This window comes from Giraffa tippelskirchi, chromosome 5 (assembly GCF_054371585.1).
Source record: "Giraffa tippelskirchi isolate mGirTip1 chromosome 5, T2T-mGirTip1v1.2.pri, whole genome shotgun sequence".
In the NCBI taxonomy this organism is placed as follows: Eukaryota; Metazoa; Chordata; class Mammalia; order Artiodactyla; family Giraffidae; genus Giraffa; species Giraffa tippelskirchi.
The window spans coordinates 91,610,424-91,717,127 of record NC_137279.1 but is presented as its reverse complement, the minus strand read 5'-3'; the positions used below and the strand labels follow the sequence as shown (position 1 = coordinate 91,717,127).

General features: G+C 40.9%; 1 protein-coding gene and 1 long non-coding RNA gene across 4 annotated transcripts; one reads left to right on the top strand and one right to left on the bottom strand.

Annotated features, from left to right (window-relative positions):
• Positions 1-28,249: 28,249 nt before the first annotated feature.
• Positions 28,250-91,825, bottom strand: FCRL5 (Fc receptor like 5). Of its 3 annotated transcripts, none has more exons than XR_014054898.1 (17): positions 91,675-91,825; positions 70,560-70,580; positions 68,280-68,534; positions 66,939-67,190; positions 66,371-66,649; positions 57,119-57,397; positions 55,564-55,842; positions 49,501-49,779; positions 44,651-44,929; positions 36,354-36,632; positions 35,795-35,911; positions 35,088-35,115; positions 33,526-33,608; positions 33,254-33,322; positions 31,025-31,056; positions 30,803-30,946; positions 28,250-29,209 (listed from the first exon to the last, which is right to left on the bottom strand). XR_014054898.1 is itself a non-coding variant. In XM_081494063.1 (17 exons), exons 1-17 carry the CDS (start codon positions 91,703-91,705, stop codon positions 30,610-30,612), a joined length of 2,595 nt encoding a protein of 864 aa, XP_081350189.1. In that variant the 5' UTR covers positions 91,706-91,825; the 3' UTR covers positions 30,479-30,609. The 3 variants fall into 3 exon arrangements, 1 of the variants encoding a protein (XP_081350189.1); XM_081494063.1 differs by lacking the exon at positions 28,250-29,209 and adding an exon at positions 30,479-30,618 and having other exon boundaries at positions 30,923-30,946; XR_014054899.1 differs by lacking the exons at positions 28,250-29,209; positions 44,651-44,929 and adding an exon at positions 30,479-30,618.
• LOC145507492 (uncharacterized) lies at positions 32,478-39,089 on the top strand. Its single transcript, XR_014054900.1, has 4 exons — positions 32,478-32,778; positions 33,874-34,084; positions 35,604-35,662; positions 36,183-39,089. It is a non-coding gene; the product is annotated as an uncharacterized LOC145507492 (long non-coding RNA).
• Positions 91,826-106,704: the final 14,879 nt, after the last annotated feature.

Here is a 106,704-nt window from a genome sequence, read left to right as displayed (position 1 = left end):
ATGAATTAAAACTGCAAGAGAGTGTGTAGAATGGGATATGAGTACATTCAATTAATGAGATTGCATTCTTCAAATTATTGGCTCGTCAAAGAATGGGCTGATAATTTAAAATGAGTAAATTTTTATATAAGCATTTTTAAAGTGACTTTAATGAGGATCCATCGTGTTTGTTCCCTAAAGTGCTAGTTTCCCTGGTGGCTCAGACGGTAAAAGGTCTTCCTGCAATATGCGAGACCTGGATTGGATCCCTGGGTAGGGAAGATCCCCTGGTGAAAGAAATGACAACCCACTCTAGTATTCTTGCCTAGAGAATCCCATGGACGGAGGAGCCTGGCAGGCTACAGTCCATGGGGTCACAAAAGAGTCGGATATGACTGAGCAACTTCACTTTATTGTATTTGTAGACTCAAGTCCGTAACCAATAGACCCCCCAAAAGTGTGAATGCACATTAGTCCAATTAAATTAGAAATTGCCAACTTAGTTCTGACGGAATGACAGTATCCACCACGTTAAACTGATGTTGAATTCTATTGCTCCATTTCTATTTTATACTTAAAATTTTTATTTTTATGAAGTAGCCATATGGTATATAGATTTTTTATTTGTATACCTTTGAGAGATCAAATTGCCAATATCTGCTGGATCATCGAAAAAGCAAGAGAGTTCCAGAAAAACATCTATTTCTGCTTTATTGACTATGCCAAAGCCTTTGACTGTGTGGATCACAATAAACTGTGGAAAATTCTGAAAGAGATGGGAATACCAGACCATCTGACCTGTGTCTTGAGAAACCTGTATGCAGGTCAGAAAGCAACAGTTAGAACTGGACATGGAACAACAGACTGGTTCCAAATAGGAAAAGGAGTACATCAAGGCTGTGTATTGTCACCCTGCTTATTTAACTTATATGCAGAGTACATCATGAGAAACGCTGGGCTGGAAGACACACAAGCTGGAATCAAGATTGCCAGGAGAAATATCAATAAACTCAGATATGCAGATGACACCACCCTTATGGCAGAAAGTGAAGAAGAACTAAAGAGCCTCTTGATGAAAGTGAAAGAGGAGAGTGAAAAAGTTGGCTTAAAGCTCAACGTTCAGAAAACTAAGATCATGGCATCTGGTCCCATCACTTCATGGCAAATAGATGGGGAAACAGTGGAAACAGTGTCAGACTTTATTTTGGGGGGCTCCAAAATCACTGCTGATGGTGATTGCAGCCATGAAATTAAAAGACGCTTACTCCTTGGAAGGAAGGTTATGGCCAACCTAGCTAGCATATTTAAAAGCAGAGACATTACTTTGCCAAAAAAAGTCCGTCTAGTCAAGGCTATGGTTTTTCCAGTGGTCATGTATGGATGTGAGAGTTGGACGGTGAAGAAAGCTGAGCGCTGAAGAACTGATGCTTTTGAACTGTGGTGTTGGAGAAGACTCTTGAGAGTCCCTTGGACTGCAAGGAGATCCAATCAATCCATCCTAAAAGAGATCAATCCTGGGTGTTCATTGGAAGGACTGATGTTGAAGCTGAAACTGCAATACTTTGGCCACCTCATGCGAAGAGATGACTCATTGGAAAAGACCCTAATGCTGGGTAGGATTGGGGGCAGGAGGAGAAGGGGACGACAGAGGATGAGATGGTTGGATGGCATCACCAACTCGATGGACATGGGTTTGGGTAGACTCCGGGAGTTGGTGATGGACAGAGAGGCCTGGCGTGCTGCAATTCATGGGGTCACAAAGAGTCGGACACGACTGAGCGACTGAACTGAACTGAGTAACGTAGTAATGAAATAATTTTGTGAAAATTGCAGTTCAAAGTGTGCATGGTTACTTAAAAGAGATCTGATTCTCAGCCTGAGCGCAAGTAATGTCTGTCATGCTTGATGTCAGTGACACCTAGTGGCCTGAGTCAGAACTGCACATTCACTGATGATTTAAACAGCCTCCTCTTGAATAAATTTAGTATTTATCTGGTCTTGAAATGACGTGACCGCCAGTCCCTGTGGCTCTGCAGCTATTTGGAGCAACTATATGGAGCAGCGAATTATATTTATGTGCTAGGAACAGGACGTGGAAACAAATGATGACTTTTAGATTGAGGAAGTCTTCAGGAAGGCATTTCTAACATTACAGTGGGCTGACAATGCACACAGTTTGACTTGAAATTTTCCTGTTTGTTTTTTCTTTTTGTATACGTGGTGGCTCTAACATTCCTTGAATTTGTGCCCTCTGGGTAATAAGCTACCCACCACCAGAAGTGTTTAACCATCAGCTAATGAGCAGTTAGGGATTCTATTGGGTTGGCCAAAAGTTCATTCAGGCTTTTCCGTAAGATGGTACAAAAACTCAGATAAACTTTTTGGCCAACCAAGTATTAAAGTGTCTCCTGCACTGGACGAAGAGATGGATTAGACAGCCTCTTGGCCCCCTTGCTGCCTTGAGGATCTTTGGACTCAGAATTGAATCTAATTCCAGTGAGTCTATGGCAAATAGAGATGAGAAAGAACGGACTGCTTCAGAGCAAGTGGGCAGGACCCCTGAATCCAGGTCATGGGCTCAAGCCCACTCTGCTTCATCCCCTTCTGAAATGCGTCCATTTAAGTCTCCACCTTCACCATCTCCACATCACTGGAGCTCTTATCAGGGTCAACTGAACAAAATGTTGCCACTTCCCTCTCCCCTGGGGTATCCTAGGAGTCACTTTGCCTCCCAGAGAACAGTGGTGCTCAGCCCCTGGACTGTCCTGAGCCAGAGCTGAGGGGGTACTGCTCTGTCTTATGGAATGGGAGTCTTGCCAAATGAATGAGGAGATAACCCAGTCAGCTCAGGGCAGGTTGGGCTCAGAATCCTTGTCCTGGTGGTTTGGGATGGTCTCACCTTCACTCAGGCACAGTGCAGGAGCTCTATGGAGCTTGAGACAGGACATACTCTATGGATGGAAGCCAAGGAGGTCTTTCTCTGACCCTATCTTGAGAAGCCCCAAGAGAAAAAGGAGAAAAGTGCAGCATTTTACTTATAGTGAACAGCAGCTGAAAAATAAGACCTGTTGTTTACATGAGAAGTCTTAATGATGTGGGGTTACCGAGCACAGATGTGTCATTGCGTTAATTTTATACCTGGTATTTGTGTGATGATGACAGCTCAAAATAGGTACAAGATTAACCAAAACACTGGGACACTCCCCAAATCAATTTAATGGGGGACATACTCCAAAAGACAAAATATTATGTGGGAGATATGTGTTGAAGACTGCCCCATAGATGACTCTGACCTCCTGTTTGTCACCGCTGCCTCCCACATGGGTGTGACTCTTCTCAGCTCCCTGAAATTGAAGGTGCCCTGCCTGGATGAAGTAGGTTTCCTCCTCAGAAGTAATGGAGCAGAGGCTGAAGGAACTCTTGGCAAGGGCCAGAGATTCGCAAATGTTTTTGCCCCCTGACCCATGGTGAGAAATACATATTACATCACTGACCCTATGACAGGTGATGACCTTTGATGGTGTCTATTGTTTTCTATTCTACTTCACTTTACCATTTTATGGCCCACTAATTTGCTTTTAGAACATTGGGACTTTGAGATTTTGCTTTTTTAATTACTGTATCCTTAGCTGCAGAAGACAGCTTGGAATACAGTAAATGCCTAATAAACACTGGTTAAATGATGGAGAATTAATATGGACTTATGACTTGTGCCAGGACACTTGTGGTTTGTGATGCCTTTAACAGTTTGTGACTTGTTGGTGTGTGTTTTAAAGTTATCTGGTGCATCTGACTGTTTTGTGACTCATTAATTTTATTTGGAGAGTGTAATATTTTGTCTTTTTAAAAGTAGTTCCCTGTATGGAGTTGATTTGGAGTGTGTGTCCCCAGTCATTTTTGGTTAATTGGGTATATGTGAGTGTGAAAAAAGTGTGTGTGTGTGTTTGACTGCCATAGTCACAGAAGTACCAGCTATAAAACTAAAGCAATGACACACTCGTACTTTGTAACTGAGGTAATCAGTTTCACATGTAAAAACTGGGTCTTATTCTTTGGGCTGTTATTTACCACATACACATAAGGTTCCACTTAAAAGACTTCCTGCATCTCTGACTCATAGGGCCTGGTAAAGGATGTCTCCTCTGCATCAGGACATGTTCATACCTTTGGGCACGTGATGCCCCTGACTCTGGAGGCCAATGGGTAAAAGATTATGTGACACTGTGACCCAATGGGGAAGAGGCACATGTGCTACAAACCAAGTTTCTCTGCTCCAGAGACGACGGTATTGCTTAAACCAGTGGTTCTGAGTGGGTCTCTGTACCAGCAGCATGGCTATCACCTGGAACTTACTGGAAATGCAAACCCGTGGGCTCTATGTCAGAACATCATAAGTTCTCCGGGCAATCCATGGTCCAGTAGGCCCTCCAGGTGAGTCCAATGCAGCCTGGAGTTTGAGAACCACTGTGCTAGAGGAAGACGCCTGAGCCCGGAGAAGGGTCTTTCTTTTTTGAGTATTAATTCTTGCCGTGGTTTTTTTTTTTAAGTTTTATTGAAGTATATTTGATTTACAACATTGTGTTAATTTCTGCTATAGAGCAAAGTGGTTCAGTTATATGTATATATTCTTTTTCATATTCTTTCCCACTACGGTTTATCACAGGATATTGAATATAGCTCCCTGTGCTATACAGTAGGACCTGTTGTTTATTCATCCTATACACAAGAGGTTCTTAAAGCTCCTTTTGAAAAGAGTAGCTGTGCTCCAAATTGTGAACAGACCAAGGGGAAAAAGTATGCCTTTGTGACTGTGAAAGGGTCAAAGGTGGCCATGGGCTTAATGTGTCCAATGGAGACCCAGGGATCAGGGCAGTAGATTGACCGAGTAATCCCAATAAGAACAACAGGCGAGAACACAAGCCTGAGGCCCGTGAACTAACATGCCTTAGCAAAGGCTAGGAAGGAGAATGACAACAATATAAGGCTGTTTAAAACAAATGTGATAAATTTAGAAAGGTCATGGACAGGGAGGTGTTAAAAGGATATGAGACATTCATAACAAGTGCCGCTGTGACTGAGGTCCTATTTATATAGGAGAGAGTTACAGGGATCGTGAGATAAGAACTTGTGTTCTAAAGAAATGTTAAAAACAAAAAAGAACAAAGGAACTACCAAGGTCCTTACAGACCCGGAGAGTGCGAGCAGCACAAGAGAGTTCTCATTAAGTGAAAGAGGCTCCTATCAGTAAGAAGAGCGTGGCGGCCTCATTGTTGCAGGCTCTCCAGAGTTGGGAAGAGATCAGCTGCACAGAGTTTCTGCATAGCCCTTCTCAGCGATGCCCTGATGACTTTCCTTGGAATTGGGTTCCTGGCCATTGAGCCTTGTGCTATAGGCCCTGGGTCTGTGCTGCTGGAGGGAGATACTATGCACCCTGGAACATCTACCTAACCTAAGCTCTGAGATCCACGTGTTATGCATGATAACCTGACCATCCCCTCCATGATTGGTTTCCTGCCTACAAACAACCAACTGTAGATTGTGTGTGACTTGACTGAGCTTGACAAGAATTATATCGGGATCAAGTGACCTTGAGCCCTGGGAGACTTGGAGCTGAGCAGGACCTCTCCCCCATCCTCTCTGCTTTACTTCTCTCCGAAGGACCTAGATGATAGTACCTGGTGCAAATTTCCTGAGTTGTTTCACAGATGCTAAACCCCCACCAAAATGGAAGATGTTAACTGCTTGATGACCATGAGCATGTAGCATCCTGACGTACTGGAGCTTATGGATTGATACCGTTAACTCCTGTGACACCATCCTGTTATCTCACCATCAATCAGTCAGACAATTGTGCACAAGCTGATCACACATCCTGCAACTCCTCTCCCTCACCTTGTCTTTAAAAATGCCTCCCTGAAACCCACTAGGAATTTCAGGCTTTTTGAGCATTAGTTGCTTGAACTACTTGTCTGGCTCAAAAAACTCTTTGTCAGCCTACCATAAAGGCTGCACTTTCCTTCAGCACAACCCTGTGTCATTAGATTGGCTTTACTGTGCCTGGGTGAGCAGACCCAAGTTGGGTTCCATAATATATCAGAATTCTTCAGGGAGTCTGACCTTTAGGCTCACTTGGGAGCCCCTGGCAGCATGGCAGCATTGAGTGCAATCCTAGGGTTTCCATGTGGGGGCAGGATGGTCCCTATGGAGACATGAGGCGGGGTGTCTAATGTCCCGCAAGGATTGGAGGTGGTTGTTTAGCCTGGGGTGAAGCGCAGTTTTGTGGGTCCCACGTATTCCGAACCAACTGGTGACCATGCAGGCTCTGCAGAGGCCCAGCTAGGTCACATCATAACTGGGTGAGCTCAGGCAGGGTACTGAACTCGCTGAGTCTCTGTTTCCCTTTTCTCTACAATGAGAGCATGAATACATTAGTTGCACCTACCCCGTAGTGCTGGGCTTCCCTGGTGGCTCAGTCGGTAAAGAACCTGCCTGCAATGCAGGAGACCTGGCTTCAGTCCCTGGGTCGGGAAGATCTCCTGGAGAAGGGCATGGCAACCCACTCCAGTATTCTTGCCTGGAGAATCCCATGGACAAGCGAGCCTGGTGGCCTACAGTCCATGGGGTCGCAAACAGTTGGACACGACTAAAGTGACTTAGTATGCATGCACTGCTTTAAGGAAGCTCTAACCATTTTGACCCTTTTCACCATCATGGCTGACAAAGCAAGTGAACTAATAAATTCACTCTTCTCACTTCTTGCCCCTGGCTGAGAGAAACACACATGCATGTCCCCTCTAGAAGGTACTGCACACTGGTACACTTTCTTTCATCAGGCTGAATGTTTCTCAGCTCCTTTACATAGAGCACAAGGGCAAATTTTCTGGTATGTTTGTGGATGTCAGTCCAAAGACCAAGGGGCAGTTCAGGTGAGAAATTGAGCCACCTTACCTCCCCATTCTGCCATTGCCCTACTCAGAAGCTTTCCTTCTGGATGCTTCTGGCTTTGCTCTGTCTTTTTACAAGTCTCCTTTTCTTTTAATGCTTTGCTCTGTCTTTTTACAAGTCTCCTTTTCTTTTAATACAGGCATGCTCCTTTGCTGAGTGTTCATGGGAACATTGGTATTAGCCCCACATGGTATAGCCTGTGTCTGTTTGGGTGATAAATTCTTCCATATATGCTGGGGCAAGCTGATGTTCTTACAGACATTGATCACTGGTATTTATGTCCTAGTCAAGCATTTTCCCTCAGTATTACCAAGGACCCTTTTGCAATTGTATGTAGATGGCCAGACTGGAGTGATGGTCTGGTTATGAGGGAGGGAAAGTATAAATTTCTCCATTGAGAAGCCACCAGCCCTTTAGTGGCTCTGTTGGTGCCTGCTTGGTGGAAATGAGGCTATCCAGAGTTCATCTGTCAGGCTGAGACCGCTTCCCATCATTTTTCTTGAAGGGTTTTGTTTTTTTCTTTTTCTATTTGTTTGAAGGAACTCGTTGTATTACTTGAGTTGTCAGTTTTATAAAAATAGCTTTTCACAAAGAATAAAGTATAGGTGTTTCTCTATAAAATTATATATATATATATATAGTGAAAGCCTTTTGCATCCAAGTGGGGAGTTTTTGAGGCTTCAGACAGTAAGTCATTGATTATCAAAAAGTTGACATTCCCCTTGAGAAAATGGTTACTATCTTCATGTAACAGTAGCAAGCTCACCCCAGAGGGATGCATGAGAATTTGTGTTGTGTACCTTTACATAGCTGTGCCAAGGGCAGCAAAATGTTTCTTCAAGTCCACGTGATAATATTTTAATGTCACATTTTTAATTTTTTTTAGTTTTGGTTTCTGGTTTTTCTTTTTTAAATAGTCCTCTTACCAGAATGGGCAGAGGCAAGTAGAGGTGGAGGTGAGAGGTAAGAGGGTCTGGGGAAGTGGGAACGCATGAGAAGGTGCTGCCAGCTTATGTCAGGGATTCAGAGACCTGAAGCCCAGTTTTTAAATGATCGTTTGGATATTTTATGTATTTTCTTGATGTGCTTTTTTCCTCCAGCTTCCTCTCTTTCATTGAGCACTTCCTGTTGTGGAACATCTCGCTCTGATGCTCGAATGCTTGCTTGTTATCACTGGCTTTTCTAGAACACACGGCGGACGACGAAGCTGCCTCTGGAGACCTGATACCTGCCTCAGCCGCTGGCCACACAGCTGCCACCTGCCTTTCTTTTGGTCCCCTGAACCCTGCAGATGTTATGTTTCTATGCCCCCGTGCACCCACCACAGAGGATTAGTGGTTTTCAAGGGCCTTAAAGGAAGGATGGAAACTGAGGATTCCCTCCATTTTGAGGCCAGTGACCTAATGCATGTGGCTCCCGGTCCTGCTGTGAATTGAGAGCCTGAGCAGTGTCTGTGATCTCTCCAGCCTTCCTGTCAGAATCCCAGATCTGCCTGCATCCCCATCCCTTCCCTTCCACAGGGCCCAGGGGCTAATGTTTTCTTTTCCTTTAAAGCTTTCACCAGCCATTTTAACTGGACTTTTCTCTTCCCTTGACTCTGACTCTGGACTCAGCTCCCTTGTGCCTGCTTATTCCTGGACCTCTTTGATTTGGGGATTTTATTAATACTTTGTTGTTGCTGTTTAGTTGCTCAGTCATGTCTGACTCTTTGCAACCCCATGGACTGCAGCATGCCAGGCTTCCCAGTCCTTCACCATCTCCTGGAGATTGCTAAAACTCATGTCCATTGAGTCGGTGATACCGTCTAACCATCTTGTCCTTTGTCATCCCCTTCTCCTCCTGCTTTCAGTCTTTCCCAGCATCAGGGTCTTTTCTAATGAGTTGGCTCTTCCCATCAGATGGGCAAAGTATTGGAGCTTTAGCTTCAGCATCAGTCCTTCCAATGGATACTCAGGGTTGATTTCCTTTAGGATTGACTGGTTTGATCTCCTTGCAGTCCAAGGGACTCTCAAGAGTCTTCTCCAACACCACAGTTCAAAAGCATCAATTCTTCTGCGCTCAGCCTTCTTTATGGTCCAATATCTTACTCAGGGAATATAAGCTAGGTATACAAAAGTAGGCAAGGTATAAAGTTCAGTAACCTTTGAGACTTAATAGTAGTGTAACCTGAGGCTTAATAGCTGCTGAGAACTTTTGTGAAAACATGGGTTGCAGGCCCCGGGGCAGCTGCCATGGTAAGCAAGGAGAGAATGGTTGGGAGTCATGGCCCCAAGTTTCAGGTGCATTTTTTTCATCCTTCGTGAGAGCTGGGAATAGGGCAGAGCTTGTTTGAGAAGTGGAAGACAGTAATTACCAAATCACTACAAAGTGATCACCAAATTACAAAATCATTACATTGGGTTTAGGTTTTAATTTTTAAAAATTCAGGAATTGCTTAAAATTTTGTTGTTGGAGGAGAATAATGAAATCATTCCCTTGACACTACGACTATCTTTTTAGCATTCAAAATAAATCCTTGAATACTGTGTACTTTGGAAGTTTGACAAGTTTATTGAATTGTTTGTATCAACCTATGAAAATTTTCAAATTACTCTTCATTCTTACCCTAATTATTTTTTATAACTTAAACAACTTATCTAAAAGCATTTCCACACACTCATCTAAATGTGAGTAAAGCTCCTCCTGGTGGTGAGTCTGAGTATTGAAGTCCCACCATCCTTTTTTGTTGGAGGATTCCAGCAGTATATGACCCAAGCTGCCTGAAGTGCAGTCTGTGCCAACATTTTGATACTAAAGCTCTTATTTGCACTGACACGTGTGTGTGTGTGTGTGTGTGTGTGTGTGTGTGTGTGTGTGTTAGGGGGTGGGTGGGCAGAATGTGCACAGAGGCTGTGGAGACCCAAAGACCATGGGTTTTATTTAGGCAGGAGCTGAGAGCGAAGAATCAGGAGACCTACTTGTGCCTCTGCATCCCAGTCTCCCTATCGGCAAGACTGAACTCGTTGCCCCCGCAAGGACCCTCATTACACAGGGGAGTTGCATGCTCCCCACTATCTAACCTGAGGCTGCCCATGTCTGAGGCACTGCTGGCTGTGCACAGAATGTCAGCTCCTGCCGCTGGCAAAGCCACTGGCTGCCAGTTGCTGCCTCCCTCTGTCCTTCCCAGTCCAAGCCCTGAGATTGGCGCTGGGGACTCTGCTCCCAGACCTGGCACCAGCCCAGAAAGCAGTGACATCTGGTGGTCACTCGTTAGAACTGCGGCTTTACTTTGAATTTTCAATTTGCCAGTAATAACTACTTGGATGCACCTCCATGCTAAATAAACATATTCGTGTGTAAAAAAACACATGTTCGTGAACTTATGGTTTCCAGGGGGGAAAGAATGGGAGGAAGAGATAGGGAGTTTGGTATGGACAGGTGCACACTGCTATATTTAAAAAGGCTAACCAACAAGGACCTATTATATGGCACAGGGAACTCTGCTCAGTTATGGGCAGCCTGGATGGGAGGGGAGTTTGGGAGAGTAGGGATACATGTATATGTATAGCTCAGTTCCTTTGCTGTCCACCTGAAACTATCACAACATTGTTAATCAGCTTAACTCTAATATAAAATAAAAAGTTTAAAAAAATACATGTTCATGATTAAAACTAGAACAATAGATAAAGATATTCAATTAAAAAAAAAACAAAACTAAAGTTTCTCTTCCTTATTGCTCCACGTTTACTCCTGCAATGAGCAATTTCTGTTTTGAGTCATCTGGATATTAGCACACAAATGTAAATAATGTAATAATATGTAAATTCTTGATTTATCAACTTTAAGTAATATCTGTTAACTACCTTGAAGGAAAGATAAGGAGTTTAGGGCATTAGAAGGGCTTCCTTTATTTCTGCCCCCTCTACTTGCTGGTTTTGATCTGTAAGGTTACTAGGTTTTCCAGTGGTTATATGTGTGTTACTTGCTCTGTTGTGTCCGACTCTTTGCAACCCCATGAACTGGAGCCCATCAGGCTCCTGTGTCCATGGAATTCTCCAGGCAAGAGCAGCACTGGAGTGGGTTGCCATTTCCTTCTCCAGGGGATCTTCCCCACCCAGGGATTGAATCCAGGTCTCCCACATTGCAGGCAGATTCTTTACCATCTGAGACACTTCTGTTTCTTGATGTGTCATCGTTGGACAAAATCTACTGATTTTCCATTCCACAAAACAAGGAAATCAGTTCATGTATATGTCCCTCTGCTCTCCTCCTCCGTATTTCTGTCAGCCATACTATCATTTTTATATTGAGCATGTTTATAGTAGCTAAATGCTGAAGCAACCATAATTAAGTGTTCTATGTTTTAGGTTGATTCTGAAAACTGAAACCCCTTAAATAGTATTTAAGGCATTATGATTTTGTAAACATTATTCATTGCAAAACCAAGTGCTGTGATTAGCCCACAAAAAAGAAAAGTAACATGTAATTAAACCTTGGGCACTCAGAGGAGAATGTTCTATGAATGAAATCCTCTTTTCTTCCACTCTGTCATTTTTTCAATTATCCCACACTTTAATTTGCACCAAATTTGAACCATGACTTTCTTTTTTTAAATTAATTTCTTTATTGTAATTGGAGGCTAATTGCTTTACAATATTGTGGTGGTTTTTGCCATACGTTGACATGAATCAGCCATGGGTGTACATGTGCCCCTATCCTGAACCCCCTCCCACCTCCCTCTCCATCCCATTCCTCAGGGTTGTCCCAGTGCACCAGCTTTGAGTGCCCTGTTTCATGCATCAAACTTGGACTGGTCATCTATTTCACATATGGTAATATACATGTTTCAATGCTATTCTCTCAAATCATCCCACTCTCGCCTTCTCCCAGAGTCCAAAAAGTCTGTTCTTTATATCTGTGTCTCTTTTGCTGTCTCACATATAGGGTCATCGTTACCATCTTTCTAAATTCCATATATATGTGTTAATATACTGTAATGGTGTTTTTTTTCTTTCTGACTTACTTCACTCTGTATAATGGGCTCCAGTTTCATCCACCTCATTAGAACTAATTCAAATGTGTTCTCTTTAATAGCTGAGTAATATTCCATTGTGTGTATGTACCACAGCTTTCTTATCCATTCATCTGACGATGGACATCTAGGTTGCTTCCATGTCCTGGCTATTGTAAACAGTGCTGCGATGAACATTGGGGTACACGCGTCTCTTTCAATTCTGGTTTCCTCGGTGTGTATGCCCAGCAGTGGGATTGCTGGGTCATATGGCAGTTCTATTTCCAGTTGTTTAAAGAATCTCCACACTGTTCTCCATAGTGGCTGTACTAGTTTGCATTCCCACCAACAGTGTAAGAGGGTTTCCTTTTCTCCACACCCTCTCTGGCATTTATTGTTTGTAGACTTTTTGATAGCAGCCATTCTGACTGGCGTGAGATGGTACCTCATTGTGGTTTTGATTTGCATTTCTCTGATAATGAGTGATGTTGAGCATCTTTTCATGTGTTTGTTAGCCACTGTATGTCTTCTTTGAAAGAAATCAAAGATGACACAAATAGGTGGAGAAATATACGCTGTTCATGGATCAGAAGAATCAATATAATGAAAATGAGTATACTACCCAAAGCAATCTATAGATTCAATGCAATCCCTATCAAGCTACCAACAGTATTTTTCACAAAACTAGAGCAAACAATTTCACAATTTGTATGGAAATACAAAAAACCTCGAATAGCCAAAGCGATCTTGAGAAAGATGAATGGAACTAGAGGAATCAACCTGCCTGACTTCAGACTATACTAAGAAGCTACAGTCATCAAGACAGTAGGTACTTGCACAATGACAGAAATATAGATCAATGGAACAAAATAGAAAGCCCAGAGATAAATCCATGCACCTATGGACATCTTATCTTTGACAAAGGAGGCAAGAATATACAATGGAGAAAAGATAATCTCTTTAACAAGTGGTGCTGGGAAAACTGGTCAACCGCCTATAAAAGAATGAAACTAGAACACTTTCTAACACCATACACAAAAATAGACTCAAAATGGATTAAGATCTAAATTAAGACCAGATACTATAAAACTCCTAGAGGAAAACATAGGCAAAACACTCTCTGACATAAACCACAGCAGGATCCTCTATGACCCACCTCCCAGAGTAATGGAAATAGAAGCAAAAATAAACAAATGGGACCTAATTAAACTTAAAAGCTTTTTCACAACCAAAGAAACTATAAGCAAGGTGAAAAGACAGTCTTCAGAATGAGAGAAAATAATAGCAAATGAAGCAACTAACAAAGAATTAATATAAAAAATATACAATCAGCTCATGCAGCTCAATACCAGAAAAATAAATGACCCAATCAAAAAATGGGCCAAAGAACTAAACAGACATTTCTCCAAAGAACCATGACTTTCTTATACTGGGTTTTTCCCAGGGTTCCTAATTGTCATTTTAGGTGTTGTTGTTGGAGAATCATATATCTTCATCTTTTTTTTTAGAATTAACTCAAACCTGCCTAGGATCTTTATTTTTAGTTCTTGTTCATATAATTTGTACAGTAGAGATGACTTTCTTTCTGAAAACAAACAGAGCCCTGTCTTTCGACTAATTGCTTTCTAGGGCTCCTATGCTGTTGTCAGCTGCAGATTTTTCTCATTGCACACCCAAGTCCCATGTTTTCTTGGATCTTGGATTGCTTTTCTTCTTTGAATTTATTTTTATTGCCAAAGTTTAGATTTGCTGGAGCACATACTCCCATAACATAGCAGTTAAGAGTTGGCTTCCTGAGTTTTAAACCTGGTTCATCATTTATTCATTTTGAGGTCTTAGACAACTGTGTGTGCAGGGCTTTGGTATCATCCTCTATAAAATGGGCATAATTCAGCTCCCTCATTGGTTATTTAAGGATGGGCTAAGATAATACAAAGCTTTGGTTTTTCTAGTAGTCATATATGGATGTGAGAGTTGGACTATAAAGAAAGCCGGGGGCCAAAGAATTGATGCTTTTGAACTGTGGTGTTGAAGAGGACTCTTGAGAGTCCCTTGGACTGCAAGGAGATCAAACAAGTCAATCCTAAAGGAAATCAGTCCTGAATGTTCATTGAAAGGACTGACGTTGAAGCTGAAGCTCCAATACTTTGGCCACCTGATGTGAAGAACTGACTCCATTGGAAAAGACCCTGATGCTGGGAAACATTGAAGGCAGGAGGAGAACAGGACAACAGAAGATGAGATGGTTAGATGGCAGCACTGACTCAATGGACATGAGTTTGAGTAAGCTCCAGGAGTTGGTGATAGACAGGGAAGCCTGGTGTGCTGCAGTCCGTGGGTTTGCAAAGAGTCGGACATGACTGAGCGGCTGAACTGAACTGAAGATAATACATGCAAACCGTTAGGACAGTCACCAGTAAATGATAAAAAATAATATTTTGGTGGATTTAGAGAGAGAGAGAGGAGTAAATTGTTGTGCTCATTGACCATTTGATCATCCTAAAACATGGCAGGCCACCAAGGTGAATTTCTGAAGTGGTCATGAAGGACCTCCCTGCCACTGGGCACTCCCTTGATGGTCTTGTGCTGTCTTTATGCCAATGACTCCCACACGCATGTCTCCAGACCTCTCTTTCCAGCCCAGACTTCCATTCCTGACTGTCTATTTGACATCTCCACTTACACATCCAATACATATCTCAAATGCAACTTGTTCAAAACTAAACTCCTGATCTTTTCCCGAAAACTTGTTCACTTCCACCATTCTCCAGCTCAGGACTGAGTTGTCATCCTTCTTGTTGCTCAGGTCAACTACTTCAGAGTCATGTTGATTTTTTTTTTTCTCTTTCATATTCTACATCTACACTATCAGGAAATCCTGTGCACTCTATGTCCAAAATATATCCAGTATCCCACCCCTTCTGATCACCACCCTTGTCTGAGCCATCATGCCAACATCACCTCTCACCTGGACCATGCAGTAGCGTCCTAACTGGTCTCCCCACCTTCATCATTTTTTCCCTGCCATCTATTCTCAAACTTGTCAGATATAATACTGCCTTGCAGCCTATGCCCTCTTCCCAGGATCCTCCTCCCTTGAAGGCCTATTGGCTGTCCAGTGAACCTATCCTGCCTTTGTTCAGATGTCACCTTTTCAGTGAGGACTTCCTTGACCACCCTGCTTAAAACTTCAGCCTGCTGGTCACTCCTGATCCTCCTTACTCTGCTCTACATCTTCTTTCTCCATGGCACATGTCACCCTCTAAATTACTACATCTGTTACTTATTATCATGTTTATTGTTTCATATCTTTTCTTCAGCTAGGTTGTCAGCTTCTTGAAGGCAGAGTCTTGAACTATTGTGTTCACTGATGTATTCCAAGTGCCTAGTGTGCCGCCAGACTCAGTTGTAGGCACAAAATAAAATTTGGTGAACTAGTGAAAGAATGACAGTGAGGAGAACTGGGGTTCTCCCACACTAGCGTGTTCCACCAACCCAGCTATTTGAAGGTGACCCCTGGAGGAGGCAATCTAGTTGATATGTCCAAGGAGCAGAATCTCCTTAAAGGTGACAGTTACAGGGAGGTAGCTTCCAGAGTGCAAGGTTAACAGGCAGCATAAGGAATTTCCACCATAACATTCACTGGTCCAGTTGGTCTCAAGGCTTCCCTCCAGCTCCAACCTTCTGTAATTTCAGACTATGGGAAGTGCTGAGCTTCCTGTACCTTGATATATTCCATCATAGACTGGATGGTGTCTCAGGAAGGGCAATGTGGAGGGAATCAAGCATGAGAAAAGTATTAATAGTGGATGAACTTCAAGTTCTCTAAAAATAAGATTTGATAATTAGACTGACCTCCCCCTGGTCTCTCACATTCCTCAAACCCTGAGTCACAGCCCTGGAATCCCTGGTCTTGCTGGGTCCCCTGAGGCATTCCCTGACCTTCTCTACACCCGTGTTACTCCATGGTTATGGGCGTAGAATTTCTCCTCCTACTGCCCCCACACATAGAACTTATTCTATTTTTTCCAATGCACTGTAAAGTGTCCTTGATGGAGACAGGGTAGCCTGGACCAATAGAAGGAGGATAAGTGAGGGATATCTTCCTCTCAACCTTATTCTTTCATCTCTTCTTCTAATTCTCACCCAGTCTCATTGACATGGCCACATGGCCAGCTCTGGACCAGACCTATCCATTGGATTTGCACTGTGATTCTCCACTTGAAGACTTAAGTGGACATGCAGGTTCAGAAGTGTGGAGCAAGCACAGGAGAGATGTGAATGAGAAGGGCAATGGTCAGGCAGAAAGGGAAGTTGAGCGCTGGAGCATGGAGAAACAGCCTTGAAATACCCATCACCCCAAGCACTCTCATTTTCTCTCTTTCATACCAGCCTTTGATCTCTTCAGCTACCTGGTACCAGCAAACCTAGAGCTACAGGATATTCTGGGCCCTGGCCCAAGGAATTAGGATTTATTCAAAGCTCTTTTGCGAGCAAACAACATGATCTTTTGTCAATAAAAGACCTGGGAGAGTATATCTAGCAAAATCACCCCTTTGCTTTTATTTCTCTGCTAAATGATCAGATAAAACCCAAATTACATAGGTCAGTCCCCGAAATACTAAAGATACGTATTCTCACACCTCCCATCTAATTATCCCTTTCCTTTCACATTAAAAGGGCTAACAAATTATTTTCGACTCTCTTCTTCTGGAGTATCTTTTTGGCAGTTCAGCAGCGGCTTCACTGTAATGATGGAGTAAGGACCAATAACAGCAAACAGATAGCAATACAAACTTTGTAATGAACACAGGTACCTCACCACCTGCTCCATGAACGTCTGCACGACGTTTATACAAACATTATCTCTTTCAATAAATAACACAGCCAAGCAGCTGTTGTTGTTTTTTCTGTTTTATAGGTGAGGGAAACAGAGCTTGGAGAGGCTTGATAGGTAGCAGTAGGAGACCATGTGGGAGCCAGGCCTCTGACTCCGGGTGCCATGTGCTCTTCTGCTTCTGCACAAATGCCTCTCTCAAGATAGAACTACTGAGTCATGAAGGCCTCTAAGGACCCTGGGTGAAAAGGCAAAGAGTATGGACTGAAGAGTATGAAGCTGCTAGCTCCAACTTACCAGTGTGTGCTCTTTTCTTTTTATGGCTAAAATGTATTTATCTATTTATTTATTTTAAAAATGTAATTGAAGTATAGTTGATTTAATGTTGTGTTAGTTTCAGGTGTATAGCAAAGTGATTCAGTTATATAATATACATATGTGTGTGTATATATATATATATACATATATATATTTAGTTATATGTTATATGCAAGGGGCTTCCCAGGTGGCGCTAGTGGTAAAGAATCTGCTTGCAATGCAGGAGACATAAACAACATGGGTTCGATCCTTGGGTTGGGAAGATCCCCTGGAGGAGGGCATGGCAACTCACTCCAGTATTCATGCTTGGAGAATCCATTCAGTCATACATATATATTCTTTTTCAGATTGTTTTCCCTTATAGCTTAGTACAAAATATTGAATATATTTTCCTGTGCTGTATAGTAGATCCTTGTTGGTTATCTATTTTATATATAGTAGTATGTATATGTTTATTGCCGGGAGCCAGCACACGAGATCCCACCCATGACAAGGTCATGAGGAGACCTGATGAGCAAGGCAACTCAGGCCTCAGGGATTTCGATAAGCTGCCTCAGCGCTCACCTTAAAGATGATATCTATCTTTCTGATGCTTGCTATAATAGACCGCTCCCTAATTTCTGTGACTTACGCACAAGGCCTTCCCTGATCTTTTCCCAAACAGATCAATTTAAAACTTTAATCGACATGCCCCCCGAACGGTGGCACCCTATAAGATTATCCATGATAAAAAAGAGTATTTTAATCTAAACTCCCCTTGCTTGCATCTTAGTTTGCTTGACAAATGTGCCTGTGTCTTTGGAGGTAATGTGCATGACTGCTCCTCAACAATAAACAGCATTGAGAGCCTGAACACATAAAAAGCCCCAATGGGCACAGAACCCTTCGAGGGGGAGAAAGCCTATTGGAAAACATAAGAAATATTATTCTATAAAACGTTATTCGGTCTATATTTGCTTGCTGTGTTTGTGCTATTAACGTGCTGAGCCTGTATAATAGAAGTATAATAGTTAGGGACTTATAAAAATAAAGGTTTAGCCTTAATATAAAAATAATAAGACAACTGTTAACCTAGCTGGTGATTTTTGTTAAAGAACTGACCTTTGTGCTACATTGTTTCAGCTTGTTGTACCATGACTTTATGGGACTGCATTCTTTTCTGTTAAGCTCAAGGCAAAAGATAGATTACAAAAAAACAGGTGGGATGACCCAGAGGAATGGGATGGGGAGGGAGGTGGGAGGGGGGTTCAGGATGGGGAACACATGTAAAACCATGGCTGATTCATGTCAATGTATGGCAAAAACCACTACAATATTGTAAAGTAATTAGCCCCCTACTAAAATAAATAAATTTATTTTAAAACAAAAACAAAAACAAAAAACAAAAAAAAACAAAACAAAACAAAATAATAAAAAAAATAAAAATTAAATTAAAAAAACACAGGTTTTACTTTAAACCTTTGAGTTAATGAATCCTTTCTTTGTCATAATCCATTGTGCCTGTATTCTTTAAAAAACAAGTGTTTTGGCTGATCAACCCTTATCAATAAAGAGTCATAAGATGTTAGCAGGCCTCCAGGCCAGAAGATAATGTAAACAATATGAGACCTTTGTAAATAAGATATACAAAAAACATCCTGGTTTTGATAAGGGTCAAAAACTGCTGACCCATTGAGCTGATTTGGCATGACTCTACATTTTACATTTTCCTCTATGTACAACTCAAGATATAAAAGCTCCCTTTGAAAAATAAAGCTCAGACGCTCAGACGCTGCTTCACACCTGCCTAGTCTCGCTGTGTCTTCTCTTCTCTCTGCCGACGCCGTCCATCCTGAGGGAATGCCTGGACCAGCTGGAGCAGGACTCCGGCAGTTTATTCCAATTTCCTAATTTATCCTTCCGCCATACCCTTTCACCTTTGGTAACCATAAGTTTGTTTTCTATGTCTGTGCATCTATTTCTGTTTTGTACATAATTTCATTTGTGTCATTTTTTTTAGATTCCACATAAGCATGATATCATATATTTGTCTTTGTCTGACTTACTTCACTTAGTATGATAATCTCTAGGACCATCCATGTTACTGTAAATGGCATTATTTCATCCTTTTTATGTCTGACTAGTATTCCATTGTATATATGTACCTCATCTTTATCCATGGACATCTAGGTTGCTTCCATATTTAGCATAATGCCTAGCATGCTGCCTTATATTTATTAATTCTTCAATAAATAGCAACTATTCTTATCAGTTAGATCTCTGCTGAGTGGGTAGTATTGATCAGAGGAGATCAGAAGAGGGGAAAGACAACAAGGTTGTCTAGTTGACATAGAAGTTAAGTCAGGAGATTTTGTGTGAGTCAGACAGATGTCAAAGAGAAAGATGGACCTTGAGGAAGGACAAAGGACAAAAACAGAAAGAGAAAGCAGGTGTATCTTTGAAATGTTTAGCATTCTTTTAATCACCAAAGTTAAGGAGGTCAGGCAGGTACCTCTCCTCTTTGAGGATATCCCCACCCCCCACCCCCAAAGAAACATTACTCTTCCCTGTCAGAGTTCTGAACCAATTAAGGAGAAAACCAAAACATATATTGGCACCTGTAGCCTGCTTTTATGTTGATGATGATAAATTTTATATACAACTTGATTGGGCCATGTGGTGCCTAGACAGTTGTACAAATACTATTCTAGGTATGTCTGTGAAGTGTTTTTGAATGAGATTAACATTTGAATTGGCAAACTGAGTAAAGCAGACTGTCCTTCTTAATATGTGTGGACCTCATTAATCAGTTGAAAGCTGGAAAAAACAAAAAAGGCTGGCCTTCTTCCAAGTGAGAGAGAATTTCTCCTGCCTGACTAGCAGGGACATCCACTTTTCTCCGATTTTGGACTCAAACTGAAATATTGGCTCTTCCTAGGTCTCTAACCTTTTGGCGTTGGGGCTGGCATTACACCATCAGCTCTTCTGGGTCCCCAGATTTGCATTTGGCAAACTGGGGACTGGTCAGCCTCCATAATTGCATGAGTCAATTCCTTATAATAAATCAATCCTTCTTCTAGATATATAGATAGATAGTAGATAGATCTACTACCTGCTCTGTTTCTCTGGAGAATCTTAATGCAATTATTAATAAAGCTGAAGCATGAGAACCAAATGGGGTGGCTAACTACCTCTCCCCAGGCTGGAACTTGAGACAGGTCACCTGAAGGAAAGTTTCAGTCCTCAGAGAAGACACACTTATCTAGATTACAGGCTCACACTGGTCCTGGGTAGAGAGGAAGAAAATGGAACAAATTCCATGCCTAGGATTTGGACAGAATAGACTTGTCAGTGAAGACGTGAAGACAAATGGCCATCATCCACTAACTGGGGAAGAATAGGGAGTTTAGAGAAAATTTTAATGCTCCCTAGATTTTTGTTCAGTTCACTGTTGTTATCTATTAAGCCTGTGGTCAGCTACAGGTGTGGGCAACAGAAAGAATATCTACTGATCCCATCTATGTGAGACTGTATCCCCAAACCAAATATTCCATCTCTGTGTAGCCTCCTGGGAACGGAGCTGGGAAGTTGAGGTTTTATAGAGAGCTCCAAAATGGGTCAGAACAGTGACTAACGAAAGTCCACTCCAGCTCACGGTGCACCTGAAGCTGAGAGTTTCTTCTCCATTACTTATCACTAGTTATTTCATCTATATTTCCTAATCATCTATCAGAGGTTCTGCAGTGAGGTCTGATGATATTTACTTCTCCAATCATAACATGCCAACACAAAGATACTCTGATGTGGAAAACAAACTCTATTCCATTAGGAAACGTTCAGGAAAGAACGGCAGTTCAAAAATTAAATTCTCAAGGATTCTAAAGTAAAATATTTTAAATGAAAAGCCTCAATCATCGTCCCTGGTGTCCTATGAGGCTTTATCCTTGGCCAAGGGGTCTCAGTGCCTGAGCCAAACAGGATTCTCACGACCCCAGTAGTGGGAAATGATGGCACACAGGGCTGAGTGCAGTTCTTTCAGCACCTCAGGGCACCTATCAGTTTGATGCCAAGGTGCTTCTCCCCTACCTGATTTATTTTAAAAGTTTTCAAACCTCAGAAAAGCTGGAAAAGAGAACAGTACAATGAAAATCTGTATGCCCTCCCTGCATTCACCAATTAAGTTTTTTGCCACAATTGTGCTCTTTCTTTCTTTCACATGAATCATTTGAAAGCATTCAAAATATTTTAAAAATATTTATACAATAATATTAGGTTATTGAGTCAATATTATCAATAATGTATAGTCTGTATTCAATTTTCCCTAATTTCCCTACAGCTTTTTTTGGGATCCAGAATCCAATCAAGGTTCCTATTAGGTTGTCATGTCTCTTCAGTCTCCCTTGGTCTCACTGCCCTTTTGTTTTCATCTTTTGTGACACTGGCAGTTTTAAGGAATGTCTCTCAGAATGGCCCACATTCTGAATTTGTCTCCTCACGTAGGTTCTTGGTCAGCTTCTTTGATAATAGCTCTATGAAAGGGAGACTGGACTTCCCATCGCAGCACATTAGAGATCACCCAGGGTCAGTGTCCCCCATTACTAGTGATAGGGCATTTGATCACTTAGTAAAGACTGGCCCTGCCAGATCTCTCCATTGCAAAGGTACATTTCCCCTTTTGACTAGCAAGTACTGTGGATAGAGAAGAATTGAGACCATGTGGATCTCTTTTTTCCTAGCAACCTCTCATCCAATAATTTTAACATACATGGGTGATCCTTGCCTGAGTCTATTGTTACCACGGGATTGCCAAGTGGTGATTTCCTAATGTCAGCATTTCTTCTACATTTATTATTTGTTGTCTTCTGTAAATAAGAGCTTTTGCCTGCTCTTTTTTTCCTTTGAGAATAATTATCTCATACATTCTTTTAAAGCTTAATGTGTTATCACTTATTACTACTAATATTATTTTTCATGCTCCAATTATCCAAAGGCAAACTCATAGATTATGTACCTTACAATTTGCTATATACTGAATGCTTGTGACCCCTCCAAATTTATATGTTGAAACCTAATCCTCAGTATAATAGTATTAGGAGGTGAGGGCCTTTGGTGACTGAGTAGGTCATGTAGGCAGAGACCCTTATGAAGAGGATTAATGCCCTTATGAAAAACCCCAGGGAGCTCTTTTTACCTTTTCTGCCATGTGAAGACACATTTAAGCACCAAAAAGCAAACGTTCACCAGATACTAAATCTGCCAGCACCTTGATTATGGATTTCACAGATTCTAGCACTCTAAGAAATAAATTTCTGCTGTTCATAAGCTACTCTGTCTATGGTATTTTTGTTATAGCAGCCAGAGTGGAAAAATACACTATTTAAAAGAATCTAGAGAGTTAATAGGACATGTCAGACTATCAGCACTGACCCTACACTTACTGACTTTAGAAAAGAAGCTAATATCAAGGTCCTAAAATATTTATCCCAACAAAATCAGGTCCCAAGAGCCTAGCTTTTAGCATTGCCAAAGAGACTGAATCATGGAGGGTAGACGGAAAAGATTCTCCAGAATTAAATCTTTATAAAGTTTAGAGTCTATAATTTGTGACCTCAGTTCAGTTCAGTCGCTCAGTCGTGTCCGACTCCTTGCGACCCCATGAATTGCAGCACGCCAGGCCTCTCTGTCCATTACCAACTCCCAGAGTCTACCCAAACCCATGTCCATCGAGTTGGTGATGCCATCCAACCATCTCATCCTCTGTCGTCCCCTTCTCCTCCTGCCCCCAATCCTACCCAGCATTAGGGTCTTTTCCAATGAGTCAACTCTTCGCAGGAGGTGGCCAAAGTATTGGAGTTTCAGCTTCAACATCAGTCCTTCCAATGAACACCCAGGATTGATCTCTTTTAGGATGGATTGATTGGATCTCCTTGCAGTCCAAGGGACTCTCAAGAGTCTTCTCTAACACCACAGTTCAAAAGCATCAATTCTGCGGTGCTCAGCTTTCTTCACCGTCCAACTCTCACATCCATACATGACCATTGGAAAAACCATAGCCTTGACTAGACGGACTTTTGTTGGCAAAGTAATGTCTCTGCTTTTAAACATGCTATCTAGGTTGGCCATAACCTTCCTTCCAAGGAGTAAGCATCTTTTAATTTCATGGCTGCAATCACCATCAGCAGTGATTTTGGAGCCCCCCAAAATAAAGTCTGACACTGTTTCCACTATTTCCCCATCTATTTCCCATGAAGTGATAGGACCAGATGCCATGATCTTAGTTTTCTGAACGTTGAGCTTTAAGCCAACTTTTTCACTCTCCTCTTTCACTTTCATCAAGAGGCTCTTTAGTTCTTCTTCACTTTCTGCCATAAGGGTGGTGTCATCTGCATATCTGAGTTTATTGATATTTCTCCTGGCAATCTTGATTCCAGCTTGTGTTTCTTCCAGCCCAGCGTTTCTCATGATGTACTCTGCATATAAGTTAAATAAGCAGGGTGACAATATACAGCCTTGATGTACTCCTTTTCCTATTTGGAACCAGTCTGTTGTTCCATGTCCAGTTCTAACTGTTGCTTTCTGACCTGCATACAGGTTTCTCAAGAGACAGATCTGATGGTCTGGTATTCTCATCTCTTTCAGAATCCTCCACAGTTTATTGTAATCCACACAGCCAAAGGCCTTGGCATAGTCAATAAAGCAGAAATAGATGTTTTTCTGGAACTCTCTTGCTTTTTCGTTGATCCAGCGAATGTTGGCAATTTGATCTCTGGTTCCTCTGCCTTTTCTAAAACCAGCTTGAACATCTGGAAGTTCACGGTTCACGTATTGCTGAAGGTGGCCAACAGGAGCTAGGCTGGGCCGGGGGCGGCAGCCGAGAAGGGCTAGGACGGGCTGGGGGCCGGGGGCCGGGGGCGGCGGCCGACAGGAGCTGGGCCGGGGGCCGGGGGCGGCTGCCGACAGGGGCTAGGCCGGGCCGGGGGCGGTGGCCGAGAGGGGCTAGGACGGGCCAGGGGCCGGGGGCCAGGGGTGGCGGCTGACAGGGGCTAGGCCGGGCCGGGGGCCAGGGACGGCGGCTGATAGGGGCTAGGACGGGCTGGGGGCGGTGGCCGAGAGGGGCTAGGCCGGGCAGGGGGCCGGGGGCCGGAGGTCGGGGGCCGGGGGCAGCAGCCGACAAGGGCTAGGCCGGGCCGGGGCCGGGGGCCGGGGGCGACGGCGAGAGGAGTTACCCAAGGCCCAAGGAGCAGGGCCTGTGTGGGCACAATAGGGCCGAGAGGAGTTACTCCACATTCAAGGTCAGGAGGGGCCGTCGTGAGTAGATACCCCTTGTCCAATTTGTGACCTACCACAAAACTAAAATGAAAGAAATCTTAAGGTTTGTTTGCAACTATGAATTCACCATCCTGGGAAAGGGGTAGAAATTCACCTAGGAGACATCTTTCTTTTCCACTGAAGAATTTTAAAATTTCCTTTTTAGAGCCTGGTAGCACCACCTTCTCAGAGCTGCACTAAGTGTGAACTTTGTTGGGTCTGTGGCTCCAAAATCCGAGACAGTGAGCAGATCTTTTCCTTTAGTCCTGAGTTGTTCTTGCTGTTGTCATCTCTCAGTTTGCAGCTGGGCCTGAAATGCTGGCTCCCAGGGATGCATTCCCCTTGTTCTGTCTTTGTATTAGTTGAAGTTCTGTAGTGGAGACAAATGTCCTCCCTTGTTCTCAGTAAGGCAGCACAAGGCTGCAGTGCAGGCTCATGTCTCTAGTGTTTGGTGTCCTTGTCAAAACGTTAATCTGTGGTTAAATCAGCAGGACCAGCCCTGCCTCTCTTGGCAAGGCCCTAATGTTGAACAGCTTGCAAAGCTCTGTGACACACATGGAAATAGCTGCCATTTCACTGAAAGCAGAAAAGACGCCCTGACTTTCAATACACCAAAACCCTTGAATGAAAATATTCTGTTTTATGGCTGAAGCTTGGCCACAGCCATAGCTCTTCAGAAAAACCAATCGGTTGAAGAAACAGCGAGCCCCTTTTCCAGGCTGCTAGCTTTGCTGGGGCCCTTGACTTTTATCTAGAAGATAGCCTGAAGCAGAAGCTCATGAGCTAACACACTATGGGTGAGTATAATCTCAGGGAAGCAGGAGGGAGAGGATATAGGAGAGAGGCTGGGAAAGAACACATTTAAGATTGTGTAGCCCTAACTTGGGCTTTCCAGGTGGCGCTAGTGGTTAAAAACAAAAACAAAACCAAAAAATCCTAAAAAACAAAACCTGCTTGCCAATGCAGGAGACCTAAGAGACAGGTTCAATCCTTAGGTTGGGAAAATCACCTGGATAAGGGCATGGCAACCCACTTTAGTATTCTTGCCTGGAGAATCCCATAGACAGAGGAGCCTGGCTGGCTACAGTCCATAGGGTTGCAAAGAATTGGACATGACAGAAGCAGCTTGGCATGCACGCACCCCAAATCTGCCACAGTTTTGCAACAGATCAATTGCTTGTTCACTCAGGGAGCTCTCAAGGAAGTTATGTAAATAAAGCTTTGCATCTCTGAATGGTGCATTTAGTCAGGGGACCGTGGAGAAGAGAAAAGGAGCAAAACTTTTCCATTGCTTCCAATATCCCATTGTCAGAATCAACTTCTTTGCACATTTGCACTTCAGCCTAATTGGGAGCCCTAGACTATAGGGGGAAAGTTCATGGCATGTGTATGAGAGAGGTTCTGCCCCTGAGTACAAGAAGGAACTGGAATCTTTGACCAGCAGAAGCAGCTGCCTGAATTCACAAACACAGGAATAGTGCAAGCTATGTCTGGGGCCACTGCAACCAGAAGAGTCTGTTCACTTGCTCACCACAGCTTAATGATCAATATGCACATCCCCAGCCCTACAGCCCTTGGTCAAAACTTTGCCTAAGTTCTAGTGACCTACCACCAAACAATGCAGTCCGAGACTTAGAGCTCCTCTCTCGAGTTCAGCTCCTGAAAGCCAACTCAGCTCCAAAAATTGTCATTAAAAAAAAAAAACACAGTAAAAAACCCATATGGTCTATATCTGGTAAACACCGCCAAAGCATAGAGCTGTCTGCCCTGCCTGGAAGAGAAGCCTTCATCTCTTGCTGTGCATTTGGCTCCCCTGAATTCTCTATTTTGCTTCTTAAGGTTTGAAGCCTCCTGTGCCAAACACTGAGGTCAGGGTTATGCCTGTGAAACTGTCAGTATCTCATTGTAGAGGCAGACCCTTTAGAATTTAGAACAGAGAGGAACATGCAATCCTGTGGGTTGCTCTTGGCTGTGAATAAAGAAGACAGAGGGGCTGGACTATGCTCTCCTTCTAAAACCACTGGAGGCCAGAAGTGTGATGCTAATAGAACTCTCTTCCCATGAGAGGAAACTACAAGAGTGGGAAATAAACTGTGGTCTCTAACATCCCCAAGCCCCACGGCACTCATGTCAAGATCTCTTACTGGGCTCTCTCACTGGGCTCTGCTCTCTGCCTGAGGATCAACAGTTTTCCTTGAGTGGTGAGGTGAGGGGTGGAGTCCTGCCTTCTCCTGGCTGGAGTGGGGAGGGAAAGTAAAATGCCCATTGCTCCTCACCAACCACCATCTCCTCCCCCATCACCCATTTCAACGAACTCTGACCAACAGCTGATAAAGGAGATGTGAGAAGCCAGGGAGGTGCTCAAGAGTCATACAGCCACTTCTCAGTCAATCCTGTGGGATTGTGTCAAAAGTTCCTCTGCAGCACAGGTGAGTTGCTATCAACTTTTGAGCTCAGCTTTGAGGCTTTAGGAGTTATTCTGAGGAAAATAGGGAAAGTCCATTCAATACTGTTGCACATTCATTTATTCACTATTGAGTCTCTATGATTCACCAGGCCCTGTGTTGTGTGCTGGGGCTGATGTGAGGATGACGGGAGGGTTATAAACTAGAACTAGCTGTGACACTCAACTCTAGACAGGCTTTAAGTAGTCTGGGGAGAGAAGTATATGCAAACACACACACACATGCGCGCGCACACACACACATACACACACACACTTTTGTAAGAAGTATGAGACATAGATGCCAAAGGTTATAGAAACTCATTGAGAGAAATGAGGCCTCACTGAGTGGTGACATTTGAATTAGGTGTTGAAGGATGAGTGAGTTCGATAGAACAAAAAAGGGAAAAAAGTCATGGCTGCTTGAAAGAAGGTGGTGTGTGTAGGAAATGGAAAGAAGTTTGTGTGGCAGGAATACATGGTATGTGTTCTTATCTGTTAAAGGAGATATTGGGAGATAGAGCTGTAAATGTAAGTTGGATCTAGGTCAGGAAGAGCCTTATGCCTCATGATGGAGCCTGAACTCTGAATAACTGAAGCATTTCAAGCAGAGTAATAAGTGGAGCTGGGTTTTAGAAAGATGATACTAGCAACTCTGTTGGGAGGGCATCCTGGCACATCTGTTGGGAGTGGTTGTGGAAATAGGGAAACTGGAAGTGGAGAAAGCACTTGTGAAACTACTATGTAGTCCTGGTGGTAGGTGACAAGGGCATGTACTAAGGCAGCGGGGGTGGACACTAAAAGGAAGATGTGATTTGGGAGATATTTCAAAAATAAAGTTGACTAGGAATTCCATGGTGGTCCAGTGATTAAGACTCCATGCTTCTATTGCAGGGCCCCCCGGATTTGATTCCTCATTGTGGGTCTAGGATCCTGAATGCTGTGTGGTGTGTCCAAGAAAAGAAAGTTTATTGAACTGGCGTGGGTGACCAATTCAGTGTAGAGACTCAGAGATGGCTATACATCTTCTGTCTTCGATGACTAGATAGAGCACTATCTACAACTAGGAAAAGAAGAAGATGCAAAACACAGAGAGACAGGGGCAGAGAGAAGACAAAGAAAAAGCAGAAGAAGAAGGGGGCAGGGAGGAGAAGAAGAAGGGAAAGGGAGGAGCGTCGAGGAAGAGATAGGGAAGGAGAGAAGAAAGAAAAGGAAGAGAGGAGGGAAGGAAGGAAGAAAGAGAACACAAGAAGGAGAGCAGATTTCATGGGGACAACAGACTGGGTTTTATGTCATGTTTGAGATACCTCCAGGTCACTCAGGTTTTGAACAAAACACAGCGTTCATCTCAAACTGATAGATGTATCTCATAACAATGATTTTTACGGTTATATATTAAAAAAAAAAAAAACAACTCTGAGATTGAAGGACATGTATGCACTTCTCTGGGTTATAGATGAATTTGTGTAGGTGATGTTTATTTGTTAGGGGATTTGATAGACATCCAATTTGACCACTGTTCATTGAGCATCAGTTGAATACCAGGCACCATGCTGGCCACCTGGGCTTTGCTTTTAAGGAACTCAGTCTTGTTGATGACACAAAAATGCATGTGTCTTTGTAGCAGAGGAACCATGTAGAGGAAAGAGCACTCTCCTGGGTTTAGTTTAGTTTAGAATGCCCTTTGCCATTAACTGGTTGCTTAATTTTCAGCTAGTTACACTTCCTCTCTGGTTCTCAACTTCGAACCACAAAGTTAGAGAAGTGGTTTAGATTAAACTAAGTTCCCTCCAAACATCAACCATTAGTGATTCCAAGTCTCACTGTATAAAAGTGCTATGGGTTCCCTGAGTCATACAACAAATCCCTATTGGCTGTCTCACATATGGTATTATAAATTTCCATGTTACCCTCTCCATACATCTCACCCTCTCCCTCCTCCCCTCCTGCTGTGTCCTGAGGTCTGTTTTCTATGTCTGTTTCTCCATTGCTTCCCTGAAAATATATTCATCAGTACCATCTTTCTAGATTCCATGTATGTGCATCAGTATATGATACTTATATTTCTCTTTCTGACTTATCTCACTCTGTATAATAGGCTCTAGGTATGACTCAGGGAACTCAAACAGGGGCTCTGTGACAATCCAGAAGGGTGGATTGAGGAGGGAAATGGGAGGGAGGTTCAGGAGGCAGGGGAGATGGGTGTACCTATGACTGATTCTTGTTGATGTATGACAGAAAACCACAAAATTCTGTAAAGCAAACATCATTCAGTTAAAAAAACAAAGTGGCCAAAAAAAAAGTGCAATGAGATCCCGAAGACAGATCAATCCTAGGAAGGGCTGACATTTGACTCCGGGCTTGGTGAATGAACAGGATTCCAGGATATGCAAATGACAGGACAGCCCTTCTATGGAGGAAGTACAAAGAGTCTATATTAGAAAATGGGGAAGATCACCTGGGACTGAGAATAGGGTGTGGAGAACAACAACTGCGGGAAAGCCTGGAGAGGGAAGTGAGCAGCACTGGGTGGAGAAGTATCATGAACTCCTTGTTAAGATTTTATTCTAGGCAATGGGGCTTGGAAATGATTCCCTCTGTACAATCCACTGGAGGGTGGAGATCAAGATAAGGTGTGATGGGCATCATAAAAATAGAACAAAACATCCCATGGCTCAGAGGTGAGACAGATCAACTTTGAATGGAGAAAGCTAAGGGGTGTATTTATTTACAGTGTATTCATTCCCTTTATGGGAAAAATATGAGGCCCAAGGTGAGGAAACAAAGATAGTGGCAGCTACTTTTTCCTGGACCTAGGGTGACTGATGCATCCCAGCGTGTAAAAGAGAAACTCTTTTAGCAACAGCAGCTGATGGTGTTCTGGTGGAAGAACAGTGCAGGAATCATGTGAGATGTATCAGTGGCCCCCACGGAGTTGGGCAATGGACAGACAGAGCCCTCACTGCTACTCCATGAACCTCTGCCAAAACCTACAGGGTCTGGGTACTTGGTAGACTCCTAGGATTAGCAGACTCTTAGGATCAGTAGCATCAGCATCATATGGGAGCCTGTTATAGATACAGGGTCTTAGCCTCTACCCAGACTCACTGAATAAGAATCTGTGATCCCCAGGTGACCCATAAGCACTTCGAAGTTTGAGAAGCCTTCTTGCTTTCTGAACAGATCTCTCCTCACTCAAACTCCTTCTCTGAATTTATTTCCTATTTCCTGGATTTCCTAGGAAGCACACTGTATCAGATGCCAGTTTGAGGGTAAGAATACATCATAATGATCCGTAATATCTCCCTCACTTATTCATTCATTCATTCAAATAGTAATAAAACACCTACTATATTTCAATATGTATTCTATCTGCATCTCTGGTCCTCCTGACCATGACTGTGCTGGGTTCCTTCTGGCAGGAATGGGAAGGATCTAGGTCCTAGTGTGTGAAATCCACTTACTTGGTCAGGTATATATTGTTACATGGGCAGGAGAGAAGTTATCCTCGTGTCAGATGCTGAGCTTCGAGTTTCAGACAGACAGGTGAGTATGGAATGCAGTCCCACCATGGAGAGGTCTATAACAAACCCAGTGTACATATCTCCAGGGGTGTGTGCTATCCCATTCGGCAGAGCCCACCATAGCCATACCAGACTGATGGCAACTGAGAAAAGCGTTGACTGAGAGCAGGTTGTATTCACGGCAGAGCTCGGTTGTTGTCTTCATGGAGGAATAGTGGGGATATGGATGGGAGTAGGACTCAGAACAGTGACTGAAGCTCAAGCACAATAAGGAAGCCAGGCAACATCATGGGCCCTGGGTTGGGAACAATATGCTGTTTGGGGTATATGGCAGGGCTGTCAATTTGGAAGTAGATAGGAGTCCCTTGGGGCCCCGTGTTTTGTTCAGACAAGGGTGTGGGCACTTGGGGTGCTGGCTGCTGGGTGTGGCCCTGGGGTGGCTTAAATCTTCCCACTTTGATGTCCCTTCCTCCACCCACCAAGAATGGCTCTGGAGTGCAGAGGTAGAGGCAGCAGTCTGGAGCTATGTGGACTCATCTGTGAGGAGTGAATGGATCCAAGAACTGAGGCTTAGTGGCTGCGGTGGAAGCCCCCTTCACCTGGGAGTAGATGACACAGGAATCCTGGGAGAAAGAGCACACAGGTGAGGGCCAGAGACCAGCAGGCCTGAGATGAAAGGGTGCACAGGTCATGGGACTCACCGTGTTCTTGAAAAGCTCTGGTTCAGAGGCCACTGTGGAAAGAAGGGAAGCATTCAACTGTGAGCTCAATTCTCCACTTGTATCCAAGCCATCAGCCCAGCCATAGCCTTCTCCGTGGGGCCTGCACAGCCACTGAACCTTTTCTAAGACTCTCAGCCTCACAGCTTCCACCAACTCTCTCTGCAGCATCACTACACTCTTTGTTTCCCATGCGGAGCTCCCCCAGGGGCTCTCAAAAGGAAGAAATCTACTTTTATCTTGTTTATGCTTTGATCATAGATTAATAGTGGATATTATGGAGAGGGGCTTCCCATGTGGCTCAGTGGTAAAGAAGCCACCTGCCAACGTAGATGTGGGTTCTATCCCTGGGTAAGGAAGATCCCCTGGAGGAGGAAATGGCAACCCGCTCTGGTATTCTTGCCATGAGAACCCCATGGACAGAGGAGCCTGGTGGGTTATAGACCATGGGATCACTAAGAGTCAGACATGACTGAGAATGCACGCATGTTATGGAGAAGCAGCTGGCTTGAAGCAGATTCCAGATCCAGACCACCTAAACTGAGCTCCAGGTCAGCTGTACCACCTCTGTGGCCTTGGACAAGTCACTCAGTATCTCCTGCTTTAGATGTCTCATCTGTATGATGGGAATAATAATATCTATCTATAGGGTTGTGATTCTAATATCTGTTATACAATGCGCAATTCCAATGTGAGGGTACAATTCTGAAGGCTATTAACAAACAAACTAAATATGTATGTATATATTTAGGGCATATACATTTTAACATTTATTTATAGTACTCAGAACTGTACCAGGCACATAAGAACTGCTCAACACATGTTGATATGATACTAGAAATTGCTATTATTATTACTATATTTTCTTAAAGCTGGAATGAAATATGGCATTCATCAAGCAGGACCTTGTCTTTTAGCTTGGAGTGAATTCTAAGGCTCCCTGGAACTGTCCTGACAAGCAGAGCTTGGCCCAACACTTGGATTCTGGAGACAAACTGTTCTGTGACTTCAGGCTGATCATTTAAGGTCTCTTTGCCTCCATTCCCTCATCTGAGAAGTGGGGATAATAGCAATACTCTCATCAAAGGGGATTATACGTGTGAATGAGTTCATTCATGTTAGAGGTCAAGAGGCCACTGAACCAAGAATAGAACAAAATACAGTTCATTTGTCATTTGATTTTATATAAGAGGGATCAAAAAAAAAGGGGAGGGAGCAGAATAGCTAAAATCACATGGCAGATTTTTTCAGAATAGAATTAGAACAGCCCCAAAAGTTGTTCTTTCCTTTGCCTGCAGGAAGAAGCCAGGCTGGGATTGTTCACTGCAGACTATCACAACCAGCGCAGACTCATCATAAAAGGTGCTCAGATTCTGTTGCTGCTATAGCAACCCTACATCTGTTTCCTCATCTGGTCCTCACAATAACCCTATGAGGGAGTCTGGTTAGCTGAATAATGTCTCCCACAAAGATGTCCACGTCCTGACCCCTAGAACCTGTGAATATGTGACCCTAGATGGAAAAAGGGATTTTTGCAGATGTGATTAAGATTAAGGACCTTGAAATGGAGGGCTTCTCCTAGATTATCCAGGTGGGACATTAAGGAGAACTTTAAAATCTGAGAACCTTTCCTGGCTGTGATCACAGGGAGCACTGACTCTGGAAGGAATGGTTAGAGAGATGCTACATTGCTGGCTTTGAAGACAGAGGAATGGGACCATGAGCCATGGAAAAAGGTAAGGAAATATATTTTTCCCTGGAGCTTCCAGGAAGGAACTCTGTGGACACTATTTTAGCCCAGTGAGACCTGAGTTAGATATCGATTTACAGCACAGTAAGATCATTAACTAGTATTGTTTAAGCCCTTGTGGTTGTTTGCCACAGCAGCAGTAAAAAATAGATACAGGCATTGAAGGTAGTCCTGTCTCATTTCACAGACAGGACACGGAAGCTCTGAGGGATTAAGTGACTGCCCAGGGTAATGGCTTCATTACTCAGATGATGCTGAGGCCATCCATAGAGAATGGAGAAAGCAGTTCTACACAATAAGCTTGAGTTAATCCCAGTAATATAGCTGGGTATAACTTAAGAAGTCCAGTGACCCAGCGCAAGGGGCGTCTCTATGTCTGGTTGGCCCAGACCCACTGAAGGGGTGGAGACTGAGCCACACACAGCAATCAACCACCAAAATCAAGGGTCCTTGGGTCTTACCTGTGAGTTCATTCTCCTTCTTCACATTCCAGACTTCCGAGTACACCACCTCTCCTCTGTTAGGATTTACTTGGAGAGAAGTTGACACTTGAGAGGACTCTAAGATTCTTGCCCCCTTTTCTTGCCACTTCTTTGTCCCCCAGTCATAGCTTATTCTCTAGAGGGAGCAGAGCCCTCTGAGCCTCTGCACTGCCCCTTCCTCATTTCCTGTCCCACCCCTTCCCAGATCAACCCTGGGGTCCCTGCCCAAATGAAGGGTCCTCAGTCCTCACCATTGCTGTATACTGGTTGCAGTTCTATCCAGTCTGGTACATTGTGGTAGGTGGACTCTTGGGGATCTGGAGCTGAAGGATTCCTATGAGATAGAAACATTGATGTTTCCCAGAAATCCTGAAAAAGTAGTTCTAAGGATCGTTCCCTGTTAGCAAGTCTTTACCACAGGATAGTTGCCAAGCCTGGAAACAGATGAGTGTATAACAAACAGTCTATTGTTAGGGATTATTAAATTATAAATCATAATATTAATCCAGACTTTATGGTATGTATCTGGTATGTACCAAGCACTGTGCTAGTACCTATAAGAATATTAAGTTGATTCTGTTTTTTTCTCTATTTTATAGATGGAAAAAATGGAGGTTCTAACAGATGACTTGCTGAAGACTATGTAACTAGAAAAGGAAAGAACCAAGATTCAAACCTGGCTCCAAAGTCTATACTTTCAGAAAGATTGGTATCTCTGCTGCTGCTGCTAAGTCGCTTCAGTCGTGTCCGACTCTGTGTGACCCCATAGATGGCAGCCCACCAGGCTCCCCTGTCCCTGGAATTCTCCAGGCAAGAATACTGGAGTGGGGGTGCCATTGCCTTCTGCGTGGTATCTCAGAGAAATCCATAATTAGAAAGGCTCAGAGGAACTCGGGATGGTTTGGATGTTTCTACCATGAGCTTGCCCAGGAATAGTCGTGGTATGGCTCCTAAAGTCAATCTTGGGAATCTGAGATGGCAGCCCCTTCTTCACAGGCCCCACTTCCTGTTAGCAAAGAGGTGTCTCTGGACGGCCAAATTGTGTGACTTCATCTTCTTGGCTGTCATCACAACAGATATTGGTTAATTTGGGCTAGCCATGACCTAATCAGAGCTTTCCAGGCTTATTAACCTTTGAGCATGTTAGGAAATGGATGGATTCTGTGGTCATGGTGATCACTCATACAAACTAGGCAACAGTGGACCAAGGATGTAAGTCTACAAATAAAAAGCTATTACTTGCTGAAAGAAAAAAAATGGAGAAGGAAATGGCAGTATTCTTGCCTGGAGAAGTCCATGGACAGAGGAGCCTGGAGGGTTACAGTCCATGGGGTTGTAAAGAGTCAGACGTGACTGAGCATGCAGGCATGAAAGAAAAAAAAGGCTGTTTAGCTAAGTTGGTGGGTGAGAAACTCCAGGGAATTGCCTTGAGATAACGCAAGGGAGGTGGCAACATGTAATTGGCATAATCCATCTTAGTGACATGAAGCAGTGACTGTACTCTCAGTAGTGAAAGTGAAAATGTTAGTCCTTCAGTCATGTCCCACTCTTTAAGACCCCATGGACTGTAGCATGCCAGGCTCCTCTGTCCTTGCAGTTGTCCAGGCAAGAATACTGGAGTGGGTAGCTATTTCCTTCTCCAGGGGATCTTCCCAACCCAGGGATCAAATCCATGTCTCCCACATTGAGAGCAGATTCTTTACCATATCTGAGCCACCAGGGAATCCCCATTCTTAGCAGTAGCCAGATTTAATTTCATTTTTATACCCAGTGGGCATTTCATTAACCATATGGGAATAGAGCCAGGCCTTACCTGGAGGAGTCAAATGTAGGCTTTCCTCCTGAAAAGAAAGCAGAAAAGCACTGAGTCCAGGAAAAGGAAGACTTCACAAGTCTTCCTATGAGCAGAGCTCATAGGAGGCTCATCTAGAACTTGCCAGAAGTCACTGTCACTAAAATGTGCACCCTGCTTTGTTATTCACAATGGAGTCAGATTGAGCAAAACCTACTGATCCTGGCTTCTAGAAGTTTATAGTTATAATGCAAAAGGATAGCCCACAGTCCATAATTGTTTAACCTGGAGTTTGTGAGGAACAATGGTCAATAGCTGGATGTGGGAAAAGAGACTTATCTACTATGAAAGTACCATACATTTACAAAATTAATAAGTTATCAAAATTTCATTTGATTTCTGTTCTTGCTCCTATTTCTGAGTTTTTCTTCTTCTATTCCTTTTCCTTGGGGGTCTTTCAAGGTTAGAGAGGGAGATACACTGCAATTTTTTATGTTGGATAAACTACATCTTGTAAAATCATCTTCTACCCAAAAGGGCTGTTTTGGCAACTTGGCATTTGAAGAAGACAAATTCTGGAGGATCTAGAGGGGAAGGTAGGAGCTATGGAATTGTGCAAAAAGGAGGTGTTGAAAGTTTGAGGGTGGTTCCTAAGGCAGCATGAGCCTAAAGGAACAGAGATGGGAAGGACAGGGACTCAAGCGAAGGTTAGCCAGGGAGTCACCCACCTGCTTTTCTCAGGAGCCAGCAGTAGAACAGCAGTGCCACGGCAGCAATGGCCATCATGCTGAGCAGCCCCCCGGTGACACTGGTGGCAATAAGGCTGCTTTTTCTCCCTGTCAGCCCTGAGGGGGAGACCCCAGGCATGAGCCAGAGGGAGAGGCTTGTGGTCTTGAACTGCCTGACCCCTGAAGCTGATGCCTGGGAGAGAGGATGAACCAAGGCGAGCAGGACTCTTGAGATTAAGCAGGTATAGACGTGGCACAGGAAATGGCTCTTCTCTTTGTGGGGAAGATTATATCTGTGGCTGATGCAAGGGTTGAGGGTCAGGATGGATGATACTAACTGATGAGCACTAAATCCAATGGTCCTCTTTGGCTCTCCTTTCCCATCCAGATTACATGCTCTCAGAAACACTTCTGAAAATAACAACTTGGAATGCTTCCAGCTTTGTGTACCTGTTCCTGAGAGGCACCACCCTGGTCAAATATTGAGAGGGCACTCAGAGCATCCTTGGAGGACACATTTTATCCTCCATGCCCTGTGGCCTGGGCATGGAAAACTTACCCATGACAGAAAGTGTCGCTGCCTCACTCCGCTGGGGACCTAGGCCATTGTCGGCCTCACAGGAGTAGGTCCCAGAATGATCTGCAGTCAGCGAGAGGTTTAAGGACACTCCTTGTCCAGAGTGAGACGTGCTGGTCTCCAGGGTGACATTATTGTGATAAAACCAGTACAGGATCGGGGGAGAGCCTCTCTGGGCCTCACAGCGAAGTTCTAACACATCTCCCACCACAACCTGGGCCCTGGCGGTCCTGAGGGTTAGGACAGGGAGAGACACTGGAACTGGGGGAAAACAAAAAGTCAACAGAAGGTCCTATCATCAACATATGTATAAAGGAACAAAAAATAATGTAAACAAATAATAAAAGTCAGACTGCAACCTAGGAAAATGGGTTGAAAACACGTATGACAGACAAAGCTAGTGACCTGAATCCACAAACAGCTTTCAATGCACAAAAACATCCAACAGGAAAGTGTGAAAAGGCTATGAGCCACTAGAAACTTCAAATAGCCAATTAATATATAAAAAGATTATCTTCCTCATTACTAATTAACTGTTTACAAACAAAATACCCATCAGATTGGCAAAGATTAATACAGGCAGATAATTATGATGGAGTTGTGGATTAACAGGCACCTTGATAGGTTCTTGGTTGGAATGCATATTTGAGACACTTTCTTGAATGGAGATTTGGCAGTACTGACCAAATTGAAAATGCGCTTAAATTTTGACCCAGCAAACCTACTTATAAGACAATTTTCTTTAGTGCTACTAACATGACTAACATGGGAGAACAAGATGGAAGAGGAGTAGGTGGACATGGAGTACATCTCTCTCCACGGATACATCAGGAATACACCTTCAGACACAAAAGTGCACACAGAACACCAGCTGAGAGAGGACAGGAATACCTGGCCAGCGGAAAAGAATATATAGAACCACACAAAACTTGGTAGGATGAAGGAACTAGGGGGGAAAACAAGAGTGTTAGTAGGACTGGACCTGCCCTCCTAGGTGGGGGAACTGAAACGGGTCTGATCCTCACACTGGGGCAATGTCTGAGTCAGAGGAGAAACATTTAAGACTGAGAGGGAAACAGCTAATCTGTGGCAGCCTAAATGGAATGAGAATCAGACAGTCCTTACCACAACCATATATACCCTGGACAGGGACACAGGTCCCCTGGAAGGCACAGTAGCTGGGAGCTGAAGTGCAGGGATTGTGGCGCAATCCCAGGGCGAGGGCTGCTGTTGACTATGGAGAAACGGGTCGAGGGGATATGAGGGAGGAGATTGTAGTGGGAAATGCCTGTGGAGGAAAGCTGGGCAGCCGTGGAAGCAAGGTGATACTGCTGAGTCACACTTAGGGGGTGGAGTCATCCCCATACGCTTTCTCTCCCTACATGCCAGCATCTGCAGCTAAATAATAGAAAGTCTGGACCATCAAATGCCTGACGAACTGAACTACAGAGTAGGACCCCACCCAGGGTGCCCCTTTAAGTGCCTGATGCACTGACCTACAGAGTAGGAACCCAGTCAAGGGGGGCCCTCTAAGTGTTGGACACCCCAAACAACAGAGAAGGACCCCAGGCAAGGGAGCCCTATAAGTGCCTAAATAGACAGAGCTATGGAGAAAGACTAGTCAAAGAAGCCTTCTGATCGCCAGCTACAAGAGACCTGAAAAAAGACTCTGATAGGGCCATAACGTCTGTGGTAGAGGCAGTCCATGTCCCCTGCACACTTGGTGCTGCCAGGATCCCCACAAGTCAAACAACTGCTCCACCTTCACACTCAACCCTCACTGGGGCAGAGCTGACATAGGCAAAAAAAAAAAAAAATCTTGCATCTCTGCATGCAGAGTCGCTTCAGTCGTGTCCATCTCTTCTCTGTCAAGGGGTTCTCCAGGCAAGAATACTGGAGCGTATTGGCCAATACTGGTTGCCATACCCTTCTGCTGCTGCTGCTGCTGCTAAGTCGCTTCAGTCGTGTCCGACTCTGTGCGACCCCATAGACGGCAGCCACCGGGCTCCGACGTCCCTGGGATTCTCCAGGCAAGAATACTGGAGTGGGTTGCCATTTCCTTCTCCAGTGCATGAAAGGGAAAAGTGAAAGTGAAGTCGCTCAGTCGTGTCCGACTCTTAGCGACCCCATGGACTGTGGCCTACCAAGGCTCCTCCATCCATGGGATTTTCCAGGCAAGAGTACTGGAGTGGGGTGCCATTGCCTTCTCCAGCCATACCCTTCTAGAGCACTATATTTCCTGCTGCCCTAGCCACCAACTCCCCTGGGTACTGCCAGAACCCCTGCAACCCAAACAGCTGCACCACCTCCACACCTAGCCCTCACTGGGGCAGGCCCAAGTCCTCCAGGGCAGCCTCAGGAACAAACCCCAGTGGATGACCCACATCAGAAGTGGAAATAAAGCCACAATTGAAACCCAGGGGCAGTGTGGCTAAGGAATAAGACCCCAAACCTTCCTACCAGCTGTACAAGCTGCAGATTAAATCCATATGATCAACTAGGCAGACTCTGTGTCTATGGAATATATAAAAGGACATTCAGAGCACCCACAAAAGAAAATGCACTAGTTCTGATAGGTGTGGACATTGGAGGAAAAAACACACAGGAGTAGGACCAGATTAGAATCCAAGCTCCCCCCTCAGCAGGTCCAGAGACCAGCAGTGTTGGAGGGCATCCTAGGGAGATGAGAAGAAAAAGATCTACAAAATCAACCCCAAACAATTAAGAAAATGGCAATAGGAACATATATATCAATAATTACTTTAAACGTAAATGGATTAAATGCTCCCACCAAAAGACACAGACTGGCTGAATGGATAAAAGAACAAGACCCATATATATACTGCCTACAAGAAACCCACTTCAGACCTAACGACACTTACAGACTGAAAGTGAGAAGATGGAAAAATATATCCCATGAAAATGGGAAGCAAAAGAAAGCTGGAGTAGCAATCCTCATATCAGACAAAGTAGACTTTAAGATAAAGAAGATTACAAGAGATAAGGAAGGACACGACATAATGATCAAGGGGTCAATCCAAGAGGAAGACATAACAATTGTAAATACCTGTGCACCCAATATAGGAGCACCTCAATACATAAGACAAACACTAACATACATAAAAGGAGAAACTGACAATAACTCAATAATACTAGGAGATTTTAACACACCACTCACACCTACACCAGATCATCAAAACAGAAAATTAATTAGGAAATACAAGTCTTAAATGATACTTTAGATGAGATGGGTCTCATTGACATCTTTAGCACATTCCATCCAAATGCAGAAGAATACACCTTCTTCTCAAGTGCACATGGAACGTTCTCCAGAATAGACCACATCTTGTGTCACAAATCAAAATTCAGTAAATTTAAGAAAATTGAAATCATATCAAGTATCTTCTCTGACCACAACACTATGAGACTAGGTCTCAATTACAAGAAAAAAAAACTGTAAAAAACACAAACACATGGAGATTAAACAATACATTTCCAAAAAGCCAACAGGTTACTGAAGAAATCAAAAGGGAAATCAAAAAATTTCTAGAAATAAATGACAATGAAAACATGAAAACTCAAAACCTATGGGATGCAGCAAAAGCCTTTCTAAGAGGGAAGTTTATAGTAATACAATCCTACCTCAAGAAACAAGAAAAAACATTGAATAGACAACCTAACTTTACGCCTAAAACAACTGGAAAATGAAGAACAAAGAAACTCGAAAATTAGTAGAAGGAAAGAAATCATAAAGATCTGAGCAGAAATAAATAAAAAAGAAATGAAAGAAACAATAGTAAATATTAATAAAACTAAAAGCTGATTCTTTGAGAAGATAAGGAAAATTGACAAATCTTCAGCCAGACTCATCAAGAAAAAAGAGAAGAATCAAATCAACAAAAATAGAAATGAAAAAATAGAAGTTACAACAGAGAATGCAGAAATACAAAGGATTATAAGAGACAATTACGAACAACCACATGGCAGTAAAATGGATAATCTGGGAGAAATGGACAGATTCTTAGAAAAGTTCAATCTTCCAAGACTGAGCCAGGAAGAAATAGAAATTATGAACAACCCAATTACAAGCATTGAAATTGAAGCAGTGATCAAAAATCTCCCAAAAGCCCAGGACCAGATGGCTTCACAGGAGAATTCTATCAAACATTTAGAGAAGAGCTAATGCCTATCCTTCTAAAACTCTTTCAAAATCTTCCAGAGGAAGGAACACTTTCAAACTCATTCTATGAGGCCACCATCAACCTGATACCAAAACCAGACAAAGACAACACAAAAAAGGAAAACTACAAGCCAATATCACTGATGAACATAGATGCAAAAATCCTCAACAAAATTTTAGCAAAGAGAATTCAGTAACACTTCAAAAAGCTCATACACCATGATCAAGTTGGGTTTATTCCAGGAAAGCAAGGATTCTTCAGTATACACAAATCATTCAATATGATACACCATATTAACAAATTGAAAAATAAAAATCATATGATAATCTCAATAGAGGCAGAAAAAGCCTTTGACAAAATTCAGCACTTGTTCATGATTAAAATTCTTCAACAAATGGGCATAGAAAAAAATCTACCTCAGTAAAGGCCATATATGATAAGCCTACAGCAAACATTATTCTCAATGGTGAAAAACTGTAAGCATTCTCCCTAGAACAGGAACACGACAAGAGTGTTCACTTTCACCACTATTATTCAACATAGTTCTGGAAGTCCTAGCTACAGCAATCAGAGAAGAAAAAGAAATAAAAGGAATCTAGATCTGAAAAGAAAAAGTAAAGCTCTCACTGTTTGCAAATGACATAATACTGTACATAGAAAACCCTAAGGATAGTATCGGAAAATTACTAGAGCTAATCAGTAAATTTTGCAAAGTTTCAGGATACAAAATCAATACACAGAAATCACTTGCATTTCTAGATACTAACAATGAAAAATCAGAAAAAGAAATTAAGGAGTCAATCCCATTCAGCACTGCAACAAAAAGAATTAAATATCTAGGAATAAACTTACCTAAGGAGACAAAAGAACTGTACACAGAAAATTATAAGACACTAATGAAAGAAATCAAATATGGCATAAATAGATGGAGAGCTATTCCATGTACCTGGGTAGGAAGAATCAATATTGTGAAAATGACTATACTATCAAACGCAATCTGCAGATTCAGTGAGATCCCTATTAAATTAACAATGGCATTTTTCACAAAACTAGAACAAAAAATTTCACAATTCATATGGAAACACAAAAGATTCCAAATAGTCAAAGCAGTCTTGAGAAAGAAGAATGGAGCTGGTGGAATCAACCTTCCTGACTTCAGATTATACTACAAAGCTAAAGTCATCAAGATAATATGGTACTGGCACACACACACACAAAATATATAGACCAATGGAACAAGATAAAAAGCCTAGAAATAAACCCATGCACCTATGGGTACCTTATTTTTGACAAAAGAGGCAAGAATATACAATGGGGCAAAGACAGCCTCTTCAATAAATGGTTCTGGGAAAACTGGACAGCTACATGTAAAAGAATGAAATGAGAACACTTCCTAACACCATACACAAAGATAAACTCAAAATGGATTACAGACCTAAATGTAAGACCAGAAACTATAAAACTCTTAGGGAAAAACATAGGCAGAACATTCAGTGACATAAATCAAAGCAAGATCCTCTATGACCCACATTCTAGAGTAATGGAAATAAAAATAAAAGTAAACAAGTGGGACCTGATTAAACTTAAAAGCTTTTGCACAGTAAAGGAAACTATAAGCAAGGTGAAAAGACAACCTTCAGAATGGGAGAATATAATGGCAAATGAAACAACTGACAAAGGATTAATTTCCAAAATATACAAGCAGCTCATACAACTCAATACCAGAAAAACAACCAACCCAATTGAAAAGTGGGAAAAAGACCTAAACAGACATTTCTCCAAAGACATACAGATGGCTAACAAACACATGAAAAGATGTTTAGCATCGCTCACTATTAGAGAAATGCAAATCAAAACTACAATGAGATCACCTCACACCAGTCAGAAAGGCTGTCCTCCAAAAGACTACAAACAATAAATGCTGGAGAGGCTGTGGAGAAAAAGGAATGCTCTTGCACTGTTGGTGGGAATGTAAATTGATACAGCCACTATGGAAGACAGTATGGAGATTCCTTAAAAAACTAGGAATAAAACCACCATATGACCCAGCAACCCCACTCCTAGGCATACACTCTGAGGAAATCAAAATTGAAAAAGACACATGTATCCCATTGTTCATTGCAGCACTGTTTACAATAGCTAGAACATGGAAGCAACCTAGATGTCCATCGACAGATGAATGGATAAAGAAGTTGTGGTACATATATACAATGGAATATTACTCGGGCATAAAAAGGAATGCATTTGAGTCATTTCTAATGAGGTGGATGAACCTAGAACCTATTATACAGAGTGAAGTAAGTCAGACAGAGAAAGATAAATATTGTATTCTAATGCATATATACATAATCTAGAAAAATGGTACTGAAGAATTTATTTACAGGGCAGCAATGGAGAAACAGACATAGAAAATAGACTTATGGACATGGGGAGAGGGGAGGAGAGGGTGAGATGAATGGAAAGAGTAACATGGAAACTTACATTACCATATGTAAAATAGATAGCCAACAGGAATTTGCTGTATGGCTCAGGAAACTCAAACAGGGGCTCTGCATCAACCTAAAGGGGTAGGATGGGGAGGGAGATGGGAGGGAGGTTCAAAAGGGAGGGGATACATGTATACCTATGGCTGATTCATGTTGAAGTTTGACAGAAAACAACAAAATTCTGTAAAGCAATTATCCTTTAATCAAAAAATAAATTAATTAAAAAAATGACTAACTCATCATTGTAAAATAACTATACTTCAATTTAGAAAAGGAGAGATTCCCTGATGATGACGGTGGTTGAGAATCTGTCTGCTAACACAGAGGATGCGGGTTTGATCCCTGGTTGGGAAAGATTCCACATTCCACGGAGTGAGTGAGCCCATGCACCACAACTACTGAAGCCTGCGTGCTCTAGAGCCTGTGCTCTGCAACAGGACAGGTCACCACAATGAGAGCCCCCACACTGCAACTAGAGAGTAGCCCTTGCTTGCTGCAACTAGAGCCCACACACAGCAACAAAGACCCAGCATAGCCAAATATACATAAATAAACAAGTAATTTTACAAAAGGGTTTGCAAATATATTTGCACAAATATTTCTGTTGTAGATATTTTGCAATTGCTAAAAACTAGAGACAATCTAATCAACTCACTTATAAAACATGAAAGATACCCAAAATAAATTTTTAAGTAAAAAATTCAAGCTGTGTAAATATATATATGGTATGATTCTACTTGTAAAATTTCTATGTCTTTATAATGTATTTTAATATTTCTAGAAAAATACACCTTCAAGTACTGACAGCAGTTGTCTTGGAAGCATGTAGGTATGAAAGTGCGTGCATGCAGGTAGAAAGAGAACTTAACTTTTCATATTGTCCCTTTTGTACAATCTGATTTCTTTTTATCATGAAGGTTTATGTATTCTTTCAAACAATAAATTATTAAAAAGTCGTGTTAAAGCATGAGATCTCAAAGGATGAAAGGTGTCATAATGTAGATTTACATTAAGAGTTGAATAGGCTCATTTTTCAACCTGGCTTTACCATTGTTAAGTGTGTCTGTAAGCTAATTACTTCCCTTCTCTAAGCTTCAGTTTCCTCTCCTGCATACTGAAGATAAAAAATAATCTCATTTATAACTCAGTGCTTCATCTTAAAGATTAAAGGAGATGTATGGGCATATTTATCCCTGGTAGTGAAAGAAGCTCAAGAGTAGAGGTCCGTTGGTAGTCAATGAAAAAAAAACCTGGCCCAACATTTTTGGAGCAGAGAAACCTATACTTAGAATTCTTTAGTTTCCCTTTTGTATCACATTCATAGATCAAAATGCAGTTTATGTTCTTAAAAACCTTCTTTGCATTTTTACTGAGTTTTTTTTTTTTTTTTTAATCACATTCAAGAAGGCTTCTTTAACTGTGCTGTTGGGAAAGTTGAGACTCCTAAACAGTAACCACAGTAAGGACCCCAGACTTCAGTTAGAGGTTCTGTGGGCAGGAAGTATGCTGGGCTGTTACCCAGCAAACAGTAGTCCTGGAGCTTCGTTTCAAAGGCCAGGGAGAGAAGACAAACAGTCCTTTGTTGTGATGCTTGTGGGCAGGACCAACTCACCTCTGACATTTAGTGACACTGCCTCACTACGCTGGGCCCCCAAGCCATTGTCAGCCTCACAGGAGTAGTTTCCAGAATGTTCTGTGGTCAGGGAGAGGTTGAAGGATGTTCCGCCTCCAGAAAGGCTCGAGCAGCTCCCCAGGGCGACACCCTCATGATAAAACTGGTACTGAATGGGGGGAGAGCCTCTCTGGGTCTCACAGTGAATTTCCAGTATGTCCCCCACCACAGCCTGGACCCTGGGAGTCCTGAGGGTGAGGACAGGGTGAGACACTGGAACTGAGGAAAGAAAAAGGGTTAACCATCATTTCCTATTGTTTAAATGTGTCCTACCATGGAAAAGACATTTCAAACAGAAAAATATTTTTCTCAGTTTTTAATGACCTTGTGATATCACTAAGAACTGAGTTATAATTTCTTCAAATCTGAAGAAATAGTATCATCTGTGTAGTGTTATATATACACACACAGACACACACACATTTATACATATATATACACACACATATATATACATATATATGTATATATATAGTGTTATATAGTTTGGAATACTTAATCAGTTCAGTTCAGTTGCTCAGTTGTGTTCAACTCTTTGTGACCCTGTGAACTGCAGCACACCAAGCTTCCCTGTCCATCACCAACTCCTGGAGCTTACTCAAACTCATGTCCATTGAGTCAGTGATGCCATCCAACCATCTCATCCTCTGTCATCCCCTTCTCTTCCTGCCTTCAATCTTGCCCAGCATCAGGGTCTTTTCAAATGAGTCAGTTATTCATATCAGGTGGCCAAAGTGTTGGAGCTTGAGCCTCAGCATCAGTCCTTCCAACGAATATTTAGGACTGATTTTCTTTAGGATTGACTGGTTGGATCTCCTTGCAGTCCAAGGGGCTCTCAAGAATCTTCTCCAACACCATAGTTCAAAAGCATCAATTTTTCAGCGCTCAGCTTTCTTTATAGTCCAACTCTCACATCCATACATGAATACTGGAAACACTATAACTTTGCCTAGACAGAACTTTGTTGGCAAAGTAATGCTTCTGCTTTTTAATATGCTGTCTAGGTTTGTCATAGTTTTTCTTCCAAGGAGCAAGCATCTTTTAATTTCATGGCTGCAGTCACCATCTGCAGCGATCTTGGAGCCTCTATTTGCCATGAAGTGATGGCATCAGATGCCATGATCTTAGTGTTTTGAATGTTGAGTTTTAAGCCAGCTTTTTCACTCTCCACTTTCACTTTCATCAAGAAGCTCTTTAGCTCCTCTTCACTTTCTTCCGTAAGGGTGGGGTCATCTGCATATCTAAGGTTATTGATATTTCACACTGATCATAGCAAACACCCTCTTCCAACAATACAAGAGACAACTCTATACATGGACATCATCAGATGGTCAATACTGAAATCAGGTGAATTATATTCTTTGCACCTGAAGATGAAGGAGCTCTATACAGTCAGCAGAAACAAGATCAGGAGCAGACTGTGCCTCAGATCATGAACTCCTTATTGCAAAATTCAAACTTTAAATTGAAGAAAGTAAAGGAAAACCACTAGACCATTCATGTATGACCTAAATCAAATCCCTTACAATTACACAGTGGAAGTGACAAATAGATTCAAGGGATGAGATTTGATAGACAGAGTGCCTGAAGAGCTATGGATGGAGGTTCGTAACATTGTACAAGAGGCAGTGATCAAAACCATCCCCAAGAAAAAGAAATGAAAAAGGCAAAATGATTGTCTGAGGAGAACTTACAAATAGCTGAGAAAAGAAGAGAAGTGAAAGGCAAAGGAGAAAAGGAGATATATTCAGCTGAATGCAGACTCCCAAAGAATAGCAGGGAGTACTTAATACACAATCTCAAAATGTTTGAGGAATCTGAAAACAAAGATTAATTTGAAACTCAAGTATCAGAGTAGTCAAAAGAAGTAATCGGTTCAATAGAAAATGAGGAAGAAGGCAGACTGTTGCTTACATAGCCAGGGATGTAATTGAGCCTTGGCTGCATCAAAAATAAGACCCAAAAGAGAATAGATATTGATCAAATTATTGGCTCATTTTTATATTTATTCATCTATCAGAAATTAAGTAAGCAATTAATAAGTCTTAGGAACTGGACGGTATGTTGGGGATTCAATAGTGAGAAAGACGCAGGCCCTCCTCTCATGAAGACTATAGTCTGGATGGGTTGTTAAGGAGCAGTTAAATAAAAATACAAATATAGAACATTGATATAAAGAATAAGATGCTATGAAATGCATAGTACTGGGGCTTGATCTAGTATGGGTTAGTCAGGGAATGTTTCCTCACAAAGTAACATTTGGATTAATCAGGTGAAGAAGGGAATGAAGACTGCAGAGGTAGGGAAACTGTATGTGCAAAGGCCCTGAGATGGTAAGAATGTTGGAGTTTTTGTGTTATTGAAACAAGGTAACAGCAGAGGTATGGGAAGCATTTGAGGAGTGCCAAGAATTAGGAGGCTGAAGAGCTAGGCAGAGCTTCACAAACCGTGGTATGTATTTTGATCCTTCTTCACAGAGCAATGGGAAGTCTGTAAGTGTCTCTCTACAGGGGCATGAGATGATCAAACCTGTCTTTTTTTTTTAAAGACAATTCTGATCTCAGTGTGTAAAATAGATTGTAATGGCACAAAATTGGAGTGGAGAGGTTATTAGAAGTAGAGTGGAGTAGCGGCATTGCAGTAATTGAAATGATGGTAGTTGTGACTATGACAGTAGCAGTAAAGACAGAAAAAAAAGATCTGAGAAATATTTAGAAAAAATAAAAGCAACAGGACTTAATGATTAGCCGGCTATGGAGAGCAAGGGAAAGAAACGTCAAGGAAGACTCCTGGATTTTTGCCTTGTGTATTTGAATGAATGGAGGTATCTTTCACAGAAGTGGGGACACTTGAAGGAGGACCAGGTCTGGGGGGAATTCTATGCATTTAAGAGGTGTTCCAGATCATCAGCTTTTAAGAGATATGGCATAAGCATGTACTCACATGGGAGGTTTTGTAGTTAAAAGCTTAAGAATCACTTATATAGATGACATTCCCAGAATCATCCAGAGAAAGAGCATATTAATATATAAGACAAGAGGATACATGCCAGACAAAGTTCTGGAACATACCAATGGTTAGTTCATCTTTAAGGTGAAGAGCTAGTAAAGGAGACTGAGAAGGAGTGGCAGAGAGAGGAGATACAGGAGACAGTGAAGTCATTGAAGACAAGGAAGGGATGGTTTCCAGAAGAATAAAAAGGTAAACAACATGGACTGTTTCTGAGAGATCAAGTAAGGTAAGGATTGGAAAATGGCCATTGGATTTAAAGCCATGGAGGTCATTGTTGATCTTTGTAAGAATAATTTTGGTATAAAGGTCAGAAGAAACCAAGGTTGAATCCTAGTGGATAATAAGGAAATGGAGGCAACCTGTGCAACTGACTCTTCTTTTGGAAATTTAGTCATAAGAGAACAGTGACTGGAGGGATGTGTACTTGGTTGCTCAGTCGTGTCCAACTCTGTGGTCCCATGGACTGTAGCCTGTCAGGCTCCTCTGTACATAGAATTTCCCAGGCAAGAATGCTGGAATGAGTTGCCATTTCCTACTATAGAGGATCTTCCTGACCCAGGGACAAAACTCACGTTTCTTGTGTCTCTTGCATCAGTAGGAAGATTCTTTATCAGCTGGGAAGCCCAACTGGAGGCATAAATGAGATCAAAAGGGTTTTTTTCCCCCTTAGACATGGGAGAGATATAGCATGTTAAACTCAACAGGAAGGATCCTATAGAGCAGGTGTTAAGGGACATAAGAGAGAAAGTTGCTCAAATTGTCTAAGAATGCAAGCAAGGATGGAATCTATTATAGAAATGAGATGGTGATTTTCGCCTTTTATAGGAAACAGTCTTCTATTCTGTACCTTAGGAAGAGGAGGGATATGTTACTGGATGGATACAAAGACAAACACTCAATAGGGTGGTTCGGAGCCAAAGGTGTGATTGTCTGGGAGGAAGTAAAAGTGTTAATGAACTGGGAATTCTGTTGAGGTCTGAGGACGATAGTGATTAGAGGAGTTGAAGAAACAAGCAGAAGGATAGAAGGCTGTGGTCAGGTAATTGGATTAGTGTGTGTATGGGGGAGTGGATGAGAGTTGTGGAAAGGATGACAAGCCATGGTGTTGAGTGGGTCATCCATGTGGACATTAGAGTCATAGAATGATGACAGAGTGTAGAGTGGAAGTCTGTGAGAGTGGTGTCAAACTTGCACTGAAAGTGGGCATGACTAGGAGGTCAGCCCACGATGGCCATGTGGGAGAGAGTGCTACTGCTGAATGACAGGTAAGAGAGAATTCAGGAGAATGATGTTGAGAAGCCTTTTAGCAGGAGTTCAGGGTAGGGATCTGAGCTGCCCTGGGACAGTAGCAGGAGAGGCTAGAGCAAAATTCATGAGCCCACGAAAGAATGAGTTTGCCTTTTTATTGATTGACAGATAGAGGAAACCCCAACTAAATCTCTTCTGAGACAGGTTGAACTTTATAATTTCTTTTAAACTTTTTTGCTGATCATTGTTGGCCAGGATGCAACTTGCATTTGAAAAGCCTTTATTCCTACATTAGGATACTTTGGGTCACAATGGCTGCAGTGTTGCTACCAGGAGAAGCAAAGCAAGCAAAGGGAAGGCTCAAGTTCCTAAAAATGTAGAATACAGAACTCTCAGGTGGAGGCTGTGTAGACAGCAGGCTAGCAATTATGTCGCACAGCAAGTGGCCCTGGTGTACTTCCAATCTCAGCTACTGGGAAAGGTGAGGGAGATGGTCTGTCTCTGGTTGTGCTGTAGTTGGGTCCACTTACCTCTGACACTGAGTGACACTGTGTAACTTCGCTGGACCCCCTGGCCATTGTTGGCCTCACAGAAGTAGTTCCCAGAATGCTCTGTCTTCAGAATGAGGTTGAAGGAAGCACCCCCTCTAGAGGAACTTGAGCTGCTCCCGAGGGTGACTTTCTCATGATAAAACTGGTACAGGATCGGGGGAGAGCCTCTCTGGGCCTCACAGTGAAGCTCCACCATGTCCCCCACCACAGCCTGGCCCCTGGGAACCCTGAGCGTGAGAACAGGGCGAGATACTGGAACTGAAAGCAAAAACGAGTTAGTTGATCAGTATTTTTTCCCATTTCCTCTATTTTTATTTTCCAGAGGTTACCTCTGTTGATAATTTGGTGACACTTTCTAGATCTTTTCTATGTGTAAGAACGCTCAGCCTTATCAACACAAATAAATGCATAAAAAACCCACATATATGGATGGGAGCACAAGATACGTACTGGTCTACAACCTGATTTTTCCAATTAGCAAAATATGACCATCATTCTATGTTATTACTTGAGGATCTATCTCACTCACTTAAAAAAATCAGTTTTATTGAGGTATAACTTACATGCATAAAATGCAACTCTTTTAAATTCAAAATTTGATATTTTAGGGTAAATATTGCTTGGTTATTTTTAACAACCACAAAGCATTCCACAGCATGAATTTACTGTAATACACTTCAGCTATTCCCCATTATGAAACCTTAGGTTGTTATCATTTTCTAATTTTGAATAAGGCTCCACACACAATTCTGTATATATATCATTGTGCTTTGTCAATACATTTCTTAGGCTAAATTCTTACAAGTGGGATTTCTGGAACTGAGATGTAAGCATTCAAATAATGATTTATAATACTTTGTTCTTCAAAAACTTTCAACCAATTTGCGCTTACACTCATGGTTTATAAGAGTCTCCTCCCCCCACTCTCTGATCAGTTACAGTCACATAAACACACAGGCTTATTTTCCTTATTATTTCCCTTTTCCTAGTCTTAAACTTTACAGTTGTTTGTCTGAAGAATTTACTTATTCTATCCTATGGGAACCTCACACTTTACTGATTTTTTATGGACTGTCAGTGAACTATAATCCATTAATGATGAGTTGCTGTCTATAAAAGTACTCATAAATTTTTTGCAAAATGAAAACTTTTGAGTCTGTTATTAATTTCTCTAAATTACCTAATGAATTTTTGTCCTCCATTATGAAATAAGAAGCAAATTTTTTTGTTTTAATTTCCTCTATTCCCTCTGACTGATTTTTCTTTGTTACATGTATTTTTAACTGTTTTCAGTTCAGTTAAGTTCAGTCGCTCAGTTGTGTCCAATTCTTTGTGACCCCATGGGCTGCAGCACACCAGGATTCCCTGTCCATCACCAACTCCTGGAACTTGTTCAAACTCATGTCCATCAAGTCAGTGATGCCATCCAACTATCCCATCCTCTGTTGTCCCCTTCTCCTCCTGCCTTCAATCTTTCCCAGCATCAGGGTCTTTTCAAATGAGTCAGTTCTTCTCATCAGGTGTCCAAAGTACTAGAGTTTCAGCTTCAGCGTCAGTCCTTTCAATGAATATTCAGGACTGATTTCCCTTAGAATGGACTGGTTGGATCTCCTTGCAGTTCAAGGGACTCTCAAGAGTTTTCTCCAACATCACCGTTCAAAAGCATCAATTCTTTGGTGCTCAGCTTTCATTATGGTCCAACTTTCACATTCATACACAACTACTGGAAAAAACAGCCTTGACTGAATGGACCTTTGTTGCCTTTTACTGTTTTAGCATTTATAATAGTTGCTTTCTATTCTGTAGCCATAACTCTCAAATTGCCTAGCCTTTGTTTTCATGTCTGAATCAGTGATTTTCAACCCTACTTGTACAATATTTTCAACTGAGGATGTGTTAAGAAAAGGACTATGAGGCCTCATCTGAAAGATTCTGAGCTTAACCGGTCTGGAGATAGCTTAGTAAAATATCTTTTTTCAATATTCCTAGGTGACTCGTTTTGAATTTAATTTAATTTTTAATTGGAGGCTACTTTATAATATTGTGATGGTTCTTCCATACATCAACATCAATCTAATATGCAGCCAAGGCTGAGACCTACTGATGTGAATAGGTTCAGTATTCACTTTTCATATCACAGTTTCTTCATTTTGAGTCTTATATTGATTCTTATCTCTGCTGGGCTAGAGTTTGTCATCAAATAATTTTTCAAGAGGGGTTAATTCTTTGAATCCTTGCACATTTGAAAATGTATTTTTGATTTAATATAAAATTCTCAAATCTCATTTCTCCTCTGAAAGTGCAAGTCTGAACATTGTTTCTCTCTCTTAGTATTGATTTCTATGTAAAGTCTAAGACCACTTAATATTTTTCTTTCTGAGATGACTGTTTGTTTTTTTTGCCATGATCATACACACACACAGACACAGACACATACTCGTGCATGTGCACATGTATATTTTTAGCCTTGAAAATCAATAACCTCATCAGATTATGTCTTTTAATCTATATACTCAAGTTTTCTTCAGGTCAAGAAATTTTTAAATTAAATCTTAAAGTTTTGTTTCTCTCTTTAGACACTTAATTATCCACACTTGTGGTCTTCATTGTCTGATCTCCATATTTTAATTTATTTCTCCTTTTGCCTTTTTCTGTGTCTTTCTACCTTGGGTTCCATATTATTTTCTCATACCAATTCCATTCTGTTAACAGATTTCAGAAGTGTGCATTCTATTCTTACTCCTTCAAATTTGGATTTTATTTCTAAAATATCTTTATTGTTTTCTTTGTTTTTTTCTACTAAGCTCTGATATATATGCTTGTTTTTCTTTTCTGTTATCTTATCATCTTTTCTTTAACTTCTTTAAGTTCCCCATTGTACTTTTCTCTCCCTGAAGTCCATATTTTCTTTAATTGTATTAAGAATATCCAGAAAACTTTTTTGTTTCCTAAAGCAATCTTCTTCTTAAAAATATTAGGTATTTTATGCCTTTTCTCTCCCTTTTATAGTTTTAAATGCATCGATGCAAAAATTCCCATATGAGACTTCTTTTGTTTACGGCTTATAATTCAATGAATAAAGTTATATTCAGACTCTTGTATTTGCTTGAGAATGCTCTGTGTACATGTGTGTGAGTATGTGTGTGCATGTGTGTGTGCTGATAGATTCAAAATGGGCATATCTTATCAGTTTATATTCCCATGAAATTTCCATGTCTTCTCTTTGGGGTATATTCCCTCAAAAAGGAAAAAAAAAAAAAAAAACAGAAAACAGATTATTTTGTCAGAAAGCCTGCATGGCTCACAGTGAAGTTTCTCAATTTGTGTGTTAATTTAAGGTTCATTTATTTCTGTTCAGTTGGTATAAGCAGATGTGAAGACCAGTGTTCTCTCCCTAATCTTTTCTTCCTCATCTCACCTGAAAGATTTTTTGTTCATGGAATTACAAATGCTCACTGAAGACCTACTTTGAACCAGACACCGAGTAGGCACAGGGATGCAGAGCAGACCAAAACTAAAAAGGTTTCATTCTCATGAAGCTTATACTCTGGTATTGAGGAAGATACACATGAAACAAGAAATGAAAGGGTTTTAGATAACATTAAATTTGAGAAGGAAATAAAACACGGTCATGAGAAAGAGGATGTCTTAGGACTTGGGACTTTTCTAGATAGCTCAGCTTCAGGCTTTAGAGTTTGAATCTCAGAGCATTTACATTTCATAAATAATCTCTTTACTCAACAGTTTATATAGGGGTAGTGTCTTCCTTTGGTCATGTTTTACTATGATCTGAAACAAGAACTGTCAAGGAGCAAGAAAACTTTCAGACTGATCAGTTTCAAGATAGGACCACAGTAATAAGGACTTCAGATGTTCTCCTGAGTTCCTAAGACCACAGACCATAACAGGAACTTGCCTAATTTAAAGTTCTGACCAGACCACACTTGTAGTTACCATCATACTCTGATTGATTCCTGTTTCTAAAACCCTAAGTGACTCCCGTAACTCCTCCCCACCACTCCTTGAAGGATGATGAGACTCTGTCAAAGTGATGCTCTCCTTTGCTTTTCCAGGTGAAAAAAAGGGACACCCATGGACACTCGCCTCATTTCTTCCAGAGAATCATGAATTCATTACCTTTGGGTTCTTATTCCAACTCAAATCACAGAATTCTGGGGTTTTAAGGGACACTAATTACTGTCTTATCTAACTTTCAAGAGAAGGTGAAAACAGTAAGACAAAGAAAATTTTAAAATTTTGCCCAAATTATGAACTAGCTATTTTCACAGCTAGGGCTAGAATTCGGATAGTCTTATCCACACTGATATCACACAACTCAAGCAAGATGTTTTGCATGTACACTGGCTCTTTCTAGGAAACCTCAGAGGTCCTGCTGTGTATATCGTTCTTAGAAAAAGTATTTTCTTCAATGTAGTTCATTATATGTCATGTTGTCCCAATAGACCCTGCTCCCTCTGCCATCACTTGTTGAACTGGAGGTGGGAAGTTGGTGTAAGAACATTTGATGTATAGACTTGCCTGTGGCTTGTGAGGTGTCTTAGAGTTAGGCTGCTGGGCTAATTAGACTTGTTAGAAGCACTGCTTTGGTAGCAAGCCGTACGGCATTGGCAGTTGGGGCATTTGCTGAAATATGGAGCAGGATGTCCTATTCCAAAGTCTAAGGCAGTCAGTGATGAAATTTGCAGGAGATTTGAGGCAAGATAAGTCATAAGATAGAATCATAAGGATGAGAGTGGAAAACATGTAGGAGCAATAAGAAAAACGGGGCAGAAGGGCAGGGAAAGGAAACAGATGGCAGGGCTAGGAGTAGATACTAATGAAAGCATCTAGCTCAGCAAGCATGAATATAACCTGTTTTTGAGAAATAAGTTGAATTCTGAGAAATCTCTCAGTTCTTATTCCAGGAATATGGATATGTTGTCTTCCTTTCTTTTTTTTTTTTTCACTCCCTGGATTTACTCAGCAAACCCTCACCCACTGGAGACATCGAGGTCTCTTTTTTTCTTATCTAAAATGATCTGATACAGCTGACTCAAGATGTCTCTGTCTTTCTTTCTGCTTCTCTGAAAAGAAAACTGAACTTTCACTCTCTTCTACATGAAGATTCTAAGAGTAAACAGAAGCAATTTTACTCCTAAAATGACACTTATTCATGGTTCCATGGGCAACCATGAACTGTGCACTGATGATTCATATACATTTACAAATGTATGTCATACTGCACCGAAACTGTAAAAAACATAATACAAAGAAATGACACTTGTGTTATTACTGGGTTAAATCAAAGGATCCCAGAAACTCCAGAAAAACCAGTGAATTGGCTTCCAGGAAGCCATTTCCTCCCTTACTTTCACTTTCAGCTCTCTTTAAACCTACTGTGAGAGTCTGAACTGCTTCAGAACCCTTTGGAGAAAGTAAGCTCTTGCCCGCTAGATGTCCATATGACTGAGCTTGTAGCAAATTAATATGTAGGTATTAGTGGGGAGATATGAGATGCTTCTGTGTGTCCAGTTAAGAGAAATTGGCTTGGAGACTGAACACGCAGGGCCTGAGAAAATAATTTGAGAACATAAAAGTGTTAGTCTCTCAGTCGTGTCCAACTCCTTGTGATACCATGGCCTGTAACCAGCCAGGCTCCTCTGTCCATGGAATTTTCCAGGCAAGAATACTGGAGTGGGTTGCCATTTCCTACTCCAGGGTATCTTCCTGACCCAGGGCTGGAAACTGGGTTTTCTGCATTGCAGGCATATTCTTTACTATCTGAGCCACCAGGGACTTTTGAGAAAATAAATTCATTTGGTAAAAGTGGGGGAAGGTGTCGAGCTATCTTAGGGGCCTGGTTGAGTGAGGGCTGAATGAGGACTGAAGCCCACAGATAGAGGGTTCTTTGAGAAAGGAAACAAGATGGGCATTAAGTTGATTGGGGTAGGAAACTGGAAGATCCATGAAAATCTATGAAAGGAGTTGGTGTGACAAGGATCTGGGTGAGGGATGGGTCACTAGCAGGAATCCAGGACTTACCAATGACAGAGAGGTTGATGGTCTCACTGCTCTGAGGGCCACAGCCATTGTCAGCTGTGCAGTAGTAGTTCCCAGAATGCTCTGCAGTCACAGAGAAGCTATAGGACTTTGTTCTCCATGAAGTAGCTTCTCTCCTTGTGAGCAACACATCTTCATGAAAAAACTGGAACCAGATGGGCAAAGACCCTCTCCGAACTTCACACTGAAGTCTCACTTCATCTCCCACAAGAGTCTGGGTTCTAGAAGTGCTGAGGGTGAGGATAGGTTGAGACACGGGCACTGAGGGAGAGAAAAACTTAGTCAACAGTTGCTTCTGCCACTGTCTGGAGCTGTTAATCAGTGGCTAGTGAAATATCCAGTCTTATGTCCACTGGCCCTCAGGACAGCACGGATCACACTGCCCCCTAAAATTGGGCTTGGAGTTTGGCCACACATAGATGGAAAAACAAAACAAAGCAAAACCTGAGATTTAAGGCTCAACAGAAACCATTTTAACTTCATACTGAGCTGACAATCACCTTCATGGACTTTGGGACCTTAAGCCAAGCAAGCAGAGGTGAACTCCTCTTGACTTAGAATGGATGCCCCTTGCCCTGCTTCCAGCCCCTCCCCTCTGTGTCCTCTCACACTGCTGCTTAACCAACTCTAAAAGTACTTACTCAAGAAGGATATCTTTGGTATAACTATGATCCTGCTCCCTGTCTTTGTATCTTTTATGGTTTTGTATCTATAAATGATTAGTGCTTGGGTGCTCAGATGCTCAGTCATGTCCAGCTGTTTGTGACCACATGGACTGCAGCCTACCAGGCTCCTCTGTCCATGGAATATTTTCAGGCAAGAATACTGGAGAGGGTTACCATTTCCTACTGCAGACTATCTTCCCAACCCAGGAATCAAAACAGCATCACCTGTACCTCCTGCTTTGGCAGGCGGATTCTTTACCACTGAACCATCTAGGAGTATCTGATAGGAAAGGGATAAGCGACAACTCAGTGCCCCTGGGAACTGATTTTGTAGCTATGGGGAACAAAGTAATTAATGAAAATCAGAAATCTGTGGATTCATAGGGTAAGAGGACAGAATGAGAGAAGCGTTTGGCTCCTCAGAGTTGGGGTCCAGGAGAGAGAGAGCTGCTCTGCAGGAAGCCAAGTGTGTGATAACATCTGAGTTGCTCACAGAACAAGGCTCAAAAGCAGCAGACATCTGTCTCAAGAGAACCTGGGTGTTGAGAAGGACATAGGTTTGGCCAGAGGAAGAAGCAGGGGAAACTTGAAGGAGGGAACACATTTCTGGAAGGGTCAAGGATACAGGCCAGCCTTCCCTTGTGGCTCAGCTGGTAAAGAATCTACCTGCAATGTGGAAGACCTGGGTTTGAGCCCTGGGTTGGGAAGATACCCTGAAGAAGGAAAAGGCTACCCACTCCAGTATTCTGGCCTGGAGAATTCCATGGACTCTATAGTCCATGGGGTCACAAAGAATTGGACACAACTGAGCAACTTTCACTTTCACAAGGATAGAGGCCAGGGATGGGTCATTAACAGAAGCTAGGGCTTACCAGTGACAGAGAGGCTCATGGTCTCACTTCTCTGAGGGCCAAAGCCATTGTCAGCTGTACAGTAGTAGTTCCCAGAATGCTCTGCAGTCACAGAGAAGCTATAGGACACTGTTTTCCATGAAATGGCTTCTCTCTTTTCCAGCAAGACACCTTCACGAAAAAACTGGTACCAGATGGGCAGAGAACCTCTCCGAACTTCACACTGAAGTCTCACCTCATCTCCCACAAAAGTCCTGGGACCAGGTAAGCCGAAGGTGAGGACAGGTTGAGAGACAGGGACTGAGGGAGAGAAAAACCTTAGTCAGAAGTTGCTTCTGCCACTTCCTGAAGCTGTCAATCAGTGGCTAGTTAAATGTTCAGTCCCATGTCCACTGGCCCTTGGGGCAGCCCAGAGCCTCCCTGGTTTATCTCCCTAGCTCTCTCCTGTTCTCCTTGTTGGTATTCTCCTTTCCCATTAGACCTGGACCTTCTCCTTTCTTATCTCCCATTGTTAGGTCACCTCATTCCCATTTTCCAGAGGAATTGATGTTATTGAGGAAGAAGTCCCTTATTTTGCTGCCACCAGACTCACACTGTTTACCTACATCAGCCCCTTGCTTCTCCCCTGTCTGGTGACCTTGGAAAAGCTGCCCCTCCACCAACTCAAGGAGGATCCTGCTCTTTCTTGACCCTGAGCTCACCTCCATGTGTCCCAGATACAAATTCTCTGCATCTACTCATTTCTTCCAAACACCACTTAGATGTGTTTAATCCTCTCCCCATTAGTAAAACAACAAAACAAAACCCTATCTGCATTTAATGTTTCCAATGTCTGTTTCTTTTCTCTGGAAAGACTCATAGAAGAAGCATTGTCTCTACCTTTTTCTCTCACTCTGATCTTTTGGTCAATGCAACCTTGTTTTTATCCCCACCAACATACTAAAGTTGATTTTTCATGTTTGTGATTATAATGGTAATGATAATATAAACAGATACTTATGATATAATATTGGAGAAGGAAATGGCAACTCACTCCAGTACTCTTGCCTAGAAAATTCCATGGATGGAGGAGCCTGGTAGGCTACAGTCCACTGGGTTGTAAAGAGTTGGACACAACTGAGTGACTTCACTCTCTTACTCTCTCACATGATACAATATAATGTTTTTAACTCTGTGTCTGATGTGTATTTGTCATATATTATTTGTAAACATATGTAGGCAAACACTAATTTAATGATCAAAACAATCCTGAGAGGCAGCTACTATCACTGCCTTTATTTCACAGATGAGGAAACTGAGGCCCACTGGGGTTAAATCGCATAGTTAGTATGTGGTGAGGCAGCCATCAAACCAAGCTATCAAATCTGGTTCTCACCTGTATTCTTCTGCTTTCCTTTTCAGGGCTTTGTGGCTAAATTCAGGAGATGTGACTCAATTCTTATCTTTCATCATGTATCAGCTCTGCCTTTTCTGAATTGGCCTCTACTGTCTTTTGCTTAAAGCTCTCCTTTGCTTGGTTTCACTTCGTTAAACACTCCTACACTGTTGGTCTAGTCTATGTATCCTTACACGTCAGTATAGTCTGGCATGAAGAATATATGCAGTAATTACTTAGGAGGTGGATAAAGGTGCCATTCTATAGAACTTTATGCATCTCCAAGAGCATCTGATGATGACATCCTGCCTCCAAATTCCTTGGGTCTGTGGATGTCAGGAGCACAGCTTCTCTGTCTCTTTCATTTGATGTCTCCTTCCAGGGTTCCCTGATCGTTTCCTTTAAAATTTTTTGCATATCTGTTGTGGGAGGGGCTGCATTCTGGCTTATCTCCAGCCTGGTTCTGCTTTTTTTTTTTTTTTCCAAACAGAAGAGAAAACAGGTTGCTTCCAGGACAGCCAGGACTGGACTCTCTACCATCAATATAAACCCAAATCACACTGCTCGCTAAAATTGGGCTTGGACTTTGGCCACACATAGATGACACAAAACTGAGATTCAGGGCTCAACTGAAACCTACCTAACTTGATTTTGAGCTGATATTCACCTTCAGGGCCTTAAATCAAGCAAGCAGAGGTGAGTTCCTCTTGGCTCACAGTGGTTATCCCTTGATCTGCTGCCAGCCCCTCCCCATCTGGGCCTCCCTCATATTGCTACCTAACAGACTCTAAAAGAGCTTACTCAATGTGGTTATGTTGAATTAAACTTATGGTTTACTTATGGTAAACTTATGGTTACCAGGGGGTAGAGGAGTGAGGGAGGGAATAAACTGGGAGATAGGGACTTCTTCATAAAAAAACTGGTACCAGATGGGCAGAGAACCTCTCTGAACTTCACACTGAAGTCTCACCTCATCTCCCACAAAAGTCCTGGGGCCAGGAGAGCTGAAGGTGAGGACAGGTTAAGACACAGGGACTGAGGGAGAGAAAAAACTTAGTCAACAGTTGCTCCTGCCACTTCCTGAAGCTGTCAATCAGTGGCTAATGAAATGTCCAGTCTCATGTCCTCTGGCTTTCAGGGCAGCCCACCGTCTCCTGACTTTTCTCCCCAGCTCTTTCCTATTCTCCATGTTGGTTTTCTCCTTCTCCATCAGACCTGGCCCTTCTCCTCTCCTATCTCCCCTTGTTAGGTGACCTTACTCCCATTTTCCAGGGGAAACGATGTTCTTGGGAAAGAAATCCCTGATTTTGCTACCATCAGACAGACACATTTACCTTGCTCCTTCCCTCTGCCATATGACTTGGAAGATTTGTCCCCTCACCTGCCCAAGCCACTCTTAGTCTTCCTATCAGTCCCTGCTCTCCTTTTTCCCTTTGCTGGGATTGGCCTCAGGCCTCTGCCCCTTTCTCTTTTCTGTCCCACATTCACATACTCTTCTAGAATCTTCTCTGTTCCTACACTCTCCTTGTATCCAGCCTGACCCTCTCTATTTACAGGTGAGAAAACTGAGTCAGGAAAAGTTTAGGAGATCTGTCTGTGGTAACTCATCAGGATGTTTTCAGAGCCAGACGGGACCTAAGTCTGTCTCCTGACTCCTGTTTCAAAGTTAAATAACATCAACTCCTTAAAAGTGGAACTGGAGCTTGCCACCAATGAAGGGAACAGCAGAGGGCTCTATCAAAGCTATTTTCCTGTCACTACCACAACTACTTTAACAGTACTGAGGGTAAGATGGTGTCATATACTGGTAAAGGAGGTAGTGTAGTTTGGGGTGGTGTAGTAACCATAGTTACATGGCTGGAGTAACTGATGTTACTACCCGTTGCTGTATCCTACATGGATTTGCACATTGGTTATTGAAAATAATTAACTGTTGATTGGAACAACAGATATCTCCATAACCCTGGGATAGAGAAATTATTTGAGAACTACTATGATTGATTGGAAACTCAAGCATATGGGGATTCAAAAGATAAAGAAAGAAAAGAGAAAAACGGTGAGTTCTACAGATGCTGGGGATCAAGAAAGGGGAGAAAGAGATGTTGCAGACATATTAAGGGGTATGATAGTATCTGAACTGGTTGAAGGATGAGGCCCACAAGATAGAGACATTTATTCAAAGCCAATGGGGATGGTGTTATGGAGTGAACTGTGTCCCTCTTTAATACATATATTGAAGTCATAACCTCCAATATGACTGTATTTGGAGATAGAGCCTTTAAGGAAATAATTAAGGTTAAATGATTGACTATATTCTTGGCAGCTGAAGGAGGAAAAGCTCTATACAGTGAGCAAAAACAAGACCTTGAGCTGATCATGGCTCAGATCATGAGTTCCTTATTGCAAAATTCAGACTTAAATTGAAGAAAGTAGGGGAAACCACTAGGTCATTTGGGTATGACCTAAATCAAATCCCTCATGGTTATACAATGAAGGTGATGAATAGATCTGGTAGACAGAGTGCCTGAAGAATGATGGATGGAAGTTCACACCACTGTAGAGGAGGCAGTGACCAAAACCATCCCCAAGAAAAAGGAATACAAGAAGGCAAAGTGGTTGTCTGGGGAGGCTTTACAGATAGTTGAGGAAAGAAGAGAAGTAAAAGGTAAGCGAGAAAGAGAAAGATACCCAACTGAATGCAGAGTTACAGAGAACAGCAAGGAGAGATAAGGCCTTCTTAAATGAACAGTGTAAAGAAATAGAGGAAAACAATAGAATGGGAAAGACTAGAGATCTCGTCAAGAAAGTTGGAGATACCAAGGGAGCATGTCATGCAATGATAGGCACAATAAAGGACAGAAACAGTATGGACCTAAAAGAAGCAGAAGAGATTAAGAAGAGGTGGCAAGAATACACAGAAGAACTATACAAAAGAGGTCTTAATGACTGGGATAACCACGATGGTGTGGTTACTCACCTAAAGCCAGAAATCCTGGAGTGTGAAGTCAAGTGGGCTAGTGGAGATGATGGAATTACAGCTGACCTATTTCAAATCCTAAAAGATGATGCTGTCAAAATGCTGCACTCAACATTTCAACAAATTTAGAAAACAGCAGTGGCCACAGGACTGGAAAAGGTCAGTTTTCATTCCAATCCCAAAGAAGGGCAATGCCAAAGAATGTTCCAACTACCATACGGTTGTGCTCGTTTCACGCACTAGCAAGGTTATGTTCAAAATCCTTCAATCTAGTCTTTAGCAGTATGTGAACTGAGAACTTCCAGATGTACAAGATGGATTTAGAAAAGGCAGAGGAATCAGAGATCAAATTGCCAACATTCGTTAGATCATAGAGAAAGCAAGGGAATTCCAGTAAAACATTTACTTCTGACTATGCTAAAGATTTTGACTGTGTGGATCACAACAAAATGTGGAAAATTCTTAAAGAGATGGGAATACCAGATTTCACTGGTGGTCCAGTGATTAAGAATCTGCCTTGCAGTGCAGGGGATACAGATTTGATCCCTGATCCAGGAAGATTCCCACATGCCATGGAGCAACTAGGCCTGTTTGCCATAACTACTGAGCCAGAGCACCTAGATCCCATGCTCCATAACAAAAGAAGCCACTGCAATGAGAAGCCTGCTCACTGCAACAAAGAGTAGCCCTCACTTCAATGAAGAGTAGCCCCTACCGCAACTAGAGAAAGCCCAGGTACAGCAATAAAGACCCAGTGCAGCCATAAATAAATAAAACTTTTTTTTTTTTTAAAGAAAGAGACAGGAATATGAGACCACCTTACCTGTCTCCTGAGGGACCTGTATGTAGGTCAAGAAGCAACAGTCAGAACCAGACATGGAACAATGGACTGGTTCAAAATTGGGAAGAGTACAACAAGATTGTATATTGTCACACTGCTTATTTAACTTATATGCAGAGCACATCATGTAAAATGTGAGACTGGATGAATTACAAGTGGAAATCAAGATTGCCAGGAGCAGTATAAACAACCTCAGATATGCAGATGATACCACTCTAATGGCAGAGAGTAAAAAGGAACTAAAGAGCCTCTTGATGAGGGTGAAAGAGGAGAGTGAAAAAGCTGGGTTGAAATTCAACATTCAATAAACAAAGATCATGGCATCTGGTCCCATCACTTCACGGAAAATAGAAGGGGAAACAAAGTGGAAGCAGTGACAGATTTTCTTTTTTTGGGCTCCAAAATCACTGCAGATGGTAACTGCAGCCGTGAAATTAAAATAGGCTTATTCCTTAGAAGGAAAGCTATGACAAATCTAAAAGACAGCATATTAAACAGCAGAAATATCACTTTACTGACGAAAGTCTGTATAGTCATCAATGACATAGCTTTTCCAGTAGTCAGTCAGGTATGGATGTGAGAACTGGACCATAAAGAAGACTGAGTGCCAAAGAATTGACGCTTTTGAACTGTGGTGTTGGAGGAGACTCTTGAGAGTCCCTCAGACTGCAAGGAGATCCAACCAGTCCATCGTAAAGGAGATCAGTCCTGAATATTCATTGGAAGGGCTGATGCTGAAGCTAAAGCTCCAATACTTTGGCCACCTGATGTGAAGAGCCAACTCACTGGAAAAGACCCTGATGCTTGGAAAGATTGAGAGCAAGAGGAGAAGGAGGTGGCAGGGGATGAGATGGTTAGAGAGCATCACTGACTCTATGGACATGAATTTGAGGTATCTCTGGAAGATAGTGAAGCATAGGGGAACCTGGCGTGCTGCAGTCCATGTGGTTGCAAAGAGTTGGACACAACTTAGAGACTGAACAACAACAAAGGTTTAGTGAGGTCATAAGAGAAGATTGATCCCCTAATCAGATAGGACTGGCATCCTTACAGGAGAGGAAGATACCAGAGACCTCTCTCTTCAAGGACAGAGAGGAAAGGTTATGTGAGGACACAGAGAGAAGGTGACCTACTACAAGAGAAAGAGGGCCCTCCTATCAAGAGACATGGCCCCAGATCATTCCAGCTCTAAAATTCTATTTGTTCAGGAACCATTGCATTTAAGAAGAAATTTTTAAATATGAAGATCCCACACATATGCCAATCATTGAATACTTTCTCTGTCCTCCATTTCTAGGAGTTTCCAAAAGCTCCCACAACCCATTCTACCCCTAAATCCCATTGCTGTTAGTCTAACTTCTGGTAGATTATTCATAACAGTAAATTATTGGCAACAGTCAACACCCACTCCCACTCAACCACCTCATGGTCTTTACAAAGTTTGAAAAGCCATTCTGCAAATGATATTTGGCAGACACAACTTTCTCACTGATGATCACTGGGTTGCTCTGAATGGAAAAACGACCGTTTCTGGCAATACAGTAATACTCTCCAGCATCGCTGTTTTGCACCACAGGGACATTGAATTCTGTTTTTGAGGAAGTTTGAAGCTCTCTATCCTTCCGCAGTCTGTGTTGTTTTTTGTACCAAGAGACTGTGATGGGGGAGTCTTGGAACTCCAGTTACTGAGCAGATGAAAACAAGCTCCTGACCTTCAAACACAAACTCTGGGTGGGAGTGTATTCGGATGTCAGCAACAATTTCTAAATGAATAAAAATGACATGTGGGATTCTTGGCATTGGGGTGTCACAGAATGAGACACAGAAGAAGAGTCACAGGATGGGAAGGGCTAAGTCTGATGACCTGATGGGAAGTTGACCTGGGATGGAATTGAGAGTTCTCCTTGGGAAGAGGGAGAAAGTGTTGGAGAGACAATGGTTTGGGAGAACTTCAATTCCTAATGAATTGGTGGAGCATCCACCAGTTCCTGAAATTGAAAGTGTTAGTTGCTCAGTCCTGTCCAACTCTTTGCAACCCCATGGACTAGAGCCCACCAGGCCCCTCTGTCCATGGAATTCCCCAGGCAAGAATAATGGAGTGGGTAGTCACTCCTTTCTTCAGGGGATCTTTCCAACCCAGGGATCAAACCCGGATCTCCCGCATTGCAGGCAGATTCTTTACCATTTGAGCCAGCAGAAAGCATTTATTTCACAAGGAATAAAATTCCCACCCTCTCCTCATGCCCTACCTGACAGAGCATGGGCCAGTCATCCTGGAAATTACACCCAGTGCCCAACATTGAAGTGGTGGGGTTGGCAAAGAACAGGAAGACTTGGCACTGGAGGTACTTGTTCTGAAGCTGTGACAACTTCAGTGCTTTGTTGGAAATCAATCATAGGCATATACAGCAAGCTTGCCCTGGAGTAAGCACTTCTTAACACCTCTGCCTGTCAGTTAGATGATCAGAGGAGGTGGACCTGTGACAGTTCTCCTAAAATAGGAAAATCTGGGATGAAAGTGTTCTACACTCCAGGTGGTTATGGTTTCACACTAGGATATTGGCTAAGGGCAATGCCTTTTTGAGTCATCCTGGAGGCTTGAAGAACAAGAGAAAATACCTGGGAACAGATAAGGAGTAGGATTTGGGGTCTGGGTTCCATCAGTAACATGAAGGGAGATCCTGTGCTAGAAATCACTGTGTTGCAACTGTTGAGTAACACCCTCTCCACTTCCTCTCACTCGTCCAGTCCAAATCATATACCTAAGAAAAAAATGTTGCCTATGACTGGATAACAAAGATTAAGAATATCTAGACAGTTTCAAGGGCTTCCCTGGTGGCTCAGATGGTAAAGAATCTGCCTGCAATGTGAGAGACTCCAGTTTGATCCCTGGGTTGGAAAGATCCCCTGGAGAAGGGAATGACTACCCACTCCAATATTCTTGCCTGGGGAATTCCATGGACAGAGGAGCCTGGTGGACTCTAGTCCATGGGGTCGAAAAGAGTTGGACAGGACTGAGCAACTAACACTTTCAATTTCAGACAGTTTGGAAGAAAGATGGAACCGTCTCTTTTGCTTGGGAATGGAAGCAAATTGATGGAGAATGCTAACCACTTTCACTCCTTCCTCAATCAGGAGAGCATGCACCCCAGATCTGCATCCTTTCTAATGCTCCTATGAGATACCAATAGGTCAAAATAAATCAGAAGAGACATTTGACCATTGGTTGGCATTCATGCTTGAGGACCTATACAGTTTCAGATACTTAGGAAAAAGCAATAGTGGGTACAAAGTGAAAGTGAAAGTCGCTCAGTCGTGCCTGACTCTTTGCGACCCCATGGACTATACCGTCCATGGACTTCTCCAGACCAGAATACTGGAGTGGACAGCTTTTCCCTTCTCCAAGGTCTCTTCCCAACCCAGGGATAGAATCCAGGTCTTCCACATTGCAGGCAGATGCTTTACCATCTGATCCACAAGGGAAGCCCTGTGGGAACAACATCATCCCTAAATACATCCAGTTAGAAATATTTGCTCCCCACGCTCTTGTCCTTTAGTTTTCGTATTCTTAAGTGCTCACCTCCAGGCATCTAGCATTCTAAGAATCTGTCCATCTGGCTGAGAAGAGTCCATCTAGCTCAGTCAAAGGGCTCTGTGGTAGCATCTGATTTATGCCTAGAGTGTATGTGTGTGTGCTCAGTTGCTTCAGTTGTGTCCAACTGTTTGTGATCCCATGGACTATAGCCCGCCAGGCTCCTCAGTCCATGGAACTCTCCAGGCAAGAATATTGGAGTGGGTTGCCATGCCCTCCTCCAAGGGATCTTCCCCACCCAGGGATCAAACCCAGGGCTCTTATGTCTCCTGCACTGGTAGGCTGGTTCTTTACCACTAGCACCACCTGGGAAGCCCATGCTTATAGGCCCACCAGGGGGGAAAAAAATGATGTCAAGGAAGCCAAACTTTAGAGGAAAAAGAACAAGTTGTGTCTCACAGTACTGAAAGAAAAACAAACCGTTGTGTCATTCTGCCCGGCCCTTCCCAGCCCCATTCTGGCAAATCTCAGAACCCACTAACACTCACCTTGTACCTGTATCTGTAATTCCTGGCTCCGTTTCTGGACAAGGGAATTCACTCTCCTTGCCTCACACCAGTAAGACCCTGAGTGTTCTCTCCGTATGGTAGAGAACTGGAATTCTGGGGAGTTTTTCCAGTCTGACCACACGGATTGTTTGACGAAGCGAAACTGGAGGTGGACTTCTGGCCTCTGTAGAGAGAGCTGGGTCTCACAGGTCAAGGTCACTGCCTGCCCCTCAGTGGGCTGGGTGGAGCTGACTCTCAGCACGGGGCTTGGAAACAGCTCTAGAGAGAAGGATCACAATATTTCTCAGGGAAGTGAGGCTTGGAACTGCTTTGGAGAAAAACACAGTTCATCCTCAGCACCCACAAGCAGAACATACAAAAGCAGGCAGAAAAGATGCCACCTTTAATTACTAATATCCTTCAGCCAAAAGCACAGTAGTACTTGTTCTGTTCTTTGTAGGAATGCTCCCCGAGATTCAGTAGTATTTCAGTCCACCCTTTTTATCCTCCACAATCTCAGGAGTCCTCATTTTGACTAACCTATTTCACAAAATAAAGAACGCTTTACCTTGGACTACGATTTTAATTTTGTTTGAAGAAACCAAGTGATTATCTTTATTTCCACTACACTGATATACACCATTGTCCTTCATACTTGCTTGATGAATATGGAAGTCAGAACTTTTGTTAAGGATTTTCAGGATTTGTCCATTCTTGTACAATTTCATGTTATTTAGTACTGTATTTGCCTTTGCTCGGCATCTCAGAACCACCAAGTCTTCTTCAAACACATCAAATGGAGCCTGCAGGATCAGGTTGGCTGTAGGAAACACAAGGGCAGTTGTTTGTTTCTTTTGATTGTTTCTGCCTTCTTTTCACTATTATTCTAAAATATTTTATAAGACTGGGGACTAGGAAAAAAGATTCTGAGAGTAATCATCACTTCTTTTTTCTGATATTATCTATTTAATTAATTTATTTATTTTTGGCCATGCCACATGTCTTGTGGGATCTTAGTTCCCCAACCAGGGATCAAATCCATGCTCCTTGAAATGAAAGCACAGAGTCCTAACCACTGGATCACCAGGAAAATTGCCTTTTTCCCCTGGCTTTAAAAGGAACACACATGCTTGAGAAAATGCTTAAAACAGAAATGCAAATTAATCTTATCAACTCACCACCCAGATTTTGGCATATATTTTTCCAGTTCTTTTATCTATGTGTGTGTATATAAGAGTCTGTATGTATTTCTTTTTATGAAATTAAAATATTTATCCACTTGATAACTTGTTTTTCACTTACTTTACTATGAATACTTTCCTATGTCATCAATATCATTCCCTAACCTGGTTTTCAATGACCACAACATTTTCCTTCAATGGCAGTAAGATAATTTATTTAATGAATTTTCTCTTCTTGACCATTTAAGATTCTTCAATTTTGGTTGTATATATCTATGACTATTTCAGTAGGTAAATTCTTAAGAGAAGAATTGTCAGGTCAAAGAGGCTAAGCATTTTCTTAGCTCTTTGCTATTACACTGTTCCTTGTTCACTAAATTAAAGAGCATTATATTATAACTAGAAAGATACTGCTTCATTCAAAAGAGGTGGTCTTAGGACAGAAATGGAAATTACTCCCTCTCTATCTTCTATCCACCTATCTATAAAATATTAACAAATCCTCACATAGATTTTTTTCCAAATAAACTTTATAAGCCTCAAACTAAACATAGATTCAAAAACCATTCAAATAAGTTGCTTCTCAAATTTTCTCTTACATGAGTAGCTTGTAAAATATACAAATTCTTGGGCCCTATTTCTATAGCTTTTGAATTAGTAAATGCAGCTGGGTTTTTAGTCACTTTATTATTTCTAAACTTTTCTTTTTTCTTTCATTTCTTTCCCACCTGCAGAAAAGACCAAGTCCACACGATCACTTGAGTGTGAATCCTGAGCCTGGCATTTGTACCTTCCAGATTTACGGACCTCATAGGTGTTTTCTGCCGTCTCTCTTTGTATTTCTTCAGAAAGATACCAACGGTACCGTTTTATTTTCTCTGGTGCATTGAACCGAAATGCTTTGCAAGTCAGTATCACAGTCTCTCCTTGGAAGAAAGTGGTCCATGGAGGATGGAGGGAAATTACAGATTTTATTTCAGTTGCTGTGGAGGAAAAAGAAAGAATCTGAGGTGGAGTGACCTACAGTTCCCATCACAGTGGTTTGTGAGTCATTGTCCAGAGGCCTTGGCTTTGGAGGATCCCCAAGAAATCCCCTGGGGAAGGTCACCATTCATGGCTTTGTTTCAACTAGAGCTCTCACCCAGGAGAAAGTGACTGCTGCGGAGATGGCAGTGAGCAAAGTGGTTTCAAGGTTGCAATACCAGCAAGATTCACTGCCAAATGTCAATAGGAAAAATGGTTGGTTAGTCTGTTATGGAATTGGATCCTTGGAAAAGATCCCCTGCCACTTTATCATGTTCATAAACTCACAAGAACTTCCCAAGGAGTTGTTAAAATCACAGTTTTGCACTTTCCACAAAAAAAGGGGTAAATCATATTAAAATTTTGGCACTGACAAAAGCTTGAGAGATTAACTTGCCTAACACTTTTCATTTTATAGATGATACACAGAAAAAGATAAAGATAAGACCACATATTTCTTATTCTCAAAGTCAAGAAACCCTTCCCAACTAGAAAGCTCCTTGGAAGTCAAAAGAGAGTGATGATCCTAGTAAGGGACTATAGATAGAGAAGGAAACTTTAGGAGGATATTGCAAGTTAACGATAGCCCAAGAAAGTTATTGGAACATTGTTCAATGAAGCAAGCTTGCTTAATTATAAAACCATACAAAATCATAAGATATGCCCCAGGCCACTAGGTGGAAGAACTATCACCACCTTTCCACTAATATGATAATCCTAGTTTGACCTCATAGGGTCAGACAATTTTCTGCCTAATACGAAGGAGGAGCTAATGATGTATGCCTTATGTCTGCATCTACATGTACTTGAAGAAGGAGGTCTTCTCCCCTTCTCTTTTTCATTATAAAACTGTAGCCCACTCAATCCTCGGGACAGAACTCCCTCGCCTGTCTGTTTGCATCTCTTACAAGCATCCTATATTAATAAATTTACTTCTTGCCTATCAAAAGAAAAAAAAAGTGATGCTCAATCTACACATAGGTCTCTTCACCAGAATCCCTCTTGGCTAAGAGATGTGTACACACACATGGGAGGATCCTTAGATATACCAAATAGAGACTCAGAACCAGGCAAATCAAAATGATTGGCCAAAGGGAACCAGGAAGAAATGCTCCATGTAAGTGATTTAAATTACCATGATGGAATGATTCTCTCTCTGAGTCTGCCCATGTATCTATCCACATGCACTGTACCCTTTTTCCTCCTAATAAACACTTAACTGTTTCACTATCAAAAAATAAAATAAAAATAAAAAATCCATCATAGCTAATTATGGTAAAGCAAGGAATGGACAAGGTGTTAGCTAGAATCCAGAGATGATCTAGATAAGGATGAAACACTGATGCATCTGATTTTGGACAGGAGAGAGGTTGCAAACAGTTCTTGCTGTTCATGGGTCTTCAAATATCCAAGATACCCTCTGATCCAAACAAATGTCAATGAATAGTCAGAACTCTAAAAAATGTAGGATACAGACGATTTATCTTCTCCCCCAATCTCCTCTTATGGTGCATTTCTTCCTTTTAAGGGCCCATTTGTTGGATGCTCTATTCTCCACACATTTCCTGGAGAGAAAACTGTAGAGCATGAACCATTTCCACTGTGATGTTTTAAGAACAGTTTTTTGGGTTTGATGACTGGAAAACATCTTATCCCAAGTCCTAAACATTTAACATGGAGTTAAGATGTCCTGCTGTGTGACCTGAGGTTTGTTTGCAATAGGAGTAAGTACAGGGCCCAGTGAAGGCCAGTAGCTGCTGGAGCATTTGCTACTTCTTCCAGGAAGAGTCTGAGGATGACTATGTAGCTATCCAGGCCGTAGGGCAACGCCAGTAAACCGGGTAACACTTGCACATCCTTGTCGATGTCAGCAAGAGAAACAGGAGATATTAGAGATCCTCAGATAATTGTCACCAATATTTCATATTTATTAGAGAGGCAGTCTTATCCAGCGACACTGAAGAACATAAGAAAGGAGAACTCACCAAACTGTCCACCGACAGGAGCTGTAAAAATATAAAGAGCCAGAGATGAGCACAGAGCAGAGATTCTTTGGCTTTTCAAAAGTAATGCTCGTTTTTTTTTCCCATTCACTTATTATTTTTTCATAAAATTTATTTTTAAAATATAGCAGTCATTTAGCAAATGTCTATATATACTGGTCATTGCGCTTGGACTATTAAGATGAATTAAAAAGGTAGTATCTGATAGCAAGAAGTTAGTTTGGGGCGGGGCGGGGTGGTAAACAGAAACCTGAAGAAAGTATTATAATACGGGGTATAAATACTAAAAATACACATGGGGGCATCATAAAGGCAGAAGGGTCACCCATCCCAATATGTAGGGTCTGTGTGTGGGAGTGAGTGTGTAGCAAAGGAAGTGATGCTTGAGAAAACTGAATGAGAACACAGGAGTCAGCCAGGGAAAGGTGTTTCTGTGTGGCAAGAGATGATGGAGAGGGTAGTCGAGACAGAAAGGCCCCAGATGTGAAGAAATAGCACTGGTATTCAGCTGGGTAGGAGAGTGGTTCTGGAAGGTAGAGAATTTGAGGGAAATCCAGATTGGACAAGCAGACAGGGTCTAAGTTATGAGTGGTAAGCAGCTATGGTTTCATCATAAAAGTAACGGAACCATGGAAAGGTTTCAAGAGGAGGAGTGACAAGATTAAGGGTTGTAACTTAGTTTGAGCACTCTGGAAGAGGTAAAGTAGAAAGACTGGAGAGAAGGCAGAGCAAGATAGTAATGATACTTAATTTTTTCAGAGTATTTTTCTGAAATTATCTTACTTGTTAGTTTGTTTGTTTACTTTCCCTTCTCTACAATAGAATCTGTATGACAGCAGGGACTTATTTTCACCATACATCAGACAGAATTTATAACAGTGCCTAGCTCATAAGACATATTTCATAAATGATTACTGAACAGTGAATTAATTAGAAGTACTAGATCAGTAAATATCTCTACTTAAGAGGCTATGGGTTTTTTAAATTATTTATTTTAATTGGCCAATAACTACTTTACAATATTGTGATGGTTTTTGCCATACATCAACATGAATTGGCCACAGGTACATGTCGTCCCCGCCTCCTGAACCCCCCTCCCACCTCGCTCCCTTCCCTACCCCTCTGGGTTGTCCCAGAGCACTGCCTTTGGGTGCCCTGCTTCATGCATCAAACTTGCACTGGTCATCTATTTTACATATGGTAATGTAGGTGTTTCAGTGTTATTCTCTCAAATCATCCCACCCTCGCCTTCTCCCGCTGAATCCAAAAGTCTATTCTCCTTTGTTCTCCACCTGTGCCTCCTTTGTTGCCCTGCATGTAGTATTGTCGGTACTGTCTTTCTAAATTCCATACACATGCATCAAAATACAGTATTTGTCTTTCTCTTTCTGACTTACTTCACTCTGTATAATAAGCTCCGATTTCACCCACTTCATTAGAACTGACTCAAATGTGTTCCTTTTTATAACTGAGTACAATATTCCATTGTGTATATGTACCACAACTTCCTTATCCATCCATCTGTTGATGGACATCTAGGTTGCCTCCATGTCCTAGCTATTGTAAACTGTGCTGCAGTTAACACTGAGGTACATGTGTCTCTTTCAATTCTGGTTTGAGAGGATACAGGTTTGAGAAAGGGGTAATCAAGAGGCAGAGAAGGCAAAACTGACAGGTTTGTACATTGATTACACATTTCAATGAGGAACAGACTTGAGTCATTCATTCAACAGGAATTTGTGGAATTTGTCTAACCATATCTAGGAAATGGACAAGGCAATGGAAATCCAGCAGTGAGCAAAAGGGATATTAGCTCTGTCCACATGGGGCTGATGGAGAAGTAATCCAAACCTAAATGTTATAATCAGAACAATGGATTATTTGCCATTTTCTGAAAACCTCAACACCATGGATTTTGTATTGTTCTATAAATAGTGATTATTTTTCTGAGTGTATTCTATATGGTAGATATTCAACCTATATCATTCCATGTAATCTATTCACTATCCCTATGATGAAAGTTTGATAATTGTCCTCATTTTACAGACAAGAAACTGTTTAGGCTAGCAGAGACATCACTACACCAACAAAGGTCCATATAGTCAAAGGGTGGATATGAGTTTGAACAAACTGTGGGAGACAGTGGAGGACAGAGGAGCCTGGTGTGCTACTGTCCATGGGGTCACAAGAGTTGAATGCAACTTAGCAACTGAATGATGAACAACAACAACAAATACTTTTTTGAGTGTGTTCTATGTGGTAGACATTCACCTATGCTATTTCATGTGGTCTTGTCATTATCCCTATGAGGAAAATTCAATGATTATCCCCACTTTACAGATGAGAAACTGTGTGATAGATGGGACAGGCAGAAGACTCTACACATGAACATGACCAAATGGTCAATACCAAAATCAGATTGATTATATTCTTTGCAGCCAAAAATGGAGAAGCTCTTTATACAGCCAGCAAAAATAAGACCAAGAGCTGACTGTGGCTCAAATCATGAACTCCTTATTGCCAAATTCAGACTTAAATTGAAGAAAGTAGGGAAAATCACTAGACCATTCAGGTTTGGCCTAAATCAAATCCCTGACAATTATACAGTGGAAGTGACAAATAGATTCAAGGGATTAGATCTGATAGACAGAGTGCCTGAAGAACTAAGGATGGAGATTCATGACATAGCACGGGAGGCAGTGATCAAGACCATCCCCAAGAAAGAGAAATGCAAAAAGGGAAAATGGTTGACTGAGGAGGCCTTACAAATAGCTGTGAAAAGAAGAGAAGTGAAAGGCAAAGGAGAAAAGGAAACATATACCCATCTGAATGGAAAGTTCCAAAGAATAGCAAGGAGAGATAAGAAAGCCTTCCTCAGTAATCAATGCAAAGAAATAGAGAAAACTATAGAATGGGAAAGACTAGAGATCTCTTCAAGAAAATTAGAGATACCAAGGGAATACTTCATGCAAAGATAAGCACAATAAAGGACAAAAATTGTATGGACCTAACAGAAGCAGAAGATATTAAGAAGAGGTGGCAAGCATACACAGAAGAACTATACAAAAAAGATCATCACAACCCAGTAATCACGATGGTGTGATCACTCACCTAGAGCCAGACAACCTGGAATGTTAAGTCAAGTGGGCCTTAGGAAGCATCACTATGAACAAAACTAGTGGAGGTGATGGAATTCCAGTTGAGCTATTTCAAATCCTAAAAGATGTTGCTGTTAAAGTGCTGCATTCAACATGCTAGCACATTTGGAAAACTCAGCAGTGGCCACAGGACTGCAAAAACTCAGTTTTCATTCCAATCCCAAAGAAAGTCAATGTCAAAGAATGTTCAAACTACCACACAATTGCACTCATCTCACACGCTAGCAAAATGATGCTCAAAATTCTCCAAGCCAGGCTTCAACAGTATGTGAACCATGAACTTCCAGATGTTCAAGCTGGATTTAGAAAAGGCAGAGGAACCAGAGATCAAATTGTCAACATCCATTGTATCATGAAAAAAGCAAGAGAGTTCCAGAAAAAACATCTACTTCTGCTTTATTGACTACACCAAAGCTTTTGACTGTGTGGATCACAATAAACTGTGGAAAATTCTTCAAGAGATGGGAATACCAGACCACCTGACCTGCCTCCTGAGAAATCTGTATGCAGGTCAAGAAGCAACAGTTAGAACCAGACATGGAACAACAGACTGGTTCCAAATTGGGAAAGGAGTATGTCAAGGCTGTATATTGTCACCCTGCTTATTTAACTAATATGCAGAGTACATCATGAGAAATGCTGGACTGGATGAAACACAAGCTGGAATCAAGATTGCCAGGAGAAATATCGATAACCTCAGATATGCAGATGACACTACCCTTATGGCAGAAAGTAAAGAAGAACTAAAGAGCCTCTTGATGAAAGTGAAAGAAGAGAGTGAAAAAGCTGGCTTAAAACTCAACATTCAGAAAACTAAGATCATAGCATCAGATCCTATCACTTCATGGCAAATAGATGAGGAAACAGTGAGAGACTTTATTTTGGGGGGCTCAAAAATCACTTCAGATGGTGACTGCAGCCATGAAATTAAAAGACACTTGCTCCTTGGAAGAAAAGCTATGACCAACCTCGACAGCATATTAAAAAGCAGAGACATTACTCTGCCAACAAAGGTCCATCTAGTCAAAGGTACAGTTTTTCCAGTAGTCATGTATGGATGTGAGAGTTGGACATAAAGAAAGCTGAGCGGTGAAAAATTGATGCTTCTGAACTGTGGTGTTGGAGAAGACTCTTGAGAGTCCCTTGGACTGCAAGGAGATCCAACCAGACCATCCTAAAGGAAATCCATCCTGAATATTCATTGGAAGGACTGATGCTGAAGCTGAAACTCCAATACTTTGGCCACCTAATGAGAAGAACTGACTTATCTGAAAAGACCCTGATGCTGGGAAATATTGAAGGCAGGAAGAGAAGGGGACAACAGAGGATGAGATAGTTAGATGGAATCACTGACTCAATGGTAATGAGTTTGAGCAAATTCCGGGAACTGGTGATGGACAGGGAGGCCTGACATGCTGCAGGCCATGTGATCACAAAGAGTCAGACACGACTGAGAGACTGAACTATGCTGAACTGAGGGGCAGAATATAGTTTTTAACTCATTTATTTGAACCCATCTTGTTTGATCCCCACGCATATGCTCCTGGCCGTTACCCTATCCTGCTCTTCTATTTTGGTGCCACACTAGGAAGTCTTCCCATTTCTGGAGTATTCCATGCAGCTTCCAACTATGAGGTCCTTTTTTATTGCATTTTCCTGCACTCCATTCCTGTACCCTCCAGCTCTTACTGTCCCTCTGTCTCATGAAGTCATTACCAACGACTTGGCACATGGCTTACTATCCACTTTTACCATCATTGGTAACTTTTGCTTGAACAATTGTTTAAATGAGATCTTGTTGCATAAATATGTCTTGTACATTGTCCTTGTTGAATGAAGACGCTTCTATATCGTGAGCTTCCTAAGTGTGAAAATGCTGTTTCCCATGTCTTCTCAATGTAAACACTGTGAGAAAGCATACAGATATCACAGTTCTCTTCGATTCCGTGAAAGGAGTCACACTGGAGAGAAATCCTATGTAAACAACGTGAAAAAGCTTTTCGCAGTCATAAAAGCTTTCAATCACATGAAAGATTTCACACCAGAGAGAAACCCTATCAATGTAAACACTGAGAAAGAATTCAGAAACCACAAGTCTCTTTGAATCCATGAAAGGACTCACATTGGAGAGAAGCCTTATCAGTGTTAAAAAGAGGGTCAAAGTTCATGAAGAACCATATTTGAGGAGAACCCTCAGTTGCAGCTTGTGAACTCTTAGTTGTGGCATGTGGGATCTCATTCCCCGACCAGGTATTGAACCCGGGCCCCCTGCATTGGGAGTTCAGAGTTTTAGCTATGGGACCACCAGGAAAGTCTCAAGTGTATAGTTTTTGTTTTTTTGAGGGTTGAGTTTTTGTTTGTTTGTTTGTTTTGGTAGTTAACTTTTCACTTTTCATATTACAGTAGTAACAGTCTCATAAAATAAGTGTGAAGTATTGTCTCCTTTGAGAAGACTCTGTGAACAACAATAATATATATACTGCTGAAAACTTTTGGAGAACTTTGTATAGAAGTCATCTACTCAGAGGTTCTGTCTAGGTTTATTTTATGGGTGTTTTCTGGTTTACTAGTTGAGACACTTCACCTTTTAAAAATATATTTATATACATATTTGGCTGCATCAGGTATTAGTTGCGGTACACAGGCTTGGGTGCCCTGCGGCATTGGCATCACAGTTCCCCAAATAGGGATCCAAGCCCTATCCCCTGCATTGGATTAGGACCACTGGACCACCAGGGAAGTCCCTCAAGCACTTCACTTTTTCTAGTTCTGTTTTGATTTTGTTTTTGCTTTTTGGTTTATTTATTTTTGTTTTATTTTCATAGTTTCAATAATTTCTCTCCTTCGGGGAAATTATGCATCTCATGTAAGTTGTCTTAGATTTTGGCATACACTTGTTCATTGAATTCTTTCATAGTCCTTTTTATTTCTGCAATGTCCATAGTAATATCCCTCATTCTCCCTGACTGTATAAATTTGAATATTCCCTCTTTTTCCTAGATCAGCCTTGCTTAAGATTTGTCAATTTTGTTAATTTTTCTATAGAACTCACTTTTGGTTTCACTGGTTTTTCTCTATGATTTTTCCACTCCCCATTTCATTCATCTCTACTTTAAATTTTATTCTTTCCTTTTCTCCTCAAATCGGGTTTGGTGAGTCATCTTTAAAGTCTGTTAAGGTCAATAGACATGTTACTGATTTTCAGTCTCCCTCATTTGATAGCAGAGGCATTAAAGGTTACACCTTTTTTTTTTTCTAGATTTCACTTCAAATTCATGCCATAACATTTGAGACTTTGGGAACAATATAATATCCCTCAATATCTCTATTAATATTTTTTGTTTTCAAGTCCATTTTGCACAATATTTATACAACGTCTTTTCATGTTGGTGTCGTTCACAGGTATATCTATCATACACTTGGACTTTCACTCTCAGTATCTTTCGTCTAAAGTGTGCTTTCTAGACTTCCCTGGTGGCCTACTGGTTAAGAATCTGCCTGCCAGAGCACAGGACACAGATTCGATCCCTGGTCCAGGAAGATTCCACATGCCTCAGGGCAACTAAGGACATGCTATGCAACTAATGAGCCAGAGGTCTAGAGACTGTGCTCCACAACAGGAGAAGCCACTGCAAATGAGAAGACCGAGCGTCACAACTAGAAAAAAGCCCATGCTCAGCAATAAAGAGCCAGCACAGCTGAAAATAAATGAATAAATAAATAAAATTAAATAAAAAATATAATAAAAAATACAGTCTGCTTCTCCTACATTGTACGTACTTAGATCAGGGTTTGTCTATTTCACATGGGGTGAAACTCTTTTCCTCCTGTTTGGACCATATCATTCATTTACTCTTAGTATTATTGACATAGATGCAATACACCTGGCATTTATCTTTTGTGTTTTACAGTTCTTAAATTTTTAATTCTTCCAGAAGGTAAAGACTCTGCCTGCAGTACAGTAGACCCAGGTTCAATCCCTGGTCGGGAAGATCCCCTGGAGAAGGAGATGGCTACCCACTCCAGTATTCTTGCCTGGAGAAAACCCAGGGACAGAGGAGCCTGGTGGGCTATTGTCCATGAGGTTGCAAAGAGTTGGACATGACTGAACAACTAACACTTTTAATTCTTAGTCCTTTATAAATTTATTTTTCATTAAATGAATATATTCTAGTACTTTCGTTTCTAAATGGCTATTTTTAAAAAAAAAATTAGAGGTTCCTCTTTAAAAGTATATGTATTGATTACATACTATCATAGCTTAATCCCAGGGATACAAGAAAACATTCATATAAAGCTTTATTCTTTTCCCTTTTTTTATTATTGTCATATAGATTATATTAATGATATAATCCCCTCAAATATTTTGGTACACTTATGTACCATCTGTGGTCATTTCCTTTGCTCAGCACAGTTTACTCTCACACTTGTGCTTTTGAATGGCAAATGTACTAACATGGGTATCACGTTGCTATATATTGTAGTGTACTAACACATGACATACATAAGATTTTACATAGTTCCTTTGACATCAATTAAAAGAAAATTGTATTACTTCTGCCTTTTATTCTTATGGCATTAGATATACAAGTGTTTTTCTTTGTTAATGTTAATATGAACTACTTTCTGGAATCCCTAGTATTCAAAGTGAAGAACTCCTCCTATAATTCCTGTGAGACAATTGTTTATTAATATATTTTTTCAGTTGTTATTGATTTGAGAGCATCTTTGTTTTGTCTCTATCTTTCAGAAGGTAGTTTTGGTTAAGATGGAATTCTTGGTTGATAGGTTTTTTTCTTAGCACACCTTGAATGTTTCCCTCTGCCTTATGGCCTCCCTGTTTTTTTGTTGAGATATCACCTAATTTTACTGGGGTAATTTTACTGGTCATTTTTCAAATGCCCTTTATTCCCACTATACAGTTCCAACTCCTATTTCTATGCATGTCTCATATTTCGTTATAAACTAGATATTTTAGGCAATATAATGCAGGTACTCTGGGTACTGGACACATTTCTTCTGGACTTTGTTATAATGAGTACCAGCATTATTAGTTTTTTGTTTGTTTTTTGGTGGAGAATGTGAGTAATGATCCAGCATTATTTTAATGAAGCTTGATCCCCACGTTTTGAGAAGACAGAGTTAGTGTATTGAATTATGGATATGCAGATTATGATCTGCTTCTCTGGTGGCTCAGCTGGTAAAGAAACCACCTGTAATGCAGGAGACCTAGGTTCGATCCCTGGTGGGGAAGATCCCCTGGAGAAGGGAAAGGCTACCCACTCTAGTATTCTGGCCTGGAGAATTCCGTGGACTGTATAGTACATGGGGTCGCAAACAGCCAGACATGACTGAGTGACCTTCACTTTCATGTCTTCTCATCATTCTTAGCACCTAACATAATGCTGTGTATTAATGTTACTGAATAATTTGTTGAACAAGTGAATAAATATATTTTATTCTAATATTTTCAACTTTGGTTAAAAAACCAACCAGTCGATACATGTGAATTGACACATGCCCACAGACACAATGAGAATGTCACTTGTTGGGAGTGACAGAAACAAGATAGTAGAATAGGGGGTCTCTAGTCTTTCCCTTACAGAAGCAAATTTTTGGCAGCCTATGATAAACAAAAGCTGATAGCTTTGAGATCTGGATGGGAGATTGTGAAACCCCACTGGAGCCCAATACCAAAGAAGGGCCACTTTGAGAAGGTAGGCACATGCCTAGGAGGTGACTCACTGACTATCATCCTAGCTACAGACTGAAAGCTGCCCCAATCTCCCATGAACCCAACTCTAGCCCCACTTGTCCATGCTCCTACCACCTGCCTCTTCTGCCAAGGAGTCCATGCTTTTCCATTCCCCTGGTAGCAGCCCCACCAACCTCAGACTGAGTTCCGTTGCTGAAGCAGTCCTGTGACCCAGATCCAAAGGCAAGTCACAGACTGAGAGAAAATATTATATGTATCCTTACATATGGGGCTTCCTTGGTAGCACAAACAGTAAAGAATCTGCTTGAATGCAGGGTAACTGGGTTTGATCCCTGGGTTGGGAAGATCCTCCAGAGAAAGGGAATGGCTACCCTCTCCAGTATTGTTGCCTAGAGAATTTCATGGGCAGAGGAGCCTGGTGGGTTACAGTCCACATGGTCACAAAGAGTCAGACACGACTAAACAACTTTCATACACACACATATACACATAAATATACACATATGAGAAGTTCTACAAGTTGAAATTAAAGGCCACTAGCAACTTGAAAACACATGAAATTGTAAAACTCACTAGTAAAGGTGAATATACAGATGGCTTGACCTATGATTTTTCAACTTTGTGATGGTGCAAAAGCAATATGCATTTGGTAGAAGCCAGACTTTGAATTTTGATCTTTTTCTGGGCCAGCAACACACAGTATGATACTTTCTTGTGATGCTGGGCAGGAGCAGTGTGCCAGTGCTCCCAGTCAGCCACATAATCACAGGGGTAAACAACAGACACACAACAATTCTGTATCTATTCAGTCATTGTATTTTTCACTTTCAGTGCAGTATTCAGTAAATTACATGAACTATTCAACACTCTATTATAAAATAGGCTTTGTGTTAGCTGATTTTACCCAACTATAGGCTAAGGTAGTGTTCTGAGCATGTTTAAAGTGGTCTAGGTTAGGCTCTAATATTCGATAGGCTGGGTGTATTAAATGCATTTTAGACTTATGATATTTTCTGCTTATAATGAGTTTATTAGGACATAACTGCATCATGAATTGAGGAAGATTAATATAATCAAATTCAGAATATGCTAAATACTGTGTCTTAGTCTATACAATTTGTTATGACAAAAGTGCCATACTGGGTAACCTATAAACAACAAAAATTTATTTCTCAAAGTTCTGGAGTCTAGTAACACTGGCTGACTCTCTCTGGCACAGTCCACTTCATCATAGACAGCCACCTTCTCACTATTATCTCACATGGAAGAAGCTTAAGAAGACTCTCTTTACCAGCTCCCCAGAACCGACACAAAGCACACCGGAGCCGGGCGCGCCCGTAAACCGAGGCGGGGACCAGGGAGGTGATAAGCCGCACCGCCCCAACAGGGGAGAGCGCCCTCGCCAAACTCCTGGCCGCCTGGGCAGCTCCGACCGGGAACGGCACAAGCCGCGGGCGAAACCGAGTCTGCGCCTTTGTGGAGTAACTGGGAGCCTGAACCTGAGCGGCTTAGACCTGGGAAGTGCACGCAGCTCAGGGCCCGCTCCCCGGCCGAGTAACCTGAAGCCTGAGCAGGGTAGACGGGGAAAGCACACACGCCGTGAGCGGGGGCGAACCCAGTGCGGCCGAGACACTGCGAGCTTACCACACACACGCCAGAATTGCAGTGTTCCTTCCTCCCCACAGCACGATTGAACAAGCGAACCTAAAGAGATCACCTCCACCGCTTTGTTGCAGGGCGGAAATTAGATACTGAAGAGATCTCCAAACAGAAGCCAAATAAACAGAGGGAAGCGCTTTGGAAGGGACAGGCCAACAGATTAAGATCCCTGTAGTTAATACCGACTGCATTGAAAAGGACCTATAGATCTTGAAAAGTATAAGCAGGAATAAGGATCTATCTAAAACTGAGCAGATCCCACACTGCTCACAACAGCTCCAGAGAAAGTCCGGGAGATATATATTTTTTACTTTTTTTTTTTTTTTTACTTTTTTTTTTTAATTAAAAAAAAAATTTTTTTTCCTCTTCTTTCCTTTTTCTTCAAGTCCTCTATTACACCTTTAACTTTCATTTTCATAACCCACTATTAACTTGCAAAAAAAAAAAAACCCTATTTTTGAAGCAAACTACATACATATATCTTATACCTTTTGTGTTTTCTTTTTTTTAATGTTTTTTTTCCTGATCTACATTTTTTTACTGTTTCTTTTTTTTACTGTTTTACTGTTTTTTTTTTCTTTTTACACTGTTTCCTTTTTTTCTTTCTTTTTTTTTTTTTTTAGATTGTAAGTTTTATAAGAGTCTAACCTCTACTCTAGATTTTTAATCTTTGTTTTACATATTTGATATCAACTTTGTACATTTAAGAACCCAATCTTTAGGACCCATTTTTACTCAGGAGTGTGATCACTGGCCTGATCACTCTCTCCCCCTATTGATGCTCTTTCTTCTCCCTCAGGGAACCTCTATCTCCCACCCTCCTCCTTCTCTTCTCAACCCAATTCTGTGAATCTCTGAGGGTGTTCTGGGTACCGGAGAACACTTCAGGAACAGGATACTGCCCAGATCTCTCTCTCCCCTCTTAATTCCTCCCTTTCTACTCATGCTCACCTCTGTTACCTTCCTCCCCCCTCTCTATGTATCTCTGTGAATCACTCTGAGGGTTCCAAACTGTGGAAAGCACAGAGGGAAGTGCTTACTGGCTAGATTGCTCTCTCCACATTTGAATTCCCCTCTTCCCCTCCTGGTCACCTCAACCCACCCCCCCCACCTCATCTCTCCATGTAACTCAGTGAACCTTTCTGGGTATCCCTCACTGTGGAGAATCTTTTCACCATTAAACTAAAAGTTTTATTATTGAGGCTGTATGGAAGGAGAAGTCTTCGGGCTACTGCAAGAATAAGACTGAAAGCCAGGGGAAACATTAATTAATAAGAGACCATCCAATAGCCTCCATAAATTCACTGAAACCAAGCTCCACCCAAGAGACAATAAGTTCCAGAGCAAGACATACCACGCAAATTCTCCAGCAACGCAGCAACATAGACCTGAGCATCAATATACAGGCTGCCCAGAGGCACACCAAATCCATAGACATCTCAAAAATTAATACTGGTCACTCCATTGCACTCTAGAGAGCAGAAATCCAGCTCCACCCACCAGAACACCGACACAAGCTCCCCCAACCAGGAAGCCTTGACAAGCCAACTGTCCAACCCCAACCACAGTGAGGAACCTCCACAACAAAGAGGAACTTCATACTACCAGAATACAGAAGGGCCACGCCTAACACAGCAATCTAAACAAGATGAAAAGGCAGAGAAATACTCAGCAAGTAAAGGAAAATGAGAAATGCCCACAAAGCCAAACAAAAGAGGAGGAGATAGGGAATCTATCTGAAAAAGAATTTAGAATAAGGATAATAAAAATGATCCAAAATCTTGAAAACAAAATGGAGTTACAGATAAATAGCCTGGAGACAAAGATTGAGAAGATGCAAGAAATGTTTATCAAGGACTTAGAAGAAATAAAAAGGAATCAATATAGAATGAATAATGAAATAAAGGAGATAAAAGACACTCTGGAGGGAACCAACAGTAGAATAACGGAGGCAGAAGATAGGATAAGTGAGGTAGAAGATAGAATGATGGAAATAAACGAAGCAGAGAGAAAAAAAGAAAAAAGAATCAAAAGAAATGAGGAAAACCTCCGGGACCTCTGGGACAATATGAAACGCCCCAACATTCGAATCATAGGAGTCCCAGAAGAAGAAGATAAAAGGAAAGGCCATGAAAAAATACTCGAGGAGATAATAGTTGAGAATTTCCCTAAATTGAGGAAAGAAATAGTCACAGAAGTCCAAGAAACCCAGAGAGTTCCAAACAGGATAAACCCAAGGCGAAACACCCCAAGACACATATTAATCAAATTAACAAAGATCAAACACAAAGAACAAATATTAAAAGCAGCAAGGGAAAAACAACAAATAACACACAAGGGGATCCCCATAAGGATAACAGCTGATCTTTCAATAGAAACCCTTCAGGCTAGAAGGGAATGGCAGGACATACTTAAAGTAATGAAAGAGAATAATCTACAACCCAGATTACTGTACCCAGCAAGGATCTCATTCAGATATGAAGGAGAATTCAAAAGCTTTACAGACAAGCAAGAGCTGAGGGAATTCAGCACCACCAAACCAGCTCTCCAGCAAATGCTAAAGGATCTTCTCTAAACAGGAAACACAGAAAGGATGTTTCAACACGAACTCAAAACAACAAAGTAAATGGCAACGGGATCATACTTATCAATAATTACCTTAAATGTAAATGGGTTGAATGCCCCAACCAAAAGACAAAGGCTTGCTGAATGGATACAAAAACAAGACCCCTATATATGCTGTCTACAAGAGACCCACCTCAAAACTAGAGACACACACAGGCTGAAAGTGAAAGGATGGAAAAACATATTCCATGCAAACGGAGACCAAAAGAAAGCAGGAGTCGCAATACTCATTTCAGATAAAATAGACTTTAAAATAAAGGATGTGAAAAGGGACAAAGAAGGACACTACATAAAGATCAAAGGATCAATTCAAGAAGAAGACGTAACAATCATAAATATATATGCACCCAACATAGGAGCACCACAATATATAAGGCAAATACTAACAAGTATGAAAGGGGAAATTAACAATAACACAATAATAGTGGGAGACTTTAATACTCCACTCACGCATATGGATAGATCAACTGAACAGAAAATTAACAAGGAAACACAAACTTTAAATGATACAATAGACAAATTAGATTTAATTGATATTTACAGGAGTTTCCACCCCAAAACAATCAATTTTACCTTTTTCTCAAGTGCACATGGAACTTTCTCCAGGATAGATCACATCCTGGGCCATAAATCTAGCCTTGGTAAATTCAAAAAAATTGAAATCATCCCAGCCATCTTCTCTGACCACAATGCAGTAAGATTAGACCTCAATTACAGGAAAAAAACTATTAAAAGTTCCAACATATGGAGGCTAAACAACACGCTTCTGAATAACCAACAAATCACGAAAGAAATCAAAAAAGAAATAAAATTATGCATAGAAACGAATGAAAATGAAAACACAACAACCCAAAACCTATGGGACACTGTAAAAGCAATACTAAGGGGAAGGTTCATAGCAATACAGGCGTACCTCAAGAAACAAGAAAAAAATCAAATAAATCAACTAACTCTACACCTAAAGCAACTAGAGAAGAAAGAAATGAAAAACCCCAGGGTCAGTAGAAGGAAAGAAATCTTAAAAATTAGGGCAGAAATAAATGCAAAAGAAACAAAAGAGACCATAGCAAAAATCAACAAAACTAAAAGCTGGTTTTTCGAGAAGATAAACAAAATTGATAAGCCATTAGCCAGACTCATCAAGAAACAAAGGGAGAAGAATCAGATCAACAAAATTAGAAATGAAAATGGAGAGATCACAACAGACTCCACAGAAATACAAAGGATCATAAGAGACTACTACCAACAGCTATATGCCAATAAAATGGACAACTTGGAAGAAATGGACAAATTCTTAGAAAAGTATAACTTTCCAAAACTGAACCAGGAAGAAATAGAAGATCTTAACAGATCCATCACAAGCACGGAAATCGAAACTGTAATCAGAAATCTTCCAGCAAACAAAAGCCCAGGACCAGACGGCTTCACAGCTGAATTCTACCAAAAATTTAGAGAAGAGCTAACACCTATCCTACTCAAACTCTTCCAGAAAATTGCAGAAGATGGTAAACTTCCAAACTCATTCTATGAGGCCACCATCACCCTAATTCCAAAACCAGACAAAGATGTCACAAAAAAGGAAAACTACAGGCCAATATCACTGATGAACATAGATGCAAAAATCCTTAATAAAATTCTAGCAAAGAGAATCCAACATCATATTAAAAAGATCATACATCATGACCAAGTGGGCTTTATCCCAGGAATGCAAGATTTTTTTAACATCCGCAAATCAATCAATGTAATACACCACATTAACAAATTGAAAGAAAAAAACCATATGGTTATCTCAATAGATGCAGAAAAAGCCTTTGACAAAATTCAGCATCCATTTATGATTAAAACCCTCCAGAAAGCAGGAATAGAAGGAACATATCTCAACATAATAAAAGCTATATATGACAAACCCACAGCAAACATTATCCTCAATGGTGAAAAATTGAAAGCATTTCCCCTAAAGTCAGGAACAAGGCAAGGATGCCCACTTTCACCACTACTATTCAACATAGTTTTGGAAGTTTTGGCCACAGCAATCAGAGCTGAAAAAGAAATAAAAGGAATACAGATAGGAAAAGAAGAAGTAAAACTCTCACTGTTTGCAGATGACATGATCCTCTACATAGAAAACCCTAAAGACTCTACTAGGAAATTACTAGAGTTGATCAATGAATATAGTAAAGTTGCAGGATATAAAATTAACACACAGAAATCCCTTGCATTCCTATACTCCAATAATGAGAAAACAGAAAGAGAAATTAAGGAAACAATACCATTCACCATTGCAACAAAAAGAATAAAATATTTAGGAATATATCTACCTAAAGAAACAAAAGACTTATATATAGAAAACTATAAAACACTGATGAAAGAAATCAAAGAGGACACAAACAGATGGAGAAATATACCGTGTTCATGGATTGGAAGAATTAGTATAGTGAAAATGAGTATACTACCCAAAGCAATCTATAGATTCAATGCAATCCCTATCAAGCTACCAATGGTATTTTTCACAGAACTAGAACAAATCATCTCACAATTTGTATGGAAATATAAGAAACCTCGAATAGCCAAAGCAATCTTGAGGAAGAAGAATGGAACTGGAGGAATCAACCTGCCTGACTTCAGGCTCTACTACAAAGCCACAGTCATCAAGACAGTATGGTACTGGCACAAAGACAGAAATATAGATCAATGGAACAAAATAGAAAGCCCAGAGATAAACCCACGCACATATGGACACCTTATCTTCGACAAAGGAGGCAAGAATATACAATGGAGAAAAGACAATCTCTTTAACAAGTGGTGCTGGGAAAACTGGTCAACCACTTGTAAAAGAATGAAACTAGAACACTTCCTAACACCGTACACAAAAATAAACTCAAAATGGATTAAAGATCTAAACGTAAGACCAGAAACAATAAAACTCCTAGAGGAAAACATAGGCAAAACACTCTCCGACATAAATCACAGCAGGATCCTCCATGACCCACCTCCCAGAATATTGGAAATAAAAGCAAAAATAAACAAATGGGACCTAATTAAAATTAAAAGCTTTTGCACAACAAAGGAAACTATAAACAAGGTGAAAAGACAGCCTTCAGAATGGGAGAAAATAATAGCAAATGAAGCAACAGACAAACAATTAATATCAAAAATATACAAGCAACTTCTGCAGCTGAATTCCAGAAAAATAAACGACCCAATCAAAAAATGGGCCAAAGAACTAAACAGACATTTCTCCAAAGAAGACATACAGATGGCTAACAAACACATGAAAAGATGCTCAACATCACTCATTATTAGAGAAATGCAAATCAAAACCACAATGAGGTATCATTTCACACCAGTCAGAATGGCTGCTATCCAAAAGTCTACAAGCAATAAATCCTGGAGAGGGTGTGGAGAAAAGGGAACCCTCTTACACTGTTGGTGGGAATGCAAACTAGTACAGCCACTATGGAGAACAGTGTGGAGATTCCTTAAAAAACTGGGAATAGAATTGTCATATGACCCAGCAATCCCACTGCTGGGCATATACACCGAGGAAACCAGAATTGAAAGAGACGTGTGTACCCCAATGTTCATCGCAGCACTGTTTACAATAGCCAGGACATGGAAGCAACCCAAATGTCCATCAGCAGACGAATGGATAAGGAAGCTGTGGTACATATACACAATGGAATATTACTCAGCCATTAAAAAAAATACATTTGAATCGGTTCTACTGAGATGGATGAAACTGGAGCCCATTATACAGAGTGAAGTAAGCCAGAAAGAAAAACAACAATACAGTATACTAATGCATATATATGGAATTTGAAAGATGGTAACGATAACCCTATATGCGAGACAGAATAAGAGACACAGATGCATGGAACAATTTTATGGACTCTGAGGGAGAATGTGAGGGTGGGACGTTCTGGGAGAATAGCATTGAAACATGTATATTATCATATGTGAAACAGAACAACATTCCATGTTCGATGCATGTGACAAGGGCTCAGGGCCGGGGCAATGGGATGATCCAGAAGGATGGGATGGGGAGGGAGGAGGGTGGGGGGTCCAGGAAGGGGAACACATGTAAACCCATGGCTGATTCATGTCAATGTATGGCAAAAACTATTACAATATTGTAAAGTAATTAGCCCCCAACTAAAATAAATAAATTTATAAAAAAATAAAAAATAAAAATAAAAAAAAAGACTCTCTTTCACCTCTTTTATAAGGGCACTAATCTCTCTTATGATGGTTATGCCCTCATGGCATAATCATCTCTCAAAGGCCGCTCCATCTCCTAATACTATCACCTTCAGGGTCAAAATTTTAATATATGAAGTTTGAGGGGAAATAAACACTCATAAAATCCTATATAGTGGTATGTAAAACACTTTTAACTCTAGCAAAAAAGTTTAAAAAGACAAAAGTACTAAAAATTAACTATAGCTACAATAATTTGTTAATGTATACACAATGTAAATGTATGTAAATTGTGATATCTATAATAAAATGGAGGATAATTAAAGGATAGAGTTTTAATACTTGATTTAAATAAATTTCTTAATTTAAATTCTTATATTTTATTTAGGTCCCATAGTAATCACAGAGAAAAAATCTAAATAGATACAAAGGACCCCCCATAAGTCAAAACTATCTTGAGCCAGAAGAACAAAACTGGAAAAAACATAATTTCTGACTTCTAACTATTACAAATCTGTGGTAATAATCAAAACTATTCATGTTGATATATGCCAGAGGCCAACAAAGTATTGTAGAACAATCATTTTCCAATAAAAAACAATCAAAACTAGCATAAAAATAGACATATAGATCAATGGAGCAGAACAGAAAGCCTAGAAATGAATCCACACTTTTATAGTCAACTGATCTTCAAAATAAACTGTGGAAAATTCTTCAAGAGATGAGAATACCAGACCACCTGACCCGCCTCTTGAGAAACCTGTATGCAGGTCAGGAAGCAACAGTTAGAACAAGACATGGAACAACAGACTCGTTCCAAATAGGAAAAGGAGTACTTCAAGGCTGTATATTGTCACCCTGCTTATTTAACTTATATGCAGAGTACATCATGAGAAACGCTGGGCTGGATGAAGCACCAGCTGGAATCAGGATTGCTGGGAGAAATATCAATAACTTCAGATATGCAGATAACACCACCCTTATGGCAGAAAGTGAAGAAGAACTAAAGAGCCTCTTGATGAAAGTGAAAGAGTAGAGTGAAAAAGTTGGTTTAAATCTCAACGTTCAGAAAACTAAGATCATGGCATCTGGTCCCATCACTTCATGGCAAATAGATGGGGAAACAATGGAAACAGTGACTTTATTTTGGGGGGCTCCAAAATCACTTCAGATGGTGATTACAGCCATGAAATTAAAAGACACTTACTCCTTGGAAGGAAAGTTATGACCAACCTAGATAACATATTTAAAAGCAGAGACATTACTTTGTCAGCAAAGGTCCGTCTAGTCAAGGCTATGGTTTTTCCAGTAGTCATGTATGGATGTGAGAGTTGGGCTATAAAGAAAGCTGAGTGCCAAAGAATTGATGCTTTTGAACTGTGGTGTTGGAGAAGACTCTTGAGAATCTCTTGAACTGCAAGGAGATCCAACCAGTCCATCCTAAAGGAAATCAGTCCTGGGTGTTCATTGGAAGGACTGATGTTGAAGCTGAAACTCCAACATTTTGCCCACCTGATACGAAGAGCTGACTCATTTGAAAAGATCTTGCTGTTGGGAAAGATTGAAGGTGGGAGGAGAAGGGGATGACAGATGATGAGATGGTTGGATGGCATCACCGACTCAATGGACATAAGTTTGGGTAAACTCTGGGAGTTGGTGATGGACAGGGAGGCCTGGTGTGCTGCGGTTCATGGGGTCGCAAAGAGTTGGACACGACTGAGCGACTGAACCGAACTGAACTGAACTGATTTTCAAAATCTGTACCAAAAACACGCAGAGGGGAAAGAACAGTTCCTTCCATAAATCACTCTGCGAAAACTGAATTTCCACATGAAAACAAATAAAATTGGATTCTTGTATCTCATCATATACAAAAATCAACTTGAAACAGATGACTTAAATGTATGACCTGAAACTGTAAAACTGCTAAAAGGGAACACAGGGAGAACGCTTCTTGGCATTGACCCCGGACATGAGTTTTGGATATGACCCCAAAAGCATAGGCAACAGAAATAAGAACTAAAACAAATGGGATTGCATCAAAAATTAAAACTTTTGGAAACAAAGGAAATAATCAACAATATAAAGAGTAACCGATGAAATGGGAGAAAATAAAAGAAAACCATTTCTCAAATAAGGGATTAAAATGTCTAAGGAACTTTAACAAATAAACAACAAAATACAAATAACCTGACTAAAAATCTGTTAAGAACATGAATAGACATTCTCAATAGAAGACGTACAAATCTCTAAAACTTTATAAAAAGATGATCAAACATTAGTAAGAATCAGGGAAACACAAATCAAAACCAGGAGATAACACCTCACACTAACTGGACTGGCTATTATCAAACAGATAAAAGATAACAAGTGTTGATAAAGAAACCTTGTACATTGTTGGCAAGAATATAATTCACACAGTTGTAATGCAGAAATAGTCTGGAAGTTCCTAAAAAATTAAAAGTAAAACTATCATATGATCCACTAATCCCACTTCTGAGTATATATCTGAAGGAAATGAAATTAGTATCTCAATGAGATTCCTGCACTCCCATATTCATTACAACATTATTCACAGTAGCTAGAATATTGAAACAATCTAAGTGTCTGTCTTCTGTTTAATGGATAAATAAAAGGTAGTGTGTGTATACACACATACACATATATGCAATGGAATAGTATTCAACTTTTAAAGAAAGAAAGAAATTCTGACATTGTGACAACATGGATAAACCTGGAGGACATTATGCTAAGTGAAATAAGCCAGACAGAGAAAGACAAATACTACATGATCTCACTTACATGTGCAATCTGAAAAAGTTGAACTCACAAAAGCAGAGACTAAAATGGTGTTTTCCAGCAGTGAGTACGCTGTAGGAGAACTGAGGACATGTTGGTCAAAGGAACAAACTTTCAGTTTAAGATGAAGCAGTACTGGAGATCTAATGTAGAGTACAGTGACTAGTTAATAATAATGTAAGTTGAAATTTGCTAAGGGAGTTGATCCTGAGTGTTCTTACCACACACACAAGGTGACTAACTATGTGAAGTGAGAGGAATGCTAATTAGCTGATTGTGGTAATTATTGCATAATATATGTGTATCAAGACATCTTACACATCTTAAATACACATAATTTTAATTTATCAATTATGCTTCAATAAACCCGAAGGGGAAAAGAAAAATATCAAGCATCTCAGGTTTTTCCCCTGCCTTGCCCACTTCCCTCTGTGAGTCCCTGTCTTCATCTCCCTCTCTTTGTGCTCTTTAACTGCCAATCACTGATATCGTTTGCATTTGTGTGCAAAAGAAGGAGACATCTTTTGTATTAGAAAACTTGCCCTCCCATGTCCAGCACCACAGTCTGGGATTGTCACATAAGGAATATACACACCTCCTTTGCAGACAGAAAGGTAAGGTCGTCTCTGAATGAGACTATACGAACAAGCAAACAGAATACACTTGCTGTACTTCATGATGTAGTATTTTTTTGTAAAAAAAAAAAAAAATGAATAATCCCTTAAGTGCTGTAGTCACTGTGGTTTCCTTCTCTGTAAAGTTGACCACTCTTGCAGCCTCAAAGGAAGAATCTCTGAGCTATACAATGAAGTCAGAGAACATAATCTCTCGAGGCAGGAAAGAATCTTTGAGCAGGGGCTGAGCCCCCCAAAAAAGCCAGATCCGTGGTAGAGGGATGCTGTCCTAACCCCACCCAGTGCCCATGTTGAGCGGTTCTACTTACCCAGGATCAGCAGTGACACCCACAGCAGCATGAAGACTTGGTCTGCCCAGGACTGAGGCCAAAAGAGAAGCTTTCTCAGGAATAGTGCTTTTGTCGTTGATCTCACAGTTGTACTCTGTCACCCTAGCCCTAAGAAAGGCATTTGCGAAATAGCTTTTTCAAAGAGCAGGATGCATTAGTAAACTAGAAAAAAGGAAGTGGAAGTACCCATCTTTAACTACTAATCAAAGTTTCCTGCCCTGTGATCAAAGTGATAAAAATAAACGTTAGGGTTTTTGACACCACACGTCTATTGCTGGAAAAACGCCTTAAGGAAAGCATGGAAGATAGCTCTAAAATAATGTTTATTATGACATCATTCATAATAGCTAAACACTGGAAGAAACATTATAGGACTGAATAAACATGGTGGTGATTTATTCACTAAGTTGTGTCCGACTCTTGTGACCCCATGGACTGTAGCCTACCAGGCTCTTCTGTCCCTGGGATTCTCCAGACAAGAATACTGGAGTGGGTTGCCATTTCCTTTTCCAGAATGAACATAGGATTGCTTAAGAATATTTTGATACATTTAAATAATGACAAACCATGAAGACATTAAGAATGAGATAAGCTTGCACATGTAAGAAAGCAAGACAACCTTGATCAATGTGAAGAGAAAAAAGTGGAGAGTAGATTGTTATTTATACTAATATTACATTCGGATAAGTGTAAAAAATAGAGTACATGTATAAATAAATTGATATAAGAATCCTTTCTTATTTCCTGGGAAATAAACCTAAAATAGTGGTTATATTTGCAGAACTATGAAATGGAAGGAGATATTTTATTTTATGTCTTTCTATACATGCTATATGGAGAAGGCAATGGCAACCCACTCCAGTATTCTTGCCTGGAAAATCCCATGGATGGAGGAGCCTGGTAGGCTGCAGTCCATGGGGTCACTAGGAGTCGGACACGACTGAGTGACTTCCTTTTCACTTTTCACTTTCATGCATTGGAGAGGGAAATGGCAACCCACTCCAGTGTTCTTGCCTGGAGAATCCCAGGGACGGGGGAGCCTGGTGGGCTGCCGTCTATGGGGTCGCACAGAGTCGGACACGACTGAAGCGACTTAGCAGCAGCAGCAGCATACATGCTATATGCTTAGTCGCTCAGTTGTGTCTGACTCTTTGTGACCCCATGGACAGTAGTCCACCAGGCTCCTCTGTCCATGGGATTTTCAAGGCAAGGATACTGGAGTGGGTTGCCATTTCCTTCTCCAAAGTCTTTCTATATAGTTTTTTTTTTTTTTTTTTCTGTATATGTGAATTGCTTCAATAATTTTTTAAAAGTCAGGTTTTCATCCTGGTATACTGACATTACCTGCCATGAGGAATGCCAGTTTCTTATTTTCAAATAGTTTTCCCCACCCTTTCTTTCTGGGTCTGTATCCTCGTCTTTTTAAAGTGGAAGTGAAAGTGGCTCAGTCGTGTCTAACTCTTTGCAATCCCACTGACTGTAGCCTGCCAGACTCCTCTGTTCATGGAATTCTCCAGACAAGAAAACTGTGAGTGAGTGAGTGTGAAGTCGCTCAGTCATGTCCGACTCTTTGCGACCCCATGGACTGTAGCCCGCCAGGTTCCTCTGTCCACAGAATTTTTCAGGCAAGAGTACTGAAGTGGATTGCCATTTCCTTCTCCAAAGAATACTGTAGTGGATGGCTGTTGCCTTCTCCAGGGGATCCTCCCAACCCAGGGTTGGAACCCAGATCTCCCTTATTGCAGGCGGATTCTTTACCATCTGAGCCACCAAGGAATCCCTTAAGGGACCATTTAATTTCATATCTACAAATGCATATCACTTACATATATTATGGTACATCCTACCTACTTCATTCTGAGACAAGGAAAGCATATAACGGTAAATAGAGATTATTCCATCTCAGTCCATCAGGAAGACCTCAAGGCAACAAACAGTTTTAACTTGCTTTTGAAGCTAATACAAATAACGCTACTACATACATTCTTGTATAGGTCTCCTGGTACATGTGGGCTTGCATTTCTGTTGCGTATATACCTGGAAATAGAATTCCTGGCTTATAACATTATTTTAGAAGGCTCATTTTAGAAGGTACTGCTAAATTATTTTTGAAAGTGGTTGTGCTAGTTCCAACCTTATCAACTGGTGTGTGAGAGTTTTCATTACTGTAAAACACCTGCTGACATTAGTATTATAATCTTGTAAATTTTAGCCAGTATGCTAGGATTATCTTAATGCAGTTTTAATTTTCATGTCCTTGGTGAATTATGCAACTGAGCATCTCTTCGTGTTCAAATTTTTGCTCATTGTGTTGCACACCAGAAACCACTGTAATATTGTAAGTCAAATATATTTTAATAAAAAGGAGCCTATATACCATTGTCTGAAGCCCCAGCTTTTGCCACTGCAACCTGGAGTACATCATCAGATCACCTGGCTAGTGGGACTTATGTTTAAGTTCCCACAAAGCTGTATATATTTGCATACTTTTAAATGATGCTGCCTGAGTTCTGGCTTCCAAACAGCCTGAAGCAAGGTACTCCTCTTAGGAACACTGAGAGATTTAGGCACATTCTCAAATACTAGGAGCATTTAAAAATATAATAGGCTATTTGAAGAATCACAAAGATTAGAGAGATGACAAAGAGTTGGAGCAGAGTTGAATGATAAGTTTTGTCTTCTACCTGAGGCCACTCTTCAATGTTGGGAGGGGCTACTGAAACCTCTACAGTACACAAATCAAAACAGAGTCAAGCAAAATAAAGAAAGCTGAGAAATATATTCCAAACAAAAGAATCAGATAAAACCTTGAAAGAAAAAAACTTCATGAAACAGAAGTAAGTAATTTACCTGATAAAATGTTCAAAGTTATGGTCATAAGAATGTTTACTGACCTTGGGAGAAGAATAAATAGACACAGAAAAATGTCAACAAAAAGTTGGAAAAAATGAAAAAGTGACAAATAGAAATACTGCTGATTTCAGTTTTCTATCTGCTGCACATAGCAAAATAAACCCAAGGATATTTACATTTGAAAACTGAGAACTCTTTTATGTATCACTACTTCCCACGTGCCAGTGAGATTTGCCCGGTAATGCCAGCTGAGAGACGTGAGCTAGAGAAGACAATGATCAAATGTATTCAACTGTGGACTCAGAGGATAAGTATAAACTGAAAATAATTGTGGAGACATTGCAAAGGCCATAGATTCATGGACAATAATCTTAACAGTCTTAGTGAAAGCTTATGCACAGGGTATCACTAAGACTATATTACAGGTCATTTTTAAGTAAAGATATTGCCTTGAAAGAATGAATACAGTAACAAATAAAGGAAATGTTACTTTTGCCTTTATCATTTTATGTCTTACTCCCATACAGTAAAGATTATTACATTACATACCTTAAGATATTTCTTAGACCATTTTGACATATATAACATGTGACATTATGACATAGGGTTGGATACAATCTGAATAAAATTTCAATTGAAGTGCTTCTTCAATTTCATAGAAAAAAAGAAAAAGAAATTACTGCTAAAGAATACAATAACTGAACTGAAAAATACACTAGGCATATTCAACATCAGACTGAATGAAACATAAGAAAGAAACAGTCCACTTTAAGACAAGGCAGTAGAACTCACCCAATTAGAACAATAAAAAATAAATAAATAAAGTAAAGAGAGCTTAAGAAGCTTATAAGACAAAACTCAGTGGACACACATTCAACTTATGGGGGTGCCAGAAGGAGAGGAGAGAGAGAAAATGGCCAAGGTCTTGAAAAAAAAATGGATGACAACTTCCCTAACTTGGGTAAAGAAATAGATATCCATATCCAGGAAGTTCAGAGTTTAATTAAGATGAACCCAAGGAGACCTACACCAAGACACATTATAATTAAAATGTCAGAAGTTAATGATGAAGAGAAAATATTAAAAGCATCTAGAGTAAGCACTTTGTTACGTACAAGGAACATTCATAAGATTATCAGTAGATCATATAGCAGAAACTTTGCAGGCCAGAGGAAGTGAAGTGATATATTCAAAGTGCTGAAACAAAAGAATTTTTAAAAATCCAACCAATAATATTCTACCCAGAAAAGTTATCATCTAGAATAGAAGGAGAGAGAAGCATAGGCTAAAGGACTTTTCACCACTAAACTGGCCTTACAAGCAGTGTAAAAAAGGACTTATTTAAACAGAAAAGAAAGTTTAATTTCTAACAAAAAAAAAATATGAAAGGAAATATTTCAGTAAAAAGGTAAATATATAGTAAGCCAGTCAATCAGTTCAGTTGCTCAGTCATCTCTCACTCTTTGCGACCCCATGGACTGCAGCAGGCCAGGCTTCCCTGTCCACCACCAACTCCTAGAGCTTGCTCAAAGTCATGTGCATCGAGTTGGTGATACCATCCAACCATCTCACCCTCTGTCGTCCCCTTCTCCTCCTGCCTTCAATCTTGCCCAGCATCAGGATCTTTTCCAATGAATCAGCTCTTCACATCAGGTGGCCAAAGTATTGGAGTTTCACTTCAGCATCAGTCTTTCCAATGAATATTCAGGGTTGGTTTTCTTTAGGATTGACTGGTTGGATCTCCTTGCAGTCCAAGGGACTCTCGAGAGTCTTCTACAACACCACAGTTCAAAAGCATCAATTCTTCAGTGCTCAGCTTTCTTTATGGTCCAACTCTCACGTCCATACGTGACTATTGGAAAAGTCATAGCTTTGACTAGACAGGCCTTTGTTGGCAAATTAATGTCTCTGCTTTTTAATATGCTGTTTAGGTTGGTCATAGCTTTTCTTCCAAGGAGCAAGTGTCTTTTAATTTCATGGCTGTAGTCACTATCTGAAGTGATTTTGGAGCCCAAGAAAATAAAGTCTGTCACAGTTTCCATTGCTTCCCTGCCCATCTATTTGCCATAAAGTGAGGGGACCAGATGCCATGATCTTAGTTTTTTGAATGTTGAATTTTAAGCTAGCTTTTGCACTCTCCTCTTTCACTTTCATCAAAAGGCTCTTCAGTTTCTCTTCACTTTCTGCCATAAGGGTGGTGTCATCTGCATATCTGAGGTTATTGATATTTCTCAAAGCAATCTTGAGTCCAGTTTGTGCTTCATCCAGCCCGGCATTTCGCATGATGTAGTCTGCATATAAGTTAAATAAGCAGGGTGACAGTATACAGCCTTGACATACTCCTTTCCCAAATTGGAGCCAGTCTGTTTTTCCATGACTGGTTCTAACTGTTGCTTCTTGACCTGCATACAGATTTCTCAGGAGGCAGGTAAGGTGGTTTGGTATTCCCATCTCTTGAAGAAATTTCCACAGTTTGCTGTGATCCACACAGTCAAAGCTTTGGTGTAGTCAATAAAGCAGAAGCAGATGTTTTTCTGGAACTCTCTTGCTTTTAGTATGATCCAACGGATGCTGGCAATTTGATCTCTGGTTTCTCTGCCTTTTCTAAAACCAGCTAGAACATCTGGAAGTTCACGGTTCACATACTGTTGAAGCCTGGCTTGGAGAATTTTGAGCATTACTTTGCTAGCCTGTGAGATGAGTGCAATTGTGCAATAGTTTGAACATTCTTTGGCATTGCCTTTCCTTAGGATTGGAATGAAAACACCTTTTCCAGTCCTGTGGCCACTGCTGAGTTTTCCAAATTTTCTGGCACATTGAGTGCAACACTTTAACAGCAACATCTTTTTGGATTTGAAATAGCTCAACTGGAATTTCATCACCTCCACTAGCTTTGTTCTTAGTGATGTTTCCTAAGGTGAAGGGCGAAGTAACTGAAAGGCAGAGGCTGGTGACCCCACCATGGGGATGCAGGGTGGGAAGGGGTTGGGGGTGAAGGGGTGGGAGTGGAAGTGATAAGGTTCATCTTGGGTTTCCAGTCCTAGGAGGAGATTGGATACGACCAAAAAAAAAAGGCGGGGGGGGGGATGGGAAGAAGGGGAAGAGCATCTTAGCTTTCTTACTCTGTCACCTTAAATTTGTTGTGTAAGATGACAGGGACATATTATGATCTTTGTCCCACCTGTGCTTCATGGGACATTTAAGGAATCCCCAGTCACCAGGAAAAATTGTGTCCAGGCTTAGGCTCCAAATAGGTTTGATTCAAGAGTAGCTATGTGTCCACTCTGTGGGACTGTGTTGTAAGGTCCAAAATAAGCAAGACCCTAGGGAAGGTAAAGATGGCAGAGTAGAAGGATGTGTCATCTTCTCCTGTGAGAACTCCAAAATTGCAACTCATTGCTGAACAACCATCAACAGGAGAATGTTGGATTCCATTAAAAAAAAGATACCCCACATCCAAGGGCAAAGGAGAAACCCCAACAAGACAGTAGAAGGGGCAAAATTGTGTTTAGAATCAAACCCCATATCCACCAGAGATGCTCGGAGGGCTCAAACAAAATCTTGTGTGCACCAGGACCCAGAGACCTTGCAGAGACTAGGCCAGACCTGCCTTTGAGTGTTTGAGTGTCCCCTGGAGAGCCACGGGTCAGCAGTGGCTTACCATGGGAACAGGGGCTCTCGGCACAGCAGACCTCGGTCACGCAGCATGTGGCATAAACCCTCTTGGAGGAGGTCACCATTAGCCCCATCATAGAGCTACCAAGCAGATGACCCACAAACTGTAGAACAATTATACCAAGAAATTCTCATACTGTTAAGAAAGTTCTAGGACCCACAACAGATTTCCCAACCTGGAGATTCGGCAAAGGGACTAAGAACCCCCAGGGAATTTGACTTTGGAGGCCAGTGGGATTTGATTACAGAGGGGAAACAGACTCTTGGAGGGCACAAACAAAACCTTGTGCAAGCCAGGAGCCAGGAGAAGGAACAGTGTTCTGACAAGAGACTAAACCAGACTTTCCTGTGAATGTCCAGTAGTCTCTGGTGGAGGCGTGGGTTGACAGTGGCCTGTTGCAGGGTCATGGGCACTGAATACAGAATACAAATATATAGTAAAGGTAGTGGTTCAATCACTTATAAAGCTAGTATAAAAATTAAAATACAAAAGTAGTTAAAATAACTATTACAATCACTACTTAAGGGATACACATGATATAAAGATAGAAACTGTGATGAGGAAAATAAAAATGTTGAGCTTTAGGGATCAAACTTATGTTGTTACCAACTTAAAATAGAGTGCTCTGTTATTATATGAAAGCCTCCTGGTAACCACGAAGCTATCCTATAGTAAATACTAAAGCAAACAAACAAACCAGAATGAGAGAAAGAGAAAGTAACATAAATATAACAGTTAAAGAAAAAGAAAGAAAGAAAAAGTCATTAAACCACAAGGAAGAGAGCAAATTCAGTAAGTGGTGCTGGGAAACCAGACAGTTACATGTGAAAGGATGAAATTAGTATAATTTCTCACAACATATACAAAAATAAACTCAAAATGGATTAAGATCTGAAAAAATTCTTAGGAGAGAACATAGGCAGAATACTCTTTGACATCAACTGTAGCAATATTTTTATGGATCAACTGCCTAAGGGAAAAGAAACAAAGACCAAAGTAAACAAATGGGACCTAATGAAAAGCTTTTGTATGTCAAAAGAGAAAATATTTGCAAATAATATAACCAATAAGGGGTTAATATCTAATAAGCTCATACTACTCAACATCAAAAAAAAAAGGGGGGGAACAGATTTAAAAATGGGCAGAAGAATTCAATAGATATATTTCCAAAGAAGAAATGCAGATGGCCAACAGGTACATCACTAATTATCAGGAAAATGCAAATCAAAGCCACAATGAGATATCATCTCACACGTACCTGAATGGCTATCATCAAAAAAAAAAAACCTTACAAATAGCAAATGTTGGCAAGGATATGGAGGAAAAGGAACCCTTGTACGTGGTTGGTAGGAATGCAAATTGGTGCAGCCACTGTGGAAAACAGTATGAAGGCTTCTCAAAAAACTAAAAATTGAACTGCCATATGATCCAGTAATTCCACTCCTGGGTATACATCCAAAAAAAAAAAAGCCAATTAAAAAAAAAAAATACATGTACCCCAATGTTCAAAACAGTACTATTTACAATAGGCAAGATATGAAAGCAACCTATGAATGAATAAAGAAGATTATACACACACACACACACACACACACACACACATGTTATAATTGTTAGGTAGTTAGTATAGGAAAAAGGAGTCCAAAATAGCGGTGGCTAAAAGGCAAAGAAGGGAAAAAGGGCAGACTCAGGGGGAGGAGGAAAAAACATATAAAAAGAGGAGCTAAATTGAGCTTCTTTTCCTCTCCTCTCTCTCTTCTCTGCACTTCTTTTGGGTCGGCCCGCCCTCACACCTTGAGAATGTATTTTCCTTTGCTTGCCAAATAAAACTGAGCTGTAACACTGAGCTGTAACACTGGTCCATCTGTCACTTCAAATTTTTGTTGCCATGAGACAGAACCAAGGAAATTATAAACTCCCCTGACAAAATGGAACTTCTCTGGTGGCTCCGACGGTAAAGCGTCTACCTACAATGCGGGAGACCCAGGTTCAATCCCTGGGTTGGGAAGATCCTCTGGAGAAGGAAATGGCAACCCACTCCAGTACTCTTGCTTGGAAAATCCTAAGGACAGAGGAGAGTGGTAGGCTACAGTCCATGGGGTCGCAAAGAGTCGGACGTGATTGAGTGACTTCACTTTCACTTTGACATAATGGAATGTTGCCGCTGCTGCTGCTAAGTCACTTCAGTCGTGTCCGACTCTGTGCGACCCCATAGACGGCAGCCCACCAGGCTCCCCTGTCCCTGGGATTCTCCAGGCAAGAACACTGGAGTGGGTTGCCATTTCCTTTTCCAATGCATGCAAGTGAAAAGTGAAAGTGCCAAAAAAACAAAAATGAAATTCTGCCATTCGCAGAAACACAGATGGACCTAGAGCTTACTATACTTAGTGAAATAAGCCAAACAGAGAAAGATAAATTCTGTATCTCATCACTTTTATGTGGACTCTAAAAGATAAAACAAACCTAAAAATAACAAAACAGGAAAAGACTCATAGGTATAGAGAACAAAGAAGTGGTTACCAGTAGGGAGAGGGAAGGGGGATGGGCAAGATAGGGATAGTAAAGTAAGAGATATAAACTGCTATGTATAAAATAAATAATTTTATTGTATGGCATAGGAAAATGTAGCCATTATTTTGTAATAACTGTAAAGGGAGCATAATCTATAAAAATATTGAATTAGTATGTTGTATACTAGAAACTAATGTAATATTGTAAATCAACTAAGCATCAATTAAAAATAATTATAATTTAAACTTGTACACTCTCACAGAGAGACCAAAGGTGATTTTGAAACTAATCTGAAAGATAACATTTAAATTTCTAAAAAATTATAAAGATTGCTTAGAATGAAAAGCCTACCCTTGTAAATTGGCATGATAAGTTTACAAGAACCAACCTGTTTGGAAACACATGAATGATTGTAATTTAATTTTGTTGAACATATAAATTTACTTGCTTGTATATTTAAATTTTGTTGATGAAGTGATTATTCACTTTAAGAGTAAAAAATGATATAAAATTGTAATAGTCTATTAAAAAAGAAAAGCTCAAGAAAAAGAGAACTATAGAAGAACTACAGAAAACAACTAGGAATGGATTAGTGAATTGGCAATATGTACACATCTATCAATAATTATTTTAAATTCAAATGTATTAAATGCTCCAACCAAAATGCATAAAATGACTGATTGATAAGAAAATAAGACCCATATATATAATGCCTACAGGAGAGTCTTTTCAGATGTAAGGACAGGAACACATAGACTCAAAGTGAAGGGAAGATAGCCTATGCAAATCAAACCAAAAGAAAGTTGGAATTGCTATACTTATATCAGAGAAAATAGACTTTAGAAAAAATAGTGCAGTGGGAGACAAAGATAGATATTACATAATGATAATGGATTCAATCTAACAAGAGAATATAACATTTGTAAATATTTGTGCATCCGACATAGGAGAACATAAATGTATAAAGCAAATTTAAACAGATTTAAAGGAAGAAATAAACAATAATAGTAGTAGGAGATTTTAATGCTCCACTTACATGAATGAATAGATCATCTAGAGAGAAAATTAATAAGAAAATAGTAGGACATGTTAGGTAGATGGACTTAACATATATGATAGAGATACCAAAGGGACATTTCATGCAAAGATGGACACAGTAAAGGACAGAAATGGTATGGACCTAACAGAAGGAGAAGATATTAAAAAAAGGTGGCAAGAAAACAAGAAGAACTATACAAAAAAGATCTTAATGACCCAGATAAACATGATGGTGTGATCATTCACCTAGATCCAGACATGTGGGAGTCCAAAGTCAAGTGGGCCTTAGGAAGCATCACTATGAATAAAGCTAGTGGAGGTGATGGAATTCCAGTTGAGCTATTTCAAATCCTAAAAGATGATGCTGCACTCAATATGCCAGCAAATTTGGAAAACTCAGCAGTGGCCACAGGATTGGAAAAGGCCAATTTTCATTCTAATCCCAAAGAAAGGCAATGCCAAAAAATGTTCAAGCTACTGCACAATTGCACTCATCTCACATGCTAGAAAAGTAATGCTCAAAATTCTCCAAGCCAAGCTTCAACAGTACATGAACTGTGAACTTCCAGATGTTCAAGCTGGATTTAGAAAAGGCAGAGGAACCCGAGATCAAATTGCCAGCATCCGTTGGATCATACTAAAAGCAAGAGAGTTCCAGAAAAACATCTGCTTCTGCTTTATTGACTACACCAAAGCCTTTGACTGTGTGGATCACAACAAACTGTAGAAAATTCTGAAAGAGATAGGAATACCAGACCATTTGACCTGCCTCCTGAGAAATCTGTATGCAGGTCAAGAAGCAACAGTTAGAACCAGACATGGATGGAACAACAGACTGGTTCCAAATTGGGAAAGGAGTATGTCAAGGCTGTATATTGTCACCCTGTTTATTTAACTAATACACAGAGCACATCATGAGAAATGCTGGACTGGATGAAGCACAAGCTGGAATCAGGATTGCTTTGAGAAATATCAATAGCCTCAGATATGCAGATGACACCGCCCTTATGACAGAAAGTGAAGAACTAAAAAGCCTCTTGATGAAAGTGAAAGAAGAGAGTGAAAAATTTGGCTTAAAACTCAACATTCAGAAAACTAAGATCATGTCATGTGGTCCCATCACTTCATGGCAAATAGATGGATGGGGAAGCAATGTAAACAGTGACAGATGTTTTTTTGTGGGGGAAGGCTCCAAAATCACTTCAGATGGTGACTGCAGTGATGAAATTAAAAGACACTTGCTCCTTGGAAGAGGAACTATGACCAACCTAGACAGCATACTAAAAAGCAGAGACATTACTTTGCCAACAATTTTGCCAACAAAGGTCTATCTAGTCAAAGCTATGGTTTTTCCAGTAGTCATGCATGGTTGTGAGAGTTAGACTATAAAGAAAGCTGAGAACGGAAGAATTGATTCTTTTGAACTGTGGTGTTGGAGAAGACTCTTGAGAGTCTCTTGGACTGCAAGGAGATCCAATCAGTCAATCCTAAAGAAAACCAACCCTGAATATTCATTGGAAGGACTGATGCTGAAGTGAAACTCCAATACTTTGGCCACCTGATGAGAAGAACTGACTCATTGAAAAGACCCTGATGCTGGAAAAGATTGAAGATGGGAAGAGAAGGGGACAACAGAGGATGAGATGATTGGAAGACATCACCAACTTGATGGACATGAGTTTGTGTAAGCTCCAGGAGTTGGTGATGGACAGGGAAGCCTGGTATGCTACAGTTCATGGGGTCTCAAAGAGTCAGACACGACTGAGTGACTGAACTGAACTGAACTGAGTCTACCATCTCCCAGATTGCTGATTCTGATTCTGATTAAAAGCAATTTTCCTTTCTACCACATTTGCTTCTCTTGAGTAATGATTTTTGAGCAGTTGGACCTGATTCGGTAGTACTTTAAGAACATTATAAAATTTATTAATGTAAAAAAGCTAGATAAATGGAGAGTTGCATCATTTTTGTGGAGAGCAACACAATGACCTTTAATCTTACCAAATTAATCTACAAATTCAAGATGTAAAAAAGAAGTAATAGAAATTTAAGGAGGATTACAGGGAGTGACCTGGATACTCAATAACTCTTCTCCAGAAATAACCTGCTAAGTTAAGCATAAATGAATCAGAAAAAGATGGATTTTTTTTTCTCCTTGAAATACACATGTGTTAATTTTACATGAGTTTAAATACTAAGGCAAAATATGCTTAGAAAATTTGTTTTGTTAAAGCCTTTCCTCCCCCCAAAAAAGTTCACTCAAGGTAGAGTTTTTTTTTTACTCTTTTTATTATTTGTGATTTGTCTCAAAAAGTAAAAATGTGGTAGATATGCTCTTATTCTGAACTCAAAGTGATGGTTTTCCTAATAGCTACCATATTTTGGATGCTTACTATAATACAGTATCACACCAGGTACTATGTATATATTTTCTTATTTAATGTTTGCATCAACACTAAAACAGTTAAATAGGGAAATAACAGAGGCAATATTCTGTCAGGTCGGTATTATCATCTTCATTTTATATATGAGGAAAACTGAAGCTCAAAGGAATTAAGTACCTTAATTTCACGTACCTTGTAGGCCTGAAGACTCTTAAGCAGTAGTGAAGCAGGCTTTCATGCCAAATCTATCTGAGACTGAATCTAATCAATTCAATAAAGAGATTCAGCAGGCATTAACGTTTGAATAGGAATCTAGATACAACATTGCCCTAAAGCCATCTATAGCAGCAACACTTTCCGTGGTCAAATGATTATATCTCAAAGGCAATTACTAAGGACCTATTCTGGGTCCCTGGTGGCAGGAAATGGAAACTTGGTTTTATGAAGTCTATAAATAAATGTTGTACTCTCTATAACAGTACAGGTTAAATTTAGAGGTTTTTGGAGGACAAAGGAAGAGATATATTTAAAGTAGGATGTGAGGAATTAGCCACAGTAATCTCATGATCATTGGCTAAACCAGGTAGCTCAAGGGTTCTGTCAATCATTGTGGAAAAGGCTTGGAACCTCTCCATTCTCTGGGTATCAACAGCTGGAGGGAAAATCTCAGATGCAGTGATGAAAGAGGATTGATAGAGATGAAGAAGGAGTGCTGGCAGCATAAACAAATCTAGACAAAGGTAGAATTTACTTTAAATGTTACCATCAGGTCATTTTCCAGAGGGAAAATCTAACAGGCAATGGTTCTGCGGTGACAGAGAGATAAAGAAGCACAGGCTCTGTTACCAGAAAGAATCAGAGCATGTCCAATTACAAGAGGGATGACCTGTTTTCAAACTTGACTTCAGGCTTCTTCATCTTTATAAAGGAGACAACACCACCCTTCTTGGTAGGTTGGTGCCAACCTATTCAAAACTCAGATCTGCGTGAAACCAAAATGTGCTATTGTTTTAAATATGCACTTTCTACTCTACAATCTTTTTACCAAATTGCCTTTATTTGTGGTGATGAACACTTATTGAAAATCACTGGATGAATTTATATATATTTAACAACTCTACTGAAATATAATTTTCAATGATATAATCCACTTGCTTTATCACCACAATCTAATTTTTTGAAAACTTCCACCACCCCAAATAGAAACTTGGTACCCATTTGTACTCTCCATTCCCACCCACAGCCCAGGCAACAGATTACTAATTTACTTTCTTTCTCTGTAGATTTACCTATTCTGAGCATAGAAATTGATTCTACAATACGTGGTCTTTTGTGTCTGGTTTCTTTCACTCAGTATGTTTCCAAGTCTCATTCATATTTTAGCATTCATGAGAATTTCTGTTAATGTATGTTTTATTGTTTGAATCTTATTGGCTAAGATAACAAGATTTATTAATAATACACTTGAATATTTCACAATTTCCATGAAGGTACTATCTACATCAACCCGAGTCTGATAAAAGCAACAGCCAGAGATACCAAAGAAAGAACATGTCTGATATCTACCACTGAATTTTGTAGGGTTCTGAGGGGAGCTACCCATCCCTAGGGATCAATTTGCATACTTGCTACCATTTTCCTGACCATGTTCAGAAAAAATATAAAGTCAGATTAGGCTGTCCTTAACCTCTGTCTTGGAATGCTGGACATTCTTTAGGTGTGCTGTGGTTTTGCTACCTTGGACAGGTAGCAAAGAACAAAAGTTCCCCAGCCTTTCAACTTTTTATTAGTTCTCTAATCTATGTCCTTTTCTTCCACCTAATTCAACATCTGAATGTATGCTATTCATCATTTTCTATTGATTTTTATTTCTTATTAATTTACCTACTTGATTACATTTTAAAAGGTAATCCAAACAGGCACCCTTCACTGGGATGGTCAAGCAAATCTCTCCCCATCTTAAAATACTTGCTGGACTTGCCAAGGTGAAACTCACCTACAATCTCTGAGCAAAAACTCTTCTCTGTGTATTTCTTTTTTTCCAACTTGGCCGTCTCAATACACCATCTGCCTTGTATAAACTGATCATTGGTCAGAGAGGAAGCTTGGTGTATGGGGAGAACATTAGGATTCAAATTGGATGGACATGAAACTGAATCTTAGCTGTCAGTTACCCTCTGGGTGACTTTTGGCAAACTAGGCAGGATTTTGAGCCCCAGTTTTCTTATTTATAGGGCTTTCCACATAGCTCAGTTGGTAAAGCATCTGCCTGCAATGCAGGAGACCTGGGTTCAACTCCTGGGTCAGGAAGATCCCCTGGAGAAGGAAATGGCAACCCACTCCAGTATTCTTGCATGGAGAATCTCATAGACAGAGATTTTGAGACCCAGTTTTCTCATTTTTAAAGCTGGCATTAATTATACTTGCCTTCTAGTTATTGTTGAAATTAAATGAGATGCTTACAAAGTATATATCACAAGCATATAGTAGATGTTGCATAAATGGCAGTTATGAAGTTTATTAACCTGTCACACTGAACTCAGCTCT

Excerpts from the sequence above, each read along its gene's own strand:
- FCRL5 (XM_081494063.1), bottom strand. The coding sequence starts at position 91,705 with ATGCTGCTGTGGGTGTCACTGCTGATCCTGG. Across the intron at positions 70,581-91,674 it reads GGTGTCACTGCTGATCCTGG|CTCCTGTCGGTGGACAGTTT; the intron begins GTAAGTAGAACC and ends ATATTTTTACAG. Across the intron at positions 33,323-33,525 it reads GCAACCAGTATACAGCAATG|TAAATCCTAACAGAGGAGAG; the intron begins GTGAGGACTGAG and ends CTTCTCTCCAAG.